The 144,179-nt window shown below is 33.3% G+C and overlaps 2 protein-coding genes across 6 annotated transcripts; both read right to left on the minus strand.

Annotated features, from left to right (window-relative positions):
* Window positions 1-269: 269 nt before the first annotated feature.
* On the minus strand, window positions 270-105,825 carry LOC133180929 (neuroligin-4, X-linked-like). Of its 5 annotated transcripts, none has more exons than XM_061315391.1 (6): window positions 105,277-105,825; window positions 4,310-4,459; window positions 2,975-3,163; window positions 1,975-2,779; window positions 1,779-1,882; window positions 270-1,420 (listed from the first exon to the last, which is right to left on the minus strand). In XM_061315391.1, exons 1-6 carry the CDS (start codon window positions 105,710-105,712, stop codon window positions 516-518), a joined length of 2,589 nt encoding a protein of 862 aa, XP_061171375.1. In that variant the 5' UTR covers window positions 105,713-105,825; the 3' UTR covers window positions 270-515. The 5 variants fall into 5 exon arrangements, with proteins under 5 accessions (XP_061171375.1, XP_061171374.1, XP_061171372.1 ...); XM_061315390.1 differs by lacking the exon at window positions 105,277-105,825 and adding an exon at window positions 68,322-68,763; XM_061315388.1 differs by lacking the exon at window positions 105,277-105,825 and adding an exon at window positions 65,441-65,875.
* A 30,117-nt stretch (window positions 105,826-135,942) lies between these two features.
* On the minus strand, window positions 135,943-139,767 carry LOC133181262 (ankycorbin-like). Its single transcript, XM_061315794.1, has 3 exons — window positions 139,690-139,767; window positions 139,390-139,485; window positions 135,943-137,115 (listed from the first exon to the last, which is right to left on the minus strand). Exon 3 carries the CDS (start codon window positions 137,113-137,115, stop codon window positions 136,057-136,059), a length of 1,059 nt encoding a protein of 352 aa, XP_061171778.1. The 5' UTR covers window positions 139,390-139,485; window positions 139,690-139,767; the 3' UTR covers window positions 135,943-136,056.
* Window positions 139,768-144,179: the final 4,412 nt, after the last annotated feature.

Here is a 144,179-nt window from a genome sequence, read left to right on the forward strand (position 1 = left end):
TTTTGATGCTTTTTTCTTGCTCTGGGTGTTCTAAGTGAAAAGGAGCGGCTAGTATATCACCAAATTGAGCATTTCACTACTTTCTTTCATCGATTGGTAATAATTTTGTAGAATTTTGTATTTAATTTACCCCACCTTATTTTTTTCTGAGTCATTTCCAAAAGCAGGATAGTTTAACCAACTGAATAAAAGCAGATTTACTAATTTTTGCGAGAGATACTATATTGTAAGTTTGAATGACAGTGGTTCTAGAGAGGTTAAACAAACCATGGTACTTTTTCCTTTATTTTTCATATGCATACAAAAAATAACGATGACTTAACAACAAGAAGCAATGATTTATAACTTATGTACACGTTAAAAATGCAATCATAATTTTGGTTTTCCTCAATTCTACTTCTCTCAGACGTATAACAAAGATGGAAAATATGATCATGATAATATGATATACTGAAAACGTAATTACACTCGACCAATTTATAATCACGTTAAAAGACTATAACAGTCAATCATTGTCAGACTAGCGTTATCGTATCATTTGTTGCTGTTGAATTTCGAATATTGTTCATTTTATCTTTTGATTTGGTATTATTCGCTGCATATTTGGAATTTGATATATTGCCTAAAGGAGCGTCTTTTTGTATCACGGGGGCGTCTTTAGGTAGAGTGGGCGGAACACTCGATTTATGATTTATAACGTTCTTTTGGTTAACACTTGATGATGCGCACGATAGAGTTGACAATGATTCGTGCGATGATTCTTGCGCAACGTCACTGGGAGTCTTACTTATCACAGAATATAAAGGATTACTTTGAATATTAGGTTTACTATGAAGGTCAACATCTGCTTCACGGTCGGGCGGTTCTTTCGTTACTGTTTCCTCTTTCTGTGACTTATGTCCTCCATCTGGAAAATCATTGGGATCAATATGTTCCTGCTCTATTGCCTCTCGGTTTAATCTCTGTATCCTTCGCCTTTGATAATAAACAGCAGAAAATAGTAATATATTGATAAATAACAGCGAACATCCAATAGCTACGGTGATACTCAAAGGAACAGAGTTACTAAGCTTGGACTCCTGACCAGCCTGTCTTTCTGAGGGTGGCTTCGCTTGTTCCAGCGAGTTTTCACGTTTCTTCTTCTCCTTGGAACTACCAGCATCACCAAGAGGATTATATCCCCCGCTTCTGTTAAATGGAGGCGGTGATGGAGGAATTGGTGGGTGGGATGGGAACATTTTTTTGAAATTTGTAATCAGTCTGTGGGGTTCATCAAAGGTCGCCATGTTGTTTTGGTCTGTCAGTTCGTGTTCTCTCGGGTCAGACACTGGTTTCATTGGTTTGTTTAGTTTAGGAATTAGATCTAACCAAAGTGATAATTGTTTTCCTCTGTAGTGACTCGATACTGAGGTATTTGAACCTGAAATATGCGAAAAAACCATAAAGTTGTCTGGAAACACAATGCATGTTTCTTACAGTGACTGCTAATTATTTTTATTTGCATAATTGATTACATTTACTTGTTTTCATTAAGTCATTAGTTTTTAACGCTGCATACATTTCGTGGCAACATGCCTAATGATTAGGAAGCTTGTACATGTACATCTAAAAAGAATCCTGGTGGTTAGATATGAGCCACAGAATTCATTGTGTCTATGTTACCTGCATTATTAATTTTCAGATTAAAATATACAGTTGTATTTACATTTGGTGAGTATTTTAGAATCACCAACTATTTTATTAATAAATAAACGAATATTTAAAAATCAAATGTTTACCAAAGTGAAGAAACATCTGCTGATTCCTGTCATACTTTGGCCAACCTGGGCTACTGCGAATTTTCTGTTCAAACGTCAACTCGCCATCGTGTTTGTTTGGGTCCCTGAAATAAAAATACAGTATCTCATCGGCATGAGAAGCAACAAATCTACTTGAAAATCTAAAGGTCAATCGAAAAGAATTATAATAAAATACCCTGTCTTGGCAAAGTTTGTCCAATATGACATCATTGTCTTGCTAATTTCCTTCTCCATAGGGGTGAATTTGTCCGAGAACGGTGTCACACCCTCTACGAGAGGAGCTCCGAAGATGTAGGCTAGCTCATCTCCGTGGACCGCGCTTGTCCAGTTATGATACTGAGCTGTGTCCGACACTGTGGCATGTGTAAAGGCATAGAAGTAAGTATCTGTGTTCAAAGAATGTTGTTGCGTCATTTTAATCAATGGAGCAACGTATAAACCGTCGCTCAGTAGCTGTAAAACGTTATCTCTTCGCGTGAAGTCGTCTTGTACGGTATCCCACGAGGTATACTGATGATACAAAACTTCGTATATTTTTTGACGGTTAAACCGGAAGTTATTCAGAACAAATGTTCGAAGTATCTGTGACTTCCTTTCTTCACTTATTCCATTTGTGAGTTCTTTTTGTTTCAGATACATATAAGCCTCACTGCTCGTTACCCCAAAAATTACAGGAATTGTAGTAAAAGTGTTATGTGATTGCTTCATCAAGTTTTCCACTGAATCCTTGAAAATCTCACGATAAGGATTGGGTGAAGGGGCCATACACGAGTAATACTTCGGGGCTGCTGGCGAGCTGTTGACCAAGTCTTGAGCACTACGACTTTTGAGGCACTTTGTTAGACCTTCGACGTCATTGGTGAAACTGGAACAGTTGACGTTTCGGGCTAGCCAATGAGCGCAGGAGTGCGAGTCATAAGACACGGCCCACGGACTCAATGCTGACCCACTCTGTATAACAGCTCTTTGAAAATATTTTTCTACAAAAGAAGGAAAGAACATCTATGGTATTATACAAGCTTTTAATTTATTTCTAAGTAAAGTCCTTTAAGTTGTACATACATGTTTTTTCTGTTTATAATCGCTGTGTTATATTTGTTTTTATTTAATGGGTGGTAGCCAATACATAGTTTACAATGTGACTGTGCATGTGGGAAAGGAATGAACAAGAGTACCTTTTTCTGTTAATGAGGAGAGCATTAAAATGTTGACTAGGGCGGCTCCGTGCCCATGGCCAAATAGCGTGACCTTTTTGGGATCTCCGTTGAAAGCAGCAATATTGTCTTGAACCCACTGTAACACGGCCAGAATGTCCATCAGAGCCTGGTTACCCTGAGCCGAGCTGTGGCCAGTGTTAAGGAAACCTTAACAGGAAATAAGAAACAGATAAGAGCATGCTGAGATACAACTAAAAAATTTTACTTTTTGAAATTAAAATCTGCGTTATTTTGAAAATACTGAATTATCAATATGCCAACAAAACGAGACACACATGGGATGAAAATTGATTTCTATAGGTGTAATGGCAATTATTGAGCGCACTCGTATAAATAATTTTTACCAGAATTGACGGGCTTGCTTCTTAAAAAAAACAGAACAGGTTAATGAACTTTACCCTTTGTGGACTTACAGGTATATTCAACTTACAGCAATGTCTTCCTAACAATAGATGTTGCCATAAAATAGAAATAACAATCTGTGGATGTTACCATAAAATAGAGTCCATGGTGTTTTAAAATATATCTACACATAAGTAATACAAAATAATTAAATAAGCAGTTCGATTATATGATACCCCTTTAATGAAAACAACACATTTCCACACGAAACAAAACAGTGGTTTTGCCAAATTTGAATTCAAATTCACACAGATCTACAGATTTAGAAGGGTTTCCTGTGATATGGGAATATTATTTTAACAATATTTCGTGAGAAATATTATCGAAAGCACATATATCACTTTAATTAGCGAAATCTTTTAAACACGATAAAACAAGCGCACTTGCGCATGTCGACTTCTATTTAAAACGTATTTTGTCTTTTCCTTGTCAGTGAATAAAGGGATTTTAAAAAATATTTAAAAGACAAACTAAGTTGTTATTCATGGTAGGGGAATAAAGAATAACATAAAACTTCATTAATTCAAATAGAATTGTTCTAAGAATAGAGATGCGTTTAATTATAAGGAAAATATGGTGATGTATTTTAAAAGAAGTCCAAATGAGACGCTACTATGACAATTATACTTTGATATATGCCTACAGCATCTAATTTGTCCAGTCAGATTATTGCAATGCAGCAATTTTTATCTCTCAAAGTGAAAAAGAATACAATACATTGAAATAAAATAAAATTGCGTTATCAGCTTAGGAATAAAATATGGAAATAGTTCGATACTGAATCAAATTCTGCTTAATGATAACTCGCTACATGTATTAACAACTGTAGGATGAGAATCAGAATTTCTGTTTTAATGCGGGAGTGATTAAAAAAGACGTAGTAGTACTCACCAAGGACGCCAAGTCTATAGTTAATGGTTATGACTATCACATCACCGTAACTCGCCAACACGCTTCCATCATAGGCATTTCCGGTCCCTATTTCGTAGGATTCGCCATGGACAAAAACCATTACAGCAAAAGGTGTGGTATCTGTCCATTCTGAAATGTCAAAAAAGAGGCTGAAAATCAAATGGACCTTTCGATATCTGAACAATTCATTGAATAAACTACCAGGCCTGTGTCATCCTTCTTCTATTCCTTTGCAATTAATCGCTCCTAAACGTCTTAACAGTGACTGAAGTAATTTCTGTCCATCATTTTTATTTTTAATTTGAAAATCTAAAACAACTAATAAACTAACAAAAAAAAGCCCGTATTAGTCTATATAAGACATATCTTTGCATGCTTATTTACATACAATATATCTTAGAGTATTTAAACAGCAAAATTTTATTACAAAGAAATATGATCTCATATATTATTAAGTTATACATCAAAACCCATAGGGGGCTTGTCTTCCGATTGTTAAATGTAAAATAAATTAATAAAATATTGAATCTTCTTTAAGGTAGTATGGGATACCTCCACGTTATGACGTATTTCCGTTTGAAGTATTGTTTTGATTTGCATGAGTGCTTATTATCGGGTCAAAATTTGTAGTTACACCGTTGAAAAGAACACTCTGAAGCCTATTTCAATGCAAGTTCTCACAAGTCGGCATTTTAAGTAAAAACAGACAAAAAAATCGCAAGTATATAAATTTACTTATAATTGTACAACGGACATTTAAAAAAGCAAACCCCTGTAAAAGGTAGTTTCAACATTGCTGCTTTTGAACACTTTTAAGCAAAAGCTGTATTTCAATTGTTTGAGTAACTGTACAGCACCTTGTGTGCGGTGAGGCATGGATAAGTGCGATTACTTCACATTGTGCTGAATTATCACCAATCAATTATCACGTTAACCACAGCTGGACTTTTTTGTTATTTAATTCAAGAAGTAACTGTTTGGTCACAAATCAGCTAGCTGTTGTATATAGTCCCAAAACGTTCAGATGAATGCAATTGCTCTGAACAAGACACGTCCTGGAAAGCGATTGTCCATGCATTGTTTTCAAAACCGCTCAAAGTTGAAAACTACAAAGTGCGATTTTTTTATGGTTGGGAAAAAATGCTCATCATTTCTAAAATAAAACCCAGGTTTTTTCAACCCTTGGAAAATAAAGAAGGATAACTCTTCCGCTCGGATCTTTTAATTCAAAAAATTTTAAATGCATTTTATATTTTCCATTTATACATATATTTTCAATTTGTTTATTTCACTTTGCTAACATATTAAGATACATTCTTATTGAAGACTTTCATGAAATGCTATCCGTCTGTTTTCAAGAAATAAAGTTTTCCCAGTTTTTTACGCTTATTTTTTGTTGAAAATTAAAAAAATACTAAGACATATTTCTTGTCATTTTTGTTTTTATATACACTTTATATTAGCAAACGCCTGCCTATAATATTAAGCTTATGAAAAAAGAATTATGCAAGAAAAAAAAATCATTTTTGTATTTCTCATTAAAATAATAAAAAAAATTATTAAAATTACACTTTAATATACTGAAAGGTGGGGGTATTTCAAATACTTCTAATTTGGGTACATAAATATGTAGGAGAAGTTTCGTTTGGTATCCCATACCACCACGCTAAAAAACATAACTCACCTACATGCTGACTTTATGTATATAGGTGTGTAGTCCGTTTTTTTTAAACATGGTATTTCTTGTCTGAAAGTGTCAGAATCGTAACTGTAACAACCTTTTAAGTGTATTTACAGTAGATGCAAAATTTTATTAATTTATTTTACATTTAACAATCCGGAAGACAAGCCCCTATACCAAAACCCTTCATTTTTGGTTATCACTTATGAATATTATTTGTACAGTTTTAGTGTAAAGAAAAACAGAATACAAGATAATTTGTATAAAAAATACGGATGTTCTGGTTCTGTAATGCAGTGTTATCATTACAGTTTACAGGAAATTACGGAGACATTTGCCATTTTTACATTTTGATGCACGGACTTTCCTTGCTTTCTCAAGCCTTTAAGACCAATTGAGGTGCGTCGCTTTTTTTTCCGAGGAATTCTTTTATTGTTAATTATTATCTATTCTTTTAATTGTTTTTTTCCCCAATGTTTCTTTGAATATTTCGGTAGCAAAGTGATAACTGAAGTTTTATTGTCGGTGTATAAAATTAAAACCGAATGCGTAAAACTTCGGTCCTACTTTAATTACCTTTCCAGCATAATTCTTTTCGAGATGTCACATATCATCAAAATATTGCTATAATATCTGAAATCGATCACAGAAAACCTAATAAAAAGTCTGGATTCTGCTTTCTTAAAAGAGAAATATGTTATATTTGCTTCACAAATCACTTTCAGTTGTGCTTCCTGGAAATATTTACTCACGGGACTCATTAATGCCTTTAAAATCGGTCAAGTTTGCAAATGAATTATTACAGACAAAAACAGAATATTACCTCTAATTATTATTTTCCCAAAAGATCGTGAGTCACAATCAGAAACTTGAGATAATTCAAAAATGCGTTAGGGTAATTTGTTTACAATAAAAAAAGTGAGTTCTTTTAATTTCTTTTCTTATGGTCCAAGACAGAATAAAATCTATTTAAAACACGTCAATGACATCATTTACAAAGAGGACGGAAAGCCATTTAGCTACGTTAAATGTTATAGCTAAATGGATGTTCGTTTCGACACCATAAAGAAATATTCTGAAGATGTCTTCGTTAAATTTCCCAACTTTTATTGTCTGAACAATAGAATACCTTCAATTCTCATTTTCTTAACACGTCACATGATTTAGGTATCGTAATTACCGATGTTATTCATTAGTTTAGGTATTTGTCAAGTTGTGGACTAATTATAATTTATTTCATAGTCCTCTGGTTTTTCAAGCAAAATCTCTTTCAAAATCTGCATTAAGTATATTTGTTTTTATTCAGTTATACAGTGCAGATGCTTTGATTAAAGTTTTACATTAACCAATATTCAGACTTGCATTAATTCGTTCCGAATCTAATCCACTAATGGAAATCTTTAATGCGGCAATAAGTGTAAACACTACAGAAGAAAACAGCCCCTTTCATATTCATTTAACGAGGCCTTTGGAATACAAGATGCCCTATCAATTCATAATTTAGGACTACAGAACCTGACATAAGATGCTGATGCAGTAGCGCGGTGTGTTTTTCTCCAGACGTTATCTAATCAACTATTACAAAGACCAAATTTCACAGGAAGCTAGGCTTTCCCGAACACTGTTTTGTCTCAGAGATGGAACTTCAAAGCTAATCACGTTCCATTTTCGTTTTTAGCAAATGATTAAACGGGGAGCCAAAGTTATATTACTTTTTTCTAATCGCTACAGCAATTTCAATGTACAAAAAGCTAAAGACCATTTCAAGGAGGTTCAAATATCCTGTTTTTGATATTTGTGTAGGCCAACTACGTACAGTAGAAATTAAATACACAGATAAGACTCTTTAATCCGAATGCTTGAATATCCAGAAGTCAGTAATGAGAATCGGAGATATAGTCCTACTGGATTGAATTTTTAATAGTGGAAGAAAAAAAACTGATAAAGATTTATGTATCTGGTTATTTCTAAGTGTGTATCTTTATTGAAGTTAACGCTATACTAAAGGGGAAGTAATGTTTGGTAGGAATTCCATGTATTATTCTAATTTTAGTAACCATTGCAAGATTTTTTTTTATTAAAATGAACAACTGATTTACAGCATTGTGTAGCACAGTAAAATATACCTCTGTATAAATTTTATTGAAATCAGGAAAAAAAAAAAACGTAGGAGGAATAACGTTTTGATAGAATTTTACAGAAGTTTCTATTTTTGTTGTCATGGCAACACTGCTGGTCAAAAGCAAATATTTATGAGTAGCAATTTGAAAGAAATATAAAGAAACTTCTACTTTTAGCAACCTAGTAAAACCCCTCGAAATCAAAAAAAAAAAAAAAAAAAAAAAAAAAAATCCGATATATGGAATTATGAACGTTATTGATTCAGAAGAACCTTGTGGGAATAAGCTTTATTAAAATAAGAGCAAAAATGTAGGAGATATATTTTTAAAAAAAAGTTATTTTTAGTAACCATGGCAACACCGGTGTTGAAATCAAAAAGTGTTGCAGAGCAGCTGGGTATCTTGGTTCAGTCTACGTGTAAACAAACCGTGGAAGGAGTAGTGTTGTCCATCTGTCTGTGTAGCTGTTTGTCCTTCTTCCTCTTAACAGACAAACGAACAGCTACACAGACAGATGGACAACGAGCACCTTTCGCATAAGCTCTTCTGCAGTAGAGTTAAAACCAAATGAAACTAGTGCTAATTGTAACGGGAACCGTTACAGATGTTCCCCAAACGGCTCCCCAAATCCCTTATGATGGCCCATTTTCTACAAGCTTAAATAAATTAGAGAATACTTTTGTAATATAGATGGACACTTTATTTTTAAGGGTATTTCATTGGAAAACTACTCCGATATAGCCATATGGGTATTAGCCAATCAAATTTCAGCGCATGTGCTTGCACATGTTTTCTACATTTTTCACTTTAATTTTCTTATAGTGTCTCACAATACATACAGTTGTGTTAAATATTAAAGAATTTCATTGAAAAATAAGAGAGATGTAACCCTTTAAGTATTAGCCAATCAGAATTCAGCATATGCACATGCAGGTCCTTGCATTCAATTTTGATAGTATTATAATGTAGGAGCTCCATGTGCCTATCCATGTCATAAATTTCATCCTGTTTTGTTGAAAACCAAGGGAGTTATAGACATTTAAAGTTTCAACCAATCAGATTGCAGCACACCTGCATGCGCGTGTTTTCAAGAAATTTCCTATATAACATGTTGTAGCACCTTATAATATATACTTATATTCTAAATTTCAAAGTATTTTGTCAAAAAACAAGGAAATTATTGAGATTTTTGTATCAGCCAATCAGAGAAGAGCGCACGTGCATGCGCGTGAGTTCATGCTAATTTGACCATGTTATCTTGTCTAGACTACTAATGTATCTTTATATTTTGAGTTTCAAAGCAATTCATCAAGAAATATCAAAGTTACGGCTTCATCAAGTATATCAGTCATTTCACTCATTGCACGCGCGCGCACGTGCATGCATGTGCGCGCAAAATGACCTTCGTTCCGAACACCTACACAACATGCCTATTAACCCTAAAAAGGTTTCATGTCAATCGGATGAGTGGTTCTATGAGAACACTCGCGGACAAAAAAGTACCGGAGAAGAAAGTAGAAAAAAAGAATAATAATAATAACTAGTATTAATTGTAACGGGGACCGTTACAGATGTTCCCCAAACGCTCCCCAACACCCTCTTGGTGTCTTATTTCCTGTAAGCTTCATTAAATAAGGCAATGAAGTATATTGATCGTTTTTTGCATTTCACGCGCGCGCACGTGCATGCATGTGCAGGATGACCATGTCATCTCATCTATACTATTAATGCATCTTTATATTCTCAGTATCAAAACATTTCGTCAAAAAATAAATAAGTTCCGGCTATATCAAGTATATTGGTCATCTTAGCATTGCATGCATGCGCACCTGCATGCATGTTCCTAATGACCATGCCATTTTGTCTACACTTATAATTTGTCTGTTTATTCTTAGTATCAAAGCTTTTCATAAAAAAATATAAAAGTTATGGCTATATTAAGTATATTGGTCATTTAACACATTGAACGCGCGCGCATGTGCATTCATGAGTATGATGTCCACATCATCTTGTCTACACTTTTAATATATCTGTATATTCTTAATATAAAAACTTTTCATAAAAAAATATAAAAATTACGGCTATATTAAGTATATTGGTCATTTAACACATTGCACGCGCGCGCACGTGCATGCATATGCATGCATGCATGTGCATGATGACCATGTCATCTTGTCTACACTTTTAATATATATAAATATTTTGAGTATCAAAGCATTTCATCAAAAAGTATAAAAGTTACGAATATATCAAGTATATTTGTCATTTTACGCTTTGCGCGTGCGCACACGTGCATGCATGTGCATGTTGACCATGTCATCTTGTTTACACTTTTAATATATCCTTATATTTTGAGTATCAAAGCATTTCATCAAAATATATAAAAGTTACAGCTATATCAAGTATATTAGTCATTTTACGCATTGCACGCGCACGCACGTGCATGCACGTGCGCGCAAAATGACCTTGATTCCGCAAATCTACATAACATGCCTATTAACCCTAAAAAGGTTTCACCTCAATCGGTTGAGTAGTTGACGAGATCACTCGCGGACAAAAAAGTACCCAGGAAGAAGAAGAAGAAGAAAAATAATAATAATAATAAGAAACAGAGTAAAAACAATATGTTCCCCAACTTCGTTTGGGGAACATAATAACTAGACTCTTGTTGCCATGGCAACAAAAAGGTCTTCCGTTCCTATATGATTCCATTTGCATTGATTTTTTTATGTAGTACAGTATGTAATAATTAAGTTGTAAAGAATCTTAAATTTGTCCCTTCGGTACTTGCAGTCCATTGACTTTTACTGCAAAAATGAACGTATCTGTTGTCTTTATATAAGATATTGTATGCATGTTTTTTTTTTCATTAGTAGAAGTATATTTAAACTATTTTAAATTCAAAAGTTAAATGGGGGGGGGGGGGTATCTAGAAAACAACCTTTCAGTTCTTACAGTACTTTGATTTTCACTACAAAAATGAAAGTATCCACCATCCTTATATATAAACATGACAAATTATAATACATGTAGTGAAATGAATTTTGCATTTAGAGAAACATCTATATATAAGTCAAAGTAAAAAAGAATAGTAAATATTCTTTCAGTCCTTGTGGTACTTTGATTTTTACTGGCTAATGAAAATAGCTTCCATAGGTAACTTATTGTATGCATTGATTTTTATGTATAGAAAAACATGCCTGTTTATACTAAACTGTAGTTAGAAAAAATTGGGTATCTAAAACAGTCCTCTCAGTACTTCAGGTACTTTGATATTTACTGCAATTAAATATAGTCTTCATTCTTATATATGATACTGTATGTATTGATTTTTGTATGCAGAGAAACAAGTAAACATAACCTTCATGTAAGTTAAAGTAAGAAATGCCCTCTCAGTACTTTCAGTACTTTGATTTTTTTTAAGCAAAACGAAAATAGCTGAAATCTACAAAACGGGTGATCTGATTTCAAAACAAATCATATATTTGGCTCTTATGGACGTATCGCTATTACGCCTTAAAATATCTTGAAAATATATTTAAAAACAAAAAATTCGAAAATTGACTGAAACACAAATTCACTTCCGGTTCAGACAGGAAGTTCCAGACACAAACGAAAATCACGTAGAAACAAAGAGAATGTCATGATCTATTATTCCTGTAAATTTCACATCTTTACCTCAAACCCCTTCTGAGAAAAACACCGGACAAAAGTGCATTTTAAAATTTGAAATTCGGTCATAACTTCCGACCGGAAGTGAATTTTTCAAAAAACGGAATTTTATATAAACTTCACATATCAACCTATTATCCTGTAAAAAATTGTGAAAATCTATCGAAACATCTCCGAGTAATCGCGCTCACAAAATTTGGGAGGAATAATAATAATAATAATAACTAGACTCTTGTTGCCATGGCAACAAAAAAGTCTTCCGTTCTTCTAAATCTGTAAGAATTTGCTTTTTTTCTGTGTAAAAAACATACATATCATATTTACTGTGAAAGAAAAAAAAACTGGAAAAAAGTCCTTTCAGTACTTCAGGTACTTTGATTTTCATTATCAATCTTGTATAATACATTTGGCATCTATAAGAGATAAACGTATATCATTAGCAATTTAATAAAAAAAAAATGTTTGCAATCATTTCTAAGACAAACAAACAGACGAACGAACACCGTACTATCATAAACTTCATTGTGTGTATATTTTGGCATAATTGTGTTGGTGTTATAAAAAAATATAATGAATTAAGTTAGTATCACATTAAACGTAAAGTCACTGAGTTTTGTAAAGTTATAATATCAAGATTTGACAGCATACCTATAAGACAGATTATTCAATTACAGTAATTCTTCAGCAATCGATTTGATTGATTGATTGATTATACGTATGTTGTTTAACGTCCCTCTCCAGAATTTTTCACTCACATGGAGACGCCACCACTCGCCGGTGGAGACTGCAAATTTTTGTCCTATACTTTGGCACTTATCGCAATTGAGCATTGGGGAATCTTTTTTATGCCAGCACCTTCTGCGACAAGGGACCTCGATTTATACGATCTCATCCAAAGGACCGGTCTCCACGTCCCACAATCGAAGTTCATAATACCGAGATATTTTATTTTTTATTTTATTCTATTTTTTCACAAGTTTGTTGCATCAGATTTTCTTAAAGATCATACTTCAAGATCATTTCAAACTCAGGCTACTTAATTGCAGTGCATACAGCGTCAAGTGATTTTGATTGACAGGTCAACACAGGTGCACTTCGTGTGATACTTTTTAAGCTGAAAAATATACAGAATGTGACCATGACTATGAAATCAGAAAACATTTAATAAAGAATGGGTGTGACCGATATAGAACTAATTTTTGGTCTATGTAAATGGATAGGAGGATCGGGATTAAGAGGGAATCTCTCTCTCCTCTCTCTCTCCTCTCTCTCTCTCTCTCTCTCTCTCTCTCTCAGACGTAAATTGAACATTTCATAATGACAAATCTACCATTATAGAATATGAAATTCTGTATACATGTAAATGGTAATTATATTCACATGTTCCAGATTTAAATCTAAACCGAATATATAATTCAAATGCCTAGCTGCACGAACGTCTCCAAATATTAATCAAGACGGGGGGGGGGGGGGAGTGGAGGGGGAGGAGGCTTCAAAGGAATTAGATAGTTTTATGTTTTATGAATTATAAGGAAAAGTACGGACGTCAGTTGCATGTACATAATTATATATCACTGCATAAAATTGTGTTCATTCAGGTATACTTATCCCACATATCAAGAGACCTGTGCAATTTTTTTATCATGGTTTTTTTTGTCAAAAGAAACATATAGCGTAGCATTATTTCACACAGAATCGCGTTTTCACATATTTTTTTTAACTCTTTGAGTATTTCACAAGAATCCAAGAATCGTCTTTTCACATCTTTTATAATTTCTTGGGTATATAGAGTATAGATCATGTGTCATAAATAATTTAACTTTTTATCAAATATACATGTAATAACCAAATCTAATCTATAGATTGATTTTCTTTCTTTTAAGTCGCAGATATCAATTTATTTATAAAGGCTTTAAAACAGTACTGTATTACAATTTTCTATCGCTCAATTCCTTTTTGAGTGTATGTAATATTTTTTAATATCGAAAATAAAACTCGGAAATCGGGATAATTTCGCATTCAAATCATAGAGAATAATAAATCGTCTACATTATAGAAGGCTTATAACTATCGTATTCTGAACTTACTATACGAGATAGATAAAATTGCATGCCTGTCCATCACTATAAATGTATATTCAGTGCTTATAATATATTTACTTGAATTAGCTACCTAGCACATATATTAATTTTTTTTAGATATATTCATGTGTAAATCAATTAACTGTCAATACAGACTTACACTGCACTGGCAACTTCAAACTTTACATGCACTGGAAGCGGTAACCAACGTACTCTTAAATTTTGAAGAGTGAATATAGAACGTCTAAATATTTTGATATGGAGAGTGTATATGTCTCTGACGTCATCGATACTATTTCCGCCTTTATCTCGAAAGTTCTATTCTCACTTACAAGTCAGAGTTATCTTTCTTTGCCCATTGTCTACACACTAGGTAAATAGGGAAAATGAGGGTACCGAAAATCTACAAAATGTGGAATCTGATTTCAAAACAAATTATATATTTAGTATTTGTAGAATAACTTCTGTTATACATAATCATATCTTGAAAAAATATTAAAAAACAAAAAAGTTGAAAATTGACCAAACACAAGTTCACTTCCGGTTCGGAAAGGAAGTACCGGAAACACACGAAAACAACTTCGAAACAAAGAGAATGTCATGATCTAATACCCCTGTAAATTTCACATCTTTATCTCAAACCGTTTCCGAGAAAAATTCCGGACAAAAGTCCATTTAAAAATTGCAAATTCGGCCGTAACTTCGGACCGGAAGTGAATTTTTTTTAAAAAACGGAATTTTATATAAACTTCATATATCAGCCTACTATCATGTGAAAAATTGTGAAAATCTATCCAACCATTTCTGAGTAATCGCGCTCACAAAATTTGGGAGGAATAATAATAATAATAACTAGATTCTTGTTGCCATGGCAACAAAAAAGTCTTCCGTTCTTCTAAATCTGGAAGAATTTGCTTTTTTCTGTGTAAAAAACATACATATCATATTTACTGTGAAAGAAAAAAATAACTGGAAAAAAGTCCTTTCAGTACTTAAGGTACTTTGATTTTCATTATCAATCTTGTATAATACATTTGGCACCTATAAGAGATATACGTATATCATTAGCAATTTAAAAAAAAAAGGTTTGCAATCATTTCTAAGACAAACAAACAGACGAACGAACACCGTACTATCATAAACTTCACTGTGTGTATGTTTTGGCATAATTGTGATGGTGTTATAAAAAAATATAATGAATTAATTTAGTATCACATTAAACGTAAAGTCACTGAGTTTTGTAAAGTTATAATATCAAGATTTGACAACATACCTATAAGACAAATTATTCAATTACAGTAATTCTTCAGCAATCGATTGATTGATTGATTGATTGATTATACGTATGTTGTTTAACGTCCCTCTCCAGAATTTTTCACTCACATGGAGACGCCACCACTCGCCGGTGGAGGCTGTAAATTTTTGTCCTATACTTTGGCATTTATCGCAATTGAGCAGTGGGGAATCTTTTTTATGCCAGCATCTTCTGCGACAAGGGACCTCGATTTATACGATCTCATCCAAAGGACCGGTCTCCACGTCCCACAGTCGAAGTTCATAATACCGAGATATTTTATTTTATTCTATTTTTTTCACAAGTTTGTTGCATCAGATTTACTTAAAGATCATACTTCAAGATCATTTCGAACTCAGGCTACTTAATTGCAGTGCATACAGCGTCAAGTGATTTTGATTGACAGGTCAACACACGTGCGCTTCGTGTGATACTTTTTAAGCTGAAAAAAATACAGGATGTGACCATGACTGACTATGAAATCAGAAAACATCTAATAAAGAATGGGTGTGACCGATAAAGAACTAATTTTTGGTCTGGATCGGGATTAAGAGGGAATCTCTCCTCTCTCTCTCAGACATGTAAATTGAACATTTCATAATTATAAAATATGAAATTCTGTATACATGTAAATGGTAATGTTATTCACATGTTCCAGATTTAAATCTAAAACGAATATATAATTCAAATTCAAGACGGGGGGGGGGGGGCTTCAAAGGAATTAGATAATTTTATGAATTACAAGGAAAAGTACAGACGTCAGTTGCATGTACATGATTATATATCATTGCATAAAATTGTGTTCATTCAGATATACTTATCCCACATATCAACAGACCTGTACAATTTTTTTATCATGTTTTTTTTTTCAAAAGAAACATATAGCGTACCATTATTTCACACACTCTTTAACTCTTTGAGTATTTCACAAGAATCGCCTTTTCACATCTTTTATAATTCCTTGGGTATATAGAGTATAGATCATGTGTCATAAATAACCTTTTATCAAATATATATGTAATAACCAAATCTAATCTATAGATTGATTTTCTTTCTTTTCAGTGGCAGATATCAATTTATTTATAAAGGCTTTAAAACAGTACTGTATTACAATTTTCTATCGCTTAATTCCTTTTTTGAGTGTATGTAATATTTTTTAATATCGAAAGTAAAACTCGGAAATCGGGATAATTTCGCATTCAGATCATAGAGAATAATAAATCGTCTGCATTACAGAAGGCTTATAACTATCGTATTCTGAACTTAATATACGAAATAGATAAAATTGCATGCCTGTCCATCACTATAAATGTATATTCAGTGCTTATAATATATTTACTTGAATTAGCTACCTAGCATTTATATATATTAATTTTTTTAGATATATTCATGTGTAAATTAACTAACTGTCAATACAGACTTACACTACACTGGCAACTTCAAACTTTACATGCACTGGAAGCGGTAACCAACGTACTCTTAAATTTTGAAGAGTGAATATAGAACGTCTAAATATTTTGATATGGAGAGTGTATATGTCTCTAACGTCATCGATACTATTTCCGCCTTTATCTCGAAAGTTCTATTCTCACTTACAAGTCAGAGTTATCTTTCTTTGCCCATTGTCTACACACTAGGTAAATAGGGAAAATGAGGGTACCGAAAATCTGCAAAATGTGGAATCTGATTTCAAAACAAATTATATATTTAGTATTTGTAGAATAACCTCTGTTATACATAATAACATCTTGAAAAAATATTAAAAAACAAAAAAGTTGAAAATTGACCAAACACAAGTTCACTTCCGGTTCGGACAGGAAGTACCGGAAACACACGAAAACAACTTCGAAACAAAGAGAATGTCATGATCTAATACCCCTGTAAATTTCACATCTTTACCTCAAACCGTTTCCGAGAAAAATTCCGGACAAAAGTCCATTTAAAAATTGCAAATTCGGCCGTAACTTCGGACCGGAAGTGAATTTTTCAAAAAACGGAATTTTATATAAACTTCATATATCAGCCTACTATCATGTGAAAAATTGTGAAAATCTATCCAACCATCTCTGAGTAATCGGGCTCACAAAATTTGGGAGGAATAATAATAATAATAATAACTAGACTCTTGTTGCCATGGCAACAAAAAAGTTTTCCGTTCTTCTAAATCTGTAAGAATTTGCTTTTTTTCTGTGTAAAAAACATACATATCATATTTACTGTAAAAGAAAAAAATAACTGGAAAAAAGTCCTTTCAGTACTTAAGGTACTTTGATTTTCATTATCAATCTTGTATAATACATTCGGCACCTATAAGAGATAAACGTATATCATTAGCAATTTAAAAAAAAAAATGTTTGCAATCATTTCTAAGACAAACAAACAGACGAACGAACACCGTACTATCATAAACTTTACTGTGTATATGTTTTGGCATAATTGTGATGGTGTTATAAAAAAAATATAATGAATTAAGTTAGTATCACACTAAACGTAAAGTCACTGAGTTTTGTAAAGTTATAATATCAAGATTTGACAGCATACCTATAAGACAGATTATTCAATTACAGTAATTCTTCAGCAATCGATTGATTGATTGATTGATTGATTATACGTATGTTGTTTAACGTCCCTCTCCAGAATTTTTCACTCACATGGAGACGCCACCACTCGCCGTAGGAGACTGCAAATTTTTGTCCTATACTTTGGCACTTATCGCAATTGAGCAGTGGGGAATCTTTTTTATGCCAGCACCTTCTGCGACAAGGGACCTCGATTTATACGATCTCATCCAAAGGACCGGTCTCCACGTCCCACAATCGAAGTTCATAATACCGAGATATTTTATTTTATTCTATTTTTTCACAAGTTTGTTGCATCAGATTTACTTAAAGATCATACTTCAAGATCATTTCGAACTCAGGCTACTTAATTGCAGTGAATACAGCGTCAAGTGATTTTGATTGACAGGTCAACACACGTGCACTTCGTGTGATACTTTTTAAGCTGAAAAATATACAGGATGTGACCATGACTGACTATGAAATCAGAAAACATCTAATAAAGAATGGGTGTGACCGATAAAGAACTAATTTTTGGTCTGGATCGGGATTAAGAGGGAATCTCTCCTCTCTCTCTCAGACATGTAAATTGAACATTTCATAATTATAAAATATGAAATTCTGTATACATGTAAATGGTAATGTTATTCACATGTTCCAGATTTAAATCTAAAACGAATATATAATTCAAATTCAAGACGGGGGGGGGGGGGCTTCAAAGGAATTAGATAATTTTATGAATTACAAGGAAAAGTACAGACGTCAGTTGCATGTACATGATTATATATCATTGCATAAAATTGTGTTCATTCAGATATACTTATCCCACATATCAACAGACCTGTACAATTTTTTTATCATGTTTTTTTTTTCAAAAGAAACATATAGCGTACCATTATTTCACACACTCTTTAACTCTTTGAGTATTTCACAAGAATCGCCTTTTCACATCTTTTATAATTCCTTGGGTATATAGAGTATAGATCATGTGTCATAAATAACCTTTTATCAAATATATATGTAATAACCAAATCTAATCTATAGATTGATTTTCTTTCTTTTCAGTGGCAGATATCAATTTATTTATAAAGGCTTTAAAACAGTACTGTATTACAATTTTCTATCGCTTAATTCCTTTTTTGAGTGTATGTAATATTTTTTAATATCGAAAGTAAAACTCGGAAATCGGGATAATTTCGCATTCAGATCATAGAGAATAATAAATCGTCTGCATTACAGAAGGCTTATAACTATCGTATTCTGAACTTAATATACGAAATAGATAAAATTGCATGCCTGTCCATCACTATAAATGTATATTCAGTGCTTATAATATATTTACTTGAATTAGCTACCTAGCATTTATATATATTAATTTTTTTAGATATATTCATGTGTAAATTAACTAACTGTCAATACAGACTTACACTACACTGGCAACTTCAAACTTTACATGCACTGGAAGCGGTAACCAACGTACTCTTAAATTTTGAAGAGTGAATATAGAACGTCTAAATATTTTGATATGGAGAGTGTATATGTCTCTAACGTCATCGATACTATTTCCGCCTTTATCTCGAAAGTTCTATTCTCACTTACAAGTCAGAGTTATCTTTCTTTGCCCATTGTCTACACACTAGGTAAATAGGGAAAATGAGGGTACCGAAAATCTGCAAAATGTGGAATCTGATTTCAAAACAAATTATATATTTAGTATTTGTAGAATAACCTCTGTTATACATAATAACATCTTGAAAAAATATTAAAAAACAAAAAAGTTGAAAATTGACCAAACACAAGTTCACTTCCGGTTCGGACAGGAAGTACCGGAAACACACGAAAACAACTTCGAAACAAAGAGAATGTCATGATCTAATACCCCTGTAAATTTCACATCTTTACCTCAAACCGTTTCCGAGAAAAATTCCGGACAAAAGTCCATTTAAAAATTGCAAATTCGGCCGTAACTTCGGACCGGAAGTGAATTTTTCAAAAAACGGAATTTTATATAAACTTCATATATCAGCCTACTATCATGTGAAAAATTGTGAAAATCTATCCAACCATCTCTGAGTAATCGGGCTCACAAAATTTGGGAGGAATAATAATAATAATAATAACTAGACTCTTGTTGCCATGGCAACAAAAAAGTTTTCCGTTCTTCTAAATCTGTAAGAATTTGCTTTTTTTCTGTGTAAAAAACATACATATCATATTTACTGTAAAAGAAAAAAATAACTGGAAAAAAGTCCTTTCAGTACTTAAGGTACTTTGATTTTCATTATCAATCTTGTATAATACATTCGGCACCTATAAGAGATAAACGTATATCATTAGCAATTTAAAAAAAAAAATGTTTGCAATCATTTCTAAGACAAACAAACAGACGAACGAACACCGTACTATCATAAACTTTACTGTGTATATGTTTTGGCATAATTGTGATGGTGTTATAAAAAAAATATAATGAATTAAGTTAGTATCACACTAAACGTAAAGTCACTGAGTTTTGTAAAGTTATAATATCAAGATTTGACAGCATACCTATAAGACAGATTATTCAATTACAGTAATTCTTCAGCAATCGATTGATTGATTGATTGATTGATTATACGTATGTTGTTTAACGTCCCTCTCCAGAATTTTTCACTCACATGGAGACGCCACCACTCGCCGTAGGAGACTGCAAATTTTTGTCCTATACTTTGGCACTTATCGCAATTGAGCAGTGGGGAATCTTTTTTATGCCAGCACCTTCTGCGACAAGGGACCTCGATTTATACGATCTCATCCAAAGGACCGGTCTCCACGTCCCACAATCGAAGTTCATAATACCGAGATATTTTATTTTATTCTATTTTTTCACAAGTTTGTTGCATCAGATTTACTTAAAGATCATACTTCAAGATCATTTCGAACTCAGGCTACTTAATTGCAGTGAATACAGCGTCAAGTGATTTTGATTGACAGGTCAACACACGTGCACTTCGTGTGATACTTTTTAAGCTGAAAAATATACAGGATGTGACCATGACTGAATATGAAATCAGAAAACATTTAATAAAGAATGGGTGTGACCGATATAGAACTAATTTTTGGTCTATGTAAATGGATAGGAGGATCGGGATTAAGAGGGAATCTCTCTCTCTCTCTCTCTCTCAGACGTAAATTGAACATTTCATAATGACAAATGTACCATTATAGAATATGAAATTCTGTATACATGTAAATGATAATTATATTCACATGTTCCAGATTTAAATCTAAAACGAATATATAATTCAAATGCCTAGCTGCACGAACGTCTCCAAATATTAATCAAGACGTGACGGGGGGGGGGGGGGGGGGGAGGAGGCTTCAAAGGAATTAGATAGTTTTATGTTTTATGAATTATAAAGAAAAGTACAGACGTCAGTTGCATGTACATAATTATATATCATTGCATAAAATTGTGTTCATTCAGGTATACTTATCCCACATATCAAGAGACCTGTGCAATTTTTTAATCATGGTTTTTTTTTCAAAAGAAACATAGGCTATAGCGTACCATTATTTCACACAGAATCGCGTTTTCACATATTTTTTTTTTAACTCTGAGAGTATTTCACAAGAATCCAAGAATCGTCTTTTCACATCTGTTATAATTCCTTGGGTATACAGAGTATAGATCATGTGTCATAAATAATTTAACTTTTTATCAAATATACATGTAATAAACAAATCTAATCTATAGATTGATTTTCTTTCTTTTAAGTGGCAGATATCAATTTATTTATAAAGGCTTTAAAACAGTACTGTACATGTATTACAATTTTCTATCGCTCAATTCCTTTTCGAGTGTATGTAATATTTTTTAATATTGAAAATAAAACTCGGAAATCGGGATAAATTCGCATTCAAATAATAGAGAATAATAAATCGTCTGCATTATAGAAGGCTTAGTAACTATCTTATTCTGAACTTACTACTATACGAGATAAATAAAACTGCCTGCCTGTCCATCACTATAAATGTATATTCAGTGCTTATAATTTATTTACTTGAATTCGCTACCAAGCATATATAGTTTTTTTTTTAGATATATACATGTGTAAATCAATTAAATGTCAATACAGACTTACACTACACTGGCAACTTTAAACTATACATGCACTGGAAGCGGTAACTAACGTACTCTTACATTTAGAAGAGTGAATATGGACCGTCTAAATATTTTGATATGGAGAGCGTATATGTTTCTAACGTCATCAATACTATTTCCGCCTTTATCTCGAAAGTTCTATTCTCACTTACAAGTCAGAGTTATCCTTCTTTGCCCACTAGGTAAATAGGGAAAATGACGGTACCAAAAATCTACAAAATGTGGAATCTGATTTCAAAACTAATTATATATTTAGTATTTGTAGAATAAACTCTGTTATACATAATAATATCTTGAAAAAATATTAAAAAACAAAAAAGTTGAAAATTGACCAAACACAAGTTCACTTCCGGTTCGAACAGGAAGTACCGGAAACACACGAAAACAACTTCGAAACAAAGAGAATGTCATGATCTAATACTCCTGTAAATTTCACACCTTTACCTCAAACCGTTTCTGAGAAAAACGCCGGACAAAAGTCCATTTAAAAATTTAAAATTCGACCATAACGTCGGACCGGAAGTGAATTTTTCAAAAAACGGAATTTTATATAAACTTCACATATCAACCTATTATCCTGTAAAAAATTGTGAAAATCTATCAAGCCATCTCTGAGTAATCGCGCTCACAAAATTTGGGAGGAATAATAATAATAATAATAATAATAATAATAACTAGACTCTTGTTGCCATGGCAACAAAAAAGTCTTCCGTTCTTCTAAATCTGTAAGAATTTGCTTTTTTCTGTGTAAAAAACATACATATCATATTTACTGTGAAAGAAAAAAATAACTGGAAAAAAGTCCTTTCAGTACTTAAGGTACTTTGATTTTCATTATCAATCTTGTATAATACATTTGGCACCTATAAGAGATATACGTATATCATTAGCAATTTAAAAAAAAAAAATGCTTGCAATCATTTCTAAGACAAACAAACAGACGAACGAACACCGTACTATCATAAACTTCACTGTGTGTATGTTTTGGCATAATTGTGATGGTGTTATAAAAAAATATAATGAATTAATTTAGTATCACATTAAACGTAAAGTCACTGAGCTTTGTAAAGTTATAATATCAAGATTTGACAACATACCTATAAGACAAATTATTCAATTACAGTAATTCTTCAGCAATCGATTGATTGATTGATTGATTGATTGATTGATTGATTGATTATACGTATGTTGTTTAACGTCCCTCTCCAGAATTTTTCACTCACATGGAGAAGCCACCACTCGCCGGTGGAGACTGTAAATTTTTGTCCTATACTTTGGCATTTATCGCAATTGAGCAGTGGGGAATCTTTTTTATGCCAGCACCTTCTGCGACAAGGGACCTCGATTTATACGATCTCATCCAAAGGACCGGTCTCCACGTCCCACAGTCGAAGTTCATAATACCGAGATATTTTATTTTATTCTATTTTTTTCACAAGTTTGTTGCAGCAGATTTACTTAAAGATCATACTTCAAGATCATTTCGAACTCAGGCTACTTAATTGCAGTGCATACAGCGTCAAGTGATTTTGATTGACAGGTCAACACACGTGCACTTCGTGTGATACTTTTTAAGCTGAAAAATATACAGGATGTGACCATGACTGACTATGAAATCAGAAAACATCTAATAAAGAATGGGTGTGACCGATAAAGAACTAATTTTTGGTCTGGATCGGGATTAAGAGGGAATCTCTCCTCTCTCTCTCTCTCTCTCTCAGACATGTAAATTGAACATTTTATAATTATAAAATATGAAATTCTGTATACATGTAAATGGTAATGTTATTCACATGTTCCAGATTTAAATCTAAAACGAATATATAATTCAAATTCAAGACGGGGGGGGGGGGCTTCAAAGGAATTAGATAATTTTATGAATTACAAGGAAAAGTACGGACGTCAGTTGCATGTACATGATTATATATCATTGCATAAAATTGTGTTCATTCAGATATACTTATCCCACATATCAACAGACCTGTACAATTTTTTTATCATGTTTTTTTTTTTTTTTTTTTTTCAAAAGAAACATATAGCGTACCATTATTTCACACACTCTTTAACTCTTTGAGTATTTCACAAGAATCCAAGAATCGCCTTTTCACATCTTTTATAATTCCTTGGGTATATAGAGAATATATCATGTGTCATAAATAATTTAACCTTTTATCAAATATATATGTAATAACCAAATATAATCTATAGATTGATTTTCTTTCTTTTCAGTGGCAGATATCAATTTATTTATAAAGGCTTTAAAACAGTACTGTATTACAATTTTCTATCGCTTAATTCCTTTTTTGAGTGTATGTAATATTTTTTAATATCGAAAGTAAAACTCGGAAATCGGGATAATTTCGCATTCAGATCATAGAGAATAATAAATCGTCTACATTATAGAAGGCTTATAACTATCGTATTCTGAACTTAATATACGAAATAGATAAAACTGCATGCCTGTCCATCACTATAAATGTATATTCAGTGCTTATAATATATTTACTTGAATTAGCTACCTAGCATATATATATATATTAATTTTTTTTAGATATATTCATGTGTAAATTAACTAACTGTCAATACAGACTTACACTACACTGGCAACTTCAAACTTTACATGCACTGGAAGCGGTAACCAACGTCCTCTTAAATTTTGAAGAGTGAATATAGAACGTCTAAATATTTTGATATGGAGAGTGTATATGTCTCTAACGTCATCGATACTATTTCCGCCTTTATCTCGAAAGTTCTATTCTCACTTACAAGTCAGAGTTATCTTTCTTTGCCCATTGTCTACACACTAGGTAAATAGGGAAAATGAGGGTACCGAAAATCTGCAAAATGTGGAATCTGATTTCAAAACAAATTATATATTTAGTATTTGTAGAATAACCTCTGTTATACATAATAATATCTTGAAAAAATATTAAAAAACAAAAAAGTTGAAAATTGACCAAACACAAGTTCACTTCCGGTTCGGACAGGAAGTACCGGAAACACACGAAAACAACTTCGAAACAAAGAAAATGTCATGATCTAATACCCCTGTAAATTTCACATCTTTACCTCAAACCGTTTCCGAGAAAAATTCCGGACAAAAGTCCATTTAAAAATTGGAAATTCGGCCGTAACTTCGGACCGGAAGTGAATTTTTCAAAAAACGGAATTTTATATAAACTTCATATATCAGCCTACTATCATGTGAAAAATTGTGAAAATCTATCCAACCATCTCTGAGTAATCGCGCTCACAAAATTTGGGAGGAATAATAATAATAATAATAATAATAATAATAATAAAAAGAAACAATACAATCACTATAAGTCTTCCGTTGTGAACGGAAGACTTAAAAAGAAACAATACAAACACTATAAGTCTTCCGTTGTGAACGGAAGACTTAATAAAAAGAAACAATACAATCACTATAAGTCTTCCGTTGTGAACGGAAGACTTAACTAGAAACTCATTACTAGTAATGAGAAGGTCTTCCGTTATACGACTTCCTGTTTGCATGAACATGTCTTTTCCAACGTCGGTATTAGCCTATAACTTATGTAGAAACAAAATAAGTTAAAAAATACTTTTTTGCTTCGTTTCCTGTCACGACTGGAAGTTATGACGACACACGATTTTTACACGAAGCAAATGAACTGATGACTGACTATAAGTCCTCAAAGTTTTAGACTTCAGTCTTTTACTGTTGCCGAACAATTGTGAGAACAAATTCTAATTTTGAAGACAGGAAAACACACGACCGGAAGTGAACTGAATAAAAATCTCTGAATTTTCTCTTGACTTTTGCAGTATCTACAGCATATGTAAAAAACATTTCAAATACTTATCTATAAGTGATATTTATGAGAAAGTTAAACCACGAAATAACGTAGTTTATCTCTTAAAACCGGAAGTTTAAAGTTTTTTTCCCTGTGGAAACTAACATATTTCAAAACAGCGAAAGGGAAGCAATAAAGTGATGAAAGTTTTAATTTTAAAAAAGAAAAGTTGAAATTTTTGATTTCTTCGATCACTTCCTGTGATCACCGGAAGTGACGACTGACGCTTTTAACCCTATGTGGTTTGCCTTCTCACCAAGTTGTATTACTCCTATAAGTTTGGTGTCTTACTTTCATGCCGTTTCCGAGATCTCGCTGAAATAACTTTTCATTTTGAGGACAAGAAAACACGCGACCGGAAATGAGTTTTACTAAAATATTTCACATCACTCTAGACATCTGCAGTCTCAATAACATATATAAAAATCATTTAAAGAACTCTATCTATAGGCGATATGTTGGGGAAAATTAAATACCCTATTATGTAGTTTTTCTCTTATAACCGGAAGTTGTCGTTTTTTGTTTCCGGTGGGACCAACACATATCGTAGCTGTGAAAAAGATACAATTATATGATGCAAGTCTTATTCCAAAAGAGAAAAGTTGAAATTTTTGATTTCTTTGATCACTTCCTGTGACGACCGGAAGTGACGGCTGACGCTCTTAACCCAAATGGTTTTGTCTACTTTTCAAGGTCTAATACTCCTATAAGTTTAGTGTCTAAATTTCTTACTGTTTCTGAGATATCACTGGGACAATTTCTCATTTTGTGGACATTTAAACGCGCGACCGGAAGTGAATTTTACAAAGATATTTGACGTTACTCTAGACATTTGCAGTCTTGATAACATATTCAAAAATCAGTTCAAATACATTGTCTATAAAAAATATTTATGGGAAAGTAAAATACTCAAATTATGCAGTTTTTCGCTTATAGCCGGAAGTTGACGTTTTTGTTTCCGGTGGGACCAACATATTTCGAAACTACAAATAAGATGAAATAATGTGATGCAAAAAAAGATTCAAAAAAGAAAAGTTGAAATTTTCGATTTCTTTGATCACTTCCTGTGACAACCGGAAGTGACGGCTGACGCTCTTAACCCAAATGGATTTGCCTACTCCTCAAGATCTATTACTCCTGTAAGTTTGGTGTCTTAATATCTTACCGTTTCTGAGATATGACTCGGACAAAATATTTCTGAAAAAAACGGAAATCGGACATATCTGACGACCGGAAGTGAATTTTGAAAAAAATCAAAGATACGTTTGTAGGTATTTTCATTCTCTATTATCCCTGAAAATTTCAAGAAAATCCGTCCAGCCATCTCTGAGAAATCGTGAAAAATAGAAAAGGAAAAAAAAAAATAATAACTAGTAAACTAATTGTTCAGAGAACAATTAGAGGTCTTTCCACCTTTTTAAGTGTTTCCGTGTCATTTGGGCTGAAAACAAATGAAGAAAAATGCAATAAATGCAAAAAAAAAAAAAAAAAAAAAAAAAAAAAAAAAAAAACTCCTCCAGCTGGGATCGAACCCAAAACCCTTGGTTTGAAAGGCAGGTGCGCTAACCATTAGGCCACGCACTCCAATAACAATAGTATGTTAAAATGTTTAGAACTATAGGATAATTGCAAGCGTATTTTTAGAATCGGTAGGGGAAGAAAGAAGTTCCGTAAAAGGAAATAGTTCCTGAATTTGCAAGCAGTATATTAAATAACAAGGGACGAGCTGCGTAAGAAAACATTAACACTGTTCCCTAATGAAAATGTATTAATGGACTGTAGCCCGATTCATCGATATTGTGAGCATGCTGAATTTTTTGTAAATAGCTTTGTTGTAAGCTTAAAAGATCGGGTTCAGATTTTAACATTTCTGACTGAATATCCTGAAATAACTATGAAACATTTAAATAAGCATTTCTTTGGGTTAAATTAAATATGTGTATCACAAATTAAACTCCCAACATGTATTTTTAGAAGGGAAAGACGACAATGAAAGCGAGAATTGTTTTTAATCTACCGAAAATCGCTATTTCTGGAAACTGATTAATTCTAAATAAAAATCAAATAAATTCCAAATGTAAAAGAAAGAGAGAATGCTTGGTATTAAAATGTCGTATCATATCAGGAGAATCGAATGCTGCTAACGACATCTGAAGAAATAGCCGATAAAAGGTTTAGATCATTTCTTCGTTCACCTGCACTTTAATTACAAACACAACAGAACTTGTAGTTTTTGCCGTGAAACTTCAAGACTTCTACAAACTTATAGGACTCACCGTAAAACTCTCCAGAAACTTTCTCTGAGGTCTATACTACAATTGTACCAAATATGGTGTCGATCCGAGGTCTGGTTTGAATTTGACACAAATATTCTACGTTGTTGTTGATGTGATTTTTTTTTTTTTTTTTTAAGAAGGGGGGGAGGTTAATTATTTATTTTATGCCTCTTTTAAACTAAGAATTGTAACTACTTCCACATCCTTAAGCCTGATTGTGACCTTGAGTCAAGGTCAAAGGTCAAGGTCATTAAAAAAAAAAAGAAAAAAAGAGAGAAATCTTTACTTTTCTATGTTTTTACCTGATACTGGAGCTGAATGCATGTCCTTACTTTTCCATTTGACCCAAGGTCAAGGTGAAAGATCAAGGTCAAAGTTCAAGATCATTTGGTAAATTGCCATATTTTACACATATATAAGGAATTTCTAATGTTTTTAAATGACCTTGACCTTTGACCTTGACCTATATTTCAAGGTCAAGGGTCGAACATGCCCATGCAGTTGATCCCATGTCTCTAGGATACACCGTTTTAAAAAAAAGTTCATTAAATGTAAGCAGCGTAAACTTTCAGGGGCAGTAACTCATACAAGGGACCAAAGAATGCTTTCGCAATGATAGAATGAAGAGAGTACTAAATGAGTCGAAGACACTGATGAAAGTTTGGAATCTCTACGGTTTACGGTTTTTGAGGAGTAGCGATAACAAGGTTTTGTTGCACAAGGGGTGACAACTTTTGAATGGGTCAAGCTCGGGGGACAAGAATGAAATCTTTGAAATAGTTTTAGAAGGACATATTATAGATGCAAAGATATTCAGTATATGTTGAAAGACAAAAGAGATATTAAAAAAGCTAATTTTCTCATATTTTGAATGACCTTGACCTTTGACCTCTATATAAATTTCAAGGTCAAAGGTCACACATGCCAATGCTATTGGTCCCATGTCTCTACGATTAATCGTTTAGAAAAAAATTAATTATTCGTAACCATCAAAAACTTTCAGGGGCAATAACTAATTAAGGGGTTTATGCAACCTTTCGCACTGAATAGATTGAAGAGTCTACTAAATTAGTCAAAGACATTAGTGAAGGTTTCGTATCTCTATGGTTTAGGGTTTCGAAGGAGTAGCGATAACAAGCTTTTATTGCGAAAGGGGTTGTAACTCCTTGAGGGGTCAAAGTTCATATACGCAGGGTCAACTATAAAAATCTTTTACGAAGTGCATTCTTATGGACCATAAATCTTTTCGAAAACTTTTAAAACAAAAAACCATTCGGCGGAAAAATAATAAAAATAATAATAATAATAATAATAATAATAAACAGAACAATTTCAATAGGTCTTTCCACAGAAAGGTGGAAAGACCTAATAATAATAATAAAAAGAAAAAACAGTAGAATCACTATAAGGTCTTCCGACTGAAACGGAAGACCTTAAAAAGAAAAAGAAGAAACAGTAGAATCACTATAAGGTCTTCCGACTGAAACGGAAGACCTTAATAACAGAATGGCGTGTAAGGTTCACGTCAAAACATGGCTAACGCAAAACAATTCCTGAATTTTCCCCTTCAATTCGAGCATTTCTGTATTGGATAGGGTGATGTTTGTTTATGAGATGATCAACTATGTGTAAACTTTCTTAGTTTAGCGGAATCATGAACATTTTCGACGTGATGAATAATTTGTTTACAGTAGTGATGAGGCTTTCGCGCACCTGCAGGAGCGGATCCAAGGATTTACGAATTTAATAAAAACGATGGAAATGAAGTTCTAATACTTATATATGTTATTTAATGAAATTATTAATATGCAAGTAATAGATATACAAGAAAATGCTAAGGAATGCAGCTGACAATCGCTACTTTCTAAAGATAAATTAATTCTAAATAAAATAATTATAAATTCTTTAGACGAAACAGAAGAAGAATGAATGGTAGCAAAATATCAAATCACATCAGGGGAACTGAATTTTATTAATGACACTCTTAAGAAGTTCCTTATAAGATGTATATTTTATATAAGCCTATTCCACCTGGCTGCTTCGAGTGGAGGGGTGGGGGGTGGGGGGGCTAGAACATAAACATGTAAATTCCAATTATTTTGTAGAAAGAATTAAGCCTCATCATTTTGAAAACTTCAAGAAGAGTTGCTTGTGATATGAAGGTCAAGGTCATTTTATTTTTTAATCCAAAACATAAAAGCGACATTTGCATTCATTACAATTAAAAGAGAAGGGGGGGGGGGGATCTGTAAAGATGACAATGTCTTCTACAGTTGACAAAATAAAAGATGGGTGAATAAAATGCGCACACATGATATATATCATATTCAATCATTTTTATTCAATATAAACTTGTTTCCATGGCAACAGGAAGATTTTTCTGGCCTATCTGAATCACCAGAGAAGTGTTACCTCTACACTTCATCCTAAGCGAATGAACCCTCAGCAGTCCCCGTAAACTATATATACGACAAAAAAATCAATATTTTGTAGTGTTTAAGAAACGTTGGTCCTACGTTTTCAGAAATTCTAAGATATTTAAAGATATTTAATTCCTTCTTAATCAAATCAAGAAAGTGGCAATACGTAAAATCTTCAAAGAGGGGGCTTTACATACCCTGTGAATATTACAGAAAAAAGAAGTTAGAAAGACGAAGAAATTGAAAAAATCGACTTTTAAATCCACTTTCTGTGACGACCGGAAGTATTGACGACGGAAAAAATGTTCATGGTGACATCTACAAGTCATTATCTATGATATTTGACAGAGTTAACTTTCATATCTTAAGCTGTTCTGGAGAAATGGAGCGGACAAAGTTCTTTACAAAATTTCGTCTATACAATAATATTAAGAATATAACAGAATGGCGTGTAAGGTTCACGTCAAAACATGGCTAACGCAAAACAATTCCTGAATTTTCCCCTTCAATTCGAGCATTTCTGTATTGGATAGGGTGATGTTTGTTTATGAGATGATCAACTATGTGTAAACTTTCTTAGTTTAGCGGAATCATGAACATTTTCGACGTGATGAATAATTTGTTTACAGTAGTGATGAGGCTTTCGCGCACCTGCAGGAGCGGATCCAAGGATTTACGAATTTAATAAAAACGATGGAAATGAAGTTCTAATACTTATATATGTTATTTAATGAAATTATTAATATGCAAGTAATAGATATACAAGAAAATGCTAAGGAATGCAGCTGACAATCGCTACTTTCTAAAGATAAATTAATTCTAAATAAAATAATTATAAATTCTTTAGACGAAACAGAAGAAGAATGAATGGTAGCAAAATATCAAATCACATCAGGGGAACTGAATTTTATTAATGACACTCTTAAGAAGTTCCTTATAAGTTGTATATTTTATATAAGCCTATTCCACCTGGCTGTTTCGAGTGGAGGGGTGGGGGGGGGGGGCTAGAACATAAACATGTAAATTCCAATTATTTTGTAGAAAGAATTAAGCCTCATCATTTTGAAAACTTCAAGAAGAGTTGCTTGTGATATGAAGGTCAAGGTCATTTTATTTTTTAATCCAAAACATAAAAGCGACATTTGCATTCATTACAATTAAAAGAGAAGGGGGGGGGGATCTGTAAAGATGACAATGTCTTCTACAGTTGACAAAATAAAAGATGGGTGAATAAAATGCGCACACATGATATATATCATATTCAATCATTTTTATTCAATATAAACTTGTTTCCATGGCAACAGGAAGATTTTTCTGGCCTATCTGAATCACCAGAGAAGTGTTACCTCTACACTTCATCCTAAGCGAATGAACCCTCAGCAGTCCCCGTAAACTATATATACGACAAAAAAATCAATATTTTGTAGTGTTTAAGAAACGTTGGTCCTACGTTTTCAGAAATTCTAAGATATTTAAAGATATTTAATTCCTTCTTAATCAAATCAAGAAAGTGGCAATACGTAAAATCTTCAAAGAGGGGGCTTTACATACCCTGTGAATATTACAGAAAAAAGAAGTTAGAAAGACGAAGAAATTGAAAAAATCAACTTTTAAATCCACTTTCTGTGACGACCGGAAGTATTGACGACGGAAAAAATGTTCATGGTGACATCTACAAGTCATTATCTATGATATTTGACAGAGTTAACTTTCATATCTTAAGCTGTTCTGGAGAAATGGAGCGGACAAAGTTCTTTACAAAATTTCGTCTATACAATAATATTAAGAATACTAGACTCTTGTTGCCATGGCAACAAAAAAGTCTTCCGTTCTTCTAAATCTGTAAGAATTTGTTTTTTTCTGTGTTAAAAACATACATATCATATTTACTGTGAAAGAAAAAAATAACTGGAAAAAAGTCCTTTCAGTACTTCAGGTACTTTGATTTTCATTATCAATCTTGTATAATACATTTGGCACCTATAAGAGATATACGTATATCATTAGCAATTTAAAAAAAAAATGTTTGCAATCATTTCTAAGACAAACAAACAGACGAACGAACACCGTACTATCATTAGGGCTGGGACGATATATTGAGATATCGATAATATCGATTCAATGTGAGGATGATACGCATATCGATACGTATGAAGAAATATCGACATATCGCCCAAAAAATTCTGACTTGTGTTTTTCTTTGTTTACTTAACATTTTGGGTTTAATATATAAAATAAATATGCTTAATATAAATATAAATATGAAATACATAATAATTAAGACCACTTGTGCAAAATAATTAAGTTTTACAACAGATATGCAACTTCTTTGAATAAATTATTCTTATTTGTGAAGAAATGTTTTGTTCATTTCAATATAAAAAAACAATTTATAACCAATTAAACATATCGTGATACATATCGTATCGTGGCTCAAATATCGGGATACGTATCGATATAGAAAAAGTTGTATCGTCCCAGCCCTAACTATCATAAACTTCACTGTGTGTATATTTTGGCATAATTGTGATGGTGTTATAAAAAAAAAATATAATGAATTAAGTTAGTATCACATTAAACGTAAAGTCACTGAGTTTTGTAAAGTTATAATATCAAGATTTGACAACATACCTATAAGACAGATTATTCAATTACAGTAATTCTTCAGCAATCGATTGATTGATTGATTGATTGATTATACGTATGTTGTTTAACGTCCCTCTCCAGAATTTTTCACTCACATGGAGACGCCACCACTCGCCGGTGGAGACTGCAAATTTTTGTCCTATACTTTGGCATTTATCGCAATTGAGCAGTGGGGAATCTTTTTTATGCCAGCATCTTCTGCGACAAGGGACCTCGATTTATACGATCTCATCCAAAGGACCGGTCTCCACGTCCCACAGTCGAAGTTCATAATACCGAGATATTTTATTTTTTATTTTATTCTATTTTTTTCACAAGTTTGTTGCAGCAGATTTACTTAAAGATTATACTTCAAGATCATTTCGAACTCAGGCTACTTAATTGCAGTGCATACAGCGTCAAGTGATTTTGATTGACAGGTCAACACACGTGCACTTCGTGTGATACTTTTTAAGCTGAAAAATATACAGGATGTGACCATGACTGACTATGAAATCAGAAAACATCTAATAAAGAATGGGTGTGACCGATAAAGAACTAATTTTTGGTCTGGATCGGGATTAAGAGGGAATCTCTCCTCTCTCTCTCTCTCTCTCTCTCTCTCTCTCAGACATGTTAATTGAACATTTCATAATTATAAAATATGAAATTCTGTATACATGTAAATGGTATTGTTATTCACATGTTCCAGATTTAAATCTAAAACGAATATATAATTCAAATTCAAGACGGGGGGGGGGCTTCAAAGGAATTAGATAATTTTATGAATTACAAGGAAAAGTACGGACGTCAGTTGCATGTACACGTATGATTATATATCATTGCATAAAATTGTGTTCATTCAGATATACTTATCCCACATATCAACAGACTTGTACAATTTTTTTATCATGTTTTTTTTTTTTTTTCAAAAGAAACATATAGCGTACCATTATTTCACACACTCTTTAACTCTTTGAGTATTTCACAAGAATCCAAGAGTCGCCTTTTCACATCTTTTATAATTCCTTGGGTATATAGAGTATAGATCATGTGTCATAAATAATTTAACCTTTTATCAAATATATATGTAATAACCAAATCTAATCTATAGATTGATTTTCTTTCTTTTCAGTGGCAGATATCAATTTATTTATAAAGGCTTTAAAACAGTACTGTATTACAATTTTCTATCGCTCACTTCCTTTATGAATGTATGTAATATTTTTTAATATCGAAAGTAAAACTCGGAAATTGGGATAATTTCGCATTCAGATCATAGAGAATAATAAATCGTCTGCATTATAGAAGGCTTATAACTATCGTATTCTGAACTTAATATACGAAATAGATAAAACTGCATGCCTGTCCATCACTATAAATGTATATTCAGTGCTTATAATATATTTACTTGAATTAGCTACCTAGCATATATATATTAATTTTTTTTTTAGATATATTCATGTGTAAATTAACTAACTGTCAATACAGACTTACACTACACTGGCAACTTCAAACTTTACATGCACTGGAAGCGGTAACCAACGTCCTCTTAAATTTTGAAGAGTGAATATAGAACGTCTAAATATTTTGATATGGAGAGTGTACATGTATATGTCTCTAACGTCATCGATACTATTTCCGCCTTTATCTCGAAAGTTCTATTCTCACTTACAAGTCAGAGTTATCTTTCTTTGCCCATTGTATACACACTAGGTAAATGGGGAAAATGACGGTACCTAAAATCTAGAAAATGGTCAATCCAATTTTAAAACAAATTATATATTTAGTATTTGCAGAATAACCTCTGTTATACATAATAATATCTTGAAAAAATATTAAAAAACAAAAAAGTTGAAAATTGACCAAACACAAATTCACTTCCGGTTCGGACAGGAAGTACCGGAAACACACGAAAATAACTTCGAAACAAAGAGAATGTCATGATCTAATACTCCTGTAAATTTCACATCTTCACCTCAAACCGTTTTCGAGAAAAATTCCGGACAAAAGTCCATTTAAAAATTGGAAATTCGGCCGTAACTTCGGACCGGAAGTGAATTTTTCAAAAAACGGAATTTTATATAAACTTCATATATCAGCCTACTATCATGTGAAAAATTGTGAAAATCTATCCAACCATCTCTGAGTAATCGCGCTCACAAAATTTGGGAGGAATAATAATAATAATAATAATAACTAGACTCTTGTTGCCATGGCAACAAAAAAGTCTTCCGTTCTTCTAAATCTGTAAGAATTTGCTTTTTTCTGTGTAAAAAACATACATATCATATTTACTGTGAAAGAAAAAAATAACTGGAAAAAAGTCCTTTCAGTACTTAAGGTACTTTGATTTTCATTGTCAATCTTGTATAATACATTTGGCACCTATAAGAGATATACGTATATCATTAGCAATTTAAAAAAAATGTTTGCAATCATTTCTAAGACAAACAAACAGACGAATGAACACCGTACTATCATAAACTTCACTGTGTGTATGTTTTGGCATAATTGTGATGGTGTTATAAAAAAATATAATGAATTAATTTAGTATCACATTAAACGTAAAGTCACTGAGTTTTGTAAAGTTATAATATCAAGATTTGACAACATACCTATAAGACAAATTATTCAATTACAGTAATTCTTCAGCAATCGATTGATTGATTGATTGATTATACGTATGTTGTTTAACGTCCCTCTCCAGAATTTTTCACTCACATGGAGACGCCACCACTCGGCGTTGGAGACTGTAAATTTTTGTCCTATACTTTGGCATTTATCGCAATTGAGCAGTGGGGAATCTTTTTTATGCCAGCATCTTCTGCGACAAGGGACCTCGATTTATACGATCTCATCCAAAGGACCGGTCTCCACGTCCCACAGTCGAAGTTCATAATACCGAGATATTTTATTTTATTCTATTTTTTTCACAAGTTTGTTGCAGCAGATTTACTTAAAGATCATACTTCAAGATCATTTCGAACTCAGGCTACTTAATTGCAGTGCATACAGCGTCAAGTGATTTTGATTGACAGGTCAACACACGTGCACTTCGTGTGATACTTTTTAAGCTGAAAAATATACAGGATGTGACCATGACTGACTATGAAATCAGAAAACATCTAATAAAGAATGGGTGTGACCGATAAAGAACTAATTTTTGGTCTGGATCGGGATTAAGAGGGAATCTCTCCTCTCTCTCTCTCTCTCTCTCTCAGACATGTAAATTGAACATTTCATAATTATAAAATATGAAATTCTGTATACATGTAAATGGTAATGTTATTCACATGTTCCAGATTTAAATCTAAAACGAATATATAATTCAAATTCAAGACGGGGGGGGGGGGGGGCTTCAAAGGAATTAGATAATTTTATGAATTACAAGGAAAAGTACGGACGTCAGTTGCATGTACATGATTATATATCATTGCATAAAATTGTGTTCATTCAGATATACTTATCCCACATATCAACAGACCTGTACAATTTTTTTATCATGTTTTTTTTTTCAAAAGAAACATATAGCGTACCATTATTTCACACACTCTTTAACTCTTTGAGTATTTCACAAGAATCCAAGAATCGCCTTTTCACATCTTTTATAATTCCTTGGGTATATAGAGTATAGATCATGTGTCATAAATAATTTAACCTTTTATCAAATATATATGTAATAACCAAATCTAATCTATAGATTGATTTTCTTTCTTTTCAGTGGCAGATATCAATTTATTTATAAAGGCTTTAAAACAGTACTGTATTACAATTTTCTATCGCTTAATTCCTTTTTTGAGTGTATGTAATATTTTTTAATATCGAAAGTAAAACTCGGAAATCGGGATAATTTCGCATTCAGATCATAGAGAATAATAAATCGTCTGCATTATAGAAGGCTTATAACTATCGTATTCTGAACTTAATATACGAAATAGATAAAACTGCATGCCTGTCCATCACTATAAATGTATATTCAGTGCTTTTAATATATTTACTTGAATTAGCTACCTAGCATATATATATATTAATTTTTTTTAGATATATTCATATGTAAATTAACTAACTGTCAATACAGACTTACACTACACTGGCAACTTCAAACTTTACATGCACTGGAAGCGGTAACCAACGTCCTCTTAAATTTTGAAGAGTGAATATAGAACGTCTAAATATTTTGATATGGAGAGTGTATATGTCTCTAACGTCATCGATACTATTTCCGCCTTTATCTCGAAAGTTCTATTCTCACTTACAAGTCAAAGTTATCTTTCTTTGCCCATTGTCTACACACTAGGTAAATAGGGAAAATGAGGGTACCGAAAATCTGCAAAATGTGGAATCTGATTTCAAAACAAATTATATATTTAGTATTTGTAGAATAACCTCTGTTATACATAATAATATCTTGAAAAAATATTAAAAAACAAAAAAGTTGAAAATTGACCAAACACAAGTTCACTTCCGGTTCGGACAGGAAGTACCGGAAACACACGAAAACAACTTCGAAACAAAGAGAATGTCATGATCTAATACTCCTGTAAATTTCACATCTTTACCTCAAACCGTTTCCGAGAAAAATTCCGGACAAAAGTCCATTTAAAAATTGGAAATTCGGCCATAACTTCGGACCGGAAGTGAATTTTTCAAAAAACGGAATTTTATATAAACTTCATATATCAGCCTACTATCATGTGAAAAATTGTGAAAATCTATCCAACCATCTCTGAGTAATCGCGCTCACAAAATTTAGGAGGAATAATAATAATAATAATAATAATAATAACTAGAAACTCATTGCGAGCAATGAGAGGTCTTCCGTCCGATTCTGAAAAAAAGAAAACCCAAGCTGAAAAAGTGAAAAAAGAAATTCAGACACTTTGGAGATTTAACCCTGGTAGTCAGCCTGAAAATCCAACGTGCTAACCATTAACCATTCCCTTTTTTGCATCACTTCCTGTCACGACCAAAAGTAACGGCGATACAAGATTTTGTCACGATTCAAATAAACTGATGACTGACTATCAGTCCTGAAAGTTTTAGACTTCAGTCGTTTACTGTTGTTGAGCAATAGACCGGAAGTTGACGTTTTATTTATTTTGAAATGTTAGTGGAATCTAACATTTCAAAACAGCGAAAGAGATGCATTAAAGTGATGCAAGTTTTAGTTTTAAAAAGAAAGAAGAGAAATAATATGAGCGCATCCTCTGATCTAAAAAATAAAACAGGTTTTGTAATCCTCAGAAACAGTTCTATCATTTAATAGTTGCATATTTAAGATCAGAGGTTACGTCCTATATTAAATATCGAAAAATAGCTTTAAAAATTGGCTGTTTTGTAGAAATTTTCAGGATACGAGGAAAATGACGCATTTCATGACGTCGTAATGCATAGGCTAGCAAGAAAATTACGTCATTTTTGATAGATACGCAGTCATCAAAGGTCTAAATGATATTTAATGCATTGTCAACTAAAACCAAGCAGTTTCAGTTTTCCTGAAATTCATAGGGCCAATAAAGGTCCTAAGCGGTTCTTGTTCTTTAATATTGAAACCACTACACTAGCGCAATGTACCAGCCATCATCGATGTTTACCTTGCACTCATTCCCTGAAGTAACGAGTGTCGGGCAGGTTATTATTTTTTCTTATAGTGCGGACTTATAGGATGAAAACTAGCCAGCTAAATTTTGAGAAGTGCTAGTAGATTTACATCGGATTTGTTACTTGAGTTTTAACAATAATTGATAGCAGAGAAAATAATCTGTTACTGATAAAAACTAAAAAAAAAAACTATTGTGTTTACTTCCTTTATTCTTTGTACATTCAACTTTCTATTCTATGCAATTCCAAATACAGACATGTCCGTGTACTCTTTTCTGTACTTCTACACTACTGCATCAGACCATTTGTGAAAGGCGGATCAAGATACATTATTTCGCGCCAAACTTCACGAGTAAATCTTCGCACCTTTTCTTTGAAATGTGTCTTCAATTGAATAAGTGTACGTGATAGCTTCAATGAAATTAAAAAAAAATATGTTGCTGTAGCCTGATTTTCGAGCCTAAGAATGTTTATTTATCACACTGGACATATAACATATCGTATACGGGCAAGTAACATAAAGGCAGCGCTAAGTTTTCTTACACAATTTATATTCCTCTTTACCCCCAAAGTGGACTATTCCATTTAGTAACACATTAATGATAAGTCTTGAATGTTTTGCAACAAAACACGTCTCGCCATATGACGCTCAAGGAATCTGATACCTATTATGTTCGGTAACTTGCATCTGTAAAGGAATATAACCCTACTAAGATCAAAGAAAAATATTGAAAAACGTAAAAGTTGAAAAAATGGACTTTTTTAATTCGCTTCCGGTAGCGACCGGAAGTACTCACGACGCACGAAAAGGCAAACCCGCATATCTAGAAGTCATGTTCTATGCTCTCCAACAATTCTCCAATTCATATCTTTAGCCGTTCTTTAGATCTCGCGCGGATAAAATTTCATTTCAAAATCAGAAAATGTCCATAACTTGGAACCGGAAACGAATTTTTCCAAAATTCTTTCAAATGTAACAATGGCATTTCATAGCGCATTATCCCTGAAAGTTTGATGGAAAACCATTGAAGAGTTCTCGAGATATTGCGTGCACAAGATTTGTCTAAAAAATCTATTTTTAAAATGTATTCTGGTAGACAATTTTAAAAACAAATTATATATTAAGCATTACAATAAGAGTCTCTATTAACCCTATTAAAATCAAAGAAAAATATTGAAAAACGTAAAAGTTGAAAAAATTGACTTTTTTAATTCGCTTCCGGTAGCGACCGGAAGTACTCACGACGCACGAAGAAGCAAACCCGCATATTTAGAAGTCATGTTCTATGCTCTCCAACAAGTCTCCAGTTCATATCTTTAGCCGTTCTTTAGATCTCGCGCGGATAAAATGTCATTTCAAAATCAGAAAAATGTCCATAACTTGGAACCGGAAACGATTTTCTCCAAAATTCTTTCAAATGTAACAATGGCATTTCATAGCGCATTATCCCTGAAAGTTTGATGGAAAACCACTGAATAGTTCTCGAGATAATGCGTGCACAAAATTTGTCTAAAAAATAAGAATAATAATAATAATAATAATAATAATAATAATAAGAAACAGTAGAATCACTATAAGGTCTTCCGTGAAGACGGAAGACCTTAATAAAAAGAAACAATACAATCACTATAAGTCTTCCGTTGTGAACGGAAGACTTAATAATAAAAAGAAACAATACAATCACTATAAGTCTTCCGTTGTGAACGGAAGACTTAAAAAGAAACAATACAATCACTATAGGTCTTCCGTTGTGAACGGAAGACCTAATAAGAAGAAGAAGAAACAGAGTAAAAACAATATGTTCCCAAACTTCGTTTGGGGAACATAATAATTATACAAAATAAAATTGTGACTGAGTTGTCAATAAATTCTTCCGCCTGGGTCTAAATTTTTCCGTTTTCTTGGTATTCAAGAAATCTTATGTTCCAACAGAAGATTATGTAATGATAAAAATCTCAACATTGGGTCCAATTTTTAATGAAAAACGGAATGATGAATCGTTAAGGTATCAAATATTATCGTCTACACCACAGCTGTAAAATAAAGCTGCAGTTATTAGACTATTCTTTCTAACCATGTTAGATGCTGATTGGTTGTCTTAACAAGATGTAGGCCATGTTGCTCATATGAGCCACCTTGGTCTTACTCTGCCGAAGAACAAATTGTCAAAATGCTGCAACTGACGAAGTACCGATGGAACAGCATCGGAGAAAGTGAAATGTTTACTGAAATGAAGGAATAAAACAATGAGAACCTTGAAACTTCATTTAGAAAATGCTAACGCCTAGTAGCTATGTAACTGATAGTTCAATTTTTTTGATTTATAAAAATATATTGATATATTTGAAAAGAAAATTTATTCCTTTGGGTTAAATTATTGAGCAAGAAGAATTTGATTTACTTTTATTGAGTGATCAGAACAGTAATATGGTTATTCATTTCATTTGTGATATTCACTTTCATTTGAAATATGTTAAATATAATCTAAAAAAATAGACACTCCCCTTCTTATGGTCATCTTATTTAGAGCATCAAAAAAAAAAAAAACCCACAGAAAAACCCACACATCAAATTTAAAAACTCTATTATAGCAACTTTTGCTCTAAAACATAAGAACAATGTACATGTATTTAGATTTCATTCTGATTTATTTAATTGATCTGACACCTTCAAAATTAATTCTAAAACAGATACTTATCAAACACAAGTACTCAGTTATTCATTGTTATATTAAATCAAAATGATGTAAAAACACTCTTCATAAATCATATGAAAGACACAAAGGGACCAATAAACCTCATTAATTCACAAGAATTAAAAACAATGCACCTTAAAAAATGTTCATATTTACATTTTTTATGTTTATGTACGTACAAAAAGTAACTAGGGCGTGTAGATACTAGCCTAATTGCTCTTCTTTACACTGGTCTAAGTATGTTTACGATTGTACTTGTTGGGAAACACCTTCCTCTGTCTGCTTCATTCAGAAATGACACGCGGAACTCTTCAGAAATCCTCAAAGGTGATTGAAACAATGTCAGTTTATTCTCTTGAAAAAGTGAGCAAAACCTACTTACCATCATTGCAACCGTAAACAAATTAGAATGGAATCAAGCCATGTGTCAGAAATAGAGTGCTACACGTCAAACGCTTAGAAATATGTCTCGGAACAACCACATAATATATCTCTCTTTATCTAAAGCTTTATAGAAACCAGTTATCATGTATTATTAACATGTATCGCATGTAAATATGCGAGGTATTCCGGTAAAAAATAGAATCTCGCCAAGATAAATACCAGCACGCCATAAACAAGGCATTGACCATCTATCAAGAAAACAGTGGTATTTGAAAGTTGTCTTATCTTGCATGCTAAATCTCAAGTTCACCCAGCACATGATTGATTATAATAAATAAAATCCGTAAATCTTATATTAAATAAATATTTCTTGAACTTACGTTTCATGTTTCTTTACCAACTTTAATGTTTAAATGTTAAAACAATGTCAATTTATTCCATTGGTTCTAATGTCAAATTTAACTGAAAATTATTCATGCTTTTATTCAATTTGTAGATCACCAAAATTTTATACCACAATTAAGATCACCAAAATTTTATACCACAATCAAAAACAAAAATGATAATTACACTTTTTGTGTGATGAATGAACTCATTTCTAGTATTTATTTTGTATTTCCTTTCAGATTAGATTAAATTTAGAAAGGAATTAGTAAAACAGAGCTATTGATAAATACTTAAGGTTCTAAAACACCTCCATTAGATAAACTTTGAATATAAAAGATTAAACCACAAATTTAATATTCTATAAATGTGAAAATCTCATTTTCCAAAACACTTGCCCTGGGATTCAAACAAAACAAGCCTATTACCGCCAGTGTAGTATTTATTGATACTTGATACGAGTTGGAAAGGGAAATAATCAATGTATGATACTCTTAAGGGAAATAAAAATCCATAGGTTGCAAATATTTGATTTCTCGCAGTAATAAACCAAGAACCCTCGGAGAGAATATGTACAAACTCTTTCCTTTGATGATGTACTATAATCAAGTTTCTTACGCAGTTATCAATCCTCTCCGAAATTGGAAAATGAGTCCTGGAATTGTGTCATGCAGTACATATGACCCAGATGTCATGTATTAGAATTGGATTTCTATGTGGTATTTATTTTGTATATTTTGGATAAAATATTTGGCATTAATTGTGTGAAAACGCCTCAAACGTTTTTCATCATTACAAAATAGATCCTTGTTTTGGAGAGCATTCCACGTCAGTTTCACGCCAAATCACATGTTCAATTTTTGTTACTTTTGCACCAAATCACATATGATAGTCGAGATGTTTATTTATCAAAGAAAAATAAAAAATAAATAAACCTCAAACTTTAGTTTGTAGCAGTAATGACTGTTGTCACGAACATTCATTTAATGAATTTAAAAAGAAACACTCTTAAAATTTGATGATCAAGAGAAATTCATTGCCATTCTGTCCAAAAATAAACACAACTTAACAAGGGACGGGAAAGAAGTATTTCATGTGGAACAAGTATACTGTTTCCACTGGATGTGTAGCATAATTTAACTTTTTAAAATCTCCGGCAATTATTTTTTAAAATAATTCTTCTGTTTAATTAGATTGAAACTTTTCCTTTGAGTTCAAAAGAAAAATACTTTTTATACAAAGATATTTTCCATCTTTCCACCCATGTGAACGTTAAAAAATACCGTACAGCGGGTTTTCTTGGCGGGTGTAAAATTTGGCGTTTTGGCGTAATTTATTTTAGCGTACAAATGGATTTAACACATTGCAAACGAACACTAAGAAGAATAGTGATTATTTAAGCGATTAAAATTTAGCGGGCTACTACCAAAACGCTAAAATAAGCCAAAATTAACACCCACCTAAAATAACCCGCTATACGGTAGTTTATCTAGACTTAGTTTATTGCGTGAGCAAGCGAAAACACCGCTCTAAGTAAAATATGGTGATGTCAACAGAGTTAAGAAAGTTTTAGGCGACCAATAACTGTTCCAGCAAGTTACAAATTGAAACAGAAAGTAATTCTCCAATAAATTTGAGTGGTAGTGTAGAAATTGACGGCACAGAGAATACATATTCAAAGTTTTGATCATATCTTGATGTACCTGTCCAAATTAATGAAAAATTCTGAATTATCTTACATTGTCAAACTGTTCATAATAATGAATTATTTCAGTTTATAATTTCAAACCAGGGTGTATTATAACAACTAACACAGACACGAACAGGAAGCATTTTGCAGAAATTAACCATGTTGAAACCCTTAAAATTCTGACTGGAGAACAAATGACATTTTGTCAGGTCCATAATTTTATACTGATGTTCGTTCACAGATTAAGTGTTACACAATCGTAAAATATTTATCATAATTGCTAATAATTTTCCAGCCGCGCAGACAGTTCTCAAATTTCAGGAAAAATACCTACAGCGCGACCGGATTAGGGTTTGAATGAATTTTCCCTCTGGTATTCCGTAATCAAATAGAGTTCTCAAACAAACCTTATATAGTAAAACGCAATAAACAAGTTTGGGCATTCTGGGGTTTTCGCAAATTTTCAACCCCCGCGTTTGGTCATTACGCGACTGATGTGCTTTTAGTTTTGGTCTGTCGATGAATGGTGTTAAGAATCACTGAAAACAAATTATCAGCTATAGGCACAGCGCAATGCTACATCCCTTGGTTTGGTCATTATCTGGAAAAAATCTATTATACAGACGAAAGAATACTTACAAAATATTTCTTAAACTTACTTCCGGTCATAAACTGCCCTAATATCAAGGAAACGGAAAAAGAAGCAAATAAAAATTAGATGAAAGACGTCTGCAAAATCAATGAATGATCAGGTTGAGAGACTTGGCTGTCTTTGCAAGGTAATTTATGTAGGGATGAGGTCGTGAATTATTGTACAAATTCTCATATCGTACGAACCGAAGCGAATATCTTTTAAACCAGACACCACTTTACCACACAAGAATTCGGTGGTTTTGGTTCGACGATTTTTATTATGCTTTTAAAAGTAAAGAAGGGAATAATAAAAAAGAAGATATTTTATTGCTCCCAAAACGCATTCCTTGGATCTCTCTATATTTGTTTATGTTATTAGAATTTCATTTTGCTAGCGCCAGTCCTAAATGCATGAGCATGCAGCAAAATTACTTAAAATCATAGAGTCTCCAGACTTTGTCTGCTGCATAATTTTTATCAAATTTGATTTATGAAACAAAGTCATGAAATTCCATTTCAACATGGCATGAGATGTCCATGAAGCATGTAATAAGTGCATTTGTCCGCTATATCTAAGAGACATCTGAGAGATGAGGATTACAATCTTACAAAACACTTGCAATGGACTAATGCGTGTAGATCATAAGTTAATGTTTAACATATGACTTTCAACCGCACATCATTCTTTAAAATCATGAGGCTGGTACAACTAGCATGTATTTATTAGGCGTTATTACGCAACTTTAATGGAAATATGCACATAATTAACATGCAACGTAGAGAAAAATAAGCAGCTTGCGACAACCAACTAATTAATAGTTTTTCTTTTGCATGTGCATATGCCCCTAAACATTGTAGATAGAGCCAAAGTGTGTTTTACTTACTTTACCGAAGTGTCAGCTTTATAGCTGACTTAGGACAACATTATGGTGATAACATCAACAGAACTGAAAACAAATGTTGCACGTGATCTTACCTCGAGATGGCAGAAAGACATTCAATGCCAGACAGTCGTCCGCTTGAATTTTGGTGTAATTTGACCGATGGTACAAGCGAATCACATGAAACCGTGGCAACACCTTTAAAAGCTCTCTTAAAGAATTTTCGTGGCTTATATCTTCTTGAGGGCAAACACTCAGCCATTTATTTGCAATATGTGTTTTATTCCACTCCGGATCATACGCTTTATGATTGCCTACATACCCATATTTAAGTCCTCTATACACTTCCACAGGGGTCCAGTGTGAGCCCTTAAAAGTTACAAGAAGTCCTCTTATTTCTCCATAATTTAGTTGAATTACAGACTGTCCCAGCTGACGAATTTCAAAAGATATCGATGATACACCCAGAAAGACAACAAATAAAACAATTGATCTCTCTATCATTTTCTCCCATTCAGATAATCCCGAATGAATATATGCAATCTGTTTCATAGCTGTAAGATCTCGTTGTTTGTGTCTATTAATAGGTCTGCTGAATGATTGAGTTTGCAAGGTTTCCCTTTAACTCTTTTGCTCAACGGAAATACTTCTTGACTATCACTATGCTTCATCTCAGTTCAAAGATAGATAATATTACCATCTGTTTAAAACAACATGTTTAACGAACACGTACATGATCAAGCCAAGTTCACGTTTGGAATATTCCTCTGCAAACCTCTCTAATTAGAGGAAGGGTGCATGGAATCTATAACACAATTCTGTCGTCTGACAATCGCGTGCCAAAAAATTCAGAGCGCATGCGCTCAACCAAAAACAATTCTAGGCGAAAGACACAAAATAAAAAATCCATGTAATTGTCATAACAGCTCATAAAAATGTTTTATGATACTTTTCTAATAAGTCTGAAAGAGAGTCAATGAACAGTACACTACTTCACACATGCCAACAGACCTCTAACTAGTCCGACTATTCGATAAAATACAACCGCTGCGCTAGAGGAATAGAATTACCTCCCAAATTCAATTCTCCAGTTCCCGTTATGTTGTTTTATTGTAAACAATTACACCCAAATTATATTCTGAACGACTTCCAAGTTTCCCTGGAGATGTGACGGGGTAGTTTACATCATGCTCCGATTTTTTCCTATTTCGTAGATGGTATTAAGATACACTTCGAACGAAAGTAGAAGAATGCCCTGTCTTTGGTTTGTCCTGGATCAATAAATTAGAAGCCTTGTGATTAATGATACGCCTGATGAAAGAAAACCGACATTAAGTTGGGAAAGCTTCGCCAGTGCCACATCTCATTCCAGATGAATTTGTGACTGTTACGATCCACATAGACTTTCTCTTTGTATAGCATGCCTTAGATATAATGCTTTTATTTATCAATTTCCATTTTGATACATTTTTTATCGCCGATAACAACTCGTGTGACTATTTCAATCAAAAAATTTATTGTTTTTGACTCGGATTGATTCATCCTGTTTTCTCCCAAAATCAAGCATCGACCATTATATTATGTGATCAAACAGTTGAGCATGACTAATATTCTCTAACTATCCATAAAACACGGTCACATGCATAATAAAATAACAATTTTAATTCGGATATCAAACATTTATGGGGTTTACTGCAGCGAACAAAGAAAAAAAATGTTTTCTTATAAGTGATGCTTTGCAAAAATTTCTATCACTACGAAACTGAATAGGTTTTGGGTTAGTGAATAGTTTTATTGACATTTTTCTTACATTGTACCTTATAGTAATTTATAAAAACATTTATGGGGATATAATACTTATTGGTCACATGATCACATGCCATAAAGCCCGAAGGAATTATGGTAAATTTGATCACGTACCAACTCATATTTACATCCTGATTCGGGTTTTATAAGATTTGATCACGTGATCAACCCGTATTTATATCCCGATATATATAATATATATATTTCAAACCACAGCGTTGAATATATCGATCACGTCGACTACTTATGTCGTCACTGTTAAGTTACGTCGATCATTTATAATTAGTAATGGCTTTTTGGTTATATGTGACGAATCTGTTTTATACAGTTTTTCATACACATTGCTCAAATAATGTTAGATAACAGAAAATTATATAATTATTAAAATATAAAATTTAAAAAAAACTTTTGCCAAAATCCTTGCTTCTTTAGTTGCAATGTTCTTTTACTACCTGTCTTTACTGACACATTTAGTGTTTTATACATAGCTATGCAAAGAGAACAAAATTTAAAAGTCTCATCATTCAAGTAAGCCAATTGTAATAACGACCATTTGAAGATAATTTGAGGAACATAATACAATTTTCCTTGCTGTTCTATTTGATCGGTATTTTTGAAGCAATTGGCTGGCATCAGAATGAAAACGCTGGAGAGCAGAAAACACAATATTAATGAAAATAAAGTAATATTAGCGTCAGATCAATAACAGGAACACACAATGAGAAGGAATCGAAATTCACCACTATTACAGAGTTGTTTGACTGTTGTACCAAAATTGCCGCTAAGTGTTGTTAATGACATGATCAATGGTTCCTTCTTTTTGCTTGGAAATCATAGTCCAAGTTTCTGTTAGAAATTCCCCCATTACAGCCTTATCAGCTTTCCCACAGTAAAACAAAATCACTTCTTCTGGTTGTATTTGCTAACTACCAATTTGTAGCACTCTTTAGTGTATGTTGATCTATCAGGATCCATTTGTTCTTTACAAAGTAGGTATTTTGTATGCAACACACAGTTATTTATGAAAAGTACACAAATAAATATAATTCTCAGAGATTATTTCAAAAAATTGCTCTGTGCACTGACACCCCCTCCCCCTTTTAAGAAAAAAGGAAAAGAAGGCTAACAATTCACAGGTAGTAAATAATATTATTCTGTGTTAGTTTTATCTTAATTCTTGTTATTGAATTTTTTTTCTCATTTGCTATTAATGATACATTGTCAGCATTGGAGAAAATATTTCGATACTAAAACAATTGCTTTTAAATTATTTAGATATAGGTTCTAAAATCCCCCTCCCCCGCCAAAATTACGCATGGAACATGTAGTAAATATTTCCCGCATCTAATAGCATTATAAATGTAAAAAAGTTAATATGTATACCTAATTCAATCCAATACATTAGAATAGATTAATTTAAAGCTTAATAACAATAATCATAGTTTTAGTTTTTTAGTCCCCTACCGGTGAAACCGGAGGGGACTATAGGTTTCCTCTGAGTCTGTCCGTCCGTCTGTCTGTCTGTCCGTCTGTCTCTCTGTCAGTCTGTCCCACTTGGTTTTCCGCACTTTTTTCCTAAACGCTTGCAGATATTGAGCTGATTTTTGGTATGTGAGTGTATCTTGATGAGTTACAGATCAAGTATGCATTTCGTTCCGCTTCATTGATTTTTGATGGAATTACGGCCTTTTCAATTTTTACGGGTTTTCCGCAATTTTCTTCTAAACGATTGAAGATGTTGAGCTGATTTTTGGTATGTGGCTTTACCTTGATTAGTTATAGAACAAGTTTGCATTAAACCCGCTTCATTAATTTTTGACGGAATTATGGCATTTTCAATTCTTAACGGGAACCAGTTTACACTTGCCGGTAGGGGACTAGTATTGCTAATGCAATACTCTCAGAATGCTTGTTTAATATAAGATGTTTATAGTTTAGGTAGTAGCTTAAAAGAGTTTAAATTCGATCTTGTACATGTATTTGAAACATGGGACTACTTTAAAATGTTTCAATTTGCACTATTGTCAGAAATTAACCATTAAACATGGCTGACAAATCTTATGTGGCAATTATGAAGCTTAACAGATGGAAAACTTAAAGAAATTAACTAGCTACATGAAATTTGCCACTTTACTGAAATGAATAAAATACCTCAGAATTTATAGAACGTGTTTTCTTTACGTCACAATATTGGCATGCAGTTGTGCGAAAAGGCTTAAGATATTGGCCTTTAAGGTTTTCAGTCAAGTTAGAAAAACATAGAATGTGGTAACAATTATATTTTACAGAAATTCTACCATTGTGTCAATTACACCTCAGCGTGAAAGGAAATAGGGTGGCTAAAATTTGACCTGTAATATGAAATCGAATTTGGCAGCAAACATCAAAAAGGCTGAGAAAATAATGCAGGTCTTATTTTTGCAGTGGGAACCTGAAATGACTGTTGAGGATTTAGAGTGATCGTGCAGCAGATCTCTCGGAGTATAGGTTGTGAACATTTCCCATCAGACAAAGGAAAAAATATCGTCCATTTTCTTAATATTTTCGATCGAATAATGTAATTTTTTTCCGTGACACCAAGATTATGATATATCAACGACAGTACACACCATTATTCTTAAATTACACTATTCGTATAAATCAAGCTCTAGGGAAATAAAGTACTCGTAAGACATGATTTAATTACATATGGTGTCACCATTATATCTAACTTAGCAAAAAAATGCTTCTCCCATGTGGTTTCATTTTTTTTTTAAATTCTATGAATTGCACATATGACTCGAAATGTGCAATATTGCATTTCTTGGAATAAAAGCTCTCGCGTTGGCTATTTGATATTGCTGTTGAATTTTCATGATAAAAAATTACTTTCGATCACAATTTCATTAAGTATGGAGAGCCGACTCTACTGTTGAATTTCGATGATTAAAAAATGACTTTCTGTAAAAAGAATTTCTTAAAGTATGGAGAGTTTATTAAATTTTTCAGTCATTTATTTGTACAGATGGTGTCTTTTGTTATGCCTTATATTGAGGAAGCTTGGAATACAGGTAACTCTTTAACATACAGAAATGTTCTATTTTTTTTTTAAGGCAACGTTTAAATATTGTTAGGTAAAATAAATTAAATACTATGTAGGAGGAATGAGAACAGTGGTACAACAGTAAAATATCGTAAAAAAAACCCAGCGAGCCTATAAATTAAGAATGAATCACAGTTGTTTTTCTCTGTAGGAATATAGAATCACACTTACTGAAATATATGGGTAAATTATTAGATTTGTTATAAATACCATTAAAACCATAAACTGCAGTATAAGCCGTTAACAAAAAAATTCATGTTCTTAATGATTTTAAAAAATAATATACAGCGTACATGTAATGGATACCGCAATCTAGACCTCCAACACCAAGTTCATAAAATCCCCAGACTCTGTACATCCTTAAACATAAAGTTAGTACATAAACAACAGAGGGATTGATTTAGAACCTATTTTGGTGCTCTGGGTTGTTATTTTATGGTGACCATTCCCAATCTGTTTGGCTAACAGCATTAGACACTGACAATTATTTACAGAACTTGTCACATACTAATTCCAAGTTATGTGCCATATGTGAATTACTAACGAATTTAAGCACCTAGTGATTACGATAAGTGATTTCTGAAAAAGTCCTCTTATGGTAAATGTATGCGTGGGATTTTATGGGGTTAAACGTATGCTTGTAATCCCACACTCAGTAATTCATTCACTAAGTAAAAGTTTTCTGAAGTGTCCCTACAGTATTGAGAATGTTTGAATTGTTTTAGGAATATCAAACAAATTAACAATTACATGTAGTGTGTTTAAAATATGTGGTTTATAAAATTTCAGGACTTGAAAGTCTTTTTTAACATACTGTTAAATACAAAGCTATCAACTTTAGCAAAATGCAAATGTAATACCCAGTCCTGAAAATACTGGGTTTCTTTTAATTTTCATTTGATATGTTTAGATTTAAGAACAATGGCTGTTTTTTATATAAAAAGCTAAAGCTAAAAATATATACATTTAAACAAACAAACAAAAACCAACCAACAACGCCCCCCCCCCCAAGAAATGGATGTTATATTTATTAAGATATGAGCAATATTGATAAACATTTATACATATGTTAGTTAAAGCATTTAAAGATTTATTTCAGTGAAAAAAAAGAGAGCATAACCAACGGTGATAATTTCATAAATCCCGTAAATAAATCTAAAACGGACCCCTGGAATCATCAGAGGTTGGTTGGATCAGGTGCCTAGGAGAAGTAAGCATCCCCTGTCGACCGGTTATCCTTAGACGGCCCTTGAGCCCTCTGTATTGATGAGATAAACCGAGGAATCCGTACTAAGTAGACATACAATTAAGGCATAACAATTGACATGATATATGTCAGTCAAAAAAAACGACACAAATGTAGATTGTTCTTGCAAACAATATAACCAGAACGACAATAGAATTTGAAAAATGTTGACTTCTAACGAAATTGTCGAAAGCCCTGTAACATTTATTTGTCAGTAGCCTGCTTCGGTTTAAAAATTGATCCTACTCAGAACATGCTCTGAGTTGCTAAAGCAAAAACTCGCTTGGTAAGGATCAAGAAGTCGAAAAATCCCAAATACAACAGTGTATTTAGAATTGAACAAAACTGTCCACCATAGAATGTACTGTACGCCAAGTATATGTACAGGTATTTATTATATACGTCATTTTTTATTCGCGAATGGCCGGTTTATAACTTATTTGCGACGATTAATTTCGGAGAGCATTGGGTCAATTTGTTTACTTAACAAGTGATGAACAACTGTTTTGCGACGATAAATATATCCAAGTACAAGAGATGTACAAGAATTCTTCCCAATAGCTGTAGCATCAAGTATTTGGTTGTATGCAACGACAAAACCATAATTATGGTATTTGCTAAAATATTTTAACTAACTTATATGGGTTTACTTGTCTCGCGGCCTTCGTTGAAGTAGATAAGTGTACAAAAGTAAATTAAAGTCATCTGATGTTTCTCTGTTCTGATACAAAAAATACAAAATTTAATATAACCCTTTATGAGGTCGATCCATAGATATATATCGACTTCACAGAAAAGCATATCGACTGAAGTGCGAAGTCGATATTCTTTTCTGTGAAGTCGATATACCTATGGATTGACCGAATCAAAGGGCTACATTTGTTATACTATTTTCTTTGGAAAAGAAAGAGACAAACAAATATATTATGTAGGAATTTGTAAGTTTCAAAGACTTTTCACCATTATAAGCACATCTTTGGATTCTCCCTAAATTATTTTCAGTAACTTCAAGCACGTGATAGCAAGCACCAATCAGATTTATTGAATTACACAGTGAAAATTTTATATATATATATATATATATATATATATATATATATATATATATATATATATATATATATATATATATATATATATATATCTGTGTGTGTGTGTGTGTGTGTGTGTGTGAGGGTGTGTGTGTGTGTGTGTGAGGGGGTGTGTGTGTACAAAATTCATACAAATGTTTTTGGAAATCATCCAAGGTCTGAACGAATAAAGCAAAACCACGGAATGGAGTAGACCTATAATCTCGGAAGAACAAGCGATGTGTTAGAATGGTAAATCAAGTTAAAGGATTCTGTAAATAATACCAGAAATCTATAGAACAAGGAACATTAAAAAAAAGATTTGTCTTGCAAACGCTAGAATGACTTTACATCCTTTAATATTGATTTTTTGGCAAATAATTAAAAGACAATGTTTAATTGAGTTGATAAGATGAATTGTTTGCATCCACCATTCCAATTACCACTGCATTTTTTTCTTTAAAATCTTTTCTAATTAACTCTTGCCATAAAATATGTTCTAACAAACACGAGATGTCTAAATCAATGTAACAGCTAAGTTATACACGTAAATTTTCATTTATGTGTGACACAAAATCCATGGTTACTCAAGATATAAATGTTCGTTCAATTCATTGAAAAAGCCAGTATTCAGTAGTTCGGGCGAATAAAAAAGGAGAGAGAGAGAAAAAAAATGATGACAACGAAAGTATCACTTGGCTTCCTTACTCAGCTCTTTACCCAATTACCTTTTATAAAACACTTCATGTCAAAAATGATAGTGATACCATGATTGAATAATCCTTACGTATTAATTATTTGTATTAAGTTAATTAGTAAACACAAGCCATCTAAACATGCATGCTGAAATATAACTCTTCTGAAAATGAATATTAATTTAATTTGATGGTTTCTTTGGTCATTGTTCGATTAGAGATTAAACAGATAGTACAAGACCACGATACTCATTCCTCATTCTTGGCATCAGCGTCCTGTCAAAGACACTCTGTAATTAATGGATTTTTGGAGCACGGACTCGGGCAGACACGCATTTCCTGCACAGGAAATAGATAGCTGGCTTTACTTACCGGTAGGGATGTATAGATTCAGGTTTAAGCATTCTTCTGAAGAATGAATTACGTGCTTGTACACCGACTTCTGGTGAATAAACATCCTTCTAGGTTCATATAAGGTGAACCAGCCATCCCAAAAGCTTCTCTGGTTACAAGAATTGTCAAATCTGTCCGCTTTTCTAACAAATTCCCAAGAAGTATAAATATCCTTTGAAGGCATAAAGCGAAACAATCCACTGTCAACAGAACCATATTCTATGCCTCTAAAAGAATCTACATCTTGCAGAGTAAAGTTGGAGGCATTGCGAAGGTCAACTTGAACACCTCGGTATTTGCCAAGTGCAGTGTTGACAATATTTCGTCCAAATCTTGAAATTATAAACTCACTATGAACGCTAAACAAATGACAAAGCAAGCATAATGTCGTTATAAGCATGGTTCTTTGTACGTGTCCTACATTGGATGATGTTAATATTACTAATTAAAAAGCACCTGTAGGTGAACACAGCGATTCTTGCAGCTTTGTCAGATTTCCCATTCACTTCTTTGTCCAATGTGTTTACCATGTCAAAACAGCAAATTCCAAAACACTGCAAAGTTCGTTTAGATGAATTATATTACGCCAACAAGAAAGAAGGAACTTGCAGCCATATTTCTTGAAATTTTACCCCAATTCATAGACGCTAATAATCCTTTGCCAGATTGATAATTTAACATCTAAATTCTATATTTAAAAACAAATTGCTAAAAACTTTTCAGCATCTAATAGCGTTTGAACCCCTTGCCACTGAAATAAACGGCTAAGCTAAAGCAGGTGTTGACTTTGAGAACATATGTTGCGTAATTAAAGCAAAATAAAACCTTCCTCTTCATAAGTCTTATTTTGACATCAGAAGACTGGGGAGTTATATAAAAACAGATCAGGAACACGAAAAAACATAATAAAGGCTCAATACATGATTAGCTTAAAAGAGCATACTCTGTAAGATGAAGAAAATGAAGAGAAAATCAACAGGATGTCAAGGTTATGTGCATCATACAGAGCAGTGCTTCAGACGCAAGAAAATAAATTTTATTTCGTACTTATTACTGTACAAAACTCACTGTCTTCAAGGAGTTTTAGTCAAAGAATTTGATACTATGAAAGGCAGGAGTCTACATTAAAAAGATATACACTTTTGAGATGAATCTGTGGAAAAAGTGAAGTTAATTAGCCACTGTTACTTCATCATTGGTATTATACTGGCACTGCGCATGCCTTTGAAATGCAGATTGCTAATGAATTTCCGATAATGAACCTTTCATCGCCACAAGCATTGAAAAAGTTCTATCTGCATAACTTTTCTAACAAATTCTTTATTAATTATAAAATTTTGAATCATGGATCGCAGCTGTTTTTTTTTCAAGAAAATTAATATTAGAGGATTTATAATTTGCAGCGATGCAATATTGTGGAGTTTGAAGGCAACAACAATAAAAAAGAATTAAAACAACTAAAATGGATAACTTAAATTGAAAGATATTGCAAAGTTTTCAAATGAGGATACTTTGTACTTAAAACTTAATGCAGTAACCTTCCAAATCAGTATTCAAAGAGAGATAATTCGAATTTTGACAAATTAAAAATAATGAAATATGTCTGCAAGTTTTCTCCCTTTTGTTACAATGGAAATTATCAACCTTGTCTTACAGATAATCTTGGCAAAAAGTCTAGGCTTCAAGTCTAGAAGTCTATTATACAGAACCCACAAATTGTGTTTTCTTATTAAACATGTTAACAGAACAATTTCTTGTACGCTTTGAAATGAAAAAAATGTGTCGATTTTTGGCAAGTAATCAAAGTACCAAGTTATTTTAAGATGTACATTAAATGTGTTTTCGATGATATTTTTGAATTAGTTTATAAAAAAAAAAGTGAGGCTCTTTGTTAAAGGTTTCCTTTTTATACTGACAGTGAGATCCTGCTTCTGAAACTGATGCCTGAGAACAGTAGTAACAGTAGGTTTAACATTTAACCAATTACAACAACAACAAAAATCCTCACTTGAAAATCAATCTTTCTTTTATCAGTTTGTTTGTTTGTTTTTTTTTTATTGTTTAACGTCCCTCTGGAGAATTTTTCACTTATATGGAGACGCCACCACTTGCCGGCGGAGAGCTGTAAATTTTGACCTATACTCGGCACTCAGGGCCATTGAGCAGTGAGGGATCTTTTTCGTGCAAGCACCTACTGCGACACAGGACCTCGGTTTATACGGTCTCATCCGAAGGACCCTTTTATCAGTTAAAAGTTGGTAAAGAATAAAAATTGTCTTCATTGTATGAAGATAGGAACTTTTACATCCAATACATGTGTTCACTTTTATAATAGTGAGAGACATTTTGCCATAGATCATCGATAATTTGCCCCAAAATTCTTTACATTATAATAGGTCGTATGTCTTACTATAAACTATATTTGATGACCAAATGATTCGCTTCAGAATTATGTAATATTTGTTTATCTTTGTACCAAATAGCATAAACAACATTTATACTAAGAGTCAAAGATGAAAATAAAAATATTCATACGGACAAATGCACATTTCATACTTAAAAAAATCATCACGCTTTCATCACATTGTTATATTTCATTCTTTGCTAACTAGGGAAACATTTTTTTTCTTGGGAGTCACTAAATCTAGACATTATTTTCCCCAGAGAAATGCTTCCATTAAAGTTCCTCAACAGAATTTATCCGTAGGCTGTCATTTATGAATGTTTCATTTATTCGGTGTATTGTTATAATAGATACCATATTCAGAGGAAATCGAGTTAACTTCTCTGAAATTGATTTAATATCTCGGTAGTTTCATGTTGAGGAGGACATAAAAGTTTCTTCCCAAGATGGATATTAATTTTGTCCATGTCTCAATTTCCATTAAGGCAGATTGTTTACGAGGGCTTTAATTTGGAAGCCTTCAAAGAGCCCTTAGTTTCATATCGCTTCTTTAACACTTCATTTCATGTAACAAGGCATTGGTTGAAGCGTAATGAGAGAGTCTACTAGTAATTTTACGGTGAACAATCATGGTTAGTAAATATTAATAGCCATGTAATTAGATTAGAATATATATTTATAGGAAAGGAATAAGAGATAAGCATTGCATTGAGTGTATATGTAGGCACACACACCACAAAAAAATAGGACACGGAATTCTAGAATGGCTTTTAGATAAATTACAGATAAATAACGGTTTCCTTGAGCTTTGTATGACTTGCCATACAGGGTCTGATTTATGAAGAAACCATAAAAGTGGTACTTTTTTTTTTTTATCCTTAAAGCCATATTGTAAACCAGAAGTCTCTGATGAGACTGTAGCTCTACTGGTCTGTTTGTATAACAGAAGAAAAGTAGCACTTGGATTTGAAACATTGCAACATGCAACAATAAATAGAATTATGTATCTTAATGTAGTCTACTTTTGTGACAAGTTATATTGAAATCAAATGAAAACTAGGAGTAGTAGCGTTTTGAAAGTATTTCACGGAAATTTCTATTTTTAGTAACCATGACAACACCATTCACCCAAATAAAAAAAATACATATTATGTATCGTAGTGTATTCTAATTGTGTGCCAAATTAGATTGAAATCAGACCAAAATTGTAGGAGGAGTAACGTTTTAAAGGAATTTCAAAGAAATTTCTATTTTAAGTAACCATGGCAACACTGTTCATCGAATTCAAAAACCAATGCAATAAATTATGTATCTTAGTATAGTCTTCTTGTATGCCTAATTATAATAGAAGCAGACTAAAACTGTAGCAGGAGTAGTGTTTTAAAGGAATTTCACAGAAATTCCTATTTTTAGTAACCATGGCAACACCGTTCATCAAAATCAAAAACCGATGCACTGAATTGTGTGTCTTAGTGTAGTCTACTTGTGTGCCAAGTTATATTGAAATCGGACTTAAACTGTAGGAGGAGTAGCGTTTTAAAGGAATTTCACAGAAATTTCTATTTTTAGTAACCATGGCAACACCGTCCATCGAAATCAACAACCGATGCACTAAATTATGTATCTTAGTGTAGTCTACTTGTGTGCCAAGTTATATTGAAATTGGACCAAAACTGTAGGGGGAGTAGCGTTTTAAAGGAATTTCACAGAAATTTTGTATTTTTAGTAACCATGGCAACACCGTCCATCGAAATCAAAAACCGATGCACTAAATTATGTATCGTAGTGTAGTCTACTTGTGTGCCAAGTTATATTGAAATCGGACTTAAACTGTAGGAGGAGTAGCGTTTTAAAGGAATTTCACAGAAATTTCTATTTTTAGTAACCATGGCAACACCGTCCATCGAAATCAACAACCGATGCACTAAATTATGTATCTTAGTGTAGTCTACTTGTGTGCCAAGTTATATTGAAATCGGACCAAAACTGTAGGGGGAGTAGCGTTTTAAAGGAATTTCACAGAAATTTTGTATTTTTAGTAACCATGGCAACACCGTCCATCGAAATCAAAAACCGATGCACTAAATTATGTATCGTAGTGTAGTCTACTTGTGTGCCAAGTTATATTGAAATCGGACTTAAACTGTAGGAGGAGTAGCGTTTTAAAGGAATTTCACAGAAATTTCTATTTTTAGTAACCATGGCAACACCGTCCATCGAAATCAAAAACCGATGCACTAAATTATGTATCTTAGTGTAGTCTACTTGTGTGCCAAGTTATATTGAAATCGGACCAAAACTGTAGCAGGAGTAGTGTTTTAAAGGAATTTCACAGAAATTTCAATTTTTAGTAACCATGGCAACACCGTCCATTGAATTCAAAAACCAATACACTAAATTATGTATCTTAGTGTAGTCTACTTGTGTGCCAAGTTATATTGAAATTGGACCAAAACTGTAGGAGGAGTAGCGTTTTAAAGGAATTTCACAGAAATTTCTATTTTTAGTAACCATGGCAACACCGTCCATCGAAATCAAAAACCGATGCACTAAATTATGTATCTTAGTGTACTCTACTTGTGTGCCAAGTTATAATGAAATCGGACCAAAACTGTAGGAGGAGTAGCGTTTTGAAAAATTGTTTACAGACAGACAGACAGATGGACGACGGACACCTTACTATCGCATAAGCTCTTCTGGTCTCTGACCAGTAGAGCTAAAAATTGCTTTTTCCTCTTAGTTTTAAAAGTTTTCAAATCAACTACATTAAACAAAGACAAAAAAAAACTTTCAATCATCTTAAAAACCTTTTTACAAGATGTATATTTTGTAAAAATATAACAATTCTAACTTAAGAAGCTACTTAATGTGTACTTAAAATTATAGTCTTTTGCTCTTCTATAAAACGATCAACTCATGACACCTGTTGCTCACATTTGTTAATCATCAATAATGTCTTTAAATACCATTGTTATTAACATTCGGAGAGTTGGAATCGAATGATGCTGTCCCTGATACTGCCTGACACGGCGATAAATAAAGAACTGTAAATCATTAAGGTATTCTTATCTTTTTACCGTCCAATAATCCGTCATTCAAATAAGTACACACAAACGGAGTGATAGAGATACCAAAACATATATTTGCACATTTTGTTGCCAAAATGGAAACGGTGAAGAAAGGTAAGGATTTTAAATTAAACATTTTTTTTTTTTATTTAGGGCTGATGGAAGAAATGGTTCATATATATTTACTTTTTTTTATCAACTAATTTTTATCCTTGAGACTGGACCTTGCTCCGAAGACATTGAAGACAATCAATTCTACTTCATGTATTACGTAGAAGCGAGAATAAGTTTGTACAGATTTTAATGCATTTTCAATCTGTTCAATATGTGTTTAGTTATATTCAACCTTTACTTGGTGCCTAACCCCGCTCAGCAATGAGAACAATTTCAAAGAAATTGTCTAAGGCAGTGTTTTAAATGTAAATTGAATATACAGTATTTTTCATAAAAGTCAAAGAAAGATTTTGAAATATTGTATCAAATTAGGACGTTTTGGCTCAACCCAAAACCTTATAATTTAGTTTGTTTGTTTGTTTATTGTTTAACGTCCCTCTCGAGAATTTTTCACTCATATGGAGACGCCACCACTTGCCGGTGGAGAGCTGCAAATTTTGACCTATGCTCGGCACTCAGGGCCATTGAGCAGTGAGGGATTTTTTACGTGCCAGCACCTACTGCGACACGGGACCTCGGTTTACACAGTCTCATCCGAAGGACCGGTCCCAAGGATTCGAACCTGCGACGTAAGGATCAACTCCTCACTCCGCGACTCTATAGAGCGAACGCTCTAACCACTGCGCCACGCGGAAAAATGTCTTAAATGTGCCATATAATTTTTAAAAATGCCTTAAATGTGAGTTTACACCCATTGAACGAGTAATATAACGACGCACAAGAGGAGGAATCGGTTACACCTATAGTAGATCACACGAATAGCTACACTTTCTCTTTAATTTATAAATTAAAGGGAACTCTGCTCCGAATATCGAACATGATTGTATGTTTTGCATGTTAGATCTAGATGAGAACACTATACAAGTATCAAAATACTTGTATATACATGTACGATTTCCCATGTTTTATTCAAATTGTGTATCATCCATCCTTAAGCCTTTGGGACTTAAGAAACTTGAGGAAAAACCACATCGAATCATAAAACAATGCAGATTTCTTTTATCAAATAATGATGGTTTTCTAATCATTACATCGAATTGTCAATTACATATGATGCTTAAAATTGCATTACAAAATAAAGGCAAAAGTGCATTTTAAAATAGTTTGATTTCATGAAACTTGTTTATAGTTACTGTATTATTAAGACCAATGAACACGCATGTATTTGTTTACGTCAAACAACGAGGACATACAAAGAGTGGGATGCAAAAAAAAAAAAATTATTCAATGACTGATATCACTAGATAAGGGGGTAAACATGTATTAAGGTACTAGAGTATTTATCACAAACTAAGCTACACAACAAGGCTAAAACGCAATTATAACATTAGAATCCAGAACCACGCGGACCTTTGACCTGTAAGGCCCAATATCACATACATCATTGAATGCCACGGGTTTTTGTGTCCATTCTTTTGTCTATTACTAATTAACAATCTTTAATTATCAATAGGGATATATATTACATGGAGTCATCTACTTATTAACATTTAATCGTCAAATTCCCCTATTCATGCAGTAATAATATTCAAAAAATATCTGCATATGGAGTTTATATCTTCCACCTGATTTGGTCCCGCTCCGCAAGAGCATGTTCTGAGTACGATCGATTTTTAAACCGAGACATGCTACTGATACATAGGTTGATGTCACAGGATGTTCAACAATCTTGTTTTAAGTCAACATTTCGCAAGTTCCTTGCACGACAAAATGACCTTTCGGTGGTCGTATTTTAACAGACATTTACATAACTATTGTAAGGCAATTGTTTTTACACTTTTTTTTACCTGACGAATACAGAGGGATCACGGTGAGTGTGACCGATCGACAGGGGGTGCTTCACCTCCTATTACTTCTAGTGTTTCTAGAGGTACTTGTTTTTCCCTGTTTACGATTCGTATTGTTTACTGCTAGATGTTTGAGATCTTCATCTTTTTCATTAGTAAAAGACTTTTTTTTTAAAAATAGATGGACGTAAAAACTCATGGACACTGGTTTACGACGACGTACAGGACTACTGTATCAGATATTGCTGTTACAATACAGGACAATACGACACAAACATGAAGATACAAGGCACCAAAAACACACGTGTGTGAGCAAAGAATTCACGACTATATATTACTTAAAGTAAAGAATATGTAATACTAATTGAACTATTATTTGTGCTTAAATGTCACAACAAACCAGTCTGTTATCTATTCATTACCAAATTCATTTCTGTAACTGTGTTCTACTCATACATTCTTTCGGTGCTCGTGTCTGGCATAATTTGCCGAGATCGCACTTTCATTTTCCGGATCTGAGGTTTCAACTTTTGTAATGATTAAATATATAATTTTATTCTGGATAAAAAGAGTAGATGTTTCAACGCCTGTCAAAATATTACATAACATTACGAATCATATCACAATACATGTAGATGATGATTATTAACATTTGTTTACTGAATTTTATTTCACTATTGTTATATGAACCCTCTCATTCTCTTCATAATAACTTGCTACTGTTTACCAACCCTTGAGGAGATGGATTGACAGAAGTAATTCAACATTGTTAAAAGCAGAACAGTATGCTAATTCAAAGGATTTTTTAATGAGAAAAAGTGCATTTCACGAGTAGTTTAGAATTTCTTCACATTTTCTGAAAAAAACTTTTGAGGTGACAATAAGGCCATATTAAAGATCAATACAGAATTCAAAGTTTTACACAAAACTAATACTAAATCTGAATTGATATATCAACATGAAGTCTCATTGCCATACAATGAAAATTTAGCTATAAAAGCATCTTACAGCTGTTAGAGGGAAATATCAGTCACAGTCTTATAAAGAATGCCAAGACTGATTTGTCAAGTATACAACCATCCTATAATTTGTATAAAACTCCCTCCCACCTCTTTCTTCGTTGTAAGGTACATGTAGGGACGCAGTTGGAAGTTGATTTTAACATTGCATATGGAAAAAAATGTCTCTGAATTTTTTGTCAAGAATAAAACATTTTTAAAATTGACATGCTATTACCCTTTACCATCGGCTCATACATTCATCTCTGTCGGCTAGCTTATATCACAGTGATAAGCATGAGAAATAGCAGGGACGTACATGTAGCATCGATTTTGAAAGTGGGGGAGGGGTCAGCCAGAGGAAAGAAATTCAACTTACTGCCAACTACTTTCAGTACCAAATTTTATTCATACAGTACTTATTACCCTTATTTGACTATACTGGAATACTGGAACAAAAAGTATGTGTGTGTGTGTGGGGGGGGGGGACATGTAGTAACAGCATGTGTTTGTGAAACACTGATGCCTCCATATTGCAGCTTATATATATAGCGAAGGTAACCTTTCCTCAAATGAAAGTCAAACTCTAGGTCAAGAGATCAAAAATGTTTATACCCCAAGAAAGGTGTTGTCTTTAGGAATATATACCTGTGAAGTGAAATATGAAAGCCCTAGCACCAATCATTTAAAAGTTATGCCAAGGTTTAAGTTTTAAAATTAGGTCAAACTCCAAGGTCAAGATAAAAATTATTGGTATCCAAAGGAAGGTCATGACACAAGTAATATACATGTAAAGTATGAAAGCTCTAGCACTAACTGTACATGTTCAAAATTATGACCAAGGTAAAAGTTTTTTTAAAAGTAGGTCAAGGCCATGGTCAAAGTTCTTGGTATGCAAAGGAAGGTCTTGTCACAAAGTATAAACGTGTGAAATGTGAAAGCCCTAGCATCAACTGTTCAAATGTTATAGCCAGGGTTAAAGTTTGATAAAATTTAGCAAAACTGGGTCAAACTCAAGGTCTTGTCACAAGAAATAAACGTGAAATATGAAAACAATAGCTCCAACAAATCAAAAGTTACTGGCAAGGTTAAAGTTTTTGCGGACAAACAGACAGACGGACAAGACAAAAACTATATGCCCCCAGAATCTTCGATCACGGGGGCATAAAAAGTGCTTGAATTGTGTGTTTGTTTTAAATTATAATGATTAAATGCCTGTGCTAATTCTGTCCTTTGAGTTAGATATTTACTAAGTAGATCTCCATCTTTAATTTCAATTTGAAATAATTCTTGGAATATCATGTTTTTTACTTAATGTGAAAAATCTTGATGCCATCTTTTTGCAAAAGTGTCTGAGAGAGGAGCAAACGACAACTCTGCAAGGGATATTGACGTTATTCTCATCATGTATTGTTGATTTAAGATTTATCAAATCTTGCCTTAAACTAGTGGGGTTACAGAAAAGATGGAAAATGAAAAAAGGTGATGATAACAGTGATCATACTCACATATCCAGTAAAGAATACAAATTAAAAATACAAGAACCCCTGGAAACGCCTGAGGAGGAGTATGTATCCCCTATCGACCGGACACACCCGCTGTAATTTCTCTATATTGATCAGGTAAACGGAGAAATAGGTCGACAAATCAGTAAAAACTATATGATGGCCCTCCAACTGCAGATGGGAAATATTTAAGTCAAAATACGACCCAAAGATAGGTAGGCTGTATTGCAAACAATGTTTTTATAACTATCATAGAAGGCTTCAACGTTTTACAACAAAATATGGAATGACTTAAATGACACCCAGGCTCTGTAAGGGGCAAATTGTGCAAATTTTTCAGTAGGAATATACATGTACTACATTTGTACGTGTATCTTGCAAAATTTGATAAAATGGAGGCTTTTCTGTAGGTAAATGAGGAACTATACTCAATATACATGGTTCCATATTCTGGAATGATTTCGACTATTTGTTGTCAAGATTGCCACTAGTATGTCGTTTAAAAATGATACTTAAAAAATGCGATGTAATCATAAATTAGATGAACAATTCACTATATATTCTTATGTAACCTCTCTAAATTGATAGTTACCCTGATTTATTGGTGACATAGTTTTGATAATTAGATGAACAATTCATTATATACTCCTATCAAATCTGTCTCGATTGATACAGTTACCCTGATTTGTTGGTGACGTAGTTTTGCTAAATACATGTATTTTCATCAGGGCATGGAGTACACACTATATGTGATCGTATTATTCTTCAATCAATAATCTTTGGTATCTCTAAAAATGGTTGATAGTTTAAGTGAAGACAAACCCCAGAGACAGATAAACAGAAAGGCGAAGAACAATCAATATCAGAGTTTTAAAGCCCTTAAAATACAAAGAAAACAACGGTGAAATTTTAATCAATCTTTTATTAACACATAAACAAATCCAAAGGGAATATCAGAAATTTCCCTGTGATCGTCTCTACTCCAAGTGCTCTTTCCTCCCAAAATATTACGAGCTCAAGTAAAGTCAAAATTTATAGGCTCTTGATAGATTTTTTTTTATAAATGACATTTACCACCACAAGTATAAACTATTTTGATTTCAGGGGCATTGTAGATAATTTCAGAATTAAATAGCTTGAAATAATCGACTTCTTTTGAAAATGCCGACAGATTATAAATTTTACAAATTATTACAATATAGGCATTATTATAATATATACAAATTATTATAATATAGGAATATAGATTAGAAACATCCTATATCATTTTAATATTTATGTTAATGTATCATTCATTCAAACATTTTTAAGCATATCATTTTAAATAGTTTAGGTTTATAGATATTATACTACCTGAAGTTTCAAACGTACTGGTATAAAAATATGTATGGAAGTTTGCAATTCAAAAGGGGTAGGGGATCGTCTCTCAGCACGTAAACACTGAGATAGTTTTGAATACAAGTCATTAACATTTAACTATTCAGTGTTTTTATTTCTTGTTGTTTCTGTAGATCTACGGATGGTCTTTTTATTTATTACAAAAAAGCTGTTTTGCAAAAGAAGACAGAAAGACGTATTAACATCATAAAACAGCAACAATTAATTTGAATGCAGCTGAATGAAACTTTTTATATCGTAATATATGCCATATGCTATCTTGCCATTTATATATCAAAATAAAATAAACTCAATTACGAAAATCAGTTGCTATCATTATTATAGCTTGCAATAGACTGTTTAAAAGTGATCTTTGTACTTCTTCATATTTTTACATGTAGTTTTGCAATGCCCCTTGACAGTTTATGTATTGCTTTTATACCAATATGTTACCGTTTTCATCGACTTGGTTGGACACAGAACTCTTTCTATAATCTTTATAACAGAGATTCTGAGTGTCTGTGCTTACCTTTGACGGGTGTATAAACATTTAAATACAGGCAATCTTCTTTTAACTCTTGACTGGCCAATAAAAATCCTTTTCTACCATCTTTGCTGAATATGTGCCCGGACTTCCGGTTGTCCTGAGGACAAGGCGGTCTGAGATGAAAGGTATCCATGATATCCCAATGTCTGGACAACCGCTGAGAATAAGAGAAACGGCCACTGCTATTGATGAATGTACCATAATGGATGCCAATATAAGCGTCTAAATCTCTCAGTGAAGAATGTGTTGGGAAATCTACAATCATCCCTCTGTACTTGCCGAGGCCAGTAACAATTATTCTCGGGCTCAACTTTCGCTGAAATTTTGACTCCATTTTAATTTGTGACACACACAGGAAATAAAGAAAAACACCACTCCAAGTTAAATGTTTCTTCACTTGCATTTTAATAGTAGATTGAACGCAATGTTGTACAAGATGCGAGGAAATTCCACAATTGCTGGTCATAAATATGTTAGTTGCACGCTCATATTGTTTTTATTTAAGATAATTTTGAACAGATCCATAGATTCTGAGAAACCATTCATTACAAACAGCAGAATCATTACTACACTTGTATTCCAACGTGTGTTCTTCAGATATTGTTTACAACTTCAAATATTTCATCGTATTTCTTCTTGTCTTACTGGGTTAACGAATAGCCCGCAAGGGAAACTATCGTCTATTTTACGATCGACCTCCTCCATTTGACGTTTTGCGTCAATATTTTGACATCTTATCGTTTATTTGGAATTGTGCAGTTAATGCTTGTTCGCTTTCCCTTCGGAAAACATCTGCTGCTTTCCGTGATTTAATTATTCCTTTGCAAAAAACTTGCTAAAAAGCCAAGGGAAGTAGCTATCTTATTCTACATATCAGTATCTTTTCTGACCGACTCTTTGAAGAGTGGTCATAGTGTTTTAATTTCTTATAGATTTCCTGTGCATTTATCCTCAGAATTGTAATGTCTTCAGATGGCAAAGCACTTAATGAAGTTAGATCTTCCTCACGATATCAAACATCAATACCGAAATCACGTTGTTTAGTAGCCTAAATGGCCACACATGGATTACTTTTCTCCAGTGACGGATAAGTGAGGGAATTCAGTTCATTTATTAGATAAAAGACTCGTTATGATTTTTCAGCGAAATTACGCTCATCATCAAAGGCTCTCATTCCAATGATGAAGAATCGCTTTCAGCTTTAGACAATCGGATGACACCATACAGTAACCACCACTTACTACATTAGCAATGGAGATTGTGTGTGCATAAAATGTGTGGAGCGGAAATGAAAATGTTCAATCTTTATATAACACGCCAATTTCTCTCTTTCATGTTTTTCAACGATAAAAATGGCAATTTGCAAGACTTTTTTTTTTTTAATATATTGAGTATTGTTTTATTCCTATGATCATGATATTGTAATTTAAAATGCACGTGATATAACATGAAGTTTTAAAAACCACGATCAAGTACTAGTACTTTCCGTTATCTTTATTATCAAATCAAAATACATATGATTTTAATTCATTGTAATTATGTAGGACAAAACTTTTATTGTTTCTGAAGCGTATATTTTATGTCTAGTTATCGGAGAATCACCCCCTTACGGAAGACCTTATCGAATTTTTGGTCATTTTTGTATCTATCATATTGACAATCAAATCTACATAAAACGGGACGTCGTTATGTTTACTGTTGACGGCAATTATGACTAACAAGAATCGGCTCCCTCGGAGGCTGGAGACTGATTTTTATTGAGTCGTGATGTACAATGTCCGACTCAAAGACTGCCAATTTTTAGCCGTAAAGTTACATTAAACCACGAGAGCAGATTGAAGCGATCAGCTCTTTTTCACTCTCATAGAGTATTTTGTGTTTCAATACTATATATATATATATATATATATATATATATATATATATATATATATATATATATATATATATATATATATATATAGTTTTTCTTTATGAGTTTGAAACTACTTCATTTGCATTTGATGGTAAAAGTAAGAAAGTAATATATTATCATGTTGTAAATTTTGAATTTACTAGGGGAGGTAAATGCAAAATTAGTTATCATGTTGTAAATTTTGCAATTAGTAAATTCAAAATTTACAACATGATAATACTTTTTTAATATTTAAAAAAGAAGTGGGTTACTGTAATAATGACTTAAAGTTTCAAAAGTTCAATTCTATAATTATGTCATATTGTAATTTTTGAATTTACCGGGTGGTAATAAATACAAAAATTACAATATGACAACTTATTGTAATTTTTGTATTTACTACCACCCGGTAAATTCAAAAATTACAATATGACAATTATATAAAAAAAAAATAATGTATTTTTTATTTGCTGGTAAAATAAGAAAAATTAAAATTATGGTATGCTACCTTTCTTGTATTATTATATTGTAAACATGCTTCTTTCAACAATTCCGTTCATTATCAAAATTAATGAATTGTTTGTTTCAAGTAAACCGTATTACGAAATAAGAATTTACTCGCGTTTGAAAGCTATAATAGATAAGGACAGTATGCCTGCTTATCGACAGTAAAGATTCCTACAACAAAAACAGCTGACGATGAACAGCTCCTAGAAGTTACGAAGCTGTTTTGGGGGTGTTCACCTTAACAACAGTAATAATTAATTTTTACATTGTTTACATTCGCTTATGTCGAACTGTACCAAGAGAATGCAAAACTTACAAATGAAATTTGAAAAAAAATCCTTTTAACTGAGAGATATACCTTTGATCTTAAGAGAACTGACATATATTGTCAACAAAACTGAACTCTATTGCAATGGTCAACAAAGTTCCGACATTGCATTTTGTACAAAGGTATACACTCACCTTGATAAGGAATGTATAAATTTAAGTTATGACAATCTTCCCTTTTGTAAACCAGTCTATACACCAGGCTCTCATAGAACCTTGGCTTAGCGTCCTTGACAAGCCCGATATTTTGTATTCCCATCTGCATACAAGCAAAATCGAAATTTGTGGCTTCCTCCACTTTACTAATCCCATAAGGGCAGCTGAGCTTTTTGTTGACCATTGGAAAGGCACGATGCAAAGAAAAGGGGTCACGTTCTTCATAAGAGACTCCTAAGACAGTTTCAATGTCGGGTAGAAAGTTTGAAGGCCGAAAGTGCACCACAACTCCTCTAAGATCACATCCATCTATTCTATATATCCTTTTGCCTCTCTTCAACTTTTCCATTATTTGAGCATAGGATGACACCAATAGTAAACCTACTATAGTTTGCACAAGGAAACAGCTGAATAGCGTCATTTTCTCATACGATCGACCACATGTAAGAGGGAATATGCAAGTAATAGTATTTCACAGAAAATCTAGGATAACTATTGCAAAGCAATTGCGACTTTTACAAGCTTGGTGTATACTTAACTGCCAATAAATGGGTATTGCTGTCAACACTCGTAGACATGATGTCCGTTAATGTCAGACATCACGCTCACAAATTTGTTACTTTCCCATTGTATAGTTGATCTATTCTTAGCTAGTGCTAACCATTCTAACAAGTAAATAACTATTACCCTTCCTGTTAATACGCAATCAGTGTGCCTTAAAATTACGATAGTTCAGCAAACTGGTTATGATATGGTTTTAGTAGATTTGATGATATCGTGCTCACGTGTGCTCAGTCATTCACATGTGCAGAAATATTTTTAAACAGTTCTTATATTGATCTCTGACTTCACTGTGTTCGTTTTGTTTATTTGTAAAAAATATTCGTAATGATTGAAAACATTGAATGTTCCAACCAATTGTTCTCACACCCGGTTAAAAAGAGTTCTTAATTGATATTATATTACATTCAGAGGAAAGTTAACCAAATGGTATTGAGCTCGCTTCGTGATCGGAGGTGTCGGGTTCAATTCTCTTTCCCAGCGCGCACCGCGTCAAACTAAGTAAGACTTTTCCTTAGATAAGCGCCCGGATCTTTCGGTTGAGACCTTAAAAACCGAGGTCCGGTGTCACGGTAGACGTTGGCACGATAAAGAACTCTCACTGCTCAAAGGTGAATTAAAAAAAATGACCTCCAAATTGAAATTAAAAAAAATATAAACTAACCATAACATATTTTTCACATATTTCATCATACTGTACATGCATTCTACTTATAATTCTTGAAGTGGAAATAGTATAGACTATTGCATAATAAGTTTCAGAATTTTAACTAGTAAAACTTAATTTGAACATGACGTGTTTGTGAAACACTGATGCCCCGTATGGCAGCTTATGGAGAAGGTTAAAGTTTTTCAAATGGAAGTCAAACTCCAAGGTCAAGAGATCAAAAATGTTACCCAAAGAAAGGACATGTGTCAGTGGATATACCTGGTAAATATGAAAGCCCAAGCACCAGGTAATTAAAAGTTATGGTCAAGATTAATGTTTTCTAAAAGTGGGTCAAACTCCAAGGTCAAGGTCAAAAATTAATGGTACGAAGGGGAAAACCTTGTCATATGAAATACACATGCAAAATATAAAAGCCCTAGCGTCAACTGTTCAAAAGTTATGGCAAAGGTTAAAGCTTTTCAAAAGTAGGTCAAACTCTAATGTCAAAATTGTTGGTTTTCAAAGGAGGGTCTTGTCACAAGGAATATACTTGAAATGTGAAATTTGAAAGCCCTACTTCTAATTGTTCAAAGGTTATTGCCAAGGGTAAAGTTTTTTTTAAGAGTGGGTCAAACTCTCAGGTCAAGGTCAAAAATAGTTACACCCATGGAAAGGTCTTGATGAATATATATGTGAAATATAAAAGCCCTAGCACCAACTGTTCAAAAGTTATGGTCAAGGTTAAAGTTGGGTAAAGTTTTGCAAAAGTACGTGGATCAAACTCAAAGGTCAAGAGGTCAAATAGGTTGGTATGTTTTACAAACACATATTGTTGATTGTTACATTAATTTTTCAATTCTGGTTTGACTGTAATTAACTGTAAAATGTCCAAACAATATCTGCAATTTGTTGAATTGAACTAAAAATAGTATCAAATATTTGATTTTTATTTTTTCAATAAAGATAGATGAAGTTCATTAATAATTATCAAACAGTTTTGCTGCACTCATGACGGCAGTAAAATTTTAAAGTAAAATCACAGAACACAAAAATTCAAAAAGTGTTGGCAACGTCAAGTGGTAACAAAAGAGTATGAATAAATGTCTTTTCATCATATTACTTGGATCTTCAAAAAATTGTGTTGCCCTCCTGACCATAGAGATATAGGTCGAAACACAGAAATACCCTGTAATTGATAGATCTATTTGGTAAAAATGTTCTTTGTGTCTTTATTTCCCAGAATCATATACTGATAAAAGTTTTTGTCATGCTGGGGAACAAAATATCAAATGTTGCACTCCTGACATAATTGGGTATCACTATGCACAGATACTTGACTCTCATTAATTCTGTTTTGATTTATACAACATTTTTAAATGGTATATCGGTTATTGTTTTACACTTTGAAAATTATTTTTTGACTTACTTTTCAAACAGAATTTTAAAATCAATGTCTTTTTAATACATTTTTTTCTGTTGCACTCCTGACATGGTATAACATTTTTTCAGCATTAGCCATGACCACGTGCACAACTTGCTCAAACTAAAGTGCTACAGTCTACATCTGAAGCTCAATAGTTTGAATATTATCAGAAAAATCTTTATTTCTGACATAAAGCAATCTTATATAATTTAATTTTGTTTGTATTCTAGCCTCTGATTGGTTAATATCCAAAAAGGAACACAAATTATTTCTGTATAACCTGGTTTGGTATGGGGACACACCCCCCCCCCCCTCTGACAACCAGCTGAAACATCTGTATCCATACAATCCTCTCATTTCCAGTCCTCGGGATTCATGGAAAATTTCATATTTAATAAATGTACCTTTAACTTCAAACAATAATTCGATCTTACCACATGTAAATAAACAACAAGGCTGCTAGGCCTGTGTATCAGTTTTTACCTCCCCTCGCTTCTCATCACTTCCGTTACTATGGTTTATTATTGAGCGGCAAATTTGACCTACGAAAAAGTAACGTAAATTTACACCCATAGTTATTTGATGATTTTAAAATTAAATTATAAGGAATGACTAATTCTTGGCCAAATTATTCGAGTACATGTATAACCTGGTTTGGGTCAGTTTACGCTGTTTTATAATCCGCTTCGCGGATTATAAAGCGTAAACTGACCCAAACCACGTTATACTCGAGTAATTTGGCCAAGAATTAGAGTCATTCCTAAAATATTTCACAGATCTTCAAAAATTATTGATTGTTTTGATGTCACAAAAAGGGGTTGCACTCTGACATTTTTAGCATCATTTTTGTGCATTACTTTTTTGCCTTGAGATATCAATGAGATATTTGGTAGGTATTTAGACAATATCAAAATACATATGCTGAGACAATTAAGTTTTTGTGCAGATCAATATGTATGTCTGGTCATTTTTTTAAATTAACCCTTGAAGGCCCTGAGTGCTGAGTAAATGCTCTTCACCAGTATATGGTGTCGTCTCTCTATGGGTGAAAATTCTCGAATTGGACGCAAAACAACTACAATCAATCAAATTGAATAAATCAAAAGAAGGTAACGTTAAATTCCTATACATGTACATGTACTATAATAAAACTGTGTGGCCCTCTGTTTTCCAAGTATACATTTTGCTGTTTTATGAACAAGACTTTAATAATTCTGAAGTAACACGCTGGTTCCTTAAACTTAATTTTCGAACAAAGCAACTGACGTCATAAACATTCAGAACGGTCTTAATCACTAAAAGTTCCAGGCTTCCACCAAGTGCACATTACAAGTTGGAGTCCCCACCTTGTATTTCTTAGAAATATTCCTCGACTGTTGCTCCCAAACTCTTTAATTACAAAGAAACTCTACAGTGTTTTGATATTAAAAAAAACTGAAACAAAATCTTCTTATGGGTTCATGTTTTTCTTTCAACTACATGTATAAAGCTCTGCTAGGCTCGTCATTACCGAGTATAGTTAACAATGAGGTCCTTAAATCACTCATTTTGAGGACTGACGATACAAACAAAATGGATACTTGGGTTGATATACATGTATATTTTGGACATATTTTGGTTGAAAATGATGCAAATATCAAATTTCTAAAATGAAATACGGAGATAACGAACAGTATTTAAGTTCATAGTCCATTTAGACAATACAAATCGGGAGCAGAGCAAGCACGGACCTCCAAAAAACATTAGAGGTGAGATCAGGTGCCATGAAGGAGTGAACACCCCTTGCTGACCGGTCACACCCTCCATGTGCCCCTTGTCACGATTGGGAAAACTTAAAAATCTGTCGACAATTCAGTGTGTAAATAATGGCCTAACAATTAGTATGAAAAACGTCAGTCAGCATTTGACTTACAGCGAATTACAAAATACCAGTAAAGTTTTCAATAGCTTGCTGGATAGCCCAATAGGGTATACAATTTGATTTAACAAGTATCACATTAGGTTTGAATCTAGGTCATGAGGTTACTCAGGTGTATCATTAGATTTTATAGGTAGATGTGAGTTGATTTCAATGTTGTATGAATCCACTTGTATGTGTCAATGTGTTCTGCTGTAAATTAATGCATTTAATTTAATTTTTTAAATTGCAAATTTCAGTTAATTTGCAGCATTCATGAATGACACCCCCCTCCCTCCTTCCTTACAAAAGGTTTTGTTTAACAAGTAAGGAAGTAAGCTTTCCACTACATTTTTCATCTTATGGATTTTAAATAAACACATAAATATAATAATATATTAAATAATTTTAAGGGCTTGTTTTACAAAACAACTTATGACTAAAACTAAGCCCCTTTGCAATTTATTTTAATCTTCACATTGCATAAATTGTTATTTTGTACTTTATATGAAAAAAATAGGTAGGTAATTTCATAAAAGCAAAATCTCACAAAAGAATTGAGAACAATCATGTTAAAAATTTTTAAGACTTAATCATAAGTTCTTTTGGAAAATGGGCCGCAAGCGTTCAGATTTGCAACTACTGCACGGTACAGTTTAATCCCTCCATCCTCAACCCCACCCATATTTTCTCGTTTTCAAATATTGAATGCTGTTGCTAAAGTTTATTGATAAGAATGAAACTTTTGTCCAAAAGAAAAATTTTACCCTCCAATTTGAAATTGCTTGTAGATCATGAAAATAGATTTTAATTTTGGAAGTGACAAGACTTTAGAGCAATGAGAAAGAATAGTATGCGGAAGATTTATGCATTACTGAAAGAGCTAGCATACAATTTTCCTGAAAAAAATTGCAATTAAAGAAAAATAATGCCCATACATGTGGCTTCATTCAACATTGAAATCAACTCACATTTACCTGTAAAATCTAATGATACACCTGAGTAACTTCGTGACCTAGATCCAAACCGAATGTGATACTTGTTAGACCACATTGTATACCCTATTGAGCTAACCAGCAAGCTATTGAAATCTTTACTGGTATTTTGTAATTCGCTGTAATGATGGATTGTATTTAGAACTTGTAACCTTACAGACATCCATACAATGTAAAGGTTTTGTGATTTCGGAACTTCATACAAAGTTTGTGTGAAGTTCCGAAATCACAAAACCTTAACATTGTGAGGATGAATTACAGAGAAAAATAAGCAAAATTACAGAGAAGCACCGGTTTAGAAACATTCGAAAATATTACATATATAAATAATCGTTTTGTTGCTGTGTAAATGTATGCACAGCTTTATATATTTGAATACTGATATTAAGTCCATGTTTAGAACTTCCATTTAGTAGTAATTCATGTTCAGAGAGGTTGTCACAATTTATGATATTATGTATTGATTCTTGGAGATGTATAAAGAAAGAGATCCATGGCCTTAAGCACTGAGCACAGGTATAAAGTTGCAGTCTTCCACAGGCAAGTGGTGGCGTCCTAGTATGAGTGAAAAATTCTCGAATTCGAAGGGACATAAATAAAGCAAAGTAAAAAAAACAACTGCTTCATCAATAAAAATAGATTTCGGACATTTTCATATCTTGTGATCAACATTTGGTAAAATTATTCTGACTTCACAAGTACTCGAAATTTAATATATATATATATAAACACTGTGCCGGATAAATCTGCCACTTCCAAAGTGGCAAATCGGCGCCCGCCAAACTCTTAGTTTACATAAAATCCATATATACCATGAGATAGACCATCACTTACAGAGTTCAAAACTATCTTTGTTACAGGTGAATCTCACCTGTCAGGTGAGATTATCACCTTTGAAAAGAAAATTCCCATGGGAAAAATAAAGTTCCTATAGGAAAATTAAAATTCCTGAGGGATATTATCAAAATCCTACAGGATTCGATCATTTCCTGCAGGATATTTCAGAATTCCTGCAGGAAATTAATTTACTATGGGAGAATTTAATCTCCTGTAGGAATGTTATTTCCTATGGGAGAAAGAAAAAATCCCTTAGGAAAGATGTTTCCCTTAGGATTTCCTAAATTCCTATAGGATTTCTTTTTCAGCAAGAAATTCCTGTAGGAATATTTCATACCTTTTGAAATTTTTGCTTGCTCCTAAGGGAGAAAAATATCCTGTAGGAAATTTTAAATTCCTATAGGACTTTTTCTTCTCCTAGAGGAATTTGTTTCATCTATTTGTTCGACTGTAGCAAATTCTTACCAGTATGAAATATTTTGTATCAGAGAAAGAATCATAAAGAAACATCATTAATGTGATTGAAAAACATACTCTATCTTACAATAATTCCTTCCTGATGCTTAAAGGCAATTTAAAAGGTTATCTGTGGGGAATTAGTTTGAACACAATGGTAAAAATATGTATAATATTTTGTACAAAACAATATTATATCACAGTTGACCATTTCTACTGCTACATACTACAGCAAGACAAAATTTGCATCCTAATTTTGAATAGATTGATAAATAGGTTGATTAACTTTATAAAAATACTTGCTGTGGGGCATATGTTACTTTAATTGCTGAAAAAATGCTAGAACCTTAGATGTTTATTGAATAAAGTGTATTCAATATTAGTCAAAACCTGCCTCTTCAAATTACTATCAAGCAAGAGGTTCTTGAGATACTAGCTACTGGGGCATCATATGGAATGCATTGCTAATGTAGCAGAGAACCTGCTGAACTTTGACCTGAAAATCACTAATAAGGGTCATTAAACTATTGATAATTTCAGACATGTCTGCTCTCGTTTTTTTTTTTCAATATTTTTGAAACCTTGTTAGTATAGCAAAATCATTTGTTCTTAGAGATAACAAATACTGTTTAATCAATTCATAATGAATTACCTCGGTCCCACTTCCCTTGGATCCCCCACTTATAAGAAGAGACCCTTGGATCCACCAATAAATTCTTTGAATCTATGTATGATTCATGTAACATAGATATATTTTCTATATGACTTATTCATATAAAGAATAAACTTTCTTATCTCCCATACAGAAGAGCCATTGCTATATATATTTCAATATTTATTTCATATTTCTTTTTTTTCTTCAAATTTCCCTTTGGATCCCCAAATAAACTGGATCCTTGGATCCATCACTTAATTCTATGGAGCTATTTAACTCATTCATGTTAAGCTTAAGTTATGTAGTTGATATCATTTTGTTGAAATCAAAAAATAATTTATGTTATCAGACAAAGGTACATTCCTCTCACTTTCAATCAACAGCCTGAACATAAGACATTTATATTCTTGAGTCCTGATTAACATATTAAAATCATATACTTTAAAATAAAAATACTTTTAATATCTCAAATTTTTTAATTCATGAAATATTTCCCACTCCCCTTGGATCCCCCTCTCAAAAGATTAGACCCCTGGATCCACCACAAAATTCTCTGGATCTATGTTTGAATATTTTTTTCTTCAAATTAAATCAATACATATGTGATTAGATGAATTTAATTGATCCCTATTATCTGTTATCAAATTGTTAACACATGTAATATCTTTGTTTTCAAATATAAGGAAATGCAAATGCTGTTTATTAATTAATTAATAAATTATGTCCCACTCCCCTTGGATCCCTCACTCAAAAGAATAGACCCTTGGATCTACCACTAAATTCTTTGAATCTATATATAATTCAAACATATATATATAATATATGACTCATTCATATAAAGGATAAATTATCTTATCTCTCATACAGAAGATCGAGTTACATATCTATATTTCAAATTTTCTTTCATGAATATCTCATTTTTTTTTTTAAATTGATAAATTATTCCCCACTCCCCTTGGATCCCTTATTCAAAACCTGGATCCTATGATCCATCACGTAATTCTTTAGAGCTATATAATTCACTCAAACTGAGCTTAAAGTTATGTAACTTTGATTATGTTTAAAACAATACTTTATATTATCAGATAAAGCTAAATTCCTCTCCCTTTCGATCAACAGTTATGAACATTAGACATGCCCAATGTTCTCAATTATTCAAAGGTTTAACATATTTATCAAAATCATTTACTCTTAAATATAAAATACTTTTAATATCTCAAACTTTTTACTTCATAAAATATTTCCCACTCCCCTTGGATCCCCCTCTCAAAAGATTAGACCCTTGGATCCACCACAAAATCCTCTGGATCTATATTTGAATATTTTTTCTTCAAATTAAATCAATACATACATTGTATGTGATTAGAAAAAAGTTCCTCTTCCTTTGGATCCACAACTTAAGATTTTTATCCCTTAGGCTAATACCTGCTATTAAATTGTAAACACATTGTAATGCATTTTTGGTTTTAAATATTATAAGGAAATAAAATTAGAAATTTAAAAAAGGCAGATGAAAGATTTCATTATCACCTCCCATTTATTCCAGCATCTACACTTGTTCGTTATGCACTGACAATAGCATAAAATTTGAGAGCAGTATAAAAAAATAGATTAACTTAAAAATCACATTTAAGCCAACAGCATTGATTCAGTTGTTTCCTTGGAACCAGTACGTCTGTACCTAAATGAGTGGCAGCAGAAGAAATCAAGGGGAAAAAAAACAATTTGTTAAAAAAAAAAAAGATTAATTTCTGGTTCTGTCATTTGAGATGTTCATACATAACCTACTAATAATCCTTCCATTTACATCTCCAGCTGATAATATTTTATTAATGCTAACTTTCAAACAATTTATATTATTAAAAAAAATTAAATTAAATCTGCTATCAACAATTGGATCACTCCCGATTACCCACTGTTCACAAGTAATCTGATTGTATGATATAGGAACTCCTTTCATTGTAAAGAATTAACTTCTGTACAGAATTTAAAAATTGTTTGACTTATCATGTAAAAATAATGTGTTGATGGACAAATGGATGGACAATGCAATTCTAATTGTGCTCCCGCATTCCATGCAAGGTCATAAATATCACAAAATAAGTATACCACTTCAAAGAAATTATGTCATATTGACTGAATGCAAGTTAAAAAGTATGGCTGTTGCTTGATTTCTGAAACTTTTGAGGGTTTGAGATAATGAAGATGACAATCATATTTTTAATTCCAAAAATTGTATGTATTAATCACTTTAAAATATCCCTTGTATATTACATGTTTTTTTAACTGACCAAACCTCAACAGCAATCTTTGTACATCCAAAAAAAAAAAAACATGAAACCCAACACACCTAATGACAGTTGACCTAACTAGTAAATACCATTAATTTCATTGTATTATAGAGATTGCATGTATCTATTGTTATGTATACATGTGTATATATCTGATGCATGTAGGTCCATTAGAAGCCAGCTAGGACCCAGTCCCAAACAAATCCTTTTAAAATTACCCAAAAATCAAAATGAAAATTCACTGACAAGCACTGTTTAATTCATCAGAAATCTAAATTTTTGGATTGTAATACAGTGTACTTAATTTATAAACTGAGATGTGAATATTAAAAATGAGGATAAACTTTCAATCTATTTTTAGAGTCTTTACTTTGCAGTAGAATGCAACTTACACAAGATGTCAATATTTCTCCATTTTTCAACTTTTTTAATCTAAAATTCTAATTGAAATGGTATAGGATTTAATTTGTACTAAAAATGGTCAATTAAATCTTGGTAAAAAATTAGATCAACATGCGGTTCTTAGTTAATATAGATACCAAGGTATAGCAATATCCAATCAAGGAAATTGTCTTGCATGTAGCAGAGTGAGCTGTTGAGTTACTTGATATACCTGCAGTCAAACCTTGTTATCTGGAACTCGATGGGACTAAATTAAAATCAAACCTAAAACTATCCAAAGATTTGAGGTAACTAAATGTAAAAAACATTAAGAACATGGTTGGGACAGACAACTCGCTTTGACATATCACTGGTATTCAAGATATTGGTGTTCAGGATATTGAAGATCAACTGTATTAGACATCTAGACACTGTTTCATCTCCTTATTTCAATTTACTTTCACTTCTTTTTCTTCTTACTCATCAATTATTTTAGTAATAGGTTAATTAGAGTTGTTGGGTTAAGCAGTCAATAATATATTTTTTAAAATAACTTTTTAACTTTTGATACAGAATTATAACTTATAATTAATCCATGTGCGACATGGATATATTCTTGATTTATTTTTTAACATTTATATGAGGGAAGTCTTCAGTTCTATTTTCACTGCCTGAAAAGTACGATAATTATGATAAATGTCGGAGATGAAGACTTTAAAATGTCGGAAATGAAACCTACAAAATGTCGGAAATGAAAAGTTCGATTTTTTAACAAATTCCGAAAATGAAATGCAGCCTTTTCTCAATACCCTGATACTAAGTAGCATCAAGGTATATTCTAGATTTTCGTTCTCCAGAGAATAAAACAGTATATGCAATATGAACGTGTTTATGTAAAAAAAAAACAATAGTAGAAATGTGTGTGTCCCATGTAACCCATGGGTATTGTTGACAAGAAAAACCTTATGATGGTCTAAAACAAACTGAAAAAAAAATGATTCAAAAAGACAATGATGAAAGTGTATCAACTCGCAGGGCCGTCGCCAAGTTTCTGAAACGATGGGTGCGGGGGAGGGTTTGGGAGTGGTATCCCCTTCTCAGTCAGAAGAAAGAATTATGAATGGATACCATTTTGCTGGGATCTGATGCAATATAGGTTAGTAATTTCTTTATCTATCAAATAAACAAAATAAAGCAGAAGCAACATTTCTTTAAACAGATAAAAAATGAATTTGTTTCCAAACATATTTTCAAGGTTTTTTTTTTTTTTTTTTTTTTTTTTTTTTTTTTTTTTTGAAAAGGGGGTGCGATCGTACACATCGCTTCCTCCTTTCCGATGCGGCCTTGACTGGATCCCAAATTAAGATTCATAGTACTGTCAAATTTGCACATTAAAAAAAATCCCTAGAAATACATTTCGTTTTCAAAACGAATTACAAACATAAATAATCATGAACTAATACCTTTAGTCATTATATGAAACTACTGTTCGCTGAAAGTCACTGTTTTTTTAATCATCCGACAATTGCGCGATTCAGAAAATCGCTCAGGTGTAACCCCACCCCCACCCCCAAAAAAGTTATAATATGATAATAATAATTAGTAATAATAAATAACAAAAAATAGAATTTAAAAAAAAATACCATTTACATGTATAACATTATATATACAAAACTATTGACACAGGTCCCTTTTACCCCAGATCCCAGTTGTTTATATAAGCATATTTTAATCTAGTTTTGTTACATAATAAATCTTACATACATCTTAAATATTAAATACGTTAATTCTTTCATAACTAATTTTTTGCCAAAAAAGTTTTTGCAATCGCAATTTCTAGGGGCCAGTGTTTTTCAGAGCTTGCCGGAAAGGCCCGAGTTTTAACTTTTAGTGTACACTTTCATCCAAGTCAGTAGAGCGCTTTAAACTTCGAGACGAAAACTACCAGAGGTGACAGATTGGAAAGCAAGAAATTTGGTTTACAAGGGTTAATTCATGCAAGTTTTAAATCATTCTGTTTGATTTAGCATGTGTGAATTACTCCATTAACATCACCAGCATGTCAATTCTGCTGTCATTATAGACTGAAGCGACTTTTGTTTAAATGTAAGTATTAGCATGAGGCTGATTGCTTGGAAGCTGAAACAGAAAGTAGACAAGAATTACCTGAAACGGTCAATGAGGACATTTTTGCTAGTGATAATTGTAAGATTTATCTCTGCAATTGTACAAGTAAACCAATAGATATTTGGAGGATATTTACAGGCTATTGTTTATAGTTTGTGGACCTTGAACATTCCAACTTCATAAATTGGTGCATTAAGCTTGTACATGTACTTGTCAAGTGTTGATTGAATTTTTGAAGAGAAGACAACACATTATATGTAGACTCAATCTTTTATAAGTAATTATACTAATTAAAAATGTTATGTGGTGGATGGAAAGGAAGGAGATGTAATGAAATTTATTCCTCTTATTTTTCTTTCTCCCCAAGGGAGGTTGAGACATTGGATTTGGCATATTTGTTGAATTTTCCACCAGTTTTGTCTGTGTGTTTGTCTGTCAGGACTTGTTTTTCAGCCATAACTCTCCAATCCTTGATAGGAATGAAGTCGAAATGAAGTCAAATTGTAGTATGTTGCTGATTATGATATATACATTTAGTTGTGTAGTGTCATTGATATTAACCCAACATCATATTTCAGACAAAGGTCAAGGTCATTGAGATAAAATTTATATTGACTATAACACTTAAAACCTTGAAGCCTTGACTGAAATTGTCTCAACTTGAGTAAATGGTTTCATGAAGTAATAGACATGTAATGGTCTTACTCTAGGTCATATATCAAGTCAAGTACATCCGCTGTTGCTCTGAAAACAGTGATATTTCCTTTTTTTCTGGAAATTTTACTACATTGATTCATCTTTGATTATGAGAATTAAGGTTAGATGCTTCAGAATAGCATGAATGATGGAAATTCAGTTTTCATAAATGTTCTTTTAGTTTTTGGTTTAGTTACAGAAAAACGTGTGCTGGTGAAATCAATCAGTTTTCGAGATAGTGGAAAGATACTTTTGTTTTACTCTCCTAATTAAAAAATGAATGAACAGACACATACACATACACACACATAAGAAGAGAATAGAGTTCATACAACATTATCAAAATGGGTATAAGAAGGCACACAGAAAAGAAAATCATATGGACAGGGAGTAATATTGTAAATTCCTAAGGGATTTTTTTTTCAATATCATCAATCTGAGAAGTAAAATAACACATATTAAAAATCCCATAGGAGTAATTTAAAAATTCCTAAGGGAATTTTTATCCTAAGGGAAATTATTTTCCTAAGGGAGAAAAAAATTCCCTTAGGAGAAATTTTTTTTCCTGTAGGACTTTTTTTCCTCCTACAGGATTTTTCTTTCTCCTATAGGAAGGTAAATTCCCCTAGGAAATAAAATTCTCCCTTGGTAAATTAATTTCCTGCAGGAATTCTGAAATATCCTACAGGAAATGATCGAATCCCATAGGATTTTGATAATATCCCTCAGGAATTTTAATTTTCCTACAGGAACTTTATTTTTCCCATAGGAATTTTCTTTTTAAAGGTGATTATCTCACCTGACAGGTGAGATTCACCTGTAACAAAGGTAGTTTTGAACTCTGTAAGTGATGGTCTACCTCATGGTATGTATGGATTTTATGTAAACTAAGAGTTTGGCGGGCGCCGATTTGCCACTTTGGAAGTGGCAGATTTATCCGGCACAGTGTTTATATATATATGTGTGTGTGTGTGTGTGTGTGTGTGTGTGAGGGTGTGTGTGTGTGTGTGTGTGTATACTTTAAAACTTTAAAATGCTGGAGTTCTTTAACAGGTTGGAGAGAATACTCGAAATCGGGTATTATCCGTGAAATCGCGTATAGTCCGTGATAGCAGGGTATCGTTGAATCCACGAAATCGTGTATCCCGTGCAATTTTCTGTAAAAACAGAAAAATAAAGCAACGGCGCATCATGACAGTTAGTGTTACATCTACATGTGTATCTTGGGGTTTATTTTTATTAAACCCAATTTATATGGTTGTCTGACAAGTTTAAAATCACACGACAAACACTGCTGGGGTAGCAAAGAAGACACGATGGCGTCATTATTTTTCAATACAATTTCTAAAAACAAATAACTACATGTCGTTTGTGTTTATTTCCAAATAAATTATTCCTCAAGCTTAATTTCCTAACTGATGTATAATTCACAAAATGTAAAACTTTGTAGAAATTCAACGACTAACGCTGTGTTATGTATGTTTTACTTAAAAATGTATGGCGTCCCTTTCACGTTAAAAAATTATTTCTCAGTTGATAAGTATATCTAATCGATATAGAATACCGACGTTATCGTAAGGGGAAAAAAATAAAATAAAAATTAAAAAAAAATACATGGGAAGCAGGTTGAAAAATGATATTATATGAAATCTAATTTAATATGTCCATGTACTTTAAAACATTTTTAAAAATATATACACCGTACGGAGTGTAATTTCTAAAACCAAATAACTACATGTCGTTTGTGTTTATTTCCCAATAACTTATTCCTCAAGCTTAATTTCCTAACACGTGCATTATTTACAAAATGTAAAACTTTGAAGAAATTTACCGACTAACGCTTTGTTATGTATTGATATATAGGTAAAGTAAAGATTCCATCCTATGATGTATGCATGCAGTGCAGTCCTGCAATTTCCGTGGAGAAAGGTTAAGGCGCGTATTTTTTAAGAAAAAAAAATGTCAATTTAGCGTGAAAAATTTAATTTCATTCAAAGGCATCGCCAATGTTTTGGTTGCAATTTGATCGATGCAAGCGACGTTATTTTACCTGTTTGTGTACAAATTGAGAGCGAGAAGTCTTGTTAAAAGGATTTTTGTTTGACTGGGGGGGGGGGGGGGGAGGTTCTACTGATAATTATAAACTTGCTATTGTCCTCATAACTTTATTATACCGAAGCAGACTTGTGTACGTCACTATCCAGATAATACCAGAAGAGTCCCGAGATCATTGAAAAGCGAGGGAAACGAAATGCTGCCGGTGGATAGTTTGATGACTATTTCATTATGGGCAAATAGTACAAGAACTATTATAGGGATTATAATTTTTATTAGGTGAATAGACCCCCCCCCCCAGTTATAGCTACCAGTATTTACTTTTTTCCCCTGAAGTCGCCTAAAAATGGCAAAATATTGCCGACTCAGCGAATTAAGCGATCAACAGTTACATGTATTTTCTCTCACAAGCTGTGTTGCTGAGAACAAAATTGCCTTTGCTTAAACGTTGGAGGCATGTTACATGTATTTTCTCTCACAAGCTGTGTTGCAGAGAACAGCATTGCCTTTGCTTAAACGTTGGAGGCATGTTGAATCCAAAGGAAATTTTAAGAGCCATTCTCTGTAATGTCTTTAACTTTTATATAGGAGCTGTGGCACGCATAGTCTCAGAATTTCTCCAAACTCTCTATGATAAAAGTCTTTGATACCGTAAACTCAAATCAGGCAAAAATTGGTTGCTACGTGTCATAGTTACCATAGCAACATGTCCTAAAGTTTGACAATTGGCATCTTTCAACATGTTTGGAGTCCCCCAGTCAACGTTTGCAGCAAAGCAAACAAGTGGCAATGACTGTTTCTGAAAGTTGAAGGCTTGATGTCTTAAATGCATGATAAACATGTTTGGTAAATCAACTATTACATACGTTACTATGGAAACAAAGTATTCAAAAGTAATAATTTTGTTCATTTAATTTTATAAAGTCATACACTTAAGAATAAAAACAATTATAGGTTGAAATGCAAGCAAATAATAGACAAGAGATCCATATAACATATACCAAGGACGAAATATATTTCTTATAGGTTGGCAATGGTTGCCATGGTTTTAATACCACAAAGGGATTTTAAATTTACTCTCTTAGTGTTTTAATCTTATCCTATCTTTTTAAAAAGCATATTTCTATTTAACTGATTATCAATTTTTAAAGGCGTTGGTCTGACCCTAATTTTCACTTTTCAAAAAATTCAAATTCAATTCTTTAAATAGAGCGTTGCTATGGAAATTAGCCGAAAAAATATGCATAAAAATCTGAAAAATATTTTGTTTCCTTGGATACGTACCCTTGTATGTAGATTCCCAAAACTTTTATGATTGATATACGTGAACAACTAACCTGACTTTCAATTTTGACTACTTCCCAATCTCTAACTGGATGCAAAAAGCTGGCACATAGGATTTAATATTGATATAAAAGTAACAAAATCGAATATTTTCTCTTCTTGGTAACCATAGCAACAGTGTTGTATTTTTCAACAAACTTTATCAATATATGACATTCAACTTTAGTTCTACCAGATAAGTACTATTCAAGGTGAGTAAAATAATATATTTCTTGATTAAACGCTTAGTAAATCCCTAAAGCAGCACAAAAATATCACTTTAAACAACTGGTACGTTGTTTCCATGGTTACACTGCAAATTAACAATTAATCCCAATTTTTCTTATGTTGTCGGTGTTGCAAGGTCCTAAGGATGTATATGTGTCAGTCATGAATTTTATTGTTTTTCCTCAAGATAGTAGCATTAACCCAATCTTAGCAACAGATTTTGCATGGTTACACTGTGTTACCATGGCAACCATGAAAGTTATTTTTAGAATAATATTGCCAATACCTAATTACTTAAGGTCAAATAGTTTTATTGTTTTTCTTTGGTTGTTGATTGAGTTTGATCATGTAACATCTATAATTAGTGAATATTGAGCGTTTTTCATCATTTTTCAGCATCTAAAATGTATTCCAAATGTACCCATGGTTACCACTTACTTAGAGATAAATTCTAAATAGTTTCTTTATAGCATAAATGGCAACAAGGTGTCATGTTTTTGTGAGAATTGTTTGTTTGTTTTTCTTAGTCTTTATTAAGGCTTAATAAAGATTCAAAGTAGCTGAAAATCTCCATTTTTTCAACTTTTCTGGCTGTTACCATGGCAACCAAGACACATAGCAACGAAATTTTGTTTGATATATGTTTCTGGTGTCAAGTTGTAATAATGGGCAAAGTTTCATCAAAATCGGTGACCATGCGTGGCAAAGAAGTTTAAGTGGTTACAGAGAATCGCTATTAATTAAAAAAAAAGAGTAGAAAGAACATATCGCCTTATTATAACTTCTGGAAATTAGCTTTATTTGTCATTCTCTGTTTGTAAAGCATATGTACTGGTACAAGATATATGTAAGAAATGCTTTTCTGCATATATGCATTTATGACCAAACAAAAATCAACTCATGAAAATAGATTCATGACTCCCCCCAAAATATGTATGTACGCGTTATATTGCTTTTTAGCCGTAAATCGAAGCATTTTAACCATTAAATAATTTATACATTTTGTAACGAATTTGATTTTATGCACAAGATGAATGTAAAAGCAATTAATGACGCATGATTGGATACGATAGACAGTCCCCTGTTTACACCTGACATTATTTTGTGTGTGAAATGTATTCCGAATAATTTAAGTTATTTACAAATTGTTCATGTTTGTCGTATTGATGTGGAAATATTATAAATTCCCGACTCTGGATATTTTACAGTTCTGTTGTATTAGGTATGAAGTAGAAGAAGTTGCAAATACTTTTAACATTATAAAAAATATAAAGCAGAACGAACGCCTGTTTGGGAGCAGACCATGAAATGTACAAAGCTCCACGGGTATTTGTTGTCATATGCGCATTATTCCAAACTTGACTAGTAATACCTTTAGATAATATTTGTCTCTAGGTGGAAATTTACTCGGCAAAATGCGCCATCCCATTGTTTAAGTTTTATATGGTGATTACACCGCCTATACCCGATTTCGCGGATACAACGATACCCCGATTTCAGGGACTATACGCGATTTCACGGATAATACCCGATTTCGAGTATTCTAATGACACTATTTACAATATGCTTGTAGTCTTAGGAGAGCAGGTCTTCCAACAATCTGTTCGGAATAACCATTGGTTTGAACTGTGTCCCTTATCATCCGGTCTGTCTTTAAAATATAAAAGACATATTTTTTTAATTTTAACATGAAAGAGTTTTTAGAAAATGTTGAAAGATCTTTTTCCTTTTTTTTTCATCCTCAATGACAAATGAATCCTATTCATGAAAGCAACAGGAGTTTCCTCGCTTTATCCTGTTTTTCTCAACATACGTATTGATTGTTGTATGATCAATGAGTGAGTGAAAGTGCACTAACTTTAACTATATAGTGGAAGTTCATGCACATAAAAACCATCGTTGAACGTTCTTTGAATTGACGAATATTTGGGTTAAGTACTATGGACCCAAAAGTTAAAGGGTTATTTCCATGACATTTGAAGCACATTATAATCCTTGATTACCCGGTATTTCCTTCCACGTTCAAACTAAACCTAAAGAATAGACTTTAAGCCTATAACTCATTCATATATTTATCTGGCTGAATGATTTGAAAAATTCTGCTTGAGTTACAAAGAATGTGTATCTGAAATTTAAGGGAGGCGACTGGGGTTTTCTTACGTGAAAACTACAATAGAATTTTTTTAAAAATTGACTTCAGTGTATATGCCAAGTTTAGGGAAATCTATCGTCAGGTTATTTTCAGGGACCCTCTGAAAATACAGGTACATTTACTACAGGATTACATGGGAAAGTGCTAAGTTTTTGCACTTTAAAGCAAATTTTACAAGTACTTTAATAGACAATTTGCTCAAATTATAATCTTTGATAATATATAAATTATAACAATCAGTTAATATACTTGAATAGAAACTTTTGCTTCTCAATTTCTGGATGCATCATTTATTTAATATTCTTATGGACAGGAATGAAACAAGTCTCAATTCTTGTAATAAGTTTTTCTTGGCTAATTTTATGTCATACATCATAGTCATTGTATTTTTATTATATTGTCAACCATTTGCCCATGAAATTACGTGATCTTAGAACATAAATTCTTACAGCGTTACCAGAGTTACTTTGTATTTATGATGCAATAAATCGGAAATAGACAAATCAAGAAGCACGTGGTTTTAATCAATGTTGTATAGCAGCGATTTATGTACGTCTATAATTTTATTGGGGCAATTTTTACTCTGCGATGCATGCTGCATAGTTGGCGAGATCACAATGAGGGACATAAATGTATATATTTTGGGCCATACATCAAAGTTGTTTAACAGTTCCATAGCTACGAAAATATTCATTTTTTTTAAAAATTTTATTTATTTATTTATTTTTTTTTTTTTTACAAAAGAGCACCATACATTTATACATGTAGATTTTGAATTTACCTTCAATGAGTAAATTCAAAATTTACAACATGATAATGCACCTAACTATAGGACTATCAGAACATGCTGCTTTTGGACTTTCTCTTGGTTAATAATTCTACAAACCCCACAATATATTTGTTCCCTGATAAAGACCGAGGGTATGGGCCCGACAAATCTAACCCAATTTTTGCAAATGGATATGGAGGTATGCTACACAGCTTATTCTTCTTTCCATGTAGCAATTTTTTCCAGAATCCTCTATTCTACAACTGATATCGTGAAGTACACCCGGGACAATGTAGGATAGAGTTAATTACACTAAAGAATGGAACACTTACAAGGAAAACAAACTGTATCAATTGACATTCAATTAGAGGGATGGACTTTGAAATAAATGAATCCACTACATCCTAAAAGAACTTGACAATTTCGTTCCATCTCAGCAACCCAAAGGAAATTCACAATGAAAGAATGAGATGTCTAAAAGCAAAAGTACCAACGTATCTCTAAAGCCATTTCTGTAAAGTAATGGAAATACAAAAAAAATTATTCAATCAAGACTGGCGACCTATCAATGTTCTTCCTGGTGACATATAAAGTGAGAGTCACATAATACATGTACTTCCCTTATATAGGTTCCTTCTTGGATCCTGTTAATGATAACCTTTTGTTTTAATCAGTTTTCGTCAAGAATGAGTTTTTCATGCCACTGTGCTACAAAATGACAGCTATTTACATACATACGGATTCTGTCCAAAGAACAATAGATATCCATGTATAGATAGGGCTTAATCACAGGTAAAAAAAAACCTCAAATGCACCTCCAATGTTTTTTTCCAATTATTTTTTTAAAAAATTGCATGCATACCAAGTGTTAGTGTCCGAGATGATATATATGTACATATACATATATCCCATAAATTTCAACAGCACGATGTTGTAGTACTAACCAAACAAGCTAATTCAGAGAATTTGTGTGCCCCGCTTAGGGAAAAAAGAAGAGCATGCGCAGTTCGATATAAAGATTTAATTGCTTATTCTTTATATAGAAGATTCTTTTCATATAGAATATTTATCACACTGTAATAATGATTTTATGAGTTTGTACACGCCAGACGTCATAACTTTTTCAATCACATGTTGAATAGTATAATTTAGTAAATAAAAAAAAAACATTAAAAAAAAGGAAAAAAAGATCGCACTGGATTTGAACCCGGTACCTCTCGCTTGTTATGCAAGCATCATACCCCTAGACCACGCAGGTACTTGATTATACAGCAAATTAAATGCAAACATTAGATCACATATTATGTTTATATTCATGTTCGATATTGTCAAAATTTTACACAAAACATGGTGTCTAATATAGCCTTTACTGAACAGTTCTAATAGATTTAATTAGAATATAAGGTCCGCCGACAACCTGTATTATACGTAATAACTCTCCACATGCCCCTGTGCTAAAAATAGTACCAAGCGACTTTTAATACAATATATAAAAAACAAAACGGGGCAGGACACTTTGAGAGGGGCGAGAGAGGCCATAGGGGAGTTATGGTATGAATTTTCATTGCAAAAGCTTAAAACCTTCTTGAGATATCGTCCGGAAACGAAAGTGTTACACACAGACGTAAAGAAGAATTTACGACCTTGAACTTTGACCTCAAAATCGATAGGAGTCTTCCTTAGGCCACAGGGAGTTGTTATGTAAAATTGCATTGCAAAAGCTCAAAGGATTCTCGAGATATCACGCGGAAATGAAAGTGTTAAAACAGACAGAATTTATTACCTTGACCACTGGACCTCGGTGAAAGCGGGGGACAAAAATATATGACCTTTGATAGTTATTTTTTCGCCGCAGATTAGTATTAAGAGTATAAGTATTCGATCCTGAAGAACTTTCATCCATATGTTGGGACATGTTTATTGACAAAAGAAAGTTAGTCAACGATTTATAGAAAAGAAACTCAATTTAGTTCTTTTTTCTAACTATCAGACAAGGCATACTGACTATTTTGGGAGAGAGTCAATTGCTCTCAATTGCTAAAGAGAAAACACTGTCTGTCTGCTATATGTGAAGGAGTAGCTAGATTATCAAGTCACCTGTTCGTACACTGAATCCCTGTCGAAGGAACTGTCTTAGGTTTTCGGAAGGGAGCACATTGATCATACATATACGTATAATCATGCAAGATATTGTATACCAAATTATATGCATTTCATGTTTTATAAGACAAGCCCTATCACTTTAACTCTCTATTTATGTATTAGATGTGAATATTAATAGGAATTATTTTTCATTACTGATATGCAATAAATTTTGAAACTTGTACCCGAACATTGTATACATAATACTAAACTTCTACCACCAGACGTATATAGTCAGCCAGAGATGTGTTCAAAACTAAATGAATCATTACTCAAAAACGTATAAAAATTTTACACGGACAATTCTTAAACATGAAATGTGAAGATAACATGTAAATATTTTTAACCTTGACCTTAGAGTTTGACCCACTTTAAAAACAACATTAACCTTGGCCATAACTTTCGAATAGTTAGTACTAGGGCTTTTAAATTTCACAGGTATACTCCTTGTGACAAGACCTTCCACTGGATACCAACAATTTTGACTTTGATTTTGGAGTTTGACCTACATTGGAAAACTTTAACCTTCGCCATAACTTTTGAACAGTTGATGCTTCGGCTTTTATATTTTGCATGTTTATTTCTTATGACAAGGTCTTTCCCCAGCGTTTAATTTTGACCCTTTGACCTTGACCCACTTTTAGAAAACATTAACCTTGACAATAACTTTTAATTGGTTGGTGCTTGGGCTTTCATATTTATCAGATATGTCCATCAACACAAGTCTTTTCTTTGGGTAACAACATTTTTGATCTCTTGACCTTGGAGTTTAACTAGCATTTGAGAAACTTTAACCTTCGCCATAAGCTGCCATAGGGGGGCATCAGTGTTTCACAAACAGATCTTGTTCTTAACTGAAATGCATTGAAAAACTAAACATTTATATATTTTCCAAGGAATATACTCTAAATCTTGTCACGAAGCAACAATGCACACTAAATACTTGCTCTTTATTCAATGTGTTATTACGCATTTATATATAGTGTTGTATTTGCTCAATCAATTTAAATGAAAACATTTATCTACATAAAATTATTGAAAAAATACATCAAATGTGGCCTTCAATTCGACATTTAGATAGATCGACAACGTTTTATCAATTAACTATAGTTACTTCCATTTATATGTTGAGTCGATATATCCCAGTGAATTTGAAATAAAAGACACAACAGTGTCTGACACATCTATTTCAAGTTTGGATATTGTACTAGAGAAAGACGTTAATGGTACGGTATTACTAAACCTAACAACAAGACTTTATGATAAACGTGATGACTTCAACTTTTCTATCGTCAACTTCCTTATATTTGTGTAGCAATATACCCTTATCACCTGCATATGGGGTTTATGTCTCCCAGTTGATTCGATACGCAAGGGCATGTTCTACGAACGATTAATTTTTAAAACGCTGCAAGCTATTAACAAACAAGTTGATGAAACAAGGATATCAACAGTCTCGTTTGAAGTCATCATTTCGCAAGTTCTATGGTGGATACACTAGCCTTATCAGAAAATACAATCTATCATTAGGTCAAACGATGACTGACGTTTTTCATACTAACTGTTAGGCCATTATTTACAAACTGAAATGTCTACGGATTTTTCCGTGTACCCCATCTTGATAAGAAGCACACGGAATGTGACTTACTCCTCCATGGCACCCGATCCCGCCTCTGATGTTTTTGAAGGCCCAATAAGGGAGTAGCTCTGCTTCCGTCTTGTATTATTTAAATAGACCATGAGCTTGATTACTGTTCGTTATCTCCAAATTTCATTCGCTGATAATGCTGACTGTTTTTGTTCATGCTGAATGTTTGCTGTTAATGCTGAATGTTTGATTTCAATGCTGAAAACTCGCTGTTGATGCTAATTGCGTGCTATTAATGCTAAATACATGTTATTTCATGCTGAATGCTTCCTGTTCATGCTGAATGCTTGCTATAATGCTTGTAATCAAATTCTAGTAATGTTCGTTGTTAATGCTGTTTGCTTACAAACGATGCGATTGTTTTCTTGCGTTGATTTGTCACAATGCTGTAAACGTTGATTATTTCACTCATAAGTATAAGGCGTCACCAGATACCGGTATTTTAGACCTTTACCGGATTTTACGGCAGTTGAGCAGTGAGGGTTCATAGTGTGCCAACGCCTGTCTCGGTTTTATCGGTCTTAACTTTCACTTCAAGTGTCGTGCGCTTGACGAAGGAACAGTTACAACCTATTTTATATTGACTTAGGTGTTTGTAGTAGTCACGGTCTTCCCATCATGAAGTGAGCGAACTGCCGAATGAGCTCCCTTAATAATAAATTATTTAGTTATATCATAAAAGAAACTTTAGTTGTTTAAATGTAAACGGTCTGGGAAGTTTGATGATGGATTCAGATTAAATTTGATCTTAAGTTCCTTTTTTGAAAAGTAAGAATTAATGGATTATGCAACAGCAAATCATCAGTTTGTCTAGCTTGAATGACTTATTGATTGATTCTTGTTTTACGTCCCGTTCGAGAATTTTTCACTCATATAGAGACGTCACCATATACCGGTGAAGGGCTTCAAATTTAAACCTTTTACTCGGCACTCATGATCAAGGCCATGAGGGTTCTTTTTCGTGCCAACTCCTGCCGTAACACGTGGCCTCGGTTTTTAAGGTCTCATCCGAAGGACCTGCAACTTTCACTTCAAGGTGCCGAGCGCTTGGCGAAGGAACAGTTGCTACCTATTTTTTATTGACTTAGGTCAGTCGGGGCCGTGATTCGAAAACACGACCTTCCGATCACGGAGCAACCGCTCCACCGACTGAGCTACCGTGACGATCAGTTTGTCAAGATAAAGTAATTTCACTTTGTCAAGAAAAGTTACTATAACCGAGTGTGAATAAACTATTTTCTCGAAATATTTGCCTTAACAAGTGTGAAATTCGAAAGGAAAGAGTACGTCATGCCTTCAGACTGATTCTCAGAAAAGTGCAAGAAAAAATGTGATGGTCTGTTTAATAAGTAGGTCATGTTCCTTGAACTTGAAGCAAGGGTTTTAAATACTTATAATCGTGGTTAATCAGTGATACAAAATGTGTCAAGTGTTGAGCTTATTGCAAATGAAATGGGGTCACGGGATAACCAACATCTCATTTCCAAAGAACCTTGTATAATTTTTTTAATGTTCAGGGGCTCTATTTGGCTAGAGTTCCTTGTTAGAGAAGAAATGATTTTATGCTAGCGGGGATTTTCCTTGCTTTCACAAATTATATTTGAATAAGTGTCACTGTCATTAGTTACAAATCACCTTCTTTTGCCAGAGGATCACATAGACAGTTATATTTAAGAACCTTTATATCCAGGGTCGACATTAAATTGGTAGATACCTAAGGATATCTATATTAACTGGAAAAGTATCTCTTTCTCGCACTTTTAAAGGTGAAAAAAATCAGCAATATTGAAAGAAAAATATAAGTCTTATAAAGGTCGTCAACTGTACAGTATGATTTATACCTAAATATCTTAGTTTACTTTAATAAACCCTTTAATACATTTGAAATCTGTAATTCAGCATTAAGGTAATAAAAATGTAACTGCATGCAGTTCATTTTAAGCATTTGACAAGACATCATTGAAATGGCACCCCAAAACACATGCGTGGTTGAGAATCCGGGGAAGGGAGTGGGGGGGGGGGGGGGGCGCAAGGCTATCGTATATCATATCTTACGGGTCAAGATTAAAATTTTCCGTTCTATCCATAATTAAAAAAAAACCATCTGAAGTTAAGAGGTAATGTTATTTTAAAATAACGAAAACCAAGAAAACCCACAACAAAATATTTTTTCTGACAAAGGCTTCCTTTTTTTGTTGTTTGTTTGACTTTTTTTTTTGGGGGGGGGGGGTGTGTGTTCTAGATCTTGTTTTGTTTTCTTGTTCGAGAAAAAAAGAACTTGAGAGGGGTTATACGGAAATATATGGGGTCCTTGAAAAAATGCATATGGGGCGAGACATAAGCCGAGCCCAATATACGTTTTTTCAAAGACCCCATATATTTCCGTATTACCCTTCGTTATATTTTTGTTTTTAAATTTCAGAATGAATTAACAACTTACATCACATTAACCTTAAGCTTGGTTTTAATATTGAAATTTCTAAATCTACGAAGAATGGTAAGATGCATGTATTAATATATGATTGCGTTGTTTAGAAAAAAAAATTACTCTACTCTTTGAATACATTACTTTAATTATAATAGATCTACTGTTGACATACCAGAAGAGGCGATGTGATAGTAAGGTGTGTGCTGTTCGTCAGTCCGTCTGTCTGCCGGTTAACAAGACAGATTTCTATAGACGCGATTTTAGCAAGAGTTATTTTGCCATGTTGGGTTATATTGGAGGTCAGCAAGCCCAGATTCCTTCATTATTAAACCAATTTAAACTTGTCATATTAAGCAATGAGGTGAAGATACAGTACATGTAACACAATTTTTCTTACGAATATACACAATGTATGTTAAGGGAAGCTTCCTCTAATTCATAACTTTAGTCTTATAAAGATTTTTGCCCTTATATTTTTGCCATACATGTTTAAAATTGGTTGCTCAAAGACTCGGTGAATATTCCAACATAGGGGGTGTATACTATGTTGTGCACGAGATGTATGCTTTCGAAACGAAAGAAAGGGAGTCGAGGTATGTGTTTTGTTGTTCAACTTCTCAATTTATGGATACATGTATATTTCACCGGAAAGCACATGCTTACGGAAGAAAAAACGTTTGAAACCATTGTACACTTTTTAGTTTCATAGAACACATAAACTCCATTCCGAGAATATCAGCAAGGTTGACGCTACATTCTGTTTATGATCAAATATCAGAACAAAACTTTGCTTTATCATCTTTTTATACCCCCGGATCGAAAGATCCCGGGGGTATATTGTTTTTGTCCTGTCTGTCTGTTTGTCTGTCTGTTGTCAACTTTAACCTTGCCCATAACTTTTGATTGGTTGGAGCTATGACTTTCATATTTCACATGTGTATTCCTTGTGACAAGACCTTTCTTTGGGTACCATCATATTTGACCTTTTGACCTTGACCTTGGAGTTTGACCCACTTTTGCAAAATTTTATGAGACTTTAACCTTGGCCATAACTTCTGAACAGTTGGTGCTTGGGGTTTCATACTTCACATGTGTATTCTTTGTGACAAGACCTTCCTTTGGATACCAACAACTTTGACGTTTTGACCTTGACCTTGGAGTTTGACCTACTTTTGAAAAACTTTAACCTTGGCCATAACTTTTGAACAGTTGGTGCTTAGGGTTTCAAACTTCACATGTGTATTTCTTGTGACAAGACCTTCCTCTGGATATCAACCATTTTGACCCTTTGACCTTGACCTAGGAGTTAGACCTACTTTTGAAAAACTTTATCCTTGGCCATAACTTTTGAATGGTTGGAGCTAGGGCTTTCATACTTCACATATGTAATCCTTGCGACAAGACCTTCCTTTGGATACCAACCACCACTTTGACCTTGACCTAGGAGTTTGACCTACTTTTGAAAAACTTTAACCTTGGCCATAACTTTTGAATGGTTGATGCTAGAGCTTTCATACTTCACATATGTAATCCTTAAGATAAGACTTTCCTTTGGATACCAACCACTTTGACCTTGACCTAGGAGTTTGACCTACTTTTGAAAAACTTTAACCTTGGCCATAACTTTTGAATGGTTGGTGCTAGGGCTTTCATACTTCACATATGTAATCCTTGTGACAAGATCTTCCATTGGATACCAACCACTTTGACCTTGACCTTGACTTTTATTTAAAAAACTTTAACCTTCGCCATAACTTTTGAACAGTTGTATCTAGGTCTTTCAAATTTCACAGGTGTATTCCTCGAGACAAGACCTTTCTTTGGGTATCAACATTTTTTTTTATCTTTTGGCCTGGATTTTGACTTGCATTTGAAGAAACTTTAACCTTCGCCATAAGCTGCCATACGGGGGCATCAGTGTTTCACAAACACATCTTGTTTATATAACTGTTTAACACGTGACTTATGTAAATGTATGAATAAATTGTCTGTAAATAAAGTAGTTCTTATCTAACGATACCGACGAAAAATCAATGTTGTGTCCGAGGTGTATGCAACCTGTTGGTCCCGGGGTGTATACCCCCTCTTTTTCCTAGAAATGTTAGTGGAAGTACCATTGAAAGCATTATTCATACAAGTGTATGTGACAGAAGGTGTTTAAAAAAAGACCTTAATACCAAACCAAGAATTAATTTCCATCAATCTAATTAAAATTAGATGTTCCGAATCCGCTACCGCTTCTCAAACATCTAACAACATCCCATTCGGGGTCACGTCAGAGCGATCTTTCGATTACCCAATGAAATCGCCGTCGTCGAAATCTTGGCTTATAGTTCGTATGCGATTCTTTTTTTACTGCCAAACCTAAACGCCCGAGGGGTTTCGTAGTAAACAAAATATGCATGGTAAAGACCGTGTTATATATGAATGTGACGTGGGGGATATATAGTAGTTTGTGTATTTTCGTTTGCGTTATTCAGGTAAGAATGCCAGACTGGCGGACTATAGCTCAGTTTATACCAAAATTACTTTAATTCATCGTAAGACAGTCTACTGAGCATCAATAATGTAAAGAAGTAGCTGTGGAACTAATTTTTGAATTGTATACAGAAGGTTGAATCTGATTGGCCAAAATTTTTATGTTTATTCGTAATCGAAAGGTCGCTCTGACGTGACCCCGAATGGGATGTTGTTAGATGTTTGAGAAGCGGTAGCGGATTCGGAACATCTAATTTTAATTAGATTGAATTTCCATTAACATACTGAATTCGAAGTACAAAACGAACTAGCTTAAAAAAATCAAAAGAATTAAAAATTGCAAAGGGAATGATGACCAGAAGTCATTAAAAGCTGGTGTGAAGGAGGATTGCTAATTTTTTTTTACTGACTTTGGTCTGTTGCGACCGGGGCTTGAACCCACGCCCTTCTGATTACGGGAAAATGCTATGAAGGTTCATTGAAAACGCTTCCGCTCGTGTACAATTTTGCTTGTATAACGAATTACATTAGATATTTGTTCTCAATTAGACTGCCTTAAAGTACCTGATTTCAATTAAACTTGGAACACAAATAAATAATACTAGGAATGCATAATTCTACATATAATTTCAACAAATTGTTGCCTTGATTACTAAAATTCTATGAAATTCTTTCAAAATGCTACGCTTTTTACAATTTTAGTTGGATTTCATTAATGTTAAATCAAGTACATAATAAAAGTACACAAAGATTCATAATTTACTTTGCTTTTGATGAATCGCAATCATCGTTACCAAAAAATTGAATTTTTTTTGTTTTAAAATATGCTTTTTCTTCCTTAGTTTTAGTGGTAGGGCGCTCGCTTCGTGATCGGGAGGCCCGGGTTCGATTCTCGTTCGCCGGGCCGCGTCAAACCTAAGACGTAAACATATAGGTAGTGACTTTTCCTTCGTCAAGCTCTCGGCACTAGAAGTGAAAGTCACGGGTTGCTCGGATGAGATCTTAAAAACCGAGGCCTCGTGTCAGAAGGCGTTGGCACGACTGCCCAATGGCCCTGAGTGCCGAGTAAAGGTTTAAATTCGAAGTCCTTCACTGGTATATGGTGACGTTTCTACAAGAGTGAAAATTCTGGAATGGGACATAAAAAAACAACATTTCAATCAATCAATCAATTCTTAGTTTTAGTCCAATTCCAATAAAACTACAAAGATACATAATTCTATTAATTGGGTTTTGATTCATCGGCTCAAGCCACTGTCCCGATCCCGCCATGTATGCCTCCTCTATCCGTGGCTGCTAGATCAAACAAGCAAATTCAAACAATTCTGTCCCTAGTTTTCGGTGTCTTAGTGGTAAGAAATTATTTATTTTAACTGTCTTGTTTGTGTTTCCTGTCTTGTCTTGAATAATAACAATTTTGGCAAAGATTAAAGCTTCTCAAAACTGCATCAAACTTGAAGATCAAGGTCATGAGGTCGAATATCTCTTCTGCAGCAAAAGCCTCGGCCAAAGATAAAATTTCTATAAGTAGGTCAAAATTCTAGGTCAAGGTCATGAATTCAAAAATGATATCTATTTCTGTAAGGTGTTGTAATAGGTAATGAACATCCTATAGCCCTATCTTCTCTCATTCAAAGTTATAACCAATGTAAAATGAAATTCAAAAAGACTGCAGGTTAAACTTTAAGGTCAAGATCACGAGGTCTAAAAACCAGAGTATATCCGGAAAGGTCTCGAAACAGGTAATGAATATTTCAAATGCCCTATTTTCTCTCAGTCAAAAGTTACCAGCAATGTTTAAATTTTTGAAAGTTAAGTAAAATTTCAAGATCTAGGTCTTGAGGTTAAAAATCAGAGTACATTTGGAAATGCTTTTCACAATGCACATGTCAAATATGAATGTGCTATCTTTGAAAGTTAGAAGGAATGATAAAATGTTTGAAAATTAGGTCAAACTTCAGGTCAATGTCACGGTGTCAAATATCAAAGCACTCTTGGAAAGTTTTTTTACACAGTAAATGCACTTGTCAAATATTAATACCCTATCATCTCTCATTCAAAAGTTATCAACGATCTTAATATTTTTGAAAAATAGGTCAAACTTAAGGTTAAGGTCACGGGGTCGAATATCATATATTTGGATACTTTTTGACAAAGGTAATGCACTCGTCAAATATGAACACCCTAGTCAGATATGAACACCCTATCATCTCTCATTCAAAAGTTTTCACCAATATTAAAATTTTTGAAAAATAGGTCAAACTTGATAGGAAAGGTCACTGGGTCAAAATCACATCATGTTTTGAAACGTCTTGTCACAGGTAATGCATGTACAAAATATAAAAGCCCTATCTTTTCTCCTTCAGAAGTAATAACCAATGTTAATTTTTTTAAAAGTAGGTAGGTCTTCAAGGTCAAGGGATCAAAATCATTGTATATTTAGAAAGGTCTTGTCACAGGTAATGAACACTTTAAATATGAAATAAAGCCCTACCTTCTCATTCAAAAGATATGATTATGGTTAAAGGTTGTTAAAATATTTGAAAAGTTAGTCAAACTTCAAGGTCACGGGGTCAAAAATTATAGTATGTTTGGAAAGGTCTTGTCACAGGTAATGTTCATGAAATATGGAGATAACGAACAGTATTCAAGCTCAAAGTCCATTAAAACAATACAAATCAGCAGCAGAGCAAACATGGACCTCCAAAAACCTCAGAGGTGGGATCAGGTGCCATGGAGGAGTGAGCATCACCTGCCCACAATCACACCCGCTGTGTGATCCTCGTCATGATCAGGAAATAACGGAAAAATCCATCGACAATTCAGTGTGTACATGTACATAATGACCTAACAATTAGTATAAAAACGTCAGTCAGCATATGACTTAATGATAGATTGTATTTGCTGACAAGGTCATTGTATCGACCATAGAACTTACGAAATGATGACTTTAAACGAGACTGTTGATGTTCTTGTTTCATCAACTTGTTAGTCATTAACTTACCTCGTTTTAGAAACTCTTCATACTTAGAGAATGCTCTTGCGTATCGAATCAACTGAGAGATATACACGCCATGTGCAGGGGTGATAAGGGTATACTGCTGCATAAGTAACCTTGGGAAGTTGACGATTGAAGTTAGATTACCATTAACGTCTTTTTCTAGTAAAATATCCAAATATGAAACAGATATGTCAGACCCTGTGGTATCTTTTATGTCAAGCTCACTAGAAAAGTCCTAGCTTTTCTCATATAAAAAAGTTTGACCAAGGTTTGTTAAAATGATTGAAAAGAATGTCAAACTTCAAGGTGAAGGTCACAGGGTAAAAAATCATAGCATATTTGGGAAAGGTCTTGTCATAGGTAATGCACATATGAAATATGACAGCCCTATCTCTTCTCACTCAAAAGTTAAAACCAATGTTAAAGTTTTTGTGACAGACAGACGGGCAGATGAATGAGATTTAATGTCCCCTCGCTTTTGCAAAGGCGGGGACAATAAAGTATAATCAAGCCTCTTATGTGTGTATGGGTGACGTCATGTTAAACCAATAAAAATAATTGTTTCTGTTGCAATTCAATCAACAATATACAATAAATATTACGTAAACTACAATTTGATTTTGAAAGGTCGCGGCAAAGGTAATATTATTTTCCCTATTATGCTTTACTCGCATTTATCAATATTTTAAGGAGCTAATATATATATTCCGTCTCATTCAATCAAGGCCAGAATGGGAGAGGCTAGTATATTTTAGCTGTGTTTTGCATCGAAGGTTTTGATTTAGATTAACAGTCTTGCAGTGGTTGATAAAAATAGAATAATTTTGGTATAAAGAATAATATAAATTCTAACAATAAAGAACAAGGTACGGTTTCAATACAAATCCTGCCCTGTGTTTTTCTTAAAAATAAAAGTGATGTAAAAAATTAAAACTCATGCTTTCTAAATCATTGAAATTCCATGCAGAAAGATCATACACATCATTTTTCTAACATGACCTTCTAAATGCTAATTGTGACGTCATAAACTTGTGCATTTTCCCGTATTTTCTTAAAAAGTTGCAGAAGACAACACTTTTCAATGGAATTTTCTTTCAGATAATATTGTCCACAGGCATCGCCCACAAGGATTTTGAGATATGTGATTTTTCAAAGAATTTTACACAACATATTCAAAAATTAAAGTGGGCGACGGCTGTGGACACTATTTTCTTAAGGAAAAGAACCCTTGAAATGGGTCATTTTGAGGCTTTTTCTGTTTAAAATAGAGAAATGCATCAAATTAATGACGTCATATTTCCAGAATGGTACTCCTCTATGCCATATTCTTTTCTGATTTATCACAGTCATATACTCAACTAATATTGAAGCCAGTTTCAAATCTTTTTGAGAACATTAAATTTTTAGGGCACAATAAAGCTAAAACAGTACCTTCTTTTTGTGTAAATTAAACAAAGAATCAGAATTCTATGTATTGGTGTTGCCATAACTACTAAGTTCCAAGTCCAGGTGTTGCTTTTTCTTCGTTTCATAACCCCCCCCCCCCCCCGGTTGAAAAACGGATGGCATAATGTAATAGGGGTGTCCCTCCGTACGTCCTTCTGTCTGTACGTCCTTAACAATGGTACCCATAACTTTTTAACAGCTGGTGCTAAGGCTTTCATATTTCAAAGATGTATTTCTTTGACAAGACCTTCCCTTTTGTATCAACAGTTTGGACCTTTTCCATTGACCTTGGAGTTTGACCTTCTTTGAAATACTTTAACCTTGGCCATAGCTTTTGAATGGTTGGCGCTAGGGCTCTCATATTTCACGTGTATTTCTTGTGACAAGACCTTCCCTTGGGAACCATTAATTTTGACCTTAACCACATTTGAAAAACTTCAACCTTCGTCATAACTTTTCAACGGTTGGTGCTAGGGCTTTCATATTTCACAGATATATTCCTTGAGATAAGACCTTTCTTTGGGTACCAGCATGTTTGATCTCTTGACCTTAATTTAGAGTTTTGCATCTGAGAAACTTTCACCTTCGCCATGAGCTGCCATACAGGGGCATCAGTGTTTCACAGACGTTATACCCGTTTGGGTTGGGGGTGGTATCAGTTTGTGCGTTCAGTACTCACAGTTCCTCTAATTACAAGTACAATCAAGTTGAGTTTCAGTCCCGTCAGAAACTTCTGTTCTTTTTTTGTAACGAGGATAAAATACAAACCTATATATATTGTTAATTTACTTGAAACTACGAAGATCAAAGTTAAGGTATTCATTTCACTCTAGAGGGAAAAATTCGTAAACCTGTATTTCAAAAGATATGAAAGTATAAAGGAACACTATAGGGACATACGTAACATCAAATAATAGATACTACATTTTTCTCTTAATTATTAAACAAGTAAAATGTCTGAACTATATCAATGATTCTTTCAAGAATTCAATCGAAAAACTTTTGAGATGTAGTGTAAGAGCAACTAATTTTGTACACGCATTCAGTGCTTACTTTTGATGAACGGACTGTCGGAAAGCTATAAACCTCTGAGACGTATTTACAGCAATTTGGAATGATAAATTTAAAATCATTGAAGACTTTTATTCAGAAGAGACATTACTCTCTTTTTTTTTTTTTGATCAGTGCAAATGACATCACTTACCATAGATTGTTGTACACTCTTTGCATGTGAGTACTTAATTGATAATCATCAGACTTCCGAGTAATCCATTTTCGTATTAAATGTACGAGTGCGTTTTCGTGGGCGTTATAATCAAAGACATTACATGTATACTGTAAAATTATATAAGTTTACATTCCATAACATGTACAACTTATCCAATCGCATCACAAGTTGTTTTTACGTATTTTGAGATACTAAGGATCAATCCAAAAGGCAGTTTTACTAAGCTAGCTATATTTAATAATTAAACCTTTTGTTAATAGGCGAGTACTACAATTAATAAAAATATTGTTCTTCAACCTTTAAAATATGAATTTTGAATATTGAAGGAAAGTAAGCATACTAATACAACATAAAGCACAATGTTGATTTTCTATTCAAGCTTTTTAAGGTAAATGTATTAATATCAGACGTTATCGTAAAATAAATGGTAAAAGTAGGTATGGTTTGCTGCATGCTAGAACATCAAAACTAGTTCGACATGCTAGAACATTTGAATCGAAGCTCAAATCCATTCCTTCCGTTAATATTTTTATCATTTCCATACTCTAATCTTTTTTTTGCACTGATAAACAAACCTTTAGGACATCATTTTGCTGCTAAGCGTCGGACACCCAATCGGTGATCTCGTCTTTTACTCATCACTCGTGACAAACTCGCCGAAATAACGTTGACAAATATGCTTAATTTGTTGATTATAGCCAACCAAATCAGGAAATAGATCTCTTCAATTTTGAAAATACGTTTATTAGTTTGCTATTAATGATTAATATCTTGACGCTTGTTAAAAGGTGCACATTTTGTTTCAAAACGATTAAAGATAAACCGTACAGGTCACTTACATCAAAAACCAGAAAGAAATTATATGGGAGTACCTTTCTCAAACTGCGAAATGCACCGGTGAGTAGATTTATTTGCAATCTGTGTGTTAACTACGGAAAAGTTTTTGTCATTGCCGAACATAATACGTAACGTAAACTTTAATTTGTTGATTTGCCATCGCGACTCTGTGGAGCAGCCAATCAAATGACCTGCGCATATTAATTACATACGACGATTTTTCGGCGAGTTCGCCCACTGGTGATGAGTAAATGACGATATCACCCGTGAGTATCCGACGATGGTGAAAATAATACAAGTATATATTTAGCCATCTAGCTCAGGTCATTAGGCAATGAACTCCACTTTACTCCTCCCGTAATTGACAAGCCTAGGAAGTGAATCTGTTTAGCAAGGCATAATATCGTAAGGACACGTTAGCGAGTATACAGAGTACTGGTTACTCTGAAATAAATATTCTACTAAGTATTGCATTTTGTATGAGAATCCTATTTGAAAATAATATTAGAAAATTGTATGAACACGGAACACATGCTATACAGTCATTTAGTGTATAAAGTAAGGAGGTCAAGTGTGTAAAAATGCTCTGTGAAGGATGATGTTCGGCTCTGCAAATAGAACTGCAGTATTTTTAAATTAATAGATAACCCAGCAAATGGGAGCACTGAGGGTTAATATTAATGGCACTCTAGCATGTCCCTTTGACGCGCATTTTTTTTCCTTTGTAGGTTTTTATCACTCGGCGAATTACCAGTAAAGTAAATCCATGTCGCAGCATCGATCCCACTAATGTGTCGACAGGCCACCTTAATTGTAAACAAACACACTGATTGGGAAAATTAAGCTAAAAACAAGACCATTGTCCTTAAAAATCATGTAGATGAAGTACTTTGTGTTTCTTTTTTGAACATTTATGCCTTAAAAACGATAATGACCGTTCTTTTGAAATGTTCTGGCTTAACAAGCACTAATGACCCAATCGTCGAAAGGTTCAATAAGCTTGTGTGAAAATTGATTTAAGTGCGATGTATCCGACTGTGTCAATATGAGATGAATTGTGATCTGAAATCTTTTATCAATTACGTTGATTGTTTTATTCTATGATTCAATGCACAGTTTCGGATTCACCTGATGATGATCGCAGGTTTTCAATAACCTGTGGACTTGGTTTAGATGTACGACACATGGGTCATTTGTGGACTGTAATGGAAATACGTTTCCTTGAAACTAAATTTTGTTTTTAATCAAGTAAAAATGGCAAGTTTAAACTTGAATTTGATGTCTCCTATGCACTCTTACGAAACCTTTAAGATGTCGAGCTATTCAAATGATAAGAATTGTATTACAGTTGAATGAAAAATGATTTTTCCAAACCATAAATTACAAGCAATTATTATTTAACTTGCATTATGTCTTCAATAACCTTGGGAAAGCATTTGTAACATTCACTTGATGAAAGAAATTCTACTGAATACTTTTTGTCGCTCTTAAATTACATAATTCAGTTTTTATCTTCCAAGGCTCAATAGAAGATATTACAGATTTACATCCAGTGTCTATTTCTCCGGTTTCATTCTGTGAGATTGGAAACCCATGGGATGAACATGCATTAACAGGACTAGTACGTGTAGGGTATAGACATGATGTACAGTGTGGATGCAGATAAGGGAAGTTGGTATTAATTCCTAATATGTCCTACTTTGTGTTTTAATTCACACAATTTAAAGGTTACCGATAGTGACTCTGAACTTAAGTTTCGAGTTTGGTATGAGTTATGGCTGGATGAATTTGCATTTCGAATTTTTAGTCTTCTAACTAAATAAAGACCGACACGTAAAAAATCAATTTAATGAAAAAAATCTCATAGATAAAAAAAATTATACCATGTATTGTATATATGCAAACTTCAGTTTAAAGAACATTATATTAAATTTGATTCTCCATAATTAGTAATATCTGCATATGATAAATGAATTATTTTCTTCACTCAGCACTCTTTTACATATCATTTCATTTCGTTTGCTTTACATCAAATAATCTTCATGTATACCTAATGTCCTTGAAACAATGATTAATTTTCTGCTTTCTTGACGTAAAGTAACTCTCATTATTATGAAAATGAAGAACGTCTTTTTGTTCTAGGTAGATGTAATAAAGGTTGAGGGATTGACTCTAGCAGTGTGCTTTATAACTTGTTTCCTCCATGCTTGTCAGTGCATGTATTCACTTACCTTTTCTGGCAGTGGGAATAACGAGGGAGAGAGTAAGGCACGACTCGGACATTTCGTTTTTCTGGAGTAACCCTCTTCTGTTGAGAGTCGTGGCCCTTTTCCAGCACATGTCCTTAACTTTGTAGATCAGACTACCGTCCTTCTGATAACATAATGGTGGCTCTGTAATATATTTCTGTACGGCTTTCGTCCTGTTAAGATATTTGTCAGACCTTCCGAAAGGACTGCGAGGAACTGCAAATGTTATACCCAGAATTCTGTCTACTGGATGTAAGTTTGTGTTCGGAAACGTTATCAAAAATCCTTTTAAATTTCCACTTTTGTAGGAATACAGATTTCCTATGTCTCGTAAAATTTTTGTATTGCAGATGGAACAGGCGACCATTGTGAAAAACGTTAGTACATAAACACAGATTTTTCTATGTTCTCCCTTCATATCAAAATGAATGATTATATTTCACCGACAAATTGTTGCAAATTCCACTATTAAACTCCATTTAGATAATGGTCAACCAGTAATTTGTTGTGAATTGAAACGAAAGATGGCCAAACTGAAGGGTATTGGTGAAAAAATAGAGACGTAAATTTACTAATGATCATCGAAAGAAATCAGTAATTCAACTGAAAATGATACACACGTTCAAAAGCCACCGCGACAGGTAGTCAGCAAAGATCAATACGACTGCCATCTCCCCGTAGATCATACCGGGCTTGTATTGAGCTCTTAGTCTATATTAACCAAAACATATTTTCCGATCGGTCTCATTAATTGGAATCCGTCGTGTCGCATGAGCACACTAAGAGAATGACAATCCCACAGAAAAGTTGTCCAAGAACGTTCGTGAGAGACCTGTGGCGAATATGAGACAAGTTCAGAGTTTGCCGGGAAAATCACACTGACTCTTTTTTTAAAGCATTCGATCGTTTTTATTCTTTCTGTATTGTAATTGTTTCTGAAATAGGATATCAAGCGAGGACGAGTGGATAACACGACTAAAAGCAATCGCCCAATTTCCACAGCACAACATAAATATTTCATATCACTATAAGTTCATAGAAACGTAATGACTTGAACCGTTTATAGCTGAATTCTTAGGTTAGTAGAGCCAAGCATCATTTGAGCAATTTCAGTTGGATCTCTGAGGGGGACATTGCCATAACTTGATGCTAGGTCTTATTTTATTGGGGTTTATTTTATGCAGTTGGAAACAAGAATGTGGATGAAATTTATTTTTCTGTTAAACTTGAACAGCCAACAAAATCGTAAAATAGAAAATGGACGGATATAAAAAAAAACGTCATTCCAAAGGCGAGGATTTGACACTTCCGTGCTCGATCGATTGTTGCTTTACAGTTTTTTGTTTCTTTCGCTGGAAAGAAAAACCGAAATTCGTGTACATTTAGTTAGAAAAAAATTCTCTCTCTCTCTCTCTCTATGTATATAGACAGAGAGAGAGAGAGTAAAAAAGTTTTTATAAAATCCACTTGCTTCCGTGATTTATTTTCCAATCTTTTAGATGCTTATTTTTGAATAGTTCATTCAATCATTCTAAAATAATATGAAATTCTACTAACATACAAAACGAAACATTCAAACTCATCTTTCGTATTTAAAAAAAAATCTCATATGTGTTTGTTTTTTTTAATTTAAACAGTTATTTAGATAACAAAGAAATTTAATTTGACTGGAGGCTCCATGCCTAGTTAAGTCCTTTCGAGTCATAAAAAAAAAATAATATCTACATGTGTCAGTGGTGGTTAGAATCTTGCGCAAAAGATTTTTAGCGTATTTTTAAAAAAAATATTCTGAAATCTCCGAATTCCTGGTTGTATAGAATATGGTTCAGATTTTATGCACTTAGAATGCATAAAGTGTATCTTTGAACTTTTCCATAAGATTGCATTTTTACCCAGCGCGAATATTTTGCCTCGCCACATTTCCGTTTTTGCTGTTATCACAAAATTATGCAAAGCGTCCTGGATATCCGTAAATCAGAATCTGCCAAGATATTATCATTTTTCAAATATCTGTTTTAAATCAAGCATCGATAGCCTTACAACTCCTATTGTTTTCTCTTGTTTTATGGCCGAAATGAGTAATGATCCGGCGGTAACATTGAGTTATGACGGTTAGAACGGACATAATCGTATTCAGTTGCATAACAGTGTAAAGATTACGCTAATATAGCTTAAGGTTTCACTGAAATATTTGTTATGCAAACTTGATAAATTTGAGTTCGTTGAATATGAAAAGTAACTAAACGATGGTTTTTTTTAATGCAAAGTACTACATAAACAATTTCCCAGGGCGGAAACCTAAAACTCATAGAATACTAGTTTAGTTTATTAGTCCAACTATCGACACTGCAATCAAATCAAAACGATAATTAAATTAATTGCACTTTGTTTCATGTTTATGCAGATTGACTCTTGGGTATACAGAATATCCATACATATGCTAACCTATAGCTGCGTATACATACTTTCCCAGTATTGCGTGGTACTGTTAAACATTCTCTCGAGAAATTATCATTCCTGTTGAAAAATGGAAATGACGCACACCAAACGATAAATAATGAGTTAGAGAGAATTCTCGCCACACCAAAGAGCATATTTCATTTTTCTTGAAAGGAAACCTGTTAAATAACTCCTTTACCATAGACGTACACAAAGATCCAAGTGCTCAGTACCATAGACGTACACAAAGATCCAAGTGCTCAGTACCATAGACGTACACAAAGATCAAAGTGCTCAGTATGATAGAGCACTACCGGAAGTAAAACGTTGTTTTACTTAAAGCATGTACATGTACAAAGTCGCTCAAATGACTAATATTTATTACTGTACTAATCTGGTCCAGTAGTTTGAAATAATTTTAACTTCTCTTGGAAACTGCAGAAATCAATCTCAACCCACTTTGTCTTATGTTTGGGCAAAAGTTGCTAGTTCGCATCCTTTAGAAAACATTTTTAACTTTCTTTTATTCAAACTGGCACTTACATGTAGCAGACGAACGAGTTGGATAACTAATGAATGATACAATATAAGTCTTATGTAATTCAAGTCTCTTGGATTCTCGAACCCACAAGGATCAAATATTGAAAAACTTAAAAAAATTTTTTTTGGTTTTTGTTATTTCTGGTGTTCTTTTAGACAGACAGTTAACATTGATATAATGAATGAAGAGACCTCTATCACTTGAATGTCCTAGGTCCTATTAAAAACGATATTCAATTGAAAATGCATACCTTTGAATATATCCTCTACTTCTGGAAGAGTTGCAGACAAACTACACATAAAAATTAATATAAAGCAAGACGTGGATTCATATTTACAAGACGAAGGATACTAGGCCCAAACCTCTGTCTCATACAAAATGTGAAAATCAGATCTTTTAAATCTCTTGTAAAGTTCATAACTGGTGTTTAATTGTGATTTAGCATGGCATGCCTAAGATCTACTAAGCCCTTTTTAAATGCATCAAGGAAAAAAATATAAAGAATTTCTTCTAAATATCTTCTAACAAATTCATAAATACTGTAACAAAAGCCCTACTTTGACCTAAGGATAAAATAACAACTTCCTGATAGAGACACATAAAAAATGAAGAAACACAGAAATCTGAAATTTGACATAAAGTTTGTCTGGGCTATTAATTTTAACATTGACAATGTTTGTGACATAAAATTGTTTATATGTTAGATACCATACCCTGATGACTATCTTGACCTTATTGCGAATAAGGTATGAAAATTCCAATTTAAAAATAAAAAAAACCTTCGCCTTGATGTATTATCTATATATTGTAGTCTCCCAGACCCTAAAACAGTTATTAATAAGTGATCTTTGAATAAACAGAAAATTTCGGTTCATAAAATCTTAAATGCTCAATCTCTAGATCTGTTACTATTATTGTGCAATTTAGTGCAATTCTACTTCATTTTTTCTTTTTAGGAGATTTGTCGTCCTAAAAATTTTCTCATTACAACTCGCTCTTTATGTTATTAACAACAATATTTTTTTGTCATTCGTAGAAGAGGATCATTCTGAAGTGTTGAAGTAGGTCAGAAATATAAACGTCAAATGTTTCTTTCCATTACATTATATTTAGTTCATAGCGCCAATTCTTCATGTCGATACTAAGTAAGTTAATGGCATATAAATAATTGAGGATTTTTTTTTACATTTATCCTCAAATGTCTTACCCAGGCTCCCTTTTTCTTCCTGTTGACAGTTTAGATGCCGTTAGAGTGTCTGTAAGGATCTAACTCGGTCTCGTTTTTATTATGCCCCCGTATCGAAGAATCGGGGGCATATAGTTTTTGCCCTGTCCTTCTTTCTATCTGTTTGTCCGCAATAGTTTGACTTTCGATTGGTTGGAGCTATGACTTTCATATTTCACATGTGTATTCATTGTGACAAGACCTTTCTTTCGGTACCATCATATTTGACCTTGGAGTTTGACCCAGTTTTACAAAATTTAACCCAACTTTAACCTTGGCCCTAACTTTTGAACAGTTGGTGCTAGGGCTTACATCCTTCACATATGTAATCCTTCTGACAAGACCTTCCTTTGGATACTAACAACTTTGACCTTGACTTAGGAGTTTGACCTACTTTTGAAAAACTTTAACCTTGGCCATAACTTTTAAACGGTTGGTGCAAGGGCTTTCATACTACACATGTCTAATCTTTGTGACAAGTCCTTCTTTTGGATACCACCAACTTTGACCTTGGAGTTTGACATACTTTTGGAAAAACTTAATCTTGGCCATATCTTTTGAACGGTTGGTGCTAGGGCTTTCATATTTCACATGTGTATTTCTTGTGAGAAAGCTTTTTTTTAGGCACCATTAATTTTGACCTTGACCTTGATGTTTGACTTACCTTTGAAATTTTTTAACCTTTTCCATATCTTTTAATCGTTGCTGCTAGGGCTTTCATATTCACAGAGGTATTCCTCGGGACAAGAACTTACTTTGGGTACCAACATATTTGTTTTGCATTTGAGAAAGTTTAACCTTTGCTATAAGTTGCCATGCGGGGACATCAGTGTTTCACAAACACATCTTGTTTATTTATTTCTTCAATTGTCTTCTCATTATATGTTAGAGTTCAGGGTGAACTCCACAATCAGATCATGACAGGCTTCTTCAATAGAACAGTACTGTTTCGTTTTTTCTTCTTCCAGTTAGGGGTTCACTCATGATGTTGAGCGTTATTCTCCGGAGGTGGTCAGGATAAAAGTTTCACAGCTACCCAGTTTTGTCCTGAATTCCTCTATGGAACTGGCTGATGTTACTGCCAGTGGTAATCTGTTCCAGTCCCGAATGTTCGTGGGGAAAAGGGTGTAAAGGTACACGTCCTTCCTTATAAAATATATGGAGATAACGAACAGTATTCAAGCTCAAAACTTCATTAAACCATACAAATTTTGGAGCAGAGCAAACACGGACCTCTAAAACATCAGAGTTGGGATAAGGTGCCATGGAGGAGTGAGCATCCCCTGCCGACCGGCCACACCCGCCGTGTGCTCCTTGTCATGTTCGGGAAATAACGGAAAATCCGTCGACAATTCAGTGTGTAAATAATGATCGAAAATAGAACTTACGAAATGACGACTTTAAACGAGACTGGTGATATTCTTGTTTCATCAACTTTTTTGTCAGTAACTTACCTCGTTTTAGAAATTGTTCATACGTAGAGCATGCTCTTGCGTATCGAATCAACCAAGAGAAACAACGTAATTACTATGCAGGTGATGAAGGTATATTGCTGCATAAGTAAGGGAAGTTGACGATTGAAAGGTTAAAGTCATCACATTTATCATAAAGCTTTGTTTTATATTATAGATCTTTAAAATACGATGATATAAGATTTTCAGTATCAATTAATAATTGTATATATTCAGTCTGAATTATCCATCCTTCCAGAACAAGTTGATTGTCAAGTTCATCTCAGACATCTGCTACTATACATGTACCAACGGTTACCATAGTTATGATATGGAATGATCCTAGCATATCCAATAGTCTAACTGTATATACTTGCTGAGAAAAATAACCACAAAGTATCGTGCTCACACGCAAAAATAAATAAATAAATAAATAATTAAATAAATGAATTAAATTAAATTTTCTTTTAATGTATCACAATTCATTAAAAGTCCAGGTAATCTGGTAATTATACGGTATTTCTGAGGAAATCCTGGCTACAGAATCAAATAACCAAATCTGTAGTTAGAAATGGCCATAGTTTTCATAGATTTATTCCAACAAGTCTAATGTAATTTAATCTCAAATTTTCCATTTATTTTCTCTTGTGGTATTACGATACAAAATTATGCATGAATTTAAAGGTATATTTAGAAACAGTGTTTAAAAGTCGCGTCGTGGTGACTATTTTAGGAATGGAATCTGGGTGAATTGTTTTCCGAAATGATTACAGAACCACAATATTCAGATAGGAAAATTTCTCAGCTTTCTAATAGTGTAACCGGGTTTTCCCACAAAAAAGGAAAACACTCTGGTTGTAGTTATAGGGTTCTTTTAATTTGGACAATGGATTAAGTATATATAGATATCAACCTGTGATCAGGTCAAAGTCCAGTCAAATATAATATATATATATATATATATATATCAAACCAAGATGGAAACAATCATAGCTCTCACTCTGACTTATGACTAGATTCAAAGTGAATTTTTAAAAGACAAAGGCTATCCATACTCAGAAATTTGACCTCAGTGACCTACCAATAAAATCTATGTATATCAAGAATAGCCAATCGACTATATCTGACCTCTAAACTGGTTCTCAACCTTATGAATAAACTAAAGAGTTCTAACTGTGAAAAGAAAACTCTAAATCTAAAATAAGTACTACCATGCAGTGAGGTTAGTTACTGTAATTGTCAAATATGGAGTTCATGTTTAAATTCATATTTATTTATTTAAGGCAATGTGTTTATATATTAAATTATTTTATATTTAATCATTTACAGTTTAAAATATTACAAATAACCCATTACTACAAACTCCCCCTGTTGAAAAAATGACGTCCCCGTCATTTGCATCTGAAATTTAAAAACTTAATTAAAAATATTGCATTCATTTATTACTTCATTACATTGGCAATCAATTTGATAAAAACATTTTCATATCTTTTGTCTGAAATTTCCATCAAGTGCTGAAGCATAAAAACTTTTTCTTTCCAGTCATGATTTATTCTTTGGCATTTGTAATCTGACAGATATGTTGGTTTTCGTCGTTCTCTAGTACTTCTTCTGAGAGTGATTGGTTCTTCGTGTGACTCATCATCCTCATCAACATCAGCTTCTTCATCAGCATCATGTTGTACTACATGATCCTCAACTTATGGTACTGCGACTGGTGGAGTGTCAGAATCTTCATCTGAGGTCCGGACTGCTCAGTAGATAAATCTCCCAGTGGCAGCTCACCTATTCTTTCTGTACTTCCCTCTTCACTAATGTTGGTATCAACATTTACAGGAAGTTTTACCAGCTGGTATGAAGCTTCAATCTCTGTGTCACTCTCAGCATCTTCCTTTGGTTTTTGTTTTAGTTTCTTTTGTCTCGGTCTTGGTGTAGGTTTTGGTCTTGATTTGATTTGTGGATGATCAACAGAGTCTGTATCTAAGTATCCTATTGGTAACAATAAATTCCTATGTAACACCTTCTGTTTGTCTTTCCCATTTTCTTTTTCCACCACACATAGGCGTCGGAACCGGGGGGGGGGGGGCTAAGGGGGGGCTTAGCCCCCCCCACCTTTTTTCCAAAGATAGACATAATATAGGCAATGAAAATTGGGGCTTACCTTTTTTCGCTGGTTTAGCCCCCCCCCCCACTTTCAATTAGCCCCCCCCCCCACTTTCAATTTGCTTCCGACGCCTATGCCACATATACTGGTATGTCCTTGTTTGGTTGTTCTTTTACTATATATGATTGTTCCTCCCACCTGTCTGCTATCTTGTGTTTTCCATCAAAACAAACTATTTTAACTAGAACTCTGTCTCCTACCTGTATTCTTGATGCCCTTGATCTCAAGTCATATCCTTTCATTTGCTTCTGTCTGGCTTTGTCTGCAGATTCCTTGGCGATCTTATAAGCCTCTCTCATTCTTTCTCTAAGATTCTTGACGTAACTGTGTAGGTTTCCATAGTCCTTCTGGTTAATTTCCAATGCCAGATCAATAGGAAGTCTAGGGTGTCGTCCAAACATCAGAAAATATGGTGTTTGGCCGGTACTTTCATGTCTTGTAGAGTTATATGCATGTACAAGAGGTGCAACATACTCCTTCCATTTCTTTTTCTGATGAGGTTCCAAAGTTCCTAGCATATCAAATAATGTTCTGTTAAAACGCTCCGTCATACCATTGCCCATGGGATGGTACGGTGTTGTTCTGGATTTCTGGATACCTGAAATTTGGCAAAGTTCATGAATGATCTTACCTGTAAAATTTGCTCCCTGGTCCGAATGAAGTCTGAAAGGAAAACCATAGTGATTAATAAAATTTCTAAATAAAGTTTCGGCTGTTGTTTTCACTGTCATATTTCTGGTAGGGACTGCTTGAACGGTATGATCAGTAATGACAAGAATATGCTGGTAGCCTCCTGTTGACTGTTCTAACGTAAGGTAATCCATGCACACTAGCTCTAATGGATAAGTCGTGGTGATATTTACTAGTGACGCTCTTTGTCTGAGATTTTCTTTGTATACATCTGCTGCATGATTTTAACCAGTTTCTACATCCTGCAGCATTCCTGGCCAAAAGAATCTATCCTTCAACAACGACACTGTTCTGTCCTAGTCTGTTGTGCATTTCTTTAAGAATGAAATTGGTTTGCTGTGCTGGAATTACTAGAAGTTTTCTGACTTTATCATCAATTTTGGTTTCTTTATACAGAATGCTGTTTTCTATGAAAATATGGTCAAAATTTCTAAATAAAACTTCTCCTGATCTTGGTCTTCTTCCACTGCTTATGTATTTTTTCCAAATCTTCAATGTTTCATCTGCATCTTGTAATTTGGCCCAATTCATCTGATGGTTAAAAATCTTTGGTATTTCTTTGTCCTAAATTTCCTGTAGGTTGTCATCTATTGCCAGGCTCTCAATATATGGCTGTTTCTGAACTGTTTGACAGATGGCTTTGACTGTACTAGGTATTATTATACTCATACCTGATGAGTCCGTTCTTTCAGTCAGTCTAGACAGTCCGTCTGCATCAGAGTCGTTTCTTACAGGTTTGTAAATAATTTTCAAGTCAAAGTTTGATAAAGCAGCCAACCATCTATGTCCTGTTGAGTCTAACTTTGCTGACGTCAAAACATAGGTCAAAGGATTGTTGTCTGTGTATACCGTTGTTTTGCGTCCATATAAGTAGTCGTGGAATTTCTCTGTTACAGCCCATTTTAGTCCAAGGAACTCCAACTTGTGTGCTGGGTAGTTTTTCTCTGATCTGCTTAAACTTCTACTGGCATAACTGATAGCTCTTTGATACTTACCTTGTTGTTGATATAAAACAGCTCCCAATCCCTGGTGGCTCGCATCAATATGTGGTTCCTGGTAGTCTGGAAATCCAAGAATTGGTGGCTTGGCTAAATGTTGTTTCAGTTTTTCAAAAGCATCTTCTTCCTCTTCTCCCCATTTCTATTTCTGCTGTGTCTTGTTTCCTTTCTTACTGGTTGGAGTTGGAAATGATGTTAATGGTTTCGATAATTTATCTGGGATGAATCGTCTGTAATATCCGATGAATCCTTTAAACCTCCTAACTTCCGGTGTGTTAGGCTTTGGCCAGTTCAGCACTTTTTCCGTTTTCTCTGGGTCTGTCTCGATTCCACTTTCCGACACTATGTGGCCGACATACTTTACTCTCTCTTCTTAGGAGAAAATTTTAATCCTGCCTTCCTTAGTTTGTTGAAAACAAGCTGTAATCTCTCTAGATGTTCCTCTGATGTCTTGGAGAAAATGATTAAATCATCCAAGAATATAAAACAAATATTTAGGTGAAGATCTTCCAAACACTCTTCCATCAACCTCTGGTAGGTGACAGGTGCATTGGACAAACCAAACGACATTCTATTAAACTCATAAAATCCTAAAGCACCTACGGTGAAAGCTGTTTTTTTCCTTATGGTCCTCCTTTATTTCTACCTGGTGGTATCCTGACTTTGCATCGAGTACTGTAAAGTATTTATGTCCAGCTAAGTTCTCCAAAATTTCCTCGATTCTACGCAACGGATATGCATCTTTCTTGGCATTCTCAACTCGTTGTTCTTCTTTCTTACCAATACAATGTTGCTAGAGAATGGGGATTTCGATGGTCTTATTATACCTGCATCTAAAAGTTGTTGTTAATGATCTCTTACTTCTTGAAACATAGCTGGTGGAACTTTTCTGGCACGCTGTTTAAATGGTGAATTATCAGTCAGTTCGATGTTATGCTTGACCGTTGCAACACATCCAATATCAGTAGGACTCCATGAAAAGATGTCTTTGTTTCTGGCAAGTAAATTTCGAACTTCCCCAGTCAAATTCTCTGTTGATATATTCAAAACATCTATATTCTGTAGAAGTTCTTTCTTTTCTTCTTCCTTTTCATTAAGTCTTTCAATGGCAACTGGTTGAATTTCTGCTATTATTGTCCTTGGAGGAATTTTAATTGTCTGGGTTGTGATGTTGCTAACTATGATTGGTAATGAGACTCTGCTTTGGTAGCCATAGATGATGACAACAGGTGTAATGTCTAGGTCTAGTATTATTCTGGAATTGTTGATTTGTTGAATTATGGCACTGGTGTTTTTATATGGAAACCTCTTATACATAAACCCTTCAATGCTCACTGTTGTATTGGGTGGAATTATAACAGGTTCCGTGTGAGCAAGCCTTTGATCCTGTTTCCTTAAGAATCTCTCCCTCAAACTAATACATTTAAATGTGAGGTACAAATTCGTCTGAAGTTTTGCTCGCTGTAGAAATCTTTCACCAAATTCTGCTTTAGGATCTTCTATAGGCTTTAAGGATATTTGTTCCAAGTAAAATTAGCACTGACAAATGATACTCTGTGTCATCAACAATCAGGAATAGTCCCTTATGTTGATTCCTATCTCCTAAGCCCTCTGCTTGTATTTCAACCTCGATGTATCCTTGGTATGGTAAGACACTGCCATTCTAACAATTCCTCTATGTTCTGAATGGGTCTATCCGCAAAATGATCTTTAAAAATTTTGTGCCGTTGTAGAAACTGTTAAACCTGTGTCAAAAAGTGCATGTGTTTCTACATCTTCAATCTTAATTGTGACTTCCACAGGCTCTCCTACCAAATTGTGACGCTGTTGATTAATTAGACCTATCTGTCGCGTCTCGCCATAGGCCTCCTCATGTTTAAAGTTCTTCTATTATGGTCCAAGCGTACACGGCATCCATTCTTGACATGTCTTTCCTGCCCGCAACGATAGCACATTATTGGACCTCTTTGCTCACGGTCTTGTGGTGACCTCATTGTATTGTAAGTTGTTGATTGACCAATGTTCCTAGCTCCTCTAATGAAGCCTTGTGAAGCGTGTTGACTTGACCTCTGTTGATGATATTCTTGGTCACTATCGGCTGAATATACTTTTCTTTTCATTTCTGTGACATCTTTGTTCAAATTTTGGATCCTTGCTTTTATCTCCTAGAATTCTTCACTTGTGGCAATAGCATGTGTTCTCTCTGTTTTCCTTGATCTCTGTCTCTGTTTCAGCTCTTCTTCCTTAATCCTAATTTCATGTCTTAATTCATCAAAATTTGGCATTTTGCCAAAGATAAATCCTGTAGCATCCTTTAATTCTGCTTTGAGTCCTTCATAGAACATGTTTTTCAACATTTCAATTCTTGTAGAAGCTTGCACAAGTCCTTGCTTTATAGCTTGATTTAGGAGGTCCTCTAATCTACAGCCCCATGCAGCTACACTTTTGCTGTCGAGCACTGTAAAATTTGGATAGTACTGTAGCCTTACTATGTATTGTTCCATAGACACTTTAGTTAAAATATCTGAAATATTTGCATCAGGTCCTAAAACCATGATAATTCGAGCAGCTTCTCCTGTGACTGATCTTCTTATAGCTTGATTAATCACAGACTCAGAATAATTCTCTTTCAGTAGACACTGCACCTCATATTTCCAAAGATCAAAGTTTGTTTTGCCTTTCTGTTCACCACTGAAAGAAGGTAATCTTGGAAATTTCTCGAGCGCATAATGTTGAGGTGTTGAATCTGCACTAGTTGCACCATGTGTCGATACTTCAGTTTTCACTTTTGGTTTAGCCGCTGGTGTTCCAGCGTTTGGTTGTAGACCATGTTCTGTGAAGGCTTTTGTCATGGACTCAAATTCTTTTTCTTGAAACATGCTTATAATTTCTTTGTTTGCAAGAAACAGGTTGAAAATATTTATTACAGTCAGCAGTGCAAATAAATTCAGGAAATTGAATGCATTCATTCACAAGATTTCATGAAAAAAAAATTATGAAAGTATACACAGGAAAAAAAATTGCACGTCAAATTCAAAGAAATCGCACACCTTAATGAAAAGAAACGTGACACTGTTCAGCAGGACAGCGATGAAAACAAACTGTTATTACAATTCGTTTTCCCGGTAACAGACCGTGATTGTTTAAATCTTACACCATGATTTCAAGTATTTTACAGACAGACACACAATCAAATTTTACTGACAGACAAACTTTACCCTAGGGTCTACCCTTTTAATTTCCTTTAATTTGTTTTTAATTCTTTAATACCTTGTATTTATAACCCTGTATTTACATAATTTACATTTTATGCTGAATATGAAATTCCAATAATCTGTTTTATTTTATTTTAAATCAATTTAATTTTATTTTATTTTAGTGATTTACTCTTTCAAACAGGCTTTATATTATTTATTTTATACCTTTGTAATTTGTTTTAAAGAGCTGGGTACGTTAGGGCCGATTTACGGCCCTTAAAATCGGCAAAAATTAAACGCACGATTACATTCTATCAATTGCATCAATTAACTGTTAAGGTTTCCCTGTGTGTGAAATAGGAATAAATTTTTCTCAACTCACGTGCCCTTTCATTTATATAACGTTCAAAACCGGTCTAATATTCCGGAATTCCCCTATTTTGGACGTTTTCCTCCTCTTCAAGTCTATATTTCGATATGGCCGCATCCGAGTATGTATGCGAAACTTTGCAGAAAGAACAAATACACTACGATTGTTAATATTAAAGAGAAAAAATAACCTTACAAAAGTGCGGCCACGTCCGTTTTTACAAAAAATTGAAGAAAAAAGTGCTACAATTTTGGACAGACGTCACCTTTTCTCCACAATAAAATCTATATTTTTAAAGAAATTAATTGTTTAATTCTATATCTGAAGGCTTTATCACTTTTTATTGTCTTTTAAATTCGATTCTGCATTTGAAAAAAAAATAATTTAATACAATCATTTATGCAAATGAACACCATACGAACCTTTCTCAGTGAAATTTACTATGGGACATTACATGTAAATTAGTGACGCAATGCATTGAAAAAAATGACGTCACAATGAGCAGTCATGTTGAAAAGATGTACTTGAAACAAATTCTTCAGTCTTTGCAACTATAATAAATATTCAATCAATATTTACAGCGTGAAAAAGTAATTCAACGACATAAGTTGGGATGGTTCAGACAATCAATTTACGTTTCCTTCATAGTGGACATTGACTTTATTTGACTACAACAAAAGATTATTTTTAAACATTTTTATTGAAAATCATCAGCTTTCTTAAGTATGTTTTATTCGTTTTCAATTTATATATGTCTGGGATTCATTAATGTCAAAAGACAATAGCTAATGATTGGGGCGGGGGAAGGGGGGAGGTAGATGGGAAGCTTGGCGTATAGCAGTCACCATTTGAACATTTCTTTTCAAAACTTGTTATCCTTGTCACTGTATTGTTGCAGATTTTTATTTGACAAAATTAATCATGTCAGAAAGGATTCTCGTGTTTTATCGCAGAATCAGGAAGTGTTTTATGTATGACGGTACACTTTTAAATCTGCCACTGCCGACCTACATTTACGTATTGAAGGTCCGCAGCTGGGAATGGAAAAATTCTTACATGTATTTACACTTATTAATTATATATACATTTATCATGCTGGAATATTGACATCAGTGTTTTCAAGTAAAATCGGGTTTAATTTATAATTTACAAGGAATTTTAGATAATTATGTTGACAAAGTTTATAAGGCTTAAAAAACGTATACAGTTGTGTACGCTTTCGGCATTTTCTACAAAAATTTAAGTGAAACATGATACAATCAACCTTTTTTATTGTCTATCTGTTCCCAGTTCTGTAAGAAATACAAACACGATCTTGCATTACTTGTGGACAAGACACCCCCCCCCTTTCCGCTCCATAATCGATGGTTTAACTCGTTATTTTTTTTTTTTTCAGAAATTGTTTTCCTAATACATTTTTAAGGCATTCCAATTGAAATGAAAAAAAAGATTACTCTATAGATATTTATCTGTATAAAAAAAATGAATGTACATATTAACTACATGTACACTTTTGTTAATCTTGAAGTAAGTGAGTATTTTTAAAGGATTTTATCCAGATTATTCATGAAATAATAGTAATATATTTCATAAGAAATATGTTAGTTTTCCAATAGATGTTCATGGCTGGAGGAGCGTCCTGTCCAATATCACCTCTGTGAAAACGGTGCACACTATCGCTAAATTTTAAAGATTCAACGTACGTCTATGATGATAATCCGTTCCAGAAAAAAAAAACAAAAGTATTTTATCGTTACTACAAGGACAAATGCACAGAATTGCGAAGGAAATGCCCCAGAGAGTTAATGTATCCAAAGGAAGTGATAAAATTATCATTGTCACCGAAATATATCAAATATCTTACCTACGGCTGTGTAACATGTAAACAAAGGGGGGAGTTCTACAGAAAATCTTTATCTATTTTAATGCAGTTTTTGTCTTAGTAGATGACTAGATGTATCGTCTCGCAATTCATGTCAGCAGTCTGTTAGGTATATCTTTTAAGATTTTTTTTATCAGACACTAACATGAAAAAGAAACATAATCAAGCTAGTGTTATAATCCGGGAATGGCAAGGATAACTCTATAAAGAAGCAATGTGATGTTTTGTGTATTGTTCCCACAAGTAACAAAATAACATCAAATTTCGTATAATTTGATAACTGAACTAGAAATAAAATCTCTATGTAGCTTATAAAAAGGGACGAGAAAGTGAATTTTGATTCTTCTATGTGAGTGTTCTGTTATTCTGCATTTCGATTATTTGTATTTTGTCTCTAAGTGTGTGTGTCGGGGGGGGGGGGGGGTTACTGATAATCAAGTTATACATGTACTATAATGAGTACCAATAAAAAATTATATCAAGAATTTGATTTAAAACTAAATACATCCCTTTCCAATTTCCTTTGTCTCCCCACTCGACTGTGACCGTTGATCGATCTTGTACTGATCGATATCAATGCAAGTGTCTGCCGTTTCATGCTGCATTGCTTTGAAGACGACATGCGCATATTTTCATAGCTGACGTGGATAAACTCTGTAAATCATACACATAATATTATATCCTTATTTTTATAACTTTTAGTTTTAGGGAATTATGGCCGTTAGAATGTACTACAGGCTTCTGAATCCCTTCCCGAGAATTCGTGTGCATTTCCTGTCGAATTCACTACGCAGATTTATGCTTATAATTTTCGATTTTGTTAATCAAATAATGAGTATGTAGATGAAAAGTACTGTGTTTGTCTCTAAAATTAAATTATTAGCATTGGCTATATAAAATATTTTGTTCATCGAAAAATGGATATAAACAAATCGCACACCTTTTTTTAAGCCTTCGGAGATTCGCTGTTTTTATTTGAAACAAATTTTTTTCAAGGTCTGTAACGCAAGTTATGATAAGGCCATTCCAAGTTTTTTTGTTTTTTGTTTTTTTTTTTTGGTTGTTTTTGTTTTTTGTTTTTTTTTTCCCCTATGAGCAGTGTACGCGGACGAATTGGTTTTGATGTTATGAAATTAAAAACAAACACAAATTAAAATTGATAAATACAAAGCTTTGAAACGCAAACACAGAGTTAACTCAAGTTAAAATCAACAAATACGAATCTCCGAAATGCATTTCACTCTTTTGGGATTGACATCTCTCTTTTTAAGTGGTGTAATATTTTTTTTTCAATAAACTACAGTAATTTAACTAAGTTTTATGGCGATGGCGAGGAGAGGTCTCAAATGATAATAAGAAATTCTAGAACTGTTCTGAAAATGCTGCGTTTCCCCCCCTTTGGTTTGTGTGTTTTCTCGGATAGGAAGATAGGTTTTCGAATTTAAGATAAACGCTAAACAAAGTAAAAACTTGGAATGGCCTCATCAACCAGGACTCTTATAACCGGTTTCCTCTTGTGGTTTGAACATAGAAAGTGATTGTGTGTAAGTATATTGGGGATTATTCCTGGTTAGTGTATTTTACATGAACCATGCAGTAAAGCGGATCCACTGGAATGAATAAATAGCGATCTATAAAAGAAATCCTAACATCAAAGAAAAACATTTAAACGCAGTTTAAGACACCTCTTAACCCCGTAATAGTGATCGAGTAATTTATACGTTTATCCAAAAAAAAAAAAGAAAAGAAAAAAAAAAGAAAGAAAGAAAATACGAAATTAATAGCGCTGTCATTTGTTGGAATGGAAAAGGGGAGTGGTGTTGATGGCTTTTTCATTGCCAAAAATCCAATTTTGACAACTTTATATGGAACGTTTCAATTTTCTTTTTAATATTGATTCATGTATCTTTAAAAATTTTAATGTAACCTCATAGACAATGCGGAAAATGATTGAAGAAATCATTAGGACATTTTTACATAAAAAATAATAAAATTAATACGAGCACAATTTTAAAAGAAGTACTACCTTGTCTCTTCTGTATGGATGAATCAAGCTTCATTACTTTTCTGATGAAATCGATTGTAATAAAATTATATTTTCCTTTCAATTATTATACTCCTTCCAGCTATCAAACATACATTACGATGAATTGAAATAAAAGTTCAAAATTGTTTTCTGGAACATAAGGCACGTTAAAGTAAATAGTTTCCGGTTCAGAGAATTTACAGATTTCTTTTAACGTAACGTTAAAGTCAATAACGCCGTGATGACGTTATCATGTCAAAATTTGTAATTTATAAAGAAAACTCCCCATTGTTCGAGAACTCTGACGGAAAAACGGTCTGTGATAATAAAAAAAAAATAAAATGATTTTGAAAGGACACATCGTAGGCATGTTTGTAAAAAACTGAAATTAAATTTGGAGACAGGGCCGCTCTGTTATACGTAACGTACCCAGTTCTTTAGTCCAGAAGGTTAGTACAACTAACCAAACTAAACTAGACTTCATTAAACTTAAATTAAAATCACAAAAAATAAACTGAAATTGAAAACAACAGTAATGCTAAACCAACAACTGTACAACTGTCTGTTCTGTAATTTAAAGGTCAAGGTCAGTGAAGAATATAGGTGTTAATCTGCTACCCTTTCTTCCAAACTCTCAAAACACTCTACTTTCACTTTCACCAATGTTCAATACTCTTCTAAATTATATGATTGTAAATAAATCTATGAAACATATAAAGTATTGAATAAAGTATTGAATACACACAGGAATGATGGTAACTGAAAATAAAATAATAAACAATATGATTATGAGCGCTCAAATACAATCAGCTACAATCAGCTGTTCATAATTACCTGAAAACAGCTGTTCTAAAATACCACGTTGTTTACACTAAAACTGCAATAAGCAATTGCAATGTTCGTAAGTTTGTCTCTGCTTTCTTACCACACTGGCAGCTAAGTCTTTCAATATTTGTCCATGGAAACCACTGTAGTCCAACTAATATAAATATCACAACACTGTTTGTTACCGTGCACGTTTGGCCTAATGTTTACAAAAGGAACTTCCGGTAGCTTCCGGTATGTGGTGGTGACGACATGACTGGCGGAAATTTCAAACATCCATTGTCAGAAATCAACGTTGGGCCAAAATTTTGTAACCGGGTTTTCCCACAAAGAAGAAAAACACTCTGGTTGTAGTTATAGGGTTCTTTTAATTTGGACAATGGATTAGATATATAGAGATATCAACCTGTGATCAGGTCAAAGTCCAGTCAAATATTTATATATATATATATATATATATATATATATATATATATATATATATATATATATATATATATATATATATATATATAACCAAGATGGAGACAACCCTAGCTCTCACTCTGACTTATGGCTAGAATCAAAGTGAATTTAAAAGACAAAGGCTATATATCCTCACTCAGAAATTTGACCTCGGTGACCTACCAATAAAATCTATGTATATCAAGAATAGCCAATCGACTATATCTGACCTCTAAACTGGTTCTCAACCTTATGAATAAACTAAAGAGTTCTAACTATGAAAAAATAACTCTAAATCTAAAATAAGTACTACCATGCAGTGAGGTTAGTAACTGTAATTGTCAAATGGAGTTCAAGTTTAAATTCATATTTATTTATTTAAGGCAATGCGTTTATATATTAAATTATTTATATTTAATTATTTACAGTTTAAAATATTACACATAACCCATTATTACAGTTGCATAAAAATATTCCGTGTACTTACCATAGTAAACTTGATCGCTCTCCTTTGAAACGAAAATACACAAACTTCTGCATTAGAATGCAACAATAACCCTATATATATATATATATATCTTCAAATTGTAAGCTTTCCTGTGATAGGACAATGTTGTTTATTCCTTTAAGGCGTTCCATATAAGTGAAAAATTCTCGAGAGGGACATTAAACAACAAGCAAACAAACATTCCTTAAAAATCGCCTTCCGAAAAGCCAATGAAAATAACGTTGTCAACGTCACGGAGACAAAATTACAGCGGCATGCAACGAAAGGAAAAGCCCGCTTCCAAATTTTAGCACAACTTCGACTCAGTTAATTTTTAATATAAACTAAGTAGAATGACATAACACACACACACATCGCACGAAAATTCAAACAATGTAGAAAGGTTCATCATTTTTATTTTCTAGATAACTATGAATAATAAGGCAAAAATTACGTTTATAAACACCATCGAATTGCGTGTAAACGGCACCGATTACATAGCTAAGTCGCGTTACCTGAACCCCCTACAACGTGTCAAGGTCTTCCTTTTCATGTCTGGCCGATCGCCTGGCGTAATCCTCCACAGAAACCATTAAATTGACGCTAGTTAAAAGATCGGGGTTCCCTAAATTTTGGCCCTTTTAAAATTAATGATTTAAGGTCCTCATTATCAACTACTAGTATATTTACGTCACCAGTGACAACGTGTCCAGCAGGGTGAAGAAGAACAGGAAGGAGGATTATGTTTGAGATATTCGATATCTAGGCTCTGTAAAGTTTTCTTGGAAGCAATAGTCGATGTATATTTGTAGGAAATACAAGGTGTAGTCTTCAACTTGAAATACGGTTAATACAAGACTGGACCCTTTTGTGATTAAGAATGTTACTTATTTTAACCATGTCAATTCCTTTGTTGGCATATTGCAGTTTAAGGAAAAAACGGATTGACGGATTGTTTTAGCTGCATTTTCTTCTGTAAAACGTGGCGGTTTAAAAAGTCGATGATTTGCAATATCCATAACCACAGATCTGAGCCTGTATTCTGCTGGTGTCGAGGAATCGAAAAAATGAACTTTCCTTGACCTTTTCAAGTTGCCTATTTGAAAGTTCCAAAGGGACAGGGTAAAGTTTGGTGCGTATGGGATGAAGACCTAACTGTTGATTTACATAAAATAGATTGAATAGGAAGATTTTTGTTTGTTTGTTGTTTAAGGTCCTTCTCGAGAATTTTTCACTCATGGAGACGCTACAACTTGCCGGTGGAGGGGTGCAAATTTATACTTATACTCGGCATAACGTAGTCTAATGTTGGTCATATAGTAGCCTCATATGTCCTGGCTCATGCTGATGTGCTGCACCCCTTGAGGAAGCCTTGTGTTACAGACTTGCTGTAAGAAAGTCTTCAATCTACCGGAATGTGTTGTTCCTCACACCATAATATCCGAAGAAGTCTCTGGTGGGGGACCTTGTCAAATGCTTTAGAGAAGTCGAGTAGAATTTTGTCAACCTGTCTTCCCTCATCAAAGCGCGAGCTATGGTGATGAAAAGCCTTGCAGGCTTCGCAGGAGCGTTCTGATTGAAGTCATGTTGACAGTCACTGAGAATTGTATAGCGGTCGTAAGGATCCATTATCTGATTATAGATGATATATTGTAGTATCTTGCAAGAGACTGAAGTACGGGAAACCGGACGGTAAATGGAGGCCTGATGTTTATCACCTTCCTTGAATATTGGGACAATTGGGGCTGACCGCCAGTCATCTGGTATTGTACCTAAATCTAAGAAAAGTGGGAATATCTTAGTCAGGACAGGAGCTATGTAGTCTGCATATTCCTGTAACACTCTTGCATGTATACCGTCTGGACCCCTAGTTTTATGAGGGTTAGTATTCCTCAAAAGTTTCTGAATTGCATTGATGCTAATACGAATTAGGGAATGTCAGGGAATGGGCAAGTCTTTTTTCTGGCATATTTGTTTGGTTATCCCTTGTATACACGGAGTGGAATTGTTGATTAAGTTTTTCAGCTTTTGATTCTGTGTCATTGAAAAGAAGTCAATCAGACTTCCAGAGGGCAGAAACGCCTGGGGTCTCCTGTCTTTTGCTCTTTAGGTACGACCAGAGACGCTTGCTGTTTTTCTGTAGTTCCCACAAACTATTTCATCTATATATTAATCATGTGTTTTCCTCAATTCCTGCTGGGCTGTTGCCTTCAGACGACAGTATCTGCCTTGATTCTTAGTACAGTTCGTATGTCGTACAATTTAGAAAGCTTTCTGGCGCCTCCACGGTAGTCGTTTCAATTTTGTGACCTTGTCAGCTCTATCTCATATTTTATGGGGTGTTGTGTGTTGATGGAATGCATCGAGTGAAGAACTATAATCTTTGTATTATGGTAACTTTTTTCCACGAGCTGGGAGAGCTTTACATTTGTCGATGATTGATGGATGGGAAGTAAAAAAGAGGACTAGTGTCTTGGAGCCTCTAGTCCTGTTCTTTGTCTAGCTCATCTCGCATGATCAGGTATACCTCGTTCGCTTGCCTTGGAACATAATAGCTGATAGTAGTTCCTATCTTCCATTCAATGTCTGGGAGGTTGAAACGCCACCAAGGAGCAAGTACGCTGTTTTATTATCTGATCGTACGCGTGTAGTTGTGATATCATTGATTAGGGCCTGAGTATACTCTTCATCGGTCCTTACGGAGATCCGTAGGCAGCTAATGATTCCCCCGGTTGAATTTTACTTTGGCACAAATGAACTCGCAGGATTTGCCCGCTAGAACAACAGAACTAACTATGGATCGCTTGATTGCAATGAGTACTTCTCCAGTACTCCAATACTCCTTCTTAGCGTCTTTTTTACGATCCCGTCTGTATGCCTCAAAGTCTGGTGGGATGACTTCTGTTGAATTCCCTTCACTGTTCAATCGCGTCTCAGTTCTTTTAATTATGTCTGGTTTGGTAGAGTGTCAATCACATACGGTACCAATTTTGATGCACCAGATGCGTATTTCGACAAATTATGTTTCTTCAGTGATGCTCATGCCTTAAGGTTTGAAATCCAAAATATTAAAATAAGAAAGACTTTGAAGAGCTGAAAAGTGTGCCAAAGACTGGAGCCAAATATGTCGAATGATCAGAGCTATGCATGAGGTAGCTAATCCTTAATTTTGAAATAAATTTCTAAATTTTACCACAGCAATTAAGTTTTTTTTTCATGTTTTTAGTATGCTCGTGAACATTTCTTGTTTTAGGAGATGATGTTAATGGTGGTTCGCCAAAAGAAGAATCCCATACAGATGAGCTGAATGAGTTGCTGGATACTGCTGCGTTTGAAAGATGTGTGCATGAGTTATAGGCATTGTTGATTCTTATAGTGTTATTGAGTAGTTTGGAACAGCGCAGTTGGTACAGATCCATGAAACAAATGTGTTTGAAAATGATTCATATATATATATATATATATATATATATATATATATATATATATATATATGCCCATGCAAGATGTATGGTACCATTGGTCACAACTGTCGCATGCAACTGTCTTTTGGTTCCATCCACAGTCTTTGTTGCATGTTCCACCGGGATATTTCACTGAAGAACCTGGATTTAATTCAATCCCACCTATGACAAGTAGTAGCATTACGCATTTGTGCTGCTGGTGGTGTTTTATGGTGTGTTGTGAACAGATTGTAAAAACAGCTGTGAGTTGAGGAAATACACAAGTTTCGAGATTGTAGCTCACCAACGATAGAAGAGCAAATAGTATCCATCTCAGCTTGGAAGTGGGGCATGTCAATGTAAACAAATGTGCATAAATGAATGAACGATGACTTTTAAAATTCATTTAAAGATAGATAGATCATAATGTCAAGCAGTGGTGATTTTTTAAGTTCTATATTAAAGTTTACAAAATCTACTCACAAAAATGATAATTGAAAGCAAAAAAACCCCACTCTTTTTTATCAGGTTACTTAGTGAAAGAGAACGATTCTGACTCTACAAACCTTCTCTTGGAAGTTCGAAGATCTTCGAAATTTGCTGACACGAAAAAGATCCCTCACTGCTCAATGGCCCTCAGTGCCTATTAAATTAGGTCAAAATTTGCAGCTCTCCACCGGCAAGTGTTGGCGTCTCCCTATGAGTGAAAAATTCTTGAGAGGGACGTTAAACAATAAACAAACAAACAAAACACTAAAATATACAAATACGAAAACACCTTTTTCGGTTTTTGAAAGGTTTTCTTGGGCCTTTTCTCTTTGAATTTGGATTCAAATGCTCCTTTTATTACTAAAATGTATCAGCTGCTATACTATAGGGACCTTTTTTGGCTGCGCTTGATGGAACTTCTATCAGGCCATCATTAAAAATATCTTTGTTTCTCCTAACCCGACCCTAAAATCTGAAGTTGGGTAGATAGGTAGGTAAATTATTTTTTTTTTCTGACAGCAGTTATAAAAATGCATTCTGAAAAATTGAATAATATCTTTATAAATAAGAAAGAACAAAAGAAACCGATTGTTAAACTGAATATCATACAAATGAAATTCAAAAGCAACAAGTATGGTAAATTAATTCACAAATATTATTCATTTGAACTTGTGAAATATCTCAGGCCAGTGTATATTTATTGAAATCGAATAATTACAAAACCATCGGACATCCGAGTATATTTTTCAAACCTACTATCAACTTCACGTGCTTACACAGGCAAAATGTCAAGGGCTTCGCGTGGTGCACTGATTATAGAGTGTTTCGTTTTAGAGTCAGGACGTAATTTAGGAGCTTATTCTAAGTCATAGGTCCCGATGATGTTGGCTGAAGTCTAAATTTGGAGCCCTCCACCAGGTAGATATTCAAATGTTGTCGGACAAACAATTTTAAAGCAAAGAAACAACCTATTTTCAAAGGCCTAACTAAAGAAAAATGTATTGGACCTCTCAGAAGGCTGTACCATAAGCCAATTTTAAAGATTTCTACACTATTTGGAAACAGTGTACATGTATAAACAATATTTAATTCAATCAAACCATATCTTAAAATGATTAAAATGCCATATATCTAATGTGAAAGTGACACTGTGACGGAAAAACGCGAAATTTGACAAAAGTTGAATTTTTGCATGACACAAGCAAATTTTGTTCAGTTCCTGATGATATTAGCTATAGGTTTCAGAAAATTACAGGTTTCAGAACCTAAAAAATCTACTTTTATGGAGAAAAATAAAAGCAAAAAATATCTTTGTATAACCCAACACAAAAATATTGCTGCACTGTTTCCTCTTGATTGTACGCATTCGCTGAAAAGTTAAAGAATTTTACCATGGTGTCAATTCCAAAGATAAAATGTCGGATGACCAAGAATTATGATACAATCTTCAAAAAAGATGGTCAGAACTTATTCCTCACGTTTGCTTGCTCCAATTCAGTTTTACGCTAAAAATAAAGGACGCATGACCTTGACATTGTTAACATTGACGATAAAAACTACGCGATAGATACATTTCTTTTTCCGGCACTTACATTTTGCAGTTCCTTTCTTGCTTTTCAGTGCAGTTGAGTTTTCAAAACTTTGCTATATTTATATTTCACTTAAATCTTATGTTTTGTGATATAAATATCTTAAAAGAAACACATGTTTTTGACTCGTTGTGTAACTTTAAAAGTCGCGAAGTTTAACCCATAAATAAAAGGAATGAAAAAACGACGTCTGAATTATATTTATCAAGATGAAATAATTATACAAGTAATTATTTACAACTGCTATGGTCCCATATAGTAAAAATAGTATCATACATGAACTGTTTATTAGATCCAAACGAATGAAATCCAGTGAAGTTTATTGATATGTATACACAAGGTGGGCCCCTCATCTGCTCTTGAGGCAGGCTTTGCCATGCTTTCTACGTACATGTACGCTAATTTTAGTAGACACATTTGTAAATACCATCGAAACACTCTTTAGTCATGATATATTCAATTCACGAAATGTTTTAATAGTGTAGGATTCTAATAAGTTAAAGATATTTAATAAGATCGATACGTCGCCGTTGTTTTATAACACGAACTAACCCTTTGTGACCACATGTTGTGGGCGCCAAATCAGAGTAGAACAAAAGCGGCCGTTCTGATAAAAACAGATTTTGATAAAATCGTAGTTTATAAAGTTGATAGACAAAAAAATATTTGAATAATCTTATTAAAAAAACTTTTCAGTCGGCGCGATTTAAGTGGGTGGTCGCGTTAAGGGAAACAAAGGTATTTTTTATTTTGGCCTCAGTTTGTAAATTTTGATTTTGATTAGTGGAGATAAATGCCAAAATTACAACATTTTAGCCTTGTAAATTTTGCATTTATCTCGACCCAGTAAAAAATACCTCCTGTATTTGTGCAGACAGCTACTTAAAATGTGGAAATCATGTGTATTGTTAACTTAATATTTTCTTCATATTTCTCCTTATTTTTTTTTAAATCTCAAAATTTTAATGACTCTATAATCTATGATTCTTTTTGTTTTATAATTTTCTGCTGAGAATATTGTTAATTTATTATTTTTAGGGATGCCACTTACTTATATTCTCTAAAATTATTTCTTAGTGTGAGTTATAATATGTAGAGGAGGTTCAAAACAATATATTTCTGTTCATGAACATTAACTCTAATATTGCATGAAAAATTGCATGATTGAAAAATTCCTTTTTCTCTGATTGGCTGAGATCCAACAATGTAGAAAAAAATACTTCATTATATTCACCTGCACGCGACCTTCCAGGTAAATGTAAAGATTTTTTTTCCACATAAGAATGAAAATAGATTGGGAAATTCCAAAATGATACAAAAAGGTTTTTGATAGTTATTTTTCATGTACTTGCACGTGACTTCCACTCATATGAACATAACATTAATGCACATAGATTCTTGGGTGAGGGGTGGGGGTTGCAGTAGGCCTGCCCCTCTTCCCACCTTTTTTTTTGGATAATGTAAAGTTTTAATTTACATTAAATTTTAAGGATAAAAATTTTCAATGAAAGCCTACTTCCCTCATATATGGACCTTAACATCCCACCAAATAAAATTCTGAGTCGGGAGAATTCTTTCTTTTTGGGGTGAGGGAGAGCTAGTCAAAAATCTGTTTTCCGGTAAGTTGTCATTTTTCCCTTATAATGCCTCTTTTTCAAAATTAATCATATATACGTGCCTGACATTTAATTTTTTTTTATTGCGCCTAAAATAGAATTTAAAAAATTCCACAATAATACAACTGGTTATGGTTTTAACCCCGGTTTCTCATTATGTTTGGCTAGTACTTCAGTAAATGTAAACAAGATGGCATGGATTGCTTACTGAGTGTGTGTCATTTAATCAATGAATCATATAATAAAACAATTATTGCTGTTTTTTTTCTTCTGTCAACAAGGTGATTTAACCACCTTCGAAGTACAATATTCCTTCGGGCTCGGTGATTATTGTACTCCTCTGGTGTCTAAATCATCGTATTGACTTCAAAAATTCAAAAACCAGCAATAATTATATATATATATATCTCCAATACACAAGCGCAAGAACATATCAAATCGCTTACGTACTATACATAATATCCCTAAATGTAATGTACCTTTAATCATATGTCTTATCCAAAGGGTAAAAATCCAAATTTGTTTTTTGTAGTTACAAAAGAAGGACTTTATATCAGTTATCATCTAAATGGATCTATGAAAAATATCCTTTGACATTTTCACAAGAGCGAAAGATGAAAACTTTGACAGGACTTAATAACAGAAAATCCCCATAAATCCTAGAGGAGACTTAAGCAGCCATGAATGACAACTAACTAGAGATTGTCAGAAAAGGATAAATATCAACGGTCCATTAGCATAAAAAAACAAAATCGTAATATGACAGAATTTGAAGATGCGCAATTCATACAGTCTCTTAAGTGAGCAAAATATTTCACGAGCCAAAGATACACCATCCTGAAATTTTTTTTAAATGAAATGAAATGTACTTTAAATAAGCAGTATAACTATTATATTATATTTAAAAGTTGGAACTGGTTTAACTAGCTTGAATTTATTTTCATTATTTTGGATAAGTAAGAATTCCAAATAAATGTTATTTATGTATAACGATTGATGAACAACATTTGAAAGTCAACAAAAATTTAAAAAAAATTGTTAGTTGATCCATTAAACGTGATCGAGGATGGGGGTGTATTTGTTCAATCTGATTAAAATCAGATCCTTGATGCTCCTTTTTTAACGATATGTCGCTTGATCCTCGTAAACGACATATCGTTAAAAAAGAAGCATCGAGAATCTGATTTTAATCAGCTTGTGTATTCGTTGTACTTTTAATTCTAAAATTAATGACGTTTAAAAATTCTAAATTTATTTTATCCCTCCCCCAAGAAAATTAAACAAACAAATACAAAGGAACAAACAGCAAACAGAATAAAAAAAACTGCGAATCACTTCAATGCGTTATTGCTGCCTTTGTCTGAGACGCAAGGAGAAATATAAGTTTAACACTAAATCTACACTCTTTAAAAGGCGTCAATTGGTAAGAACTACAAAGTCTAAAACTCAAAATATTGCAAAACCATGGTTTTAACTTCGATTTCTCCGATTCTATTTACATGGTAGGTGAACACTATATGAATCTTTTGAATGTATATGTGGATCATCATTTTGTAAAACAATTACAATTCTTTTCAATTGTTATCGATTCTAGTAAAGTCATCAATAAACTAGCACTGAAAAACCGTAATACTTACACGATAAATAGACACGTGGTTGGTGATATTTGTGGTGGGAAAGTCTTAAACAAGGCCTAGGTATAATACACTTGTATTAAGGTGAATAGGGTCAATTAATTTAACTCTCTTGTGGAGTTACTTAAAACAATGTGAGGTCATCGATTTAAACAAGAAACTATATCAGTACGTAAATAATAACATAAGTAGTTCGTCTTGGATGAGTCGGCATCTTCGTATACTTTGGAAGAATGAACAGCGTTTTACGGCAGTCATATATTGAATTGGAATATCCCAAAGTTTCTGGCGAAAATCTAAGAATGTTAACCTTACTCGTTAAGGAGAAGATCGAGTAAAAATATGCCCTATTAACTGTATCAGATGTTTCAATGACAGACTTGAAATTCCTATTTTTAATTTTTTTGTTTGGTGGAACAAGAAGTACACACTGTGTGTACCACTGAGATATGGATCTTCTAAAACATATTGCTCTTCAAATCATAGAATGAAAAAGGTGAAGAGAAGGAACTGTGATCAAACTCATAAATCCAAGAATACTGATGAACCACTAGAAACCCAGAGGTGGGATCAAGTGGCTAGGAGAAGTAAGCATCCTCTGTCGACCGTTTATCATAGCCGCCATGAGCCCTGTGTACTAAGCAGGAAAATCCACATGATAGTCCAAATGGTATGAAAAGTTAAAAACAATGGCTTGATGATTGGTGGGATATATGTCAGTTAAAATACGACCCGACGATAGGTTCTTTTTGCAAACAGGGTCATTATAACGACCGTAATAGCGAAACGCTGAATTAAAATAAGAAATTTGAAAAACACTGTTGTATGAATTATTTGTCAGTAGCCTGCATCGGTTTAAAAATTGATCGTACTCAAGATTATGCTTTTGAGTATTGAATCAGTTGGGAGACATATTCACCATTTACAGATGATTTTGGAATGTTACATGTACTATATAAATAGGTAAAGTTGAATGGAAAGATGAAGTCATCCCATTTGAAAATATGGTTGTTGTCCATTAACGTCTATAGTCAAAATATCTGCTTTCTTTTACAACTTGACTTGTGAAGAATTCATGATTTAGTTAGATTCATGAAATCATTTTTCAAGAATATACAAGGCCGGTTTCAATGAAAACTTGCACAAAAAATTTAAAACTTCCGATCTTGTCGATAAAAATAGAAATAAGTAAGTCAAATTTAATTGCAGGTTCATAACCTCGGCATCTCTACATTCATTCGTCAACCAAAATAATGCATGAACAGGAGCAGAACACAGTTTAGAGAAATGAATTCGATAATAAATAGATAACAGATAAGTCTTATATGTGACATACATGTAAGAGCGCGGTCGTTCAGGAAATTTCATCTATTCGCTGTAATGTTTCAAGTCTTTTCATTTTCAGGTAATTTGATAATAAATATTCATCAAATCTCCATACCATAATCTAGAGACGAGTATCGCTGAAAATTTTGTATCGCAATATATCACGAATTTTTTCAACAAATATCGCGATAAAATCATAATACTTTTACACGTATGATTTTAAAAGAATTTGTATGATTTTTTTTTAACAAATATAGTGTGAAAACATGACTTCACCTTTTTTCATCTTTATTCATATATATTAATAAAGCATGTTTGGATGTTAGGATGCCGTTGTTTTACTGTTTTACAACATTTTTTTTTAGAATCACTGTATTTGTAATCCAAGAGTTTGAACAAAAACAATTATTTCCGGAATTCATAATTACATTACTAAATACCGGTATTTTAGTCTCCGAATCATGATATGTATCGGACAGTAAAAAATCCCGATATACCAGTATATCGATAAAATCGCAAATCCCTTCCATAATCCATGTTTGTGTGACATCTCGATCTTTGTGATCAAATTAATGATTTTTTGGGGAGGGGGCTTTCGTTTTATTTTTTATTTCAATCAGAGAGTCAAAATTGGACCACACCTTTCAAATAAGTATTACAGAAATAAACAGTGATTCAGAGAAGTAGAATATTTCTCAAAATTAAATCTAATTTTAGTTCCGGACAAGACAGAAACTATATAGCATGACTGCGCAACTTTTGTTAATCAATTTAAAAAAAAATACTTGCTGCAATTTGAAAATATTTTGGCATTTAATCAATACACACCTTTATTATTGAACTGCTTTTATTCAAAATGTGAAATATTTGCCTAAAGGAATACCTAATACAGATGATACAACCTTAAAAGAAAAATGAAATCATGAAATATTTTACTGTATGTCAGCTCTAATGTAATGAGGTTTTGTTTTAGTATGGACCAAGCATCATTAATCAGAAATCACCAGAATCACAAACTGTATATAAAAAGTATTCTTAGAACATTGCAAAGAAACCGTCCCACTGTGTTATCTACTTTTACCAGATCTTCGCAATGTAAACCCTTCCTTCGATCAAAAAAAGAACATCCTGATTTTGATTGACAATTCGCTAGCATTTTATTGTTCAATTATGCTTTCGAACGGCAGTTGTGTTAAAGCCATGTCAGGTCGTAACTAGTTTTGAGCTTCAATTTGGCTGGTAATGGGAATTCATCGTTTGTCGTAAAATTAGTGCTTTAGTTATTATGAACCGAGCTCGTAAACTGTAGAAATATCTCACGTCAATGGTAAGCCTTTGAAAAAATATGTCTGATTCGTATTGAAAGTGGGAATTTAAAGTAGGGATATGACAGTCTGAGTGTTGTTTGAACTGAAAAACAAGACTATTAGTATGGATATTGAACTTCATTTTCGTTAAAAAAAAAACAGGAGAGTTTTACAGAACACAGCTATGATTATTTTTGAAGAGATTTTATTTGTTTCATAAAACTCGCAACAGATTTCACAAAACAAAGATACTGGCGTCATTGTCGTAGCTTAACCGGGATTAAGCCTCAGTCCAGTGTTTGCACAAATGTTATACAAATAATAAAGTACACCAAACATTACGTGTTATGTTCGTGTTTACAATGAATATAAATTGAGACTTGCTCAGATTGCGTAGGTTATGGCGAAAACGATGAAAACAAATTATGAGAGAAAAAAAGAAACATAGTTGAAAAAGTTCACATAATTTAACGATAATAATTCGTTGAATACAATTTTATTCTGTCTTAAACGATGCTTTGAACATCTCAGTACCTGAAGCGAAGAATAAACAGTTGAGTAACAGTTTCCATAACTTAACAAGTAACAATAACAGTAGATAATATACATTATTCAGTAATTATACGATTTCTTGGACTTTTTCAATTGTTCCACGTGGGGTTGACACAAGATACAGGCGTTTTCCACTAGGGATGCTAGGGAGTTTCATCCTGTGCCCAAACACCGGGGACTCGGGCTGTAAACTTGGAATGTAATTATTAGCGGTCACCTGAATGTCTCGTCCAGCTATAGGTTTCAGAGGGCGACGGAGAGCGCGGGGAGACTCTACCCAATCTGTCTGTTGCCTCCTCGTATTTGAAGTGATTGGCTCCCGGATCCTTGGTCCTCTTGATCCTCTCCCACTGTCCCCATCATCCAGTAAACGGTTCATATCGCGATCAAATGTGGACTCCCTCCTAAAGCTGTTTGATATAGGAGTGCTAGGTCTACGTAGATGAAGTGAAGGAACGTCCATTGTCATTTTCATATTGGCATTACTTAAATTTGTATCTCTGTCTAGTAATATGTGTAGTCCCTTTTGATCGCGCACAGAACCAATTTTAACATTTCCCTCCTTCAACAAACACTTACAAAATTCGGGCATTTGAAGCTTTACAGCCAACTCAAGCGCATTCAGACTATGAGCATTTCGAATTTTGAGATCAACGTTTTGCTTGTTTGAGAGATCAACAAGCATGCGCAATGCCAAAAGATTAGATGAATTTATTGAATGCATCACTGCAGTAAAACCATCATTGTCTTGGATGTTAAAATCACATTTTTTATTTCTTGATATTAATCGCACAATGTCACTTCTCTCACATTCCATACAAGCAAACATGAGAGCTGTCTGTCCATTCATATCTTGCGCGTTTACATCAGCACCGTGTCTTAATAAGATGCGTACTACGTGTGTGCGGACTTCGTCATTCGTGCAGCACACTGCGTACATTAATGGCGTTTTGCTGTCCACATCTCGGATATTGATGTCGTCTAATTGTCCTAAGAGTCTGTCTATTTGCCGAACTTTTCCATTCGCGATGGCAAGAAATAGTTTGGCAGTTTCTTTTTCGTCCTCCATCGCGAGGGAACTAATGTTTTTCTGGTATTTCACATAACTTGTCTTCCCCTCCTGCATCTGGATAGAGACAAAAAAAACTTGATTGCAATTAAAGATAATTAAATATACATGTATTAAGCCTCATCCTGTTAAGCGTGAAAGGGTTTCAGCTATGTGAGTGTTCGTGCCTTTCACTATCGGAATGCCTGGCCATGATATAAACAAAGTTTTCGTGTTACAAGAAAGGATATTTATGATAAAGTTAACAAGCTTTAAATATGAAGTACATTGATCCTCTTTCATGTAGCTTTTGTTTCAATTAGACCGGGGTTTTAATTACATGTAATACCTCTGGACATCTTTTTCAATGTTTACGATACTTTCAAATAAAAGATCTGTTTTGTTACTGTAGAAGTGTTCTCGTACGATGATTTGAAAAAAAAAGATGTTTCAGATAGTGTAGCCAATCTCCTTCATTTCAATACAGAAAATCAAAAAAAAAAAAAAAAAAAAAAAAATCTGAACTGTTTCACTCATAATGGAGACTATCCATCGGAGACAGTCTCGAAAGTATTCTATTATATAATGCATAATAACCTTATTCACTCCTTGCAGGGAAAAATCAATGAAAATAAAATAAGCAATCTGAAAAAAAATAAAGATTGGTATCGAAATTTGTTCAAATTTCATTTTGTATCCGATACTTTTCCTCAAAAGTGAGACTTTAAAAAAAAGGAGAGTATTTTTTCGATGCTTTACTGGATAATAACAGGTGCTTAACAACATTGTATTTTAACTTTTTATGCTCAAAGGGGTTTTACATAGCAATAATTCTTGATATGAGTTCATCCTTTAACAATGATTCTGGGATTAATCTTCTATGCCGGAAAATAGAATCATTTCCAAAGAAACAATGATTAAATCAGAGAAATTCTCATCTACAAGATGAATAGTGGGTTCAGCGATCTCTCCTATGGAGGTTAATTATAAGAGTCTGTCACAGCACTATCCAGTTCGTTGATACGCCAGTAGTCGGAATATTCTGGGTCCGTAATCAGGCTTTATTTGGTACACTACGTGTATGTCTACTGTACATCTCTGGAGATATATTGACGTAGGGAGAATCGCCAGGCGCATTATTTATTAAAGAAAGGAAAAGTTTTGCCACTGATGCCGGTGTCTTTCACGTGGTAAATAATGTTTAAGGGTTTCCAAAGACAGATAATATTTATAATCATTATTGGAAGATAATTAAAATAAGAAAAAGATGTATTTAGATTTAGTTATTTGGTATGGATTTAAATCCTGAGATTTATTATTGTGTTAAAACATTATAAAAGTACCAAGAAAATGCGTTTCTTACGCAAAGGATTAATCAAAATGATTTGTTTAAAAATGCTAATGGTGATAAAAAAAATTCTAAATCTCATCTATAAAGTTATTTTAAAAGGAATTAAGAAACCTACATTTTAAATAAAAGTTCAAACAATAAAAGTGTTGAATCCTTATTCAACCAATAATTGCATTTGTGTGTGTGTGTGTGTGTGTGTACATGCAGGGTGTAGTAACTATTGTTGAAAATGCTTAATACTTTGAAAAAAAAAATGAAACGATTCTTTGTACACTTACAAAACTTTAAAAAAAAATCATTCTACTTAAAAAGACATTTTTAACACATTGTACTCGTATACACTGATGATGGCTAATGTGCGTGATTTAAGTACTTACAATATTATTGTCGAAATTAATTTCGTCATCCATTTTCAAGTGAATTTCACAACCGTGTATGAATGTAATGAGAAATTAATTGTATTTTTTTTATCTACAAGCTGTACGTGTAGAATATAAATATACAACAACCGTGCTATTTCATATTCAGGTTTGCAAGTCCAGTGACCTTGTATGTCTCTTATTCATCAATATTTCATTGTCTCTTCTGTACATTGGCACTAACATTCACGTTACTAAGTTATAATTACTAGTATCCTGATTAGGAGTTCTGTGAGGAGCACAAACTTCACTGTTTTGGTGCAAGTAGAAAAATGCATTTTATTTTAGCCGGTTAGTTACATGCAATATTTTCTATATGCCAAGTAAGCAAGTACCAAATTAGCTAAATGACAAAGGAAATGTAGACACTATATTGTTTAAAGAATCCTCATGGCCATCAACCTGGACTTTATGATTTTTCAATAAAACAGCATACAATACATAAACCATATGGTCAAATTGAAATTCAGTCTTTTTAAAATAATTATTTCAAATATAAATCACTTATCGATCAATAAATTCGATATTTAAAATTTCCGAATAATGAATTTTAATCATATTATAGCCATCGCTTGAACCTACCTATTTCCACCATATTCCTCGTGTAATTCCACAATCCAACAGAAAAACTATTTCCAAATCCTGTTATGCATCAATATTGACTCTTGCCAATAATACCTAAAATTGAAACAAATAGATTTCAAATTAACAAATCCCCCGAGTTAGTTCTAACATTTCGGAGAGTCAGTTTATATTTTATGTCCAATAAATTAGTAGGGATATTGAACGGGTTTTGTGTTACATGGTTTGCTCGATATTTAAAATACACAACTGGTCCGAGGCATTGTCCGGTTCTTTAAAAAGGTTCTCTAGTTTGCTCACCATACATCTGATCCTGTACATCGGACTTTTAAGTTATATTTATTAGATTTTCATTCAGATACCTCTGTTTTATTTGTTCTTTTAGAAGATTGGGTTGTGTCCCAAATGCATTGGTAAAGGTCACTCTGACGTCATCGCAATTGTTGATTTTTTTTTCGCTCGCGTCTTTAAAGCCATAATTATAGAAGAATTTCAATCACAAAAAGTCTGTATTAGATTGCTATCTCTTTTGCTCGATGACATGAAGTCTTTTGTGATGAATTCTTCAACATGTATAATTTAATTTTCAATCCTTTTAATGAATCCATTTTTTAACCATGAAAAAATAGCCTATTTTAAGATTGACAATCTTTCAAGTAGTGTACTCATCACCTTATGTCTAATCGCTAGATTTAAATGTAATTCAGAGTTAGTTTTCCCTCCCCAGGAGGGTATTTTATTTGATTGAATGCCAATTTCATATCAATTTCGGGTAGATTTTCAATTTAAAGCCATATGGCTTTGACAGAGACGAAATTGGCTAAATCCTATAAACAAATATTAGCGGAATAAATTACCCAAATCAAATCATGGATTAATCGCCTAAAAGATAAAAAAAAATAAATAACGTAAATACTGATTTTGAGAATAATATGTAATGATGTAATGATTGCTGAAATACTCACCTACCTCATTGTATATGGTTTTCTTTCTTATATATATATATATATATATATATATATATATATATATATATATATATATATATATATATATATATATATATATTTATTGAGAGAGAGAGAGAGAGAGCGGTATGCTATTATCAGCACCACTTACTTTAAGAATAACGCCGTATTAAAGTTATGCAGATTAATATCTGAACAATTTATAATTGAATCTTCGACCTCGAATTATCTTAGTTCATAGTAAAAACGGCAGAATTTGAATGATAGCTTCCTGTAAAGGTTATACATTATGGAACAGTTTAAGCGGTACAAATCAATATAAGAATTTCCTTAGCAGCACACGTACCTGATGTACAAGATACTAGAAGATAATAATTTTATTCCCTCAGTGGTTGGATTCTTTAAAGATGATTGCTAAATCGTAATTCTAAATTTTATCACCATTTTAAATAAAAAAAAATTCAATAGGCAAACTCAAAATTTGATTAACCTTTAATGAGCAAAATTCTGTTTCAGTGTTCAATGCAGCTAGTCAAAGTCGGAGAAGCAAATCCTAGAATATCTAGATTACAGAGCTAGGTTTTAAAATTTCTCTGATCCATCGGACCACGGGCAAATATACAGGTTCAATAACTTTCGTTTATGGCCCTCAAGAAGTTGATTTTATTTGCACATTAATTCTATTTTGCATAAAAATCCCGTGTAATGTATTATCGTTACGGGATTCAAAAACACAAAGACATTTTGCCGTACAAATATTGAAAAGTTCTATAGGCAATGACCTGCAATTGGTTTATGTTTTATTCATAAAAACACTAGTTTGCCGACAAGAATTTTGGATAATTCTCAAGGATGTGCACTTGTTGCCAAGGATAGAAAGTATCAAGTTTCATATGGCATTCTGTCACAAGGATATTATTAAGATATATTGATAAGAATTGAAACAGTAATAGAAACTATAAGTGCATGTGTCCTTCAATGTTCAGAATTTCATACGACAGTTTAATCATTGACTTCACTGCAACTGAATGATTATAGACCTATGCAACTAAACTACACGTGTTTTCTAAAATTGTTTAAGACGTTAATATCCATTGAGAGATAGAGAGAGAGAGATTTAAAAAGATAAACTAGAGTGTTCCAATGAACGCATCTGTCGCATGCTTTGTAACTTCATTAATGACGTAAATCTAAGAGTGGTCAGCTATTTATTACTACAAAAATTATAGTACAAGCATTTGTCTGCAAAGAAAAAACATCCACGACAATGACTGCGACAAAATCTGACAATCAAAATTAATACAAATATGATTCCCCAACCCTGAATAATGAAATCGAAATTACTAATATTAGAAATAATTATTTATCGTTTTATTACAATCCTCCAAAGAAAATTCAGTCTGTCACTGCAATTGTAAGTCGATTTTGGGATACCGATCCAGATGTATTTTCATAGCATGTATATTTTAGTTTGTGTGGTAACTTTATATCATTCAGTTTCAAAGTACAGTTTCATGAGCTCATAAACATGTTTAAATGCTATTTATCAAAACCCACCTCTTAAAATCAAAACAATTAAAATAAACCCTCCAGAATATTTTTTGCAAAGAAGGTCAAAGGTCAAGTGGCCTGCCACAAGTATTTTTCAAAATATTTTATGACAAACAGTGCACACGCTAAATAGCCTAAACTTACTTCTTAAATGTCAGAAATATGTTGTTTATCGGCATTATGAAATGTTTTGAACAGTATGTCTAAAGATTAAAGGTCAGGAGGTCGGTAACCATGGTGATTTACAAAAGCCATTATGTCAAGCAATGTCTGTGCAAAATATCAAATCTATACTTCTTACAGTTCTCGAGATATAAGGTTTGACAAACGGACAGACAGACAGACGCTGGGTAAAGTGTCGCTCTGTTGTGCATAAGTTAAATTTACTCTGTAGTTAGAGTAATCGATGTAAGTAAACCATTTGCTATAAGTAAGTAAATTTAGATATCAATCATTTGATCAGTTTTTTTTTTTTGGGGGGGGGGGGTTCAGTGATAAGATTTGTATTCTCTAAAAACTCATTAAATATTAAAATATGATATCCAGCGACCATAACTAATTCCTTTAAGTCTAGGTACATTGTATATGAATAGAAATCGCCATTCTGAACTTAATATGTCATGTTATGTTATATTTAGACCCAGAAGGGGATTTCAGGACCTTTTCCCTTTAGAATTTTTATTTTAATTAAGGTGGTTACCTACATTAAGATTACTTTGAATCCTCTGAGAAAAGCGTTCTCAAACGTTTTGAAGTGATAAAAAGTACAGAAAAGAATTTTGACCCCCCTTTTCTGTAAGACATGTTTGGTGGTAGGTATTCCAAATAAACAATGTTAAAAAAAACTATTAATGGTCATACTCCTTTTAATATTAAATGAATGAATGAATGAACTTTATTCTCATAACTGACAAAACAGTGAAGAGAAGATATGTACAATATAATAAACAGAAAATATTACATGCCTGCATGAAGAAGGGATAACAGAGTGTAATTATCAACAAAGAGAGCCAACCCTCTCAATTATAATATCTACCAATTTACAAATTTTGCTAAGTTGATTAGTATTGGTTACATTAAAGAGCATTTCAAATTTCAAAACATACATTTGGACTCGATTGAAAATATTTTGATAAATGCATAATTCTTGAGTTCTTTATAGATACATCAGTACATTTAAATAAGTAATGAAATTCATCCCCAATTTCATTGCAGTTACATAAATTACAAATTCTATTTTTCTCTAGGGATGTTAAACTATCTACCAGTCTCATTTGGTAATATTAGAACTACATGCATGTATATTTAACAAGTTGTTGAGAAAAACAATTCAGTATACGTTAACTTGTAGAAAAATAATTTCAATAACCTTTTTGGTACAATTGTTATCAAATGCTGGATTTGCCAGTGTTCGACCTTACAGTAATAAAATGTGTGGGGGAGCATCTAAATGAAAATTTTCATATTGAAACTACAGCAAAACACTATACTCGGAAAAGAGTGCCCCCGCCTCTACGGGCCTGGAGTAAATCTTATAATATTTCAAGCTCCTTCCGCTGCTCACTTTTACTGTTAACTGTTTACTTTCTGTGATTAATATACCAGATAAATTCATTTCAATTTGTAAATTGAACAAGCATTCCGAAAGTATTGCATAAGCAATACTAATCCCCTTCCGGTAAATGTAATCCGGTTTCCCTAAAAAGTGAAAAGGCCTTAATTCCATCAAAAATCATTATAGCGGAACAAAATGCTAACTTGATCTTTGACTCATCAAGGTGGATTCACATGCCAAAAAGCAGCTAGTTCAATATCAGGAATATCTCGTACTCACCTCGGTCTACATTTTCAAAGAGATGCTGTGTGGACATCACACATACAATTAATTCATGAAAAGCTTCAAAAATGTTGAACATTCTTAGAACGCTAAAGTGTAAGGTTGCACGTAAAACACTTGTTAATATATATTTTGCATGAAATATGGAGATAACGAGCAGTATTCCAGCTTATATTCCATTTAAACAATACAAATCGGGAGAAGAGCAAACACAGACCTCCAAAAACATCAGAGGTGGGATCAAGTGCCATGGAGTACGCATTCTCACCGTGTCCTTCTTGCCATGATTGGGTAAACGGAAAATCCGTAGAAATTACAATGTGTAAATAATGGTCTAACAATAAGTTTGAAAAACGTGTCAGCATTTGACCTAATGATAGATTGTATCTGCTGATAAAGTCATTGAATCGACAATAGAACTTGCGAAATGATGA

This window comes from Saccostrea echinata, unplaced genomic scaffold, assembly GCF_033153115.1.
Source record: "Saccostrea echinata isolate AGI-Se365-2 ecotype Australia unplaced genomic scaffold, CSIRO_AGI_Sech_v1 ptg000008l, whole genome shotgun sequence".
Lineage (NCBI taxonomy): Eukaryota > Metazoa > Mollusca > Bivalvia > Ostreida > Ostreidae > Saccostrea > Saccostrea echinata.

Coding starts and splice junctions, on each gene's coding strand:
- LOC133181262 (XM_061315794.1), bottom strand. CDS start 137,115: ATGCAGGAGGGGAAGACAAGTTATGTGAAATACCAGAAAAACATTAGT.
- LOC133180929 (XM_061315389.1), bottom strand. CDS start 45,858: ATGAAACAGATTGCATATATTCATTCGGGATTATCTGAATGGGAGAAA. Junction 1,883..1,974: donor ACAAACTTTGCCAAGACAGG/GTATTTTATTAT, acceptor TTTTTATTTCAG/GGACCCAAACAAACACGATG. Junction 1,421..1,778: donor GCAGATGTTTCTTCACTTTG/GTAAACATTTGA, acceptor CGCATATTTCAG/GTTCAAATACCTCAGTATCG.